This window comes from Eucyclogobius newberryi, unplaced genomic scaffold (genome assembly GCF_026437365.1).
Source record: "Eucyclogobius newberryi isolate DKJ021-1_F unplaced genomic scaffold, fEucNew1.0.hap1 SCAF_2, whole genome shotgun sequence".
NCBI classification, from domain to species: domain Eukaryota; kingdom Metazoa; phylum Chordata; class Actinopteri; order Gobiiformes; family Gobiidae; genus Eucyclogobius; species Eucyclogobius newberryi.
The window spans coordinates 33473278-33617456 of NW_027315834.1; the positions used below are offsets into that span (position 1 = coordinate 33473278).

General features: G+C 39.9%; 4 protein-coding genes and 2 long non-coding RNA genes across 6 annotated transcripts in view; 3 read left to right on the forward strand and 3 right to left on the reverse strand.

The window, feature by feature from the left end:
• The first annotated feature begins 2958 nt into the window (after positions 1 to 2958).
• On the forward strand, positions 2959 to 70325 carry cacna2d1a (calcium channel, voltage-dependent, alpha 2/delta subunit 1a). The gene is made up of 39 exons (XM_072455078.1): positions 2959 to 3176; positions 28383 to 28464; positions 30518 to 30634; positions 39251 to 39310; positions 40421 to 40456; positions 42159 to 42282; positions 45336 to 45467; positions 45615 to 45684; positions 48716 to 48766; positions 48923 to 49022; positions 50007 to 50165; positions 50518 to 50622; positions 50704 to 50782; positions 51408 to 51457; positions 51569 to 51658; positions 52232 to 52294; positions 53033 to 53116; positions 53557 to 53631; positions 53828 to 53899; positions 53994 to 54065; positions 54141 to 54202; positions 54274 to 54350; positions 56621 to 56681; positions 56751 to 56857; positions 58456 to 58540; positions 59128 to 59190; positions 59295 to 59410; positions 59492 to 59563; positions 59907 to 59974; positions 60103 to 60141; positions 60226 to 60297; positions 61452 to 61604; positions 62480 to 62532; positions 62645 to 62700; positions 62960 to 63086; positions 63692 to 63804; positions 65048 to 65130; positions 66203 to 66291; positions 66961 to 70325. Exons 1-39 carry the CDS (start codon positions 3097 to 3099, stop codon positions 66995 to 66997), a joined length of 3234 nt encoding a protein of 1077 aa, XP_072311179.1. The 5' UTR covers positions 2959 to 3096; the 3' UTR covers positions 66998 to 70325.
• Positions 70326 to 83512: 13187 nt separating this feature from the next.
• Positions 83513 to 99020, forward strand: hgfa (hepatocyte growth factor a). Its single transcript, XM_072453754.1, has 18 exons — positions 83513 to 83754; positions 86337 to 86493; positions 86625 to 86737; positions 87216 to 87327; positions 92189 to 92331; positions 92543 to 92663; positions 92791 to 92909; positions 94500 to 94671; positions 94771 to 94904; positions 95334 to 95427; positions 96269 to 96408; positions 96727 to 96759; positions 96843 to 96951; positions 97027 to 97101; positions 97636 to 97773; positions 97959 to 98065; positions 98146 to 98276; positions 98342 to 99020. The coding sequence occupies exons 1-18, from the start codon at positions 83691 to 83693 to the stop codon at positions 98516 to 98518; spliced, it is 2139 nt and encodes a 712-aa protein (XP_072309855.1). The 5' UTR covers positions 83513 to 83690; the 3' UTR covers positions 98519 to 99020.
• Positions 99021 to 105558: 6538 nt separating this feature from the next.
• LOC140368368 (uncharacterized) lies at positions 105559 to 106448 on the reverse strand. The gene is made up of 3 exons (XR_011928156.1): positions 106338 to 106448; positions 106194 to 106266; positions 105559 to 106011 (listed from the first exon to the last, which is right to left on the reverse strand). It is a non-coding gene; the product is annotated as an uncharacterized lncRNA (long non-coding RNA).
• Positions 106449 to 106688: 240 nt separating this feature from the next.
• Positions 106689 to 107091, reverse strand: LOC140367121 (uncharacterized). The gene is made up of 3 exons (XR_011928108.1): positions 106970 to 107091; positions 106810 to 106892; positions 106689 to 106723 (listed from the first exon to the last, which is right to left on the reverse strand). It is a non-coding gene; the product is annotated as an uncharacterized lncRNA (long non-coding RNA).
• Positions 107092 to 107143: 52 nt separating this feature from the next.
• LOC140368246 (paired box protein Pax-4-like) lies at positions 107144 to 107744 on the reverse strand. Its single transcript, XM_072455210.1, has 3 exons — positions 107621 to 107744; positions 107323 to 107538; positions 107144 to 107251 (listed from the first exon to the last, which is right to left on the reverse strand). The coding sequence occupies exons 1-3, from the start codon at positions 107675 to 107677 to the stop codon at positions 107144 to 107146; spliced, it is 381 nt and encodes a 126-aa protein (XP_072311311.1). The 5' UTR covers positions 107678 to 107744.
• Positions 107745 to 110387: 2643 nt separating this feature from the next.
• Positions 110388 to 144179, forward strand: part of snd1 (staphylococcal nuclease and tudor domain containing 1) — a 133936-nt gene continuing 100144 nt past the window's right edge. Inside the window, exons 1-14 of the mRNA XM_072455076.1 lie at positions 110388 to 110606; positions 112310 to 112459; positions 114491 to 114611; positions 115125 to 115203; positions 119223 to 119383; positions 120114 to 120205; positions 121488 to 121646; positions 121735 to 121841; positions 121919 to 122009; positions 125956 to 126060; positions 133473 to 133574; positions 138273 to 138373; positions 140848 to 140958; positions 142233 to 142305. Of these exons, the coding sequence (XP_072311177.1) occupies positions 110541 to 110606; positions 112310 to 112459; positions 114491 to 114611; positions 115125 to 115203; positions 119223 to 119383; positions 120114 to 120205; positions 121488 to 121646; positions 121735 to 121841; positions 121919 to 122009; positions 125956 to 126060; positions 133473 to 133574; positions 138273 to 138373; positions 140848 to 140958; positions 142233 to 142305 (1518 nt within the window). The 5' untranslated portion in view covers positions 110388 to 110540. The remainder of the gene's footprint in view (positions 110607 to 112309; positions 112460 to 114490; positions 114612 to 115124; positions 115204 to 119222; positions 119384 to 120113; positions 120206 to 121487; positions 121647 to 121734; positions 121842 to 121918; positions 122010 to 125955; positions 126061 to 133472; positions 133575 to 138272; positions 138374 to 140847; positions 140959 to 142232; positions 142306 to 144179) is intronic.

Genomic DNA, 144179 nt, shown 5'->3' on the forward strand with positions numbered 1-144179 from the left:
TAGAATTGATGTGTGGTTGATATGTCAGTGAAGCAACAGTGTTTATGGTAAGGGGGGGTTGAAATAAGATAAAATAAAAAGATGCTAATGCTTTCAGGCTTTGCTGTAAATGCACCTGAGTTTCACCTTCAAAGATGTGGCACACATCAATCAAGGGGCCAGAATCCCCCCCGGGCCTGATCACCCAGAAGGTATTAAACTTAGAAAAAACGTTAGCAGGCCTACTTTATTATTCTCAAAGGAAATTCAGTTTTCAGCTGCTTACAACCTTTTAAGCAAACATACAGATATGTAAAATTTGAGTCATGGTCGGACAGGCCAAAGACTCAGATGGTCAGCTTATAAATAACAAACTGGAAGATTGGATACTGTAGTCCTCTCAGAGTTTGTTTAAACTTTCTCAAGTTAGGTAAAGAGCAATCTAAAACCGCACTTTTAAAATAAATTGGCTTATTATTACCTACACTGTTCGAAAGTTCGACATATTATTATTGCATGAAGCTCTCTTCAAGCACAAATGTGGCAACATACTACTCTTACTCCCCCTCTTCTTCACCACTGGCTGCCAAGTGCAATTAATTTATTAAATCTCATTGGCTAGTACCGTATGTTAAACTGGCAACACATTTTTTTCCAATTTAAAGTTTAATTTGAATGTCTTGGGCTCTATGTTCTTGGCAGGATCAACTATGGCTCCATCAAAGGCAGATATAATCCTGACTCAAAGACCGGATGAAAGAGGCATTTTAAAATGATTTAAAAAGACAACATCTCTGCATCTATCCTGTTCAAATTGAATATTGTCTGTTTTTAACCATTTGTGTTCTATTTGGCATTTGCACACATGGGCCTTAGTTAGACACCAAAGATATATAGATTTTTTTTCAAACAGACATAGACAGTGGGTTGGATGGAGCTGACTGCGTGAGGGAGGAGTGACGGCGAGTGTGTGTGATTTGATGTCTCAGTCCGGACAGGGGCAGCCTCAGTCCCCTCTGTGCACTGACCGATCACATTACTATTACCCAAACTCTTCTGTCAGGGGAAGTTACAGGAGAGTGAAAGAAGGCCATGGGGTGAAACAGCCATCCAGGGACAGAAAGCTGGCCTCGGGGGGAATTGGGTATGATTGGATGTGAAGACTCAATGCTGTCCTGTTCGTTTTTCAACTTGAAAATCTTGTTTCTGATATTTTGTGAACTTCCCACATAGCAGTAGGTTCACAGAGGGTTTGGATTGTTTGTTGCTTTGAACAAATACAGCCTTAAAGAACTACAGGCATTTGTTATAATTGTTTGTATTGTTTTTCATTTGTATTTATCATAGTCCTGCCCTTGTATAAACTTATTTTTCTGAAACTATTTTCATCAGTCATTTTAATACATCGCTCACAAATTAAATGAACATAGGTGTGTGATGTCATTCCCAAGGAAACAATAACAGTGTGAACTGACTGGCTGATTCCAGCAGCACGTCGTTTAAGACCAACATCTAAGATGTCCTGACTGTCTGAGAAAACACCAGCCTGGTGGCTTGCACCAAGGAGTTTGGAGGCAGAGAAGGGTTGCTAGGCAACAGCAGCAGGGCAATTCCCCGGACAGGTGGGAGGGATGAATCTACAGGCCACACCTGCTGCTGGCACACACATGCTTCATTAAACTGGAAACACATCAGCGTCATGCCTCCTGAACCTACAACTCTTCTGCTGTACACAAACACAAAGTGTGCTTCTGGAAAGTTTAGGCAATATTTAAAATAATGCTTTTACATTTGCACCTATTGTTGTTCTCAAATGTTATAAAGACAATCAGTATTAGATAGTTCTGTTGCTAGTTTCATAATCTGTCTTGCTGCTCTTTCTGCCTCTGCTTTCAGAAGATTGGGCCTAAGTGTAATCTGAGTCAGAGATCTGTCCAGGACTGCTATGTGCACCGCAACACTGTTTGATTTATGAGAGCAAATGTACCAGTGTGATTTGTCCTCTAGACACTTTGTGACGCCATGTGAGTTAAGAACACTTACAAGAATCAGGGTTTGAGTTTTCTTGTGTCCACACTCAGGATTCTCTTACTACAGTGCTGCTGCCAACAGAGGAGAGACGTTTTAAATCAGTTTATTTTCTCACAATCCTTGAAGAAATACTGTATGAATTAATTATTAACATATGCAGGGTCTTGTGTTTTTGGAAAATGATACAGTCTATTATTAATGTGGGTAGTAGGCCTGTGTTGCTTGTATGATGTCTTTCAGTAAAGTTGTGTTGTTCGTTTCCACAGTGACGCAGAATTCGAAGTCGTGCGTGATTGTTGCTGTGTCTGCTCCGTGGATCCGCTCGGATGCCGGCGCATAACAACCCTGAACCTGACAGGGCATAAGGAGAACAAACGAGTCTCACAAACAACAGTTTAATAACTACTTGTACCGTTAGAGTCTGCCTCACATCCGGCTCGTCCGATTCACAGAGACATCAACAGTTGGAAAGAAAGGGCAGTTTTATAGTTTATTGTATTATTTCCGCGCGTGGAGCTGTGTTGCTTTGTGGATTATATTCCCTCTCCTTTTGCAGACTTTATCTACATTTAAAAACGTCTCAAAGTTTCAGAGAGACGCTTCTGGTCTCGCGCATCAATCCCCCCTGGTCAGACCCCCCATGGTGGTCAATCCCCCTGGTCAGACCCTCCATGGTGGTCAAACCCCCCATGGTCAGACCCCCCATGGTGGTCAATCCCCCTGGTCAGACCCTCCATGGTGGTCAAACCCCCCATGGTCAGACCCCCCATGGTGGTCAATCCCCCTGGTCAGACCCTCCATGGTGGTCAATCCCCCCCTGGTCAACCCCCCCTGGTCAATCCCTCCATGGACAGACCCTCCATGGTCAGACCCTCCATGGTCAGACCCTCCACGGTCAGACCATAAAGACCCTCCTCGGTCCAGCGGGGGAGGGACTTGGACACCAGATGAGATTTGTTTCCAAACGCGCACCGATGGCGGTGTGAGGCGTTCGCCTGAGGAGACGGAGCCGCGCGCTGAGGGTTTGTGGATGCTCTCGTCTCAGTTCCGCGTGTGGATCGGACTGGAAGTATAACAACTTGAACTATGGATTATTCACTTGCTGTACTTTTACTTCTCGCCACGTTCTCGTCAGTGTCGACAGGGCAGTTTCCAACATCGCAGACGTAAGTGAGCTTCTTCCTTCCGCGGCTGGTTTTTTAGAAAGTGCGCTTCAAAATTGTAATATTACGTTTATTATGGTTATTATGTCCTGTTCCCGGCTCGACTGTAAAACACGTGTTTGTTTCACACGGGTAGAAGCTTCAACAGGCTTAAAAACAACAACATTATTATCATTATTTATTTATTTATTTATTTGTGTTATTTAGTCTCCAAAATGTTAACCCACAGCCTTCTGCGTTCTGTCTGGCAGCACAACGAATGATTTGGGGCATGATTTTGTGGAGGGGCTTTTCATCTGACATTGTGTTACAAGTTTGTGCCTTGTGCATCGTTATATTTAGGCTACTGTCCATTTGTGGCTCGCAGTGGACTGACATGTGGCCGGCTGTCAAGTGAATCATGCTCCCACTGTCAGCGGGCTTACGTGTGGATCAACTTTTCATTTCTCTTCACAAATAGCAAACTTAATGACAGTGAATAAAGTCAATTTAACTTTTTTTTCTTTCTTTTTTCTTCTTTCATTTATTTTTTTGATTTTAATTTAATTTATGTTTTACTTAAATGACATTACACACAGTTAATGCGTTATTACATTACATTATATAGCATTAAATGTGTTTAATACTTGGGATGTCCCGTCATCTACATGTTGGCACTTACACTTCAGGTCAGATAACACAAGCCCAGTTCGAATCCAACTCCCACATCTATATTTGCAATGCTGAGTTAATAGTCTGAGCAGATGAGGTTTCTACAGGCACAGTTTGATGTATATACTTTAGTTGGGTGTGTGTGATTGTGCAGCCCGAACTTCACGCCTCACAATCGATCAACAGGTTCAAGACACTGCCAGATGGTTGTAACAAATGTTGAGCTGCGTTTGGTTAGTTTGAAGCCCAGTGGCCCCTACAGTGATGGTAAGCCATGATGGCACTCAGCCTAATGGCCCAGTGCTATGATGTCAGACTAGAAGAGTAGCCTGCCCACTCCCTTTATTTTATGGGCTCTAAGTGGATTGATCCTGTGGGTTGTGTACATAATATTCACGCAGACTGGATATGCAGCTCTTACAGACACACAGCTCCACGTCCTGATGGGAAAAAGCCAACCGTCTCCCTAAATAATACTATGTTGGATGTTGTTACGGCGTGTGATGAAAGACTGCGTTTATCGTCTTGTATCCCCCAAAAAAAGTAAATATTTTATCACACCAATAATGTATGCATTGTTTTTATATCAGTCAAGAAGACGGAAGGGTATGAATGCCCAAAAGCAAGACTTGACCCATAGACGTTAAGTGGTATTGCACCCGTGTTGGGGGGTTTCCAGTGCAGTCAGATGTTTGGTACATTTATAGTGACAGTGATTGTGAGTGACAAGCTTCACGGTGACTCCTGAAGGTGTAAGTGACAGAGAAAATACTAGCAGAGCAGAAATTGAGAGAATGACCCACGGCTCCTTTCGGCTGTTTAAGAGTAGAAACATGGTCTCAAGAGGTTTCGCTTTGGAAATTGATGATTAATTAAATATTCAATTATTTCCTCCTCTATGCATCCGTCCGATTTGGTTTAAAGTATCTCAGGATGATTTGCTTTTGTAGTCTGTCAACTTGTGTAAGCTTCAGAAGACGTTGCCCCCTCTTTGTCCCTACATGCCGTGAGAGTCTTCTATCATCTTTCTCATGCATCTTGTCCATCTTCACGTTGCCTCTGTGTATGCAATGCCTCGCTCTCTCTTTTCTCTGTGGCCTGAAGGCAGATGATTAACATCATCAAATCTGAAATGCAAAGCCTGATGTCATAGACTTTGTCCTGGAGATATTGGCTCCTGTTCTTGTGCTGAGAGATGGGAAACAGAAAGGATAGAAGATATTGGAAGAAATTGTGTTCTATATGAAAACAAAACTTTAAGGGTGAAAAGTTGTTGCTTATTTATTGTTACGGCTTATTTTAGAAGTGATATGTTATTGTTGTATCATTATTTGCCTGGATTATGGCAGTTTTCACCGTTGAATACTGCATTTCCTCTTCAATACTTAATAACTGTCTATTAGGGACAGAACAATATCTCAGGTCACAATATCTCGCAAGATGAAATTGCTCCAAGATTGTGCACACCCTTTTTTGTAGATGTCATGCTCAACCAGATATAGTGCTTTATCTTTCTCATGTCGTTTTTGGTTTTACTCTTTACTCTCCGATTCATAAGAATTTCAAATGTCATTATCCAACAGCTTGTCAAATGCATTCTTACTCTGGCTAAAAAATAGTTATTATCTTTGAAAATGTATTTTGACTGCCTGGAAAATATATTTGAACGTTTAAGTCTGATGAGGCACCAAACAGAATCAGCCTTCATCCACACACCTCCAAATGAAAACACAGACATTAGGACTAGGCCAGTGTTAACAATAATGAATATTCAGATAATGTGATATTACTCCTGGTGTTGTCTCTGGTTTAGTCCTGTCTTATTGTCAATCTAGCAGAAATACGTGAAAACATGTCTTTAAATGTATTAGTTGAGGTTTAAGTTTCCCACAAATGTGAATTAAACTGTGTAAAATAACCCACAAAAGGGAAGCTATATCACATTATACTGTTGCTTGAAAGACTACAACATGAAAAATAAATGACAATAATGTATTAACTAGAGACAATACGCACAATGTTAAAATTTTGCACATAATCACAACATATATTGCACGCCTCTAACAGAAATGAACATTATCGTAATTAATAAAATAGGAATGACAAGCTTGGGGCACCCTTTCATTTCTTTGGTAATTATTAGTAACTTTGCCACAGGGGGGTGGATGCCATCAGGTATATTTCATGAGGTATGCTTTTAATTAGAGTAGCAGCTGGTGGCTTGGATCTGTTACAGTTTTTTTTGCAGTGCTGTAGAAACATAGCCCCATCTGATGTTGCTTCACGCTCTTTACATCCATCTTGCTGTTTTTACTCTCCCTCTCCGTTTTAAATGTTGTTCGTTTAATTGTTGCGTCCATTTAACTCTATACCGGCCTGGAACAGTTGCTCTCGTTTGCTTTCTTTTCCCACCTGGCTATATTTAGAAAGGCCGTGTTGAAGAAGTGGTGTTAAGTGTCCTTACTGAGCTGCAGACGTATGTTTTACCTCTGAGCAGGGGCCGAGCATATGCAAAGTGAGAAGATTAGATAACTTTTCTCCGCAGGAAAAAGTAGCCACAGTCTTCATGTCTTAGTTATTCACGACCCAGTAAAACAAATCCCAGAGAGTTTCCATTACACAGCTTCCTGGAGGGAAAAAAATAGGGAATGGTTAACAGCTGTTTGGGGCTGATCCTACTGTTAAGGATGCATCATGGGAAGTGCAGTTTTTGGGGTTGTTTTATTATAGAGGAGGGTAACTAATACTTTTAAAGACTTTTTTTCTTAAATGTTTTATTTTTTTTTTTTTCATTTTGGTTGCTATTCCTCACCCAAATGTTTGATGCCAAAGCGAATGTGTTCTGTAATCAAAGCTAAAGGCGTACAATGAAATGTTAGAGCGTGTGCCCCTTTTTTTCTGCAAATACTTTTGTATTTGGACAGGCAGTGTATTTGCTCTTCTTTTGTAAAAACACATTATTATATTTGTCTCATATTTTTAAAATGGCTCTTTCCGCTAGCTAGTTTCCAAGCTAGTATTTTAGAAAAGGGGGGTCCACTCTCATAATATTGTTGTTTGGTAAAGAGCATTTAAAAAAATAAAATAAATCCCAGATCAGATCATTAATTTCACCTTTTGGCTTTTTAATTTCCTGTAGCACTTGAGGATTCTTATTCTTGATGCAGGACAGACTAAAACATGAAGGGAAGTTTTAGACAGTTTTTTCTGCCTTTGTTTCTTTTTGGCTGAGGAGATGGCAATACATTTACCTCTCAATAATGCTTTAGCAGGCTCCCAGAGAATGGGGTGGAGAAGTTCAGCATTGCTGTTTCCTCCACATAAGTTTCGATGCCACTAGACATTTTTTTTCTTAAACAAAGTATCATTAAGCAGTCTAACATTAAACCTCCAAAGTGTTTTTTGTTTTGTTTTTTGCCCTCCAAATCTATATGAATAGGAGCACGATCACTTAGATCTATTGTGACAGTTTTCAGTTTATTTATCATTATTTAAATTTTTCTACTTGTACAAAATCGCTGCGGCATGTTTTCTATTCAACACACCCAGACGTCAGCACATCACCCCGGTTCTTTGTGCTCTTCACTGGCTTCCTGTTTCTTTTAGAATTGATTCTAAAATTTGACTACCAAGCTTTAAATGGCCTTGCACCACCTTATTTGGCTGAGTTCCTGTCTGCTCGTAACCCAAGCAGGACTCTAAGGTCAACAAATCAGCTTTACTGGACATCCCCAGAGCCAGACTCAAGCACTGGGGGGATCAAGCCTTCTCTGTCGCTGGTCCCAGACTCTGGAACAATCTGCCCCCCGACATGCACCATCACATATTTTAACCTTTTTTAAATCTAGGCTAAAAACACATTTATTCAGACTGGCTTTTAACACTCTGTAATGTAATGACACTTTATTTTGTACAGTTTGTTTTTATTTAGTTCTATGTTTTGTATTGCCTTGATTTTATTGTGAAGCACTTTGGTCACTTTTAATGTTGTAACGGGCTCTATAAATAAACGTTGATTGATTGATTGATTGATTGATTGATTGATTGATTTTTTTGTGTGTCTATTTTAGCCTTGCACTGAGGTTCACCTCGCTTCAGATGTCAATCAGCCTATATTTCCAATTGATTTGTGGAAACAATGTAGCCATTTTTCACAACAAAAACACAAAATGTGATTGTTATGGGGAAATGTCACTACGTAGAGGCTCATCAGTTCAGGAGATCAATGGACATGTTTCTGTTACTAAACTAATTTAGATCGATATTGCAGTTTATAATGAACAAAATGAAAAATCACGATCTTTATAGGTTATGGCGTAATATGTATTCTTTAATTAAGGACAGTCTATTAAAGAAGGCCTTTTGAACTTTTTTATAGTGCATTATGATCTGGTTATGTGAGCGCTGGGCAGTGCATGCAGCTGTCACAGAGGATAGTTCTCTGTGCAGTGGTAGTACGTACAACAGTAGTAGTCTGCTTGTGTGGGCGTAAAGACTGATGTTAATTGTACATTTAAGCCAAAAGCTTTGTAATCGCATACATTAACTCAGTCTGATGCAAAGCTTGTGTTTATGTATGTGCGATACTAAGTGTGTCCAGGCACATGTATGGATCAAAGACTGGTAAGAACGGGGGAAGTTGACACTGTAGTTTTAGTCTTCTGAGGACAGCTCATATTAACAACTTGCAGGGAGTCCTCCAGGGAAAAGAGATGTGTGTTGCCTGTGTTGCTTGTTTTATTGCAGAGGTTTTTTTTTATTACTCGGGAATATGAGAGTTGGTGTAAAAAAGAGGGGCCATAAAATAAAATGTAGAAAAAGTGGAAATAAAAATACAGTGTTTACAATATATTTCATATCAGTCATTAGGAGACTGAGTAGAGTGATAGTCTTGGGTTTTATTATGTGTCTGGCAACAAAGGAGATGCACAGTAACAAATATTATGGTTGAAGGTTTTTTTTGGGGGGGATATTTAATTGCAGTCGTGATTAGACGTAACATTTTTCCCTTCAATCATAATTCTGTTTTAAACATGTCTCAAAGAATTATAATTTGAGAGATGACGTTTTAAGAGAACTTATGTTAAAGTTTATATTGTCCTGCATTTGAGGCTTGAGTGCTCATAGAATGTCTGTTTTCCTGAGTTCTCTGTACATATTTGTGACTATTCAAATTACTCAGACTAAAATATTGATTTGCGTATGTTATTGTGTAATATTAAATATTAAGTGCATTTAAGAAATTGTTAGTAGATTTAGTTTAAGGTTTTAAGCTTTTGTGTATAATGGTATGGTCCATTCACATTTTTGCAATAATTAAACTTCAAACAAGACATTTACACATTTCGGCACATTCCTGATAGACTTAAAAACTCTTCTGAATATCAGTATTTACAGTAGATAAATGCAAAAAAAAATTGGGGGGGATTTTCATTGTCGTCAATCCCAGCCCTATGCACTACCCATGCCATGAACTAAACAATTGAATTGTTATTTGCTAATTGCAACAGTTCAAGTTGATTCATTAGAATTATTTGGCTTTTAAACCTAAAAGCAATAACAGTGCAGGTGTGAATGCTCCACCAGAGGAACAAAGACTCTGAGGTGTCAGAGCCATTGTGTTTGGTCTGATTTAACTCAGTCCGACACCTGTAAGGAGATGTGAGACAATGAGAGCTGTTAATACTGTCAGACGGTATATGCTGCTCACTGTGAGAGTGAGGACAAGGCAGACACTTTGGTGGGAGAAAGAATCCGTTGCTACTTCCTGTGTGCGGCCCGTGGGGTCACATTCTGTTAGGACTCAGGAATACAGAGGGCCTTTCCCAAACCGGTTCTTCCAGCTCCCTCACACTGCAGCGCCCCTTAAAGCAAAGCCCTCATCTCCTCGGTATTAAATGTGCACTATGTAACTTTTCTCATGGGGAATCTGCACATTTTGTTTGTTTCTCCCTATGTCTGGGTGAGTTTCACCCATCAACCCAAAACATGCACAATAGGTAACAATAAAAGGGGACAATAAAAGGTCATCAAATATAGAGACTCAAGCAGGTTTGGCGGTTCTCGCCAGTTTCCATCTGAAAGATACTGTTCTAAAGCAGTGCATGCATTCGAGAATCCATGTATGTGAATATTAAGGGTTTTTGAGAGCTTGGAACAAGTTAGATTTAAATAAATACTCCCATAAAATTGGGTAATTGGGTAATTCCACTTTAAGTCAGCATTGAGGGCCTAGAATTTTTTTTTTTTTAATTGTGATTTTTTAAATTTTTTATTGATCCAATGTTGCATTGTTTAAACATTTAATACAGTCTTTGGTTATACACTCCTCCCGGCAACCATCTGATTTGGGTGGCAGTAGTTAAAGAGATGAGAAAGAGATGTGTAAATGTGTAAATGCTGTGATGGGTGGTTGGAGGGGCATCATTCTGCCCTTTAGGGCAGCTGTGGCAGTATATCTTTCTAACACAAGGTTTAGGGAGTTTATGAATAATGCAACTTCAAGTATCTAGAAAAGAACTATATATAACCTATGCATTATTATTGAATGATGAGATACATTAGAGTCCGTTTGAATGTTTTAGTATACATGCCACCATAACCCCTTTCTAAGGCTAACCAATATCATATCTTAAGAATTTAAAGGGCTGACCTTCCCTTGCACCTGCTCAGTCTTCATTGTTTTCCCAACAGCACCTCCCAATCTTTTGATAATGATCTCATCCTGCATCAGTTCTTCCACTGCTGCGATACCCTCAACATAAAGCTTAATAAGGCAGGGAAATTCTCACTTGGAAAACCTTACTTAAATGTGACTTCACAACGCGAGAAACGGAAACATCGATGACGTCTCACTATAGAAGATAATGAGGGTGCAGGGCATTTCCAAAGCCTGCAATTATGCTGTTATTGACCTCAATGAAACAGACATGGCAACACTTGTCTCCTTTGTGTTTATGCTGATAGATTGAGGAAGAAACTATCATCAAGTAACGAATCTTTGATAACAATTACAATATTTGACAATACAATCCATACAAATGAAAAGGACGACTGATTTAACAGTTTAAGAAAACAAAGCACTTTATATTAGAGTGACATATGGGGAATGTGGAAAAGATCTTTGTGTATATCATAGATCATACTCTAATATAAGGAAAAAACCGCATGGGGCTGTATTTTGCCCCATGTCCTAGCATTAACGAGGACACAACGGAGCTCATTTCCTGACATCTTGCAGTTGGCGCAATTGATGACAGAGCAGGCCATGAAATTCTAAACAAGAGGTGTTAACGTAGGCACAGAGGAGCATTTTCTGACATTTTGTAGTCGCCGCAAACAATGACAGCGCAGGGAGTGAGTTCTAAACAAGGGGTGTGATTAGACCAAAATATGAGGTGGGTTGAAGCAACTTGAGGGGGCATGGTGTTGTGCATTCTGTGAATGTCCAGAATTGTAACTAATAAAGTTCAAACCTATCCCCACATGGAGGAAATAATAATAAAACAACCTTCATGGGCATAAATAACACAAATTAGAAGTTATAGAATAATGAATGCAGTCAAATTGTACATGGGTAAAAGTTAATTCATACTTCATAAGAAGCAAGAAGTTTGCTCGGCAGGGTTGTCCATCAACTAGGCTCTGATTGGCTAAACCCTTGGTTGTCAAACTTATACATAAAACACATTCTTATTCTCTTAACTTTTAATGCTGGAAGTCTTTTTTTGAGTGATAAGACAAGCCACAGCTCCACAGCTCCATACACGTCCGTTCTCTCCTTTCCCCCCTTTCTCCCTCTCTCATATGTCATTGCATTAGTGTTATAGATTGTTATAGATTGGGGATGTTTTTGAGTTTTAGATATTTTCCTCAAGTATAAATGACCCATATGGGTTTTATATTCGAGGATATAACGCTATATAACGCTGTGGACACTAGTGATGCGCGGGTTGAGTTTGACCCACAAGTCAGGGTTGGGCCGGGACAAGAAATTCTCATTTGGGCAGGTTACAAAATGCTGACTGTGTCTCGTACATCCACGCTCCACCTGTGTCATTGCATTTTGTTGCGTCTAAATCAGTTTGACTCGTTTGGCTCGCTTCCCTATGAATAATAATTATGTGACTGATAGTGATAAAACACAAAGCATTTTGTAGCTTAACATACAGAGAACACGTCTGCGAAGTCCCCACTGTCTCCTCTCTCCGCAAGCTCTCTGTGATAATAATGTCCATAGCAACAGCGTGGAAACGGTTGTTGGGGATCATGGGGGATGGGGTCTAGAGGAGTTCGGCTGCTTCTGTTGAAGTATGAATGCCAGAGCCGAAGCCAACTTTCTTTTCTATTTCTAGCAGCCCTAGGTAAACTGTTATGGCGCCGTTTGGGCCAGACTGGACCTTGCAGATGTGAATGTGCTTAGCTTAGAGAGGACTGTCTATTTGGAAAACATCACCTTCACCCAAAACCGGTACATATCGCATGACAGAGCGCCACATGTCATCGGCAGCAACGTTGGAACAAAAGAAGCTATTAATAATAATAATAATGCCTAAATAGCCGCGGTTCCTCTTGGGGAGGGGGGCGTGTTACAGGTACAGGGTGCTTCCTGGAGGATGGGCTGAAACAGCGTGCTGCGTAACTCTAGCTCCCGTTCGTCTGCTCATCCGAGGAGAATGATAGAGACTTTTCTCTAGCTAAAGGAACCAATCAGAAAACCACTTTGGGCACATATATGAGACAATAGCACTGTAAGAAGGCTAAAGGCTCTGAAAAATCAACTTTGCCTGATATGGAACCTTTAAGGTCGGGAAGGTAGCAAAATAGTGCCCTGGAACCACCCCTAGGAAAAGACTTGTCTTATAAGGGCTAGCAAATGTTGAGGTGGAGGTTGACTTATTAACCAAAATCTGAATGGATTGTACATTTTTTCACAAAAATACTATACATATATATACTATATATATTTATTTTGAAAAATGTTACTGTTTACATAAGCTTGTTATATTTTTATATTTACTGGATTTTACAATCATTGTGATAATATCCAATTGTCCCTCTTCCATTTTGTAATTTTTTTTAATTTTTAATATGAAAAAGGTGAATGATGGGGAAGTTGAAAAAACTCAAAAAACATATTTGATTCTTAGTAAAAGAAGATAAAACAGAAGAAAATTTGGGATGGCTTCCTAGTGGTCTGTCTGGTTGCTTATCAGAGGTCTAGCTTCATAGTTAAAGCTCTTATTAGCTAACCCCCTGTGGCTCAATTACGTCCACGCTTTCCTCAACCATTACTATCTTTGCTGTGCATTACTGTCAGCCTTGTCTCTCTCAAGGAACAGATTAGGAGGACTAAATTACTGCTATTAGAGAAGGATTTAAGATTTCAAACTCTCTCTCTGAGCTGAAAGTCGTGAGGAAATGGTGAAGTTGACATGATACGAAATTCGCTATGTTTCAAATTATGGTCAAACTTTTCCCGGTGTTATTCTTTTTTTAATCTCAGTTGGTAAGTGGAATAACAGAGAGAACGTTGACCTACCTGTTTAGAAGTTCTCTAATCTCAGATGACTGCACATGCGCAAAAGTGTTAGATAGTAAATCATACGAGGATAGAAACTACTAAAACGCCAATGGCAAAAAGTCATAGGAAATACAGTCCACAAGGTTTTACGAACTTCTTCTTTTATCTATATTTTAAATTCAGACTGAGTAATTTTCTTTTAGAACTCCTGATATTCACCTGGGAACATCCTTCAAAAGTCAGAAAAGCTCTACAGTAGCAAAATTCTACAAAACATTCAAGGGCATTGTGTAGGTGTAGTTTTTACACTGTATTCAAAAAAGGAAGAATGAGGACTCTCCACTGGCACTGAGCTAAGGATAATAAAATAAAAAAGAATCAACTACAGTATTGCTGCCGCTGACTGCTTCATTTAAAGGTACCCTACGCGGTAAAGAGGAATATTGAGTATATAATTTAGAGTAAAAACTGCTACAACAAGAGCTAATTAATTGTAGAAAAACATTCAGTTGAAGTCATCTGGACTGATGGTGTCCAGATGACTTCAACTCAATTTTTTTCTCAAGCGATTTATTGTTTGCGGGTTTAATTCTAGGTTGTCACTAGTTTGACCTGGTTTGGTCTTAGATTAGTCCTTGCTTAATGGACCAGTTTTTAGTTTTTGGGTTAGTCCTGGGTCAGACCTGGTTGGTACAGGTCGAGTTCTAGTTTAATTCTTAATCAGTACCAGACGGGCCATTTTGTAAAGCAATGTTGCTAAAACATTTTGTATGTTATTTCTCACAAAAATCTAATATATAAGTATTTTATTGTATCAACTCAATTTATTGAAATATTGCTGGGGATATTTTGTGTGACCCAAATTGTTGTTACAGTAGTGGCGTGTTGTGCACCTCCAGCCCGAGGCCTAAGGTGATATTTCTGCACTGTTGTATTTAATTTTACAAAGATTTCAAACATTGGCGGAATGTCATCTGATTTTCATATTGGGGTACTAAGAAATATGAATGTATTAATTTTTGTCATTATCACCCACCCCTAACAGTAATTAGTTACTGTAAGTAACATAATTTCTTCAATAAACAATACAATTTCTTATTATGTAAACCTTGCTTATCCTGTAGTTTAAACCTCTAAGAACAGTATCATTGTATTGTGTGTTCTCGGTGACCGTAGAACAATTTGGGTGTCTTGCAATTATTATTATTATTATGCATTTATTTTCATTTTTTAGTCTTCTCTCATTCAACATATCTCAAATGTGATTGCAATTGTTCAGCCCTGTTTTGGAACTGTATAAAAGTGAACGCACACGATAGGTGCTACGGGCAGTGTGGATGAATGGTGGACACACAAGGACAAGAGCACATGAAGGGCCTCCTCCAGAGTCACATACTAATGTTGGCCGCAGGGGTCCATGTGCTGAGTCATGCTCTCTATTCTAGGATTAGAGCCACTTCCTTCTTCACTGGGACCATGTGCATGCGCAATTGGATGAAGGGGCTGTTTTTAGTGCAGCGTGTTATTGTGAGTCAGGGTGTTGGTAAGTGAAAAGTTGCATAAATTCATTGCACTGGGAGTGACAGAGTTTATGTCATTAGTTTTGTACTTACTCTAGATAAATCTCCATTGCTTTATTGCTGGGTTTCAGGTGACATCACAACATTCTATTAGCCAGTGACAAAATAAACGCAGACAAAAAAGTCGCCATATGGATTCGACTAAGCAAATAGGTACGAGCCTCCTACTGGAGAACTGCTGCAAGTGATGATGTTTCAGCTGCAACACGGTATTTAAACCTGACTGATGTAGTGAGGGGCTTCTCCTTTCTGAAATAATGTGGAAAAGACAAATCCTGTGGTCATTGAAGATGTCAGTGTGTTTGAGAAGTGTCAAATCATTAGCATCAAGCAGAGAAAACATCTACGGAGAAGCAGAAACTAATGTACCACAGATCTGAACCCGAGTGAGTGTTTGGGACGAGCTGGAGAAGGCTTTGTGCAGTGGTCACTCTCTCATCATCAATACAAGAGCAACTGGTGAAAAATGACGCTCTGGATGAAAATAATTTAATACTGCAGAAGCTTATTGAAACTATGCCACAGCAAATGTGTTTTGTAATCAAAGCTAAAGGCAGTCCTACAAATATTAGAGTATGTGTCCCTTTTCTCTGTGCCCCTTTTTGGATTGGCAGTGTATTTAATACAGACAGGGGGCAGCTAAAATTAATATGGTTAAAATGCGTTTTTTGTTATTATACAATTCACTAGCAAGGACCACGACCCCAGATACGATGCAAGGTGTTTATTGGCAGGGGAGAAACATGAACAACACGAATGTACGAAGTTGATGCCGTTTTGGGTCTTCTTGCGATGAGGGCTGAAGGCTCCCGGGCCTCAATACCCCCAAAAGAAGCTTAACGAGGCAGTGCGGATTGGCAGAATGGAGGACGAGGAGGTAATGGTGTGTGTAGACCTGGAAAGTCATGGAGAACCAGTGCTCCACGATATAATGAGGCGGTCAACGACGCCTTAACTGGAGGCAGATGTGGCAGCGCCAATGTGGGAAAAGTTTGGTAGGAAATGTGGGGACCAGGCGTGGAACGACTTTAAGTAAAGGATGAACCAGATCCTGAGTCCTGCTGGGAAGTGCCACTTGACGACCAGTGCACAAGGTCTGGACGGATTGCAAAGGGGCTCGGAATAGATCGTGTTACCACAGTAGTCCTGCTGTTTTAGGGGAAGACTTAAGCGTTGGTTGGAGGTCCTTGATGCCGGGGTGAGGAGAACTATTGTGGACAAGACGGCCTCTGAGCAGGGGAATGCGCCTGAAGAGACGTCGATGCCACTCAGGTAGGCTTGAGTACTTGCAATGTGACTGGTAGTCGAAGGTGAATGGGAAGTAATTAGTTAATGTTAAAACGTGGTGAGGGTAGAACGAAGCCATGATGGAAGGAACGTTAACGGAGCTGGATGGTCTAGGAGGACTGAAGCACCTGAAGCGGAGCTTATGTGTGAAACGTGGTAGCTGAGGTTGGAGGAACTGGGGTCGATGATGTTCCACCTCGGTAGTAAATGTTCTGAATGTATTTGTAGAAGGACAGTAGACCTGGCATCCCGGTGCCGAGGGGGGAAAGAAAGTAGACCTGGCATCCCGGTGCCGAGGGGGGAAAGAAAGTAGACCTGGCATCCCGGTGCCGAGGGGAGAAGGGGGGAAAGAAAGTCGACCTGGCGTCCCTGTGCCGAGCGGGGGTTAGAAAAGGGGGAAATAAGAGACCTGGCAACCCGGTGTCAGGAGGAGCATAAGAGAGGGCATGAGGTAGAGATGTTTAGTAAAAGGTAGTGGTCATTGTTAGGGGGAAGGGCGAAAAGGAGATCTGGCATCCCGGTGCCTGAGGGAGAGAGCATGAGGGGGTAGAGAGCAAGCATGAAAGAGGGGGCATGAAGAAGAGACACACTTGTTCGGATTAATTTAGAAATAAATGAGAAAAAGTGAGGCCTAGTGATCCAGGAAGAGAAAATTGCAACCTTTCGCTGGATAAGAGCGGGGCCTGGCATGAACCCGGCGAGAGGGAGGGAGAAGGAGGAAGGGGGAGAAAGAGAGCGCGGGTGAGCGAGAGCGAGGGTAAAGGACGGGAGGAAAAGGAATGGAAGGAATGAGGCTGGAACCTGGCGACGTAAAGCCAGAGGATAAAACGCTAGAACCTGGCGACGTAAAGCCAGAGATGAAACGCTAGAACCTGGCGACGTAAAGCCAGAGGATAAAACGCCGGAACCTGGCGACGCGGTGCCCGAGGATGAAATGCCGGAACATGGCAACGTGGTGCCCGAGGATGAAATGCCGGCACGCCCGAGGATAAAGTGCCGGAACGTGGCAATGCGGTGCCCGAGGATAAAATGCCGGAACGTGACAACGCGGTGCCAGAGGATAAAATGCTGGAACGTGACGACGCGGTGCCAGAGGATGAAATGCCGGAACGCCCGAGGATAAAGTGCCGGAACGTGGCAATGCGGTGCCCGAGGATAAAATGCCGGAACGTGACGACGCGGTGCCCGAGGATAAAATGCCGGAACGTGACGACGCGGTGCCCGAGGATAAAATGCCGGAACGCCCGAGGATAAAATGCCGGAACGCCCGAGGATAAAATGCCGGAACGCCCGAGGATAAAATGCCGGAACGCCCGAGGATAAAATGCCGGAACGCCCGAGGATAAAATGCCGGAACGCCCGAGGATAAAATGCCGGAACGCCCGAGGATAAAATGCCGGAACGCCCGAGGATAAAATGCCGGAACGCCCGAGGATAAAATGCCGGAACGTGGCAATGCGGTGCCCGAGGATGGAAACGTTAGAACCTGGTAAAGACTGTAACCGAAGCTATAAGCTGGCAACTTTGAGTCAGACCGAAACGCGGTAACGGGATGAAATGCTGGAACCTGGCAACGCAGAGCTTGAGGATAAAAACACTAGAACTTGGCAACGCAGTGCTCGAGGATAAAATGCTGGAACCTGGCACGCCAAGCCAGAGGGTAAACCGCAGGAACCTGGTGATGTAGCCAGAGGATAAAAACGCAGGAACCTGGCGACGCAGTGCCAGAGGATAAAACGCAGGAACCTGGCGACGCAGTGCCAGAGGATAAAACGCAGGAACCTGGCGACGCAGTGCCAGAGGATAAAACGCAGGAACCTGGCGACGCAGTGCCAGAGGATAAAACGCAGGAACCTGGCGACGCAGTGCCAGAGGATAAACCGCTAGTGCCAGAGGATACAACGCAGGAACCTGGCGAGACAGAGGATAAACCGCTAGTGCCAGAGGATACAACGCAGGAACCTGGCAACGCACTGCCAGAGGATACAACGCAGGAACCTGGCGACGCAGTGCCACAGGATAAAACGCAGGAACCTGGCAACGCGGTGCCGGAAGATACAACGCAGGAACCTGGCGACGCAGTGCCAGAGGATACAACGCAGGAACCTGGCGACGCAGTGCCAGAGGATACAACGCAGGAACCTGGCGACGCAGTGCCAGAGGATACAACGCAGGAACCTGGCGACGCAGTGCCAGAGGATAAACCGCAGGAACCTGGCAACGCAGTGCCAGAGGATAAACCGCAGGAACCTGGCAACGCAGTGCTAGAGGATAAAACGCAGAACCTGGCAGCGCAGTGCTAGAGGATAAAACGCAGAACCTGGCAACGCAGTGCTAGAGGATAAAACGCAGAACCTGCCGGAACGTGGCAACACGATAAAACTATGTAACTTGGCGACACAGTGCCAGAAGATTAACGATGGGGAAGGAGAGGAGGGGGGAGATATGGCAGGGCAAGTTTTTTTTTTTTTTTTAATATACGTTTATTATTATTTTATAATAAACATACATACGTTGTATGTATTTATTTATTGTTATTTTGAGCAATGCGGGAGGGGTGAGCGAGTAAGGTGAATTAATGCTTGAAAGAGGTGAGAGAGTCTGGCTCCAAGGCTTGAGTGATGGGCAGCTCGGTGCGGAAGGAAGGAGACAACGGAGGAGGAAGGAAACGACGGAGGAGGAAGGAGACGAGGGTGAGGATACTTTACCTGGAGGAGCCGCTCCTGCCCGCGAAAGTGGGCGGGGCAAAGCGCGCTCCGCAGTGGAACGAGAGTTAACGGGAATTGTGAGCGCAAAAGAGAAGTTTAAAACATCATGATTTGATGACGGTGCCGTGGTCTGGAGACCTGCCGCCGTCCACGCGGACGGTCAATGTAGAGAGAAATGACGAGCGCGTGCGGTGGGCGCTTAACGAGCGAGGCCGCGGGATGAGGCTGGGATGACGCGGGCGCTGGAAAGACCGGAGCGCTGGGAGGAGGGCACAGGACGCACGGCGATCTCAATACCGGACTAGCAGAAGTGATGCGAGGTGGGACGCCGGAGCCTGGCCGTGAGCGAGAGCTGAGCCTGTGAGAACAGCTGACCTAGTGGGACACCAGTGGAGGATGGCCCGGTGTGGCTCGCCTGTGCTGGGCCGATGCATCGAAAGGAACGAGGTCAAGTTGATCCATAGAAAGGTCGGGAACGAGTGTGTTTTCGAGCGAGGCTCCCGCCGCCATGGAGCGTGTGCACGAAAATCACGAACACAGGTGTGTGTGTGATCTGGATGATTAAGTAGTGTAGCCGCAGGAAGGGGCGTGGTCCTGCTCCCGAACTTAAGATAAACAAACTTATCTCCATGTAAGTGTGTCTACTCACCAATAGAAATAATCAAATTAAACATTTTCCATGAAATATCTAAAAGTACAATGTAATCAACAGGGGATTCTGGTGCTTTGCCCCTGTCTGAGGTTATGACGTCACATTCTAGAATCTAAAACAACCATGGCTAATATTTTATATCGTGGCATTACCTATTAGGATGTTAATAGATTCAATTTGAGTGTTACGATTAATGTGAAAATAAACATCACAATTCAACAATTATTCACATTCTTTACAGCCTATCACCAAACAACAGTATTTTACTTAATTTTCTCTCAATCAAATTGTCTTATAGAGCACAATTCTTCTTGTATGTGACCAGCTTCATGAAACCAAAATTTCAATTCAATTTATTTTTGTAACACCCGAACGGCTGTTGCCTTTAAGGGCATATTTTCTGAATGATAAAGTTTAAAAGCCGGATTTAAAAGCTCAGGTTTACTTTTTGGAGTTTAGTTTGAACTTAAGTAACTTTTTATTTTTAATGGTCAAAATTAGTGTGTATATATTTTTTGTACCATCACATTTTACACCTGAATAATCATGATCCATTTAACTGAATAATCTAAACAGCTCTGTATAAATTAGTCTGTAATGTACAGTTTTGTCTCTACTGTTTGTAAAAGTATTAGTAGAACAAAAATACATGCTCTTGTAATGGTAATTTTTCAATATGACATTACTTTTAACAAATAAAATACATATTGTGCTTTCATGAATTTGTAAACCAACTACATAGTAACAGATCAATCTAAACATCAACACTCTACCTAATGTGGAGAAGTCTACCCCAAAGTTATGTAATAAATTGTACTGTTTTGTGCTCAGTCAAGACCCCCTGTAAATGAGGGCTTATATACTGTAATACTGAGCCTGTTTGTACACTAACGGGCCGTCCTCTTCATTAGAATAAGTGCTTTTGCAATAGAGTTGCACCTGTCCTGTAACCTTTGACCCTCAACTGCCCCCTGCTGTCCCTTTATGAGGCCGGTGCTCTGTTACACACTTGGACACACCCACACAGAGCCGACAGCTGCTGTGATGGATGTGTCCACTGCAAGTGATGAAAACATGCGGAAAGGCGCCATTGTCTGCCCATCAACCACTGTATTCCTTTCTCTGGATTTAGACGGCATTAATACTTACACTGCAGCTCCTCATCTGGTTTAACACCTCAGTGACCCGTCTGTGCTTGTTAATGATGATAGAGGTCTGCTTTTTAGTCCTCTCAAATCTCCCCTACACTTGAAACAGTTGAAGTATCATTTGGGGATTTTGGATGTGTAATTTTCAAATAATGATTTAGTTCGTAGCATGTCCCTCAAATCTACAGCTGATCTGCTGAACTTACGTAGACCTTTTACTTTTGTTTCACTATTGAATTACTAAGATGAAATAGTTACTATACACAATACTACTAAATATTGAATTTCACCATGTGAAGGAAAATTAATACAATATCCTTAAACAAGGCTTGACACCCTTCAAATGCAGTAGTAAATATAGATTATTATTTGTTGATCGACCAGTCAATTGTCTGGGGTCAGGGGTGCCCATTAGGTTAATCGCGATCTACCGGTTGATCTCAGAGGAAGTGGGGGTCCATCTGTTTAAATTAAGTTTCTGGCGTGAATAAACATGCTGACATGGAGGTTCACACCAGCATGAGTGAGCCGCGGGCTACAGTCAGCACGAGTGCAGTTGTTATTTTGGCCGCTGTTACCACTCATGGGAAAAGCTCCAAGGTCGGGTCGCTGGAGTGCACAGAGGCCACAGTGTGAGCTGAGAATGGACGCCGAAAGAGGGAGGAGAGGGAGGAGAGGGAGGAGAGAGAGGAGAGGGAGGAGAGGGAGGAGAGAGAGGAGAGAAAGTTATCTGTGATGTGGAGCAGGAGGAGGAGGCAGTGTAATCCTTCTCAAAGCAGTTTGTTATTGATGTCAGCCAAAGAAAAGCAACTTCCTCAAAGTCTCAAGCCCCTCACCTGAGTGTTACCATGAAGCTCGTCTCACTAATATAACTCATATAGTACTTAAAAGAGCTACGTGTGAGGTGCGGATAATTGTATAGAGCTCCTGCACCCATGTGACTAATTTTGTAGAGGTCGCCATTACGGCAGGGACGAAAAAGCGGTAATGAATGGCAACAAGCCTGAAATGTAACTTTTGAAGTTTATATTTGTCATTAATGGGTGTGTTATTAAAGAGTTTAGATCAAACAATTGATTATGCAAATGATGTTCAGTGAGGCAATTGTGATCGTTTCTCTTCAAACTTCTCTCTCTCACTTAATGAACCGATCAATGATTAATACAAAAGCCAATTCACAATCTTAATAAAGATTTTGAATTGTAATGAGGTGATGATTAAATCTTTCCCAAAATAAAAACCCAAGTCAATGCAGAAGTACATTTGCAGCTTAATTAATGAGTGCCTTGACTCACTATTAGAATCATAATCAGAAGACTTTAATAATCCCTTAAAGGGCAATTCATTGCAGCCACCTGGAGAAACACACACACACACACACACACATAATAACAAATATACAAGTGTAGTTGCAGAAATTCACTTCTCTCGACAGTCTGGAGCATCCGTCTTTCTTCTACCCATGATAATATAATATATTATCATGGGTAGAATTATGTCTATCCTGTAGCGTAAGAGTTTGATCATTTGCAGCCTGCGCCATTAGTTTCAATGAAAAAACCCTGCTGTATCAATGCAAGTGAGGAGTTTTGTCGTGCATGCTGGGATAGCGCAAAAATGGCTTTTTAGTCTGTGTAGAACTTATTTTCTCTCGAGGTCGGCAGCTCTATGTGAACTAATACAACCGGAAGAAGGTCTGTGTCGTATGGCCACATTCAGGGCTTCTGGAATATGCTTCCATTTTATTTAGTACATTTTTATAACTAACATTTCCCAGTTTTATGTTGCAGGTTTATATACTTCAATAACATTTTATGATTAGTCTATTCTGTGTGTATATAGCCTAATTATGTTTACTGTATAATAATCCCCCTATGAAATTATAATATGGCCTAAATCTGTAGAAAGATCTTCAGGCTTTGGTGAATCTAAATGTAACTCTTAAGCCGAAAAAAGGTTGGGCACCCCGATCTAGATCTATGTTCTCAAAATAAAACCAAACATTAGATTATGAAGCTATAATATCACTTTGGGAGAGCCTACTTTATGTTTGAGGGTCGCAGATGCCAATGGTTGTTATTTTGGGGGTCGTGACTGAAAAAGGTTGGTCTAGAGATAGATTATTATTTTAACGCTGCACTGGCCATAATATAATAACCTTGCTCCATTATAGTTAGTAAGAAACAGGGTTGTGGATGTAAGAGAAAAGATGCTTAGGATTCCTGTTTTTGATTCCAGGGTTTTGTGACCTTACCAGGCATTTTAGAGCACAGCTTTTCCTTTGCATACTCCCAATTCCCACTGGAGAGGAAGCACCAGAAAGTTCACGGCGTGGGCATCAAGATAAACTCTCATGGCCTTATTATAGGCTCTTTCCTTATGATTACTATGTGTTTCTGTTTAAGGAATATGCCAGGTTTACTGATCAGGCAAAGGTGTTTATTTCTTTAAGAAGCTTAACAGTAAAACCTCCGTTTAGAGTTGGACCAGGGAGATGCAGAACGATAACAACAGGAAAGGGGCATTTCCAAAGGCTATGCAGAGCTGGTGGTTACTACATTTAGATTTTGAAAAACAGAATTAGTTCATTTTAAGCTCCTCGCAGTCGTCCATGTGTAGTTCTCACTTACCTAATGCATACCCAGCATACTAAATATTTGCCACAATGAGTTTTTAAGTCCTTTTTCCAAGTCTTAAAGCAAGTTTTGCCATGCCAGGTAAAGCTTACAAACATTAGCATGCTAACGGCGCAGTTTTCCTACTTCACAGAGAATAAAACATACTATACTATACTTCACAGAGAATAAAACATACTATACTATAATTAGATGTAAAGAAAGCGCTGTGGTCATTTTTTTAGCCAAATAGATGCTTTTACGATATATCTACACTGGGGCAAAACAGATTTAAAAAATTGGGTACATGGACTAGGTCAGGTAAAAATCAGGTAAACCCTAAAATTCTTACATCAGGGTAAATGCTTTTTATATTCAGGCTCAAGGCTATATATATATATATATATATATATATATATATATATATATATATATATATATATATATATATATATATATATATATATATATATATATATATATATTTATTATTATATTTAGGCCCGAGCGCCACAAGCTGGCGAGAGGCCTATTAATCTCGTAAGGCCGTGCGAAGCACGGCTGCGAAAGTGCGCACGTAGTGCGCACGAAATCGAGCGCGAAGCGCTCGCCCACTTCCAAACACTCACTAACGCACTCCTTCACTCATGCACGCCCCGTGCATACTAATTAGTAGTAGGAAAATGGAACATTACCGTTGTAAACGGGCGAAGCCCGTGCAAAAGTGCGCACTAAACGAGCACTTTACATTGAGATGACGACCGCGAAGCGGTCGTCATCCCCATATAAAGCACTCATTTGCGCTAAGTAGCTCACGAATACGTTCCCCATCTCTTGCATGTTCCGTGCATATAAGCATGTAATGCAAAAATTGAACATTATTACTGTATAGAGGGCCAAAAACACAAAGTGGGCGGAGCCCACTCAAAATTAACGAAAGTACCCGTCAGTGACCAGGGACCCACACCATGAGGTAGGAAAGCGCGAGCGCTTTCCGAAAATGTATAGTTTATGATATTTGAAAAATGGGAAACATTGTTTTCGCATCGGAATATTCTTCTTCTTCTTCTTCTTCTTCTTCTTCTTCTTCTTCTCGGGACCAACCCCCCTATTTTTCACCCAGTGAACATTGACGAAAAGTCACAAAAATGTTCACACCTCTAAAAATCCTGCCATTCTGGCTATTTCCCTTTTCTAAAATAAAAAAAATTGGCGCGTCAGCGCCCCCAAATGTACCAAAAATGCATTGAGAGATGGGAAATGACCCAAAAAAAATCTGATCGTAGAATCATGAAATTTGGCGCAGAGGTAGATGGTGACAAGAGAAGTAAAAAATATTATTACGGCAACGCCGTCCGCCCAACCAAATGTCGGCCATATTGCTTCAAAAATGGCTAAACATGACTTCAGAGTTTTTCCAAACGTCGTACTTTTACGAACTCCTCCCAGGGCGTTGGCCCTAAAAAGCTGAAATTTGGTGAAAATGCTACTGAGGAGTGGGACATCAAAAGTTATCCAAATTACATTGATACCTCTCACGGTCTCTGTGCGGCGAAGCCGCAAACTGTAGCTAGAATTTCAGAAATCTCCCATATTTAAAATTTCTGCCGTTTGCGCGGATAAAGTCCGAATTGCGTCAAATTAGAATCAGTTGTTAAACTCTTTGCCCTAAACCTACTTGAAGTGAAATAAATTCATTTGGCGCCACAGCGCCCCCTACAGATTTTATATGGAGGTTAAATGTTTAGTTTTGCGAAATTATATGAAATTTGACACACAACTCAATTTTAGCATCCCCATCAAAAAAGTCAATGAGACCCATGTCATAATTGTTATGGCGTTGCCATAACGATGACCGAAACCTTCCATGTTATTCCAATGGGGAAATCGCCAGAACATGTTTACACTTTAGACTTTCACAAACTCCTCCCAGGGCGTCAGCCCTATTAACCTGAAATTTGGTGAGACTCATCTTCAGGTGTGGACCATCAAAAGTTATCCACATTTTCATTCAAAGAGTCACGGTGTCTGTGCGGCAAAGCCGCACATTTTGCCAAGAATTCAAAATAAAATAGCTTTTTGATGGTAAAACAAAGGGGAGAAGATTCAGATTCAGCAGTAGGCGTAATAAAAGGACAATTGGGGCGCGTTAGCGCCCCCTCCTCTTGCGGCGTGGCGGCGGTGTGGCGGCGGCGTGGCGAGGGCCGATCATTGCCGCTTGCGGCTATATTTATTATTATTATTAGGCCCGAGCGCCACAAGCTGGCGAGAGGCCTATTAATCTCGTAAGGCCGTGCGAAGCACGGCTGCGAAAGTGCGCACGTAGTGCGCACGAAATCGAGCGCGAAGCGCTCGCCCACTTCCAAACACTCACTAACGCACTCCTTCACTCATGCACGCCCCGTGCATACTAATTAGTAGTAGGAAAATGGAACATTACCGTTGTAAACGGGCGAAGCCCGTGCAAAAGTGCGCACTAAACGAGCACTTTACATTGAGATGACGACCGCGAAGCGGTCGTCATCCCCATATAAAGCACTCATTTGCGCTAAGTACCTCACGAATACGTTCCCCATCTCTTGCATGTTCCGTGCATATAAGCATGTAATGCAAAAAATGAACATTATTACTGTATAGAGGGCCAAAAACACAAAGTGGGCGGAGCCCACTCAAAATTAACGAAAGTACCCGTCAGTGACCAGGGACCCACACCATGAGGCAGGAAAGCGCGAGCGCTTTCCGAAAATGTATAGTTTATGATATTTGGAAAATGGGAAACATTGTTTTCGTATCGGAATATTATTCTTTCTTTCTTTCTTCTTCTCGGGACCAACCCCCCTATTTTTCACCCAGTGAACATTGACGAAAAGTCACAAAAATGTTCACACCTCTAAAAATCGTGCCTCTCTACATTCTGGCTATTTCCCTTTTCTAAAATAAAAAAAAATTGGCGCGTCAGCGCCCCCAAATGTACCAAAAATGCATTGAGAGATGGGAAATGACCCAAAAAAAATCTGATCGTAGAATCATGAAATTTGGCGCAGAGGTAGATGGTGACAAGAGAAGTAAAAAATATTATTACGGCAACGCCGTCCGCCCAACCAAATGTTGGCCATATTGCTTCAAAAATGGCTAAACATGACTTCAGAGTTTTTCCAAACGTCGTACTTTTACGAACTCCTCCCAGGGCGTTGGCCCTAAAAAGCTGAAATTTGGTGAAAATGCTACTGAGGAGTGGGACATCAAAAGTTATCCAAATTACATTGATACCTGTCACGGTCTCTGTGCGGCAAAGCCGCAAACTGTAGCAAGAATTTCAGAAATCTCCCAAATTTAACATTTCTGCCGTTTGCGCAGATAAAGTCCGAATTGCGTCAAATTAGAATCAGTTGTTAAACTCTTTGCCCTAAACCTACTTGAAGTGAAATAAATTAATTTGGAGCCACAGCGCCCCCTACAGATTTTATATGGAGGTTAAATATTTAGTTTTGCGAAATTATATGAAATTTGACACACAACTCAATTTTGACATCCCCATCAAAAAAGTCAATGAGACTCATGTCATAATTGTTATGGTTTTGCCGTAACGATGACCGAAACCTTCCATGTTATTCCAATGGGGAAATCGCCAGAACATGTTTACACTTTAGACTTTCACAAACTCCTCTTAGGGCGTTAGACATATTAACCTGAAATTTGGTGAGACTCATCTTCAGGGGTGGACCATCAAAAGTTATCCACATTTTTATTCAAAGAGTCACGGTGTCTGTGCGGCAAAGCCGCACATTTTGCCAAGAATTCAAAATAAAATAGCTTTTTGATGGTAAAACAAAGGGGAGAAGATGTGACAGCGTCACAGATTCAGCAGTAGGCGTAATAAAAGGACAATTGGGGCGCGTTAGCGCCCCCTCCTCTTGCGGCGTGGCGGCGGCGTAGCGAGGGCCGATCATTGCCGCTTGCGGCTATATTTATTATTATTATTATTATTATTATTATATATATATATATATATATATATATATATATATATATATATATATATATATATATTTTTTTTTTTGTTTTTTAAATTACGGTATTTGTAAATGATTTGTATTCTTCGAGTTTATCTTTAATTAGCCTGGTGTTATCCTTGTCCAGTCCAGGTATAGTTCTGGGTTTAGTCCCAGTTTAATCTCAAATGTGGTGTGCAAAAAGTCAACATAAGAGTAAAAAAAAGAGTTTATTTTTTATTTTTATACTTCTGTCTCTAATCTGTTTCTCTACCTTAACTGAGTTGCAACATCAGAATTTCCCCATTGTTGGACAAATAAAGGTTATCTTATCTTATCTTAATTTTACGCCTTCCCTCTACAAAACGTGTGCTGTACCTAATGTTTATGGACGTCGGTATAGCTAATAGTTTTTCTCACATTCGATATTTAAGAAACTGCCAGAGCTTAAGGTCTCTATCTGTCCACAACTACAAGCAACTGTCTCCCACGAAGGCTAAAAATACTATGCGATCCCCCTGCTACACACTGGAGCGTGAGCTAAGGTCTCACGTTACGCAGTGTATGTTTTTAAATAAGAAAACCCAGGCGGGGTTCAAATGTCAAAGGCCTCTCACCACTGTACCAGGTTAAGAGGTTAATTCATTCCAGGCCAGAGAGGATCATTTTCTTTATGGATTCTGTCATGTATTATTTATCCGGTCTTGTAAAGGAGCAACACATCCAGTACATTCTTAAGTTAAAAGGAGTCAGAACATTCTAAATTAACCTTGAATGATGATTGATTCTCTGTACTGCAAAGTGTCTGTCCTTATCATTCAGCTGTCAGCTTAAAGTGTAAAGTGTGATTTCTATCCGAAAGTGGGAAAAGAGTCAACACTATTGTTTCATTCTTCCCCTAAATTTACAGCATTCACTTTGAGTCGAATACTAATCTGGAAAGAATAAGATGAGTGAAGCTCAATTACTTTGATTGGACGATGCCTGAGATTTGGAAGCTCTCCCTTGGCTGTGGACATTTTTGCCTAATTGATTGTTTTTTTATATTCTCAGGGTAAAGGAATGGGTCGACCAGATGCAAAAAGATTTAATCACATTAACAGACTCCGCCAGTGGCATTCAGCATCTTGTAAAGGTAAGCACAACTCATATAATTATTTTTTTAAAATGTTTACATTCTTTAGAATATATAGATTTTTTGTGACAGTTTTGAAAAAGAGAGTGATGTATTTATTCTGTTTGCAGAACTTAAACTGTCAAAAAACATAATATGACTGTACAATCTACTGCAACTTCATGTTTTAGGACACATCTTCTGCAAAACGGTCTTTAGATGATGAAAATGTACCTCATTTTCAATTAGAAAAAGAGAGAATGAAACATGGCGTGTGATGCGTCGAGCTTTCGTAGCAAATTAGCTGAAATTGTGGCATGCGCAAAGTCAAAGTGGTTCAACTCCCTACAAATGTCTAAATCACAATTTTTATAAATGCCACAAAATGCGTCATTAGTATGCTGCATGTAGTGTTTCTAGAGCCTCGATCTCTTCTGCAGAAGAGCAGGGGAAGGGCTTTGAGTGACGCTGCACCAGGGGCGGAGCGAGGACATTTAGGGGCCATCCTAAGAGTGATGAGTTGCTAGTAATATTACATCTAAAAAGCACTAGAATATAGAAAATGATATGATTTTGTTGAAAGCTTTTAGGTTGAGGGCCCCAGACCCCACTTACGCCGGGCTCAGACAGCACGCCGTATTGTGCCGTGTTGTGTCAAAATAAATACACTTTGATGCACAAAACACCAGATGCATTTCACCCGCGCCTTTATGATTTCCTGTTTGTCTTGCCCCGTATTGACAACTTCACTGAAAAGGCCTGTGGTGGGCTGCAGCAGTACGGTAAATATTCAATTCAACAGGAATGATCCGTAGCGCCTCAGCAGCTCCGCCGGCAATACTGCACAGAGTGTAGTCTGAGCTCCTCTCGCCCTTTAATGCTACGAAAAGACTGCGGTCACGGCACTGCATTAGAGCCCGGGGTTAGCATTGTGATTTATGCTATATTTATACAATTTAAGTGATATTTATCTATATTCACAAAACTAAACTAAATAGTCAAACACCTATATATTATTTTAAACATTCAAAGTGGGTTGGGGGCATGGGTGCGCCACTGTTCATTTCTGCTTAGGGCAGTGGCACTGGTAATAGAAGTTTTATATTTTAGTAAATGCAATGACACAGAGATAGTTTTTGCTTGTCAAATGTCAACAAATTGCATGATTTCTATATTAGAATTTGGTCATTAAAGACTGGATCCCCAACATTATTTTTTCTAAATGATTAAATTCCTTTTTTCCCCTTTGACCATGTTGTTAAAATCAGATTTTTTTGTGACGGCTGCATGCTTGTCTGCAGCTTATAATCAGGTATTTTATCAATTCTCAAAGCCATAAGAATACATGGTGATCCACTCCTGCTTAATTTAACCATCTGAAGCTGTACACACCCCCATAATGTAGTAATGGACAAGCTTAAAGCTTATTACAAGTTGGAAATTGGTTAATGCCACCAACATAACGATGAATGGCAGTTAGTCATCAGAGTAATTGCATCTATCTTCATTAACCACTCTCCCTCCATGGACCCTTTTATGGTCAAAATGTGACACTTGATGCAATATGGGCCATAATAAATATGGTCATAATCATAAGTCTCTGTTATCCATTTTAAATCTATTTAAAGAATCAATACAATTTGGAAGTTGATCACAGTCAATACATTTTTGTATTTATTGTTTGCTTAATAAAAGTTACAGCATCTGTTACTTAATTTTTTATCCACTTATCCATAAGATTCCAGAAGAATAAAGACAATCTAACGCACAGTTGTATTGCTTGAGTACTGGTTGAAGACATCCCTCTAGGCTGCAAAATAATTGGCTGTTTGGCCCGTATTTTTTCTGTCTCTCTCATTTATTTTTTATTTTCTCAGCATATTTCACAGAACAGTAAATATTTGATGTTATGTAACCCTTTGCTCTGTCTCCTGTGCTTCAGAGATGATGTAATGATAAAAAATATATAAAACATAAATATGTATGTACTGTATGTGTATGAGAGCAGGGAACTATTAACCTAGCATTAGCATGTTCTCTGTACTAATTGTGTCATTCTTTTATTTGTTAATAGATATACTACAAACACAAAACACGCTTTAGTGTGGAGCACAATAATGCAACAGAGCTGGTAGCCAAGGCTTCAGGAGAAATTGAGAGACTACTCGCAAAGCGCTCCGAAGCCCTGAGGGTGAGTAAAACCATGATACACACACATCGTCATTGCAAAGTTGGAACATAAAAGTTGTTGATTCCATTGTCTTCTGTTGGGATGGATTGATAAGGGTTCTGGTTATCTCAGGGATTATATTGTAATGTCTCTTTGAAAGCTCATACTTAAAGAAACACACAGGAACAATCTGTTTTCTTTCATTTTATGGCAGAAGATACTGGAGCACAGCCATAGCTCAGGGCCCTGCAGTGATCAGATATAAACAGACATCATCCAGCCAGATGACTTAATACAGATTACCAGTCTGTGATGCTGCATGACAAAAGGCAAAAACAAAAGAAAGTGATTTGTGGTCTGAATTTGAACCTTCAGGCCGTGTATTTGTAACGTTGGTGATCCTTTCCTGTGATGAGATTTGCACTAGCAGTTACAATGGCTTTGTTTCAAACGTACTAAACAAATGTTTAGTACGTTTAATGTTTAAATCATTGATTTACGTATTTTTCATCTTAAGGTACAGGATAGGCACACAACGAAGCTCAAAGGCTTCATTTTGTGCCTGTCCCATACACAGTTGCTAAATTAAGGCCTTCTGGATGCTTTGTTGTGTCAAAAGAGTGTAAACCTCAATGTAGCAACCCAGCAAACCATAGTAACTCAGTTAGGATCTGTGTGGGCCCCTAGTCTAGATCAATCTAGCTCCAGGAGACAGAGTTATCTAATTAAGGCATGAGAGCATGTTGCCATAGTTACATTGTCATTGATTTCTCTATCAATCAGCCACACACCCATTAAACTTAGTCATGATGGTTAGGGAAGAATAACAATTAGTTTTAGTGTTGTTTTGCAGCTGCAGCATAAAAGGCTGTTGTTTTTCAGAGTTTTTACAGTAACAGTAGTTTAGGATATGCGTCTGCCACAAGCTTATGAGGCTGTAATGAAGTGGTACAGAGCCAGCTTTATGGCAGCTCATAGAGGGATCATAACTGTTTGCTTATCCACTTTAGAGATCTATGAATTTAAAAGGCTATGGGAAAGATGTCTACACCTGAAGTAATGTCCATTATCTAACCTATAGGTTAATGTAATGTTATACTTCACTTGCAGCCTGTGAAATGACCTTCACAAAGGCCCTTTATTTGATTTATGCCTCTCATGTCCTATTGCCACAGGTTGAAGACATTGACATTGGTCAAAATGAACTGTACTTTTCTGTAAAATATACTACTGGTAGAAGTAACTAGTAGCAACAGTATAACAGTGAGCGTATACCTCCCCAAACACAATATTTGATGTTCCTTCATGTACTTGCAGCTGAATCGATTGGGGAAGACACCGCTGCCTCTCTCACTTTGCCCTTGCTCTTTACACTAAGTTAAACTGTCTCCTCCAGCTGCATGTGTTCCCTGTGAGACTGTGGGTGTGAGAAGTGACTTGTTAGTGGTTAGATAACACAACAGCACATTTACTTTCATATACTTTTTCAGACAAATGTGAATGACAAAGCACACGGAAATGTTTGGGTGGCTATGGCGTGATTTAGTCCAAAAGATGCTATACTAAGATTTGATGTCCTTAAACTTCTGTCACACACTCAGTAGCCTGATATTATATAAAAAAAAATTAAAAAAATAACATTGTTAACAAAACCCTCACAAGTGGCATAAAGGATTTACTCTCCAAACAAGAATAGGGGCTTCGATGGACCTTGTACCTGAAAGATAAAGCAGCAAATAATGATTATAGGAGGAAACCTTGCCCTATTTGGAGGATATTGGGTTCGCTTGATGGCGTGCAGGAGTGAACAGGAAATAGACCTTTCTATCTTTACCGTTTACTCTAATTCACCCATTTCCGTCTTTTTAACCTTTAGCGGTGACTGTCTGTGATATCCAGGTCACCTTTGACTCGCATGACTCTGTGCTCATCAATAATTAAAACATATCCTTAAGAGGGCCTCTTTGACAAGACCTTTAGTTTCCGCCCCAGTGGAAAACATGATTTATCTTTTCACACGGGGCTCACCATTTGTATTATTACATTTTTCAGGGAAGCTCCCGGTATCGAGGTCAAATATCTGCAAATGAAGCTGTCACGATACTAGAACCTCAAACTCAATTATGTTACTCAAGAACAGGGTTGATACTCAATACCAATTAAGATAGGCAATATAACGTAATTTCCAACACAAAACAATTATAGTTTTTTTTTATGTTATCATGTGGTCTTACACTTACTGAAGAGACTATTCGGTGAAAGGTACAATTTTGTCTTTTTAATAATATTTTCTAGTTTTGATACTAGTTTTAGTATTGTTTAGTGTCTCGGTATAGATTTTGACAACCGCACTTGTTAAAGGGCACATATTATGCAATATTAGTTTTCTTTGGCCTTTAAAGATGCAGTTTAGGATCTTTGCTTTGGCATCTCATGTTTTAGAATTGTGTCTGAAAACACACATTACGTTGGACCCCAGGAAGACTAGCAACCACTTGGTGGAAGCTAATGTGGATCAAAATAAAAAAATAAGGGATTTGTGTCAGCGCACCATCTACTGACCGCAGTGGGAATTACCACAGGGAAATAAACAAAAGCTAGCTTTCCTCCGACATGCCAATGTAAGCATGCAGTTGTAGCAGAAATGCTCAGAACGATTCTGCTGATGGTTTATGGACTTAAAACAGCGCAGTTTGTGCTGTGTGTTTATATTTTTTTTATGATGTCACAAATCTGTTGTGTTTTCTGAAGCTTAGAGGGATTTAGCAACCATGTGTAAATTATGCTAAATACAACTCCGGGGGGAACAATGTTAGAATATGATTAAAATCTCCAAAAAGTCTATTTGACATAATATGTGTCCTTTTAAATGTTAGCTTCCAAATGCAATACCAAAGAGGGCATTGTATTACATAGAGTCGGGCTAGTGGCCATGGTGACTTTTCATCAGCTGTAACAAAAGACACCAAGGTTGGGGAAGGTTATTCTGAGTTTCACTAAAAGCTTCTGGGTGAGATCTGACATCCAACAAAGACCTTTCCATGACAGTGTGAAAGATGTGGTGATCAAATCCAAACTTGGCCTGACACATTTAGTACAAAGAGCTACTTTACAATGTAGAACAAATGAACACAACATGAAACCAACACTGACACAATCCATCTAGAAAAAACATCAGTCACATGGAAAAAATGCATTTGAGTTAATAAGATTTACTTTAGTGGAAGTGCTCTTTAGGTTCTGGTGCACTTTGACCAGCAAGTAAATTGTTCAGTTTGGCCAACAGAATTCAGAGACAGCAAAGAACAACACAAAAAGCACCTTTTCACTCGTTGAATTTAAAATAATTGATGCGTCTGTCAAAGCAATGTCTGAGGACTAAAGCAGGAGAGCGGCCCTGACAAACGAGTCCTGTTGGAATACGGATTGTTGAAAGAGAGACAGGATTACTTTAGCACTTTGCCAGAAGATCTAAAAGCTTTGGCCATTCACCAGACTGGGGATGGATTGTGGCTATTTTTGAAACAGAATTGAATGTGTTTTCCAAAGTTGGCTCTTTGCTGATTTAATATCATCCAATTTGGCTCCTTTGGGCTTGAAAGATGGTACTTGACATTTTGTTGTAATTGCTAAAAATGTTTGACCTTTGTCTTCTGCTGTCAAAATAATCCAACTGTTGGTTGTCTCTGGTGTTCCTGAAGAGCAAGTCCACAGATGCACTGGGTTTCCATGACACCACGATTGCTTAGCAACATGGAAACCATAAGCAGATTCCCCAAATCCCCAAACTTATTAATTTGTGGTTTTTATTTCTCCACTTTAAGGTCCATACACTTTGTGAGTTTCTACTTGTTGCCATGGAGATGGTATTGCTTTGCCTAGAATGTTCAAGAGTATGGCATTACATGTCATTTTATGGAGATCCTGTCCAAGTTACAGGTCAGGTCTGTGGAGAGGTGATTGCTACTCTCAGTAACAAATCATTTTAAAAGCCATAAAAAGCCTTGTAACTTAATCAAGACAAAATGTATACATTTAATGCCATAATGTCAGGAAAAGCAGTAACATCTCAGTGGAGAAAGTGAGGTGGCAGACCCTCTGCAAGGAAAATTACAGATACTATTACCGGTATATAAAAATTATTGGAGAAAATAACAAAACCCTCACTAGTGGCATAAAGGATTTACCAAGGCACTTAAAACCCCCAAACAAGAATAGGGGCTTCGATGGACCTTGTACCTGAAAAATAAAGCATCAAATAATGATCATAGGAGGAAACCTTGCCCTATTTTGAAGATATTGCACTTGAGAACATGCAGTAGTGAACAGGAAATAGACCTTTCTATCTTTATCGTCTATTTCCTTCTTTTTAACCTTTAGCGGTGACTGTCTGTGATATCCAGGTCACCTTTGACTCGCATGACTCTGTGCTCATCAATAATTAGGTGAAGGAAAATTACAGATAATTGAAAACATCATGAAACATTATGAGTATGAATACAGAAAGAAAGTTGTGATAATTAAATTTCTCAATAAATATGTGAGCTTACCCAGAGCCCTGTTTAGGCTTATGTGGGGAGTGTAATTACCATGGAGTCAGTGATCTCTAGTGTGTGGAAGTGTGTTATTAAAGCGACAGTCAGTGACGTGCTGTGACTCATTAGACTTTACTGTTCAAACCCTAATCACAGCAGCCTCGCACTCTCAACAGCTCATTACAGACCGCTCTCACACACTTTAGCTTTTACTCAAATCTAAGAGAGGATTCCTCTATCTCTGTAAATTACCTTTAATGACCCTCACCGTAAAATGTTATTGGATTGTCAAAGAATAACTCACATCACGATGTAGATACCAAATCATATCCAAAGCAGCTGTTGGCCGATGTGCAAAGGTGAAATGTAACCACCATTAGTTAGAAATGAAATACTGATGTAGATGAATAAAGTAATGGTTCAGGAAATTCCTGGACATGACCTTTTATTTATGATTTTAATTTTATATAATTGGAAGGACACGTGTTAAAATTATACAGTTTAGTTTAATTTGATCTTTATTTGAAGGGACAATGTACAGAGACATTAAGCTTGTGAATTTCCATCTGCAGTCCCTGATTGACAGGAATAATACAGTGCAAACAAAACACATTCAACAATAAGATCATTTCACAGAGAGGTTTATTATTTTCAGCATAACACTTTTGTCACCTAAAACTTTACTCAAGTAATTGTACTATTACTCTCTAAATATGTTATATGTTATATATATGCTGTCTCTGAATTATATATCAACATCAATATATATATATATATATATATATATATATATATATATATATATATATGTATATATATATATGTATGTATATATATATATTGATATATACAAACTATTTAGATTATTACTATGCTGAGCTAACAACATATTTTGCTGCCACATGCCAAAATCCGTACATTCATCACTGCATTGGTCAATAGTCAAACTCAATGAAATTAATTTACTGAGTGATTCATAAAATATTGCCGTCACTCATATTTAAAGACCCACAGGCAATAGTAACACACTCTATGGCTGAGGCGGTCTGTATTGTAAAGACCACAAAAAGCATTGCTTAGTAGTCTGCACAACCTTTTATCTTTCTCAAATGACCTGTACTAAAAGGCTTCTCTTTGTGGTGAGTCACTTGAGGAGCGAATGTGCTGCTTTTATCAGGCCTTAATCAGCTGTTTAAGTTTCAGCCAGAGATGATCAGTTTTCTGTTTATTGTCTGTATTCTACATTAAAGTCAGTTTGATATCCAAGCTCCACTTCTGACCTAGCTGTGGTAAACTACTGGCTTTTATATGTCTAGCCCAAAAAATATGATGTGGTTTTAGTGCCCCCACTACTGTACTTCCTGTACATACAGGAACCCTCCAAATGCAAAGAAAGACTCAGAGCTCCTCCCTCCACAAAACTTTGAACAGAACAGCCGAGGTGGTGGTATTTAGTTCCATTTTCTTAGTAATTAGTTTTTTTTTAAGAAACGTTATATCTTGGAATAACTTTCTGAAACTTTTACTCACTTGGGTAATATTTTGTTTGAAGTAACAGTCTAAATTATTTGAACTTTTGTTCTTTTTGCACTGCTCCTTCTGATTCAGTTCAGTTTGTATAATTTTTGTGGAAAGTAAAACTCAGTTTTTCTTTGAGCAGATGCTTGCCTCAATGAGCTCCCGCCCACTTTCTACATGCAGCCAATCATACTCCAGTTCAACAAAAATAACTAATGAGACAGTGGGTAAAGAGCGCCAGCATCCAATCAGAGATGGGAACGGCGCAGAGGAGAGGCTCAGCCTCAGCTCGACACAAATGACTGCCGCTGTTGAATAGAAAGCTCTGTAATAAACTCTACAGACTGTGCAATCTATGACTTTAAAAAGTTTAAACATGAAAAGAACAAGATTATGGCCAGTGTGGGTCTCAGATTGCCCCTAGACCAAACCTATTGCTTTACCTGCTGAGTTAAATCCACCACTAAGTAGAGATGCCACATTTTATGCTTGAATTAAGACACATTTCGTTAGTTAGGGAAATATTACAAGTTCCCCTTTTATAAGACTCGAAAATTCCCACTCCCCGCCCCAGTCTCTTACCAGAGCTGTGTCAGTACTGAAGAAGGTACTTGGATGAGAGAGGATTACACAGATATCTCAATCGAAATAGCAGTCAGTCAGTGATCACTTTTTAAATTCCCTCAAATGGTCCGGAGTGAATTAGGAGAGCAGAAATAGAAATATTTTAATGAATTCTCTGTTTAATGCAATTCAGATCTCAAACACTACTTTTCCCAAAGTAACACTCTTATTGTTCAATGATTTCTAAAAATCAATAAAAAAGACACATTTTTACATAAAAACATGGCCTATGGGATATAAGGAAATTATGACATACAATGTGCTGTTATAATCATGTCAGTACTGTCGCTGGACAGTGGCATTTGGACATCCATAGCTGCCAAATGACACAGATTGCATGCATGGGTGGAATAATTTGCTGCAGGAAATATGAGTTCTTGAACAAGTGCTCCGCTGAATGGATGACGTGTAAAGTCACAGAAGTCTGGTGTTGGGAATTCTCTCTTGACTATCATCAGAGGTGGATTTAAATGTCTCTTTTTTGTCCTAATGTGCATGTGTGTGATGGTCTTGCCTCTCCTCCTTGGGTCCCTGGAGGCTGAGCAGTACAGATCTGACTAAAGTGTTGCCAGTCACAACAGCAGATGCTGGAGCTTCCTGTGCCCCCCTCCTCACACATCCGTCAGATGGCAGGTGTGCATTAGTGTGTGTCCTGGGCGGGCTTCACGCACCCTCCAGAATGTGTGTCAGAACAAGCACGGTGCCTACGTTGCTTTATCTTTGATCTTTTCTCATTTGGGATGGTACATTATATTTTTACCCCTTTGATAGTTTTAGTAAAGTTTACCTTATTCAGCAGTGTCCCCGCAGAATATTTCAAAGCCACAGAAAACTGCATTCTAGAGACTGTGAAAAGCTACATTTTCACTGCTGTAAATATTATACAGCACATATAATATACTGCATATGTATACACATATTAATATAAAAGTGAAAGCTGGTCCATTCAGTGTGCTGTGCTCACTCCTGTTTGATGCTGTTGGATCAGCCGATCACAAACACCTTCCCTTTCAGTAGCAACAAAAACATTTGTTTTGGGGAGGACTGCACTAAAATCATGTTTTCATTTTAGACGTTTTTGAAAAATTTAATTAAAGTATATGTAATTTTTGTGTCCTTCGCTTTCACTTCCTCAAAAACATACATTTAAAACAAAACATTTAAAAAACTATAAATGTGGATAAAAGTATCCTACATTTATTTTTATAAATGTAAAAAAAAAAAATCTTTCTTTTTTCTTTTAAATTTATCGCCTCAAAATTGTATCCCATCTTTTCGTGAACTCCGCCGTCCATAATGATACATTTATTTATACAAGACTGAAGTGAGTCTCAGCCTTTAATGAAGTAAATATACAACATGAGCAGCATCATAAATGAATTCATTCTGATTTGGGATTCAAATAGTAATGCTTATAGAAGTAAACTGAGATAGAAGTGCAAAGAAAGACAGAAGTACATTTGACTGAATATGAAGACAATGCAAGCTGTCCAACGCCAAGATTTCCCTTATTCCGTAAGGTCAAGTTTGTGCTTGTTAATTACGTGCCTTTTTGGGCTTATTATTGTGTATTTCACAAAGAGATGGGGATTTCATTCTTGTCTTGTTATGACGCAAACCAAAATGTATTATTAAAGCATTTCTATCCTCAGGCATGTCTCATTTCATAAAGTAGTTTAGTTCTTGGATACACCACATCCTCCTATTAATGACTGGTAGCCCTGGTTTGAGTTTAATATTTCCCATGGGAAATTAATAGTACGGTGTGTTTTTGGATCAAGTAGAGATTAAAAGTCGGACCCATTATGAATCCATTAACAAAGTCATTAGGACTAGATCTCAAGAAAGACTCAAAAAAGACTCTAATTTTAGTACACGGTTAGAATCATTAGGGTTTCACTTGAACAGTGTCTTCCTTGCCAAATGATTTTGTGTTTTATTTTTATTTTGATGTTTACAGAAACTGGTGAAACAAGCAGAAAGGCTTCAGATGGATCACAAATGGAGTCTCGAAACAGAGGTGAGGCATAAACCCTAAACACACATGTTAAGTCACACATATTATCATGTTATTATTGTTGTCATACATACAGTATATATATATATTTACATCAAACAATAGTGCTGTAACACATGTATTATATCAATTATCATCGTTATGATAGGAGGGCACATGCTATTTTCCATTTAGTGCGTTGTAGGTTAAAAATACATATTTATTCTGTATGATATTGTCAATGAATTTTAATACAATATAGTTTTATTGGATGAGAACCATAAGGTAACAACCAAGTCTAATGCCCCATTTTTCTATCCCTCACAACAGTAGTAATTGAAGATATTTATATCATTGTTATATTGTACCTGCAAATATGTATTTACATTATTATTTTAAAAACCTTTATTATTTTGTTTCTAAACTATGTTTTTAGGTGAATGCTATTCTCCTGATGCTATTATTTCAGCTTCACTCATCCCATGTTTCTCATTGCTTGTCTCAATTTTATGATCAAATAAGATTTGGATGTAGATCAGGTGTAGGCAGGAACGGCAAAGGTTCTCAATCACCTTTCATAACTAGGCCAGTTCTACTGGGCTCATTTCTCCAGGGACGTCAAGCTTTGATGACTTTAATCATGCATGTTTTGTGTAAAAATAAAGTAGTTTAGCCTTTGCTCACTCTTCAGTGTGGGGCATGTTACTAATGGGTTGTAATTTGGCATAATTTATATCATAATAATCTAAGATGTCTAATAGTGTTAATGTCAGTATTTACTACCCTTGGTGCTCTTATTCTCTACTTCAGTACAGAGCAGTTTTAAAGCAAGACAGCCAGCAGATGGTACTACTTGGCACTTTACTCTGATTATCTGCAGTGATGTAACTGACTAAACAGTGTAACAATAACAGTAGTTGATTTCCTGTTGGTTTGCAGCTATGGAGGTGGTAGCCGCTGCTGTAGCATTATAGATTCTAAATATCTGCAAGCGGTTAGCTAGTAAAAACAAGAGCTGCTATGTTAATGATAATTTAATTCACTTAACTTTAGACATAAACAAACCACATGGTTTTATTTAATTCAAATAAATGCACAGCACCCACATGATAACTGTGGGTGTTTCTGTTACAGGGTGACGAAATTGTTTACTACAATGCCAAAGATGATGTAAGTATTGCATTGTTTATTTTTGGTGTTATAGTTTGGCAGAAACACTTTTGGATTACTTAAGTTAGTTTTGTGGTGGTGCCAGTTCTGCAGTGGTTTAAATGTCTCTCTATGAACATAGGGTTCTCTGCAGGGGTGGACAACATGCCAGAAAATCTATATTTTCTTGGCGCCATAACACATTTTGATTTTATCATGATTCATTTATTTATTTTTGATTTAATTATGTGTTTGTTTGGATGGGACAGCAAGTATTAATGAACAGCTAATGCTGCAAATACACCGGATTTAGCTCATAGCTTTAGTTTCCATCCGTAGTCCTATGGGACAAGTACAGACCAACAAAACAAAGCACACACTGTTAAGATATGGCAACATGGTAAAACAGACACAGCAGACACACTCCGACAAGACGTGATACAATATGCAGTAATCACATGCAGTCACATGACTCTTACTAAAGTACACTTATTATATATACTATATTTCACACTACACTGTAATTGGTTAAATCCACCTGTCACTCACTCAGAGCATGATAGAGGCTGACCAATAGGAAGAGTGTATGGGGAAAAGGCTGACACTGTTAAAAGTGAATCAGGCTATTGCAATTTCAGCAAAAAAGTAAGATACAAGATGATATATTTTGATGATTATATCTTTGTTGCCCATCCTTAGTGACCAGTTTATTGAAATGCTTTTAATATTTAAATACATTTTCTCATTGTAATTTATTGTTATCTTTTTTGCATATTTATTTCATACATTTATTTTAATTTACTGTTTTATTATTTTGCAAAGTGCTTTTGAGTATCCTGAAAAGCGCTATGAAAATAAATGTATTGTTACGGTGGCCTCGGGACCTAGGCGTTCAGACACTCGTACTTTCAAATACAAGAATAAAGCGAACTTAAAGAGCTTCAGTCCCTGCACTCATCTGTGGCGGTGCCCTGAGAGGTACTGTTTTCAACCACTCCACACTTTTGCCCAGAAGTTAAACTACACTGACCATCAGTGCTTGAATGCATAAAACAAGTTTTGTGACAGATTAGATGAAACGCTTCACTCGTCTCCACCTCTTCACCGTAGCATCAGCTGATACAACCACATGAAGCACATGGCAAGTCAGAACCAGCACCGTTAAAAACTAAACACAACAGGGAACTAATCAGTTTCTCATTTTGAATTTCTCATTTGGCTGGTCTCAGTTTACCACAACAGAGCCTGTATTATAACGCACGTAACACTGTTATTACACTTACACTGTAGGTCACACACCACTCTTGCCATCACTAGATGAGAAGTTGTTGTGTGTTTATCCTACATTTGCACATATTGCCGTGCCCCTGGATAAGACACTTATACTGTGGCTGGCTACTCTTATGTAAGAAAATACCAAATACCATGCAACAATTTCCCTTTGGCAACCAATACAGCTATAAAAAAATAATTTAGAAGCTATAGATTCTTTTTTGCCGATTATAGCATCAGCCTCTCATTCCCGACACGTCTCAGAGGGAACAAATCACACTCCCACAACACACTTATGTCATTCGCAGTTTGACTGACACACACAAACGCACATTCCAGTTATGTACTCTGTATATCTATATTTATTCTTTATAAATGTGTATTAACTGAAATGCAGTCGTTTTTTTCCCCTCACGAATGTTCAATAAATTCTGTCTTTGACCCTGTGCAGCTCAATCAAACAGACTTGAAGAACCGCTACGTCCCTGATGACTTCCACGTTGACCCAGACTTTAAGCGGCTGGTCTCCTACAACACCACAGCAGTTCACATCCCCACAGACATATATGAAGGCTGTAAGTTAACACAAAGATTTGCAATGCAGGCACCTTACAGGTAGTCCAACACTTGTAGAAGTAACCCCTGCCCTGCCCTGCCCTGCCCTGCCTAGATCTGTCGCTGTCAACACTACGTCTAGTACAGTACAGTCACATGATGTGCTGCTGCTTAGTCTCCCAGCCCAGCTCAAGAACAGCTCCAGACCCAGGCTGGGCCACTCTTATATATTTTTAGCCCTGATTCATGCTCCCCCTTTACGCCCCTATTACTGACCACCAGCTGCCTCAGTCCTTCTGATCCAGGACAGTTTTCACTGTCAAACCAGATCTTGGAAACTCGGTCTGAAATAGGACAAGGGCTAACCCAAAGGAGGACAAAAATGGGGAATACATTGACTTTAAATTCAACAAATACTTGAACTGCAGAGGAACTTGCCTACCTTCTGAAGGAGCTCGCTTACCACCAATGGGACACGTACCAGAATATGAGAACCACTGTTTAAGTAAATAATATAAATAATAACAATAATTGCACACACAGAACAGTAAGTTTAGCAACAAAACCCCGAATATGCGACATTTTCTGAAGCCTCAGCTTGACATAATAGGTATTAGATAAGGTCTCTCCTTAAACTATAAACGTCAGTGTGGGTTTCCCAAATCCTTATGTTACATGGTATCTGCGCAGTAACAGCCAGTCACTGCTCATAAGTTGGACTATAAATGTGCAGAATGACAGGCCTCTGAGGCGTCTGACTGTGCCGACATTTTTGTCATTGCCAAATAGCCAAATGCACTCAGTTATTTTTACAGTCCGCAGCAGTTATAATGATGTGAGCTGAAGGAGGAGGGACTGAGGTGTTGGAACAGGGGTTGTTTCTTTTGTGAGTCATCAGTCTGACTTTGCAATTCCATAAAACAATACTGAAGATGTTGTTTGTAGGAACAACAATAATTATGATTATAAATTCTCACATAAATCATGAAATCAAACTATAGGCCCATATGATTGTAATTAAGTTTAATTTAGTATGAAGTACTGATCAAAAATTACACGTGTTTTGAAAAAAATCTTAAATGGCCATACAACAGTTCTCTTATGTGAGAATAATAGAGGTTATCTCACTGAATCACAACCCAGATCATATAATATGCTTAATCGTCCTAAAGGCAGTTGTGGGTCATTCTTCTCTTAACTATACCAGTGGTTTTACCATTTTTCTGTCTCTCTCAAAGACAGACTACCAATTTGACTGTCCGAGTTGCCATAGTGATGTCTATCTTCCTCTGTGTGTGTGGATACGGACCACACACTCTTGGCCACACCCTAGTGCTCCATCATGTTGTGTGGAGGGAAAGCGCTGGTAACTTGATTAGAGGACTTTGTCTAGACAAGGCTGGCGTCCTTGTGCCTTTTACTGATGCTCAAGGAGATATGTGTCATCCACCTCCTCTGCTTTCATTTAACTAGATTGTCAAGACAACACTTCTCACGCACTGCCCTTGATTTTTTTGTATGAACGTGAAAGATTTGCAAATTCATACCTGTCATTTCAGTTGTCTTTCCTTTATGTATTTATTCCCTTCCCTAAGTGAATTCTCGGTAGAGAAGGTTGAGGTAAATGTGTTATACGCCCCCTCATTCATCCTAGTGAGTGGGTGATCACAGAGTGCTTTATTAATATCATAATTCAAAAAGGTCTCTCTGAACATTCACTATTTACGACTTTATTGGCTAGAGATAAGGATGAAATAACAATAATCACAGCAAAAGCAGCACTATACCATTCATCTGTGTAAAAAGAACAAACAATTGACCTTAAATGTGAACCTTTTCTTGTTAGTTTTGTTTCGAATGCCTTGTTTCAAAGGGTTTATTCCTACCACGAGGGTATAAGACGTCTGAATATGGATCTGAGGGCTGTGTGCACGTCTCCTCGCTCATTACGCAGATTGGCATGGATACGTGGAGTGGAGATGAGAAGAGAGCGTGTTGGCCTTGGCACAGGATCGGAGCCTTGGCTGATGGCTGTTTGCATCAACCCTGTGTGGCACCTGTCAGTGTGAGACATGCACATGCAGTGAAGTGCTCAGATACCCTGACACCCCCCGCACCACTGCTGAACTCCCTGTGGCAAAGCGTGCGACACTTCTTGGTTGTTGTTTTTTTGTCTTCTTCTTCTTTTTTGAGCCGTGTCCTGTTAGGTGTACAGTGGTGTCTGCCAAAAATGTATCCCTGCTTCACCCTGTACCGGGATGATGGAGACGCAGTCCTTTTCTTCCTCTGCCACTTCTGTCCTTGTCGTGAGTTGGATGCCTTCCCAGAAAGCACTAATCAGATGATCAAGTGGTTGAGATTTGCAGTATTCCCAATCCGTACTATTCTATACGATAAGTGCCTTTCCCTTTTCTTGAGGTCGCCCATCATCCATTTTTATTGTTAACTAAGTGCAACAATTTTATATATCTTTGCTGTTGAAACCTCTTTTTTTCTCCTGATCAATTCTGTCATGCATAGATACATCTTTGAGTGATAACAATTGTTCTGGCATTTGGATATTGTCTTGCCTTTTTATAATAATGACAATTTTTTTCACAGTTGCATGGATAATACATCGTTTAATGGGCTTGTCATCATTTTAAAAGTCACACCATAAAACCACATAATCAAGACAATAGTGATGTTTTATCTTTCTGTGAGCGGAATAGAAACATTTGCTATAATGTCTCGTTACCTTGTGACTTCCTGTTATAAATGTCATTGGAAGGAGTGAGAGTAATCCATTAAGGTCCTCGGAGAGCAGAGGGATCAGGGCAGAGCAAATTGTCACCACTAATCATTGGGACAAGCTTTGCTCTACAATACTGCTGGGAGCCACTGAAAGCATGCCCACATGTTCCCTTTAGCTCACCGTTCAGGGATGTAGATAAACAAGGGGCGTATGTTAGTTAGTTGTTCTTTTTTATGTAATCTATTCTTTAGCACATAATTCGCTTTTCCATTTAACTCTAATTCATTTGTATATTATTATGGATCCTGCTTCATCAAATTGTCTGTGTGTGTTCTTTAGCCACAATCATTTTAAATGAGCTGAACTGGACACAAGGTTTGGAGGATGTCTTCCGGAAAAACAGAGAAGAGGACCCCTCACTGCTCTGGCAGGTTTTTGGCTCGGCCACTGGATTACTGCGATATTTTCCAGGTAAGAGGCATAATTTGCAGTATAAATATTCAAAAAAATAATGATCATAAATAAGTACTGTATTGACGCTTGAGAATAAGGGGCAAACAAATATGTTTTATACTAATTTGTCTAATTTTCACTTTTACCAATCCAACACACTTCCAGCATCTCCTTGGATTGACTTAGGCAACGCAGCCACAAAAATTGACCTTTATGATGTGCGCCGGCGCCCCTGGTGAGTCTGTATTTTTGTATATAATGTGATTCTATCAAGTAAAACCTACAGCTTCAAGTCAGGACTTTTACATTCCATGTATACGTTTGAATAAAAGCTATGATGTGCTCAGTAAAACATCAATCCTAGGTGATCCAGTCCAAGACACATGTGACAGTGAGAGCTCTTTTTCATGGCTACACATCACAAATGCCCTGAGCAAATAAGGCAAGGCAAGGCAAGTTTATTTGTAGAGCACATTTCATACACAAGGCAATTCAAAGTGCTTCACACAGCAGGAAAAATGCATTCAAATCACAAAGAAATTACAGAAACAGAAATACAAAAAAATTAACTAAATTAAAAATTATCAATCCAACTGATTTTCTAAACTAATAAAATCACAAACAAAAGAGAAGAGTGCAAAGAAAAAATCCTTTCAGTCATATGCGCAGCTAAACAAAACTGTTTTTAGCTTAGATTTGAACATTGTCAGAGTAGAAGCCTGTCTCACATCTTCAGGAAGACTGTTCCAGATTTTAGCTGCATAAAACTGAAACGCAGATTCCCCATGTTTTGTCCTGACTCTGGGCACCAGCAGGAGGCCAGTCCCTGAGGTCCTCAGAGTCCGAGATGGTTCATATGGCACTAACATGTCTGAGATGTACTTTGGTGCTAGGCCATGGAGAGACTTGTACACAAGCAGAGCTGCTTTAAAGTCTATTCTCTGAGCCACAGGAGCCAGTGCAGAGACCTGAGAACAGGACTAATGTGATCATACTTCCTGGTTCTAGTCAGGACCCGAGCAGCAGCGTTCTGGATGTACTGCAGCTGTTTTACAACTCGTTTGGAGAGACCAGTGAGCAGGCCGTTACAGTAGTCTAATCTACTGGAGACAAACGCATGGATAAGTCTCTCTAAATCTGGTTTTGACACTATATTTTTGATTTTGGCAATGTTTTTTAGATGGTAAAAAGCTGCTGATGTTATTGATTTGACGTGGCTATTAAAGTTCAAGTCTGAGTCCATTATTACCCCCAGATTTCTAATTTGGTTTGTAGGTTTTAGAGCGAGACTCTGGAGGTGACCGCTAACACTTTCTCTTTGTTTCTGTCGGCCAAAAACGATTATTTCAGTCTTGTCTGAGTTCAGCTGGAGAAAGTTGTTTTGCCTCCACAAACTGATCTGTTGGATGCAGTGACAGAGTGAATCTACTGGTCCATAGTCACCTGCCGATAGTGAAACATAGATCTGAGTGTCGTCTGCATAATTGTGATAGGACACATTTTCACTGCGTATCAACTGACCCAACGGCAGCATGTAGAGGTTGAACAGAAGGGGACCCAGGACTGACCCTTGGGGCACTCCACAGGTCAGGGTCATGTGGTCTGAGACACAGCTACCAATTTCAACAAAGTACTTCCTGTCTTCCAGATAGGACCTTAACCAGTTTAGGGCAGTGCCAGTGATGCCCACCCAGTCCTCTAGTCTCTGTAAGAGGATCCCATGATCAACAGTGTCAAAAGCAGCACTCAGATCTAACAGAATTAAGACTGAAGCTTTGCCCGTGTCAGTGTTCAGGCGGATGTCATTTGTCACCTTGACAAGAGCAGTCTCAGTGCTGTGATGAGGTCTAAAACCTGACTGAAAAACATCAAATGAGTTGTTTATTAAGAGGAAATCTGTGAGCTGTTGGTAAACAACCTTTTCAAGGACTTTGCCCCAAAATGGCAGATTAGAGCTGGGCCGGTAATGACTCAGTACTGCGGCATCAAGACTGCTCTTCTTTAAGAGAGGCTTTATGACCGCAGTTTTCAAAGACATTGGGAATGTTCCAGATTGAAGCGACATGTTAACTATGTGAGTGAATGGTGCTAACAAACTGTTCAGCACAGACTTTAGAAATCTGGAGGGTAACACATCGAGGCAGCATGTAGATGAACTCAGACTGGTGATGATCTCATGGACAGTTTTGTCAGTTACTGGTGCAAAGTGAGTTAGCTCTAAGTGTCTTGGTGGTTTTAGGGTAATTTTTTGCATTGTGGGATTTATAGCATTTTTAATGCCCTGAACTTTGTCATTAAAGAATAATGCAAACTCATTACACTTGGATGTGGAAATGAGTTCTAACGGCAGCTGAGCTGGAGGATTTGTTAATCTGTTTACTGTGGCAAACAGGACACGCCAGTTGTTACTGCAGCTTCCAATTATTTCAGAAAAATATCTTTCCCTAGTTCTACTTAAGATTAGGTTGTACATGTTCAGCTTCTCTTTGTAAATCTCTTTTTGAACCTGGAGCTTTGACTTGCGCCATTTCCGTTCGGCCCTGCGGCACTCCCTTTTCTGTGCCCTGACCAAATCATCATTTCTCCACGGCGCCTCCTGCTTATTTTTAACCATTTTAGCCTTTATAGGGGCGATGGTGTCCAGAACATTCAAAACACTAGATGTAACAGAGTTCAACAAATCATTTACATTAGAACATGAGACATTTTCAAAGTGTATCATTTCCATAAACAGTGCACCTGTGCCATCACATTGTCTAAATGCCCAACATTGTAGAAGTAAAGCATCAAGATTCTCCATCCTATCCTTTAAAGTAATGCTTAGTAATACTGTAAATATATTAACAAACTACGGTGAATGAAGTATTGCTTTAGTTATACTTCTGTATTACTCACAATATACTGTAGTACATCTAATTCCCCAATATATATATATATAAAATAATTAAATGTAGGCCCAGACCTGAACACTTCAGTACTCTGTGATCCGGCCATAACAGATCAAAGTGTGGAATACAAAGACTTCAGAAGTCTCCATAAACTGATTAACATCTGGCTCCCAGCCGGCATTGGTCCTTTTCCTGCATTCATAAATTAAATAAAAATTAATTAGTCTCAAAAGCTCTGCAAGCTACAAAGCTCTCTTCACCCAGAATAAAGACACACAGCTGTTTGTTTATTAAAGAAATCAAAAAGAGAACGGATTAAATTGAGTGTGCTTTGTGCAATTGTGTCATTTGGGAAATCCGTGTACTTTTCCACCTTAGGTACATTCAAGGAGCAGCTTCACCAAAGGACATGCTCATTCTGGTGGACGCGTAAGTGACACATTTATGCAGATTTTTCTAGTTTCCTCCACGTCCTCACAGAGCAACAATCATTGTGCACATTTATTGCAATCAACAATTCAAACAAAAATGATATGAAAATGCAAGTCAGTTGTGTCAGTGTACAAACCCTGTTTTGAATTGCAGGAGTGGCAGTGTGTCCGGTCTCACCCTGAAGCTGATCCGACAGTCTGTGAACAGGATGTTGGAGACGCTCTCAGATGACGACTATGTCAATGTGGTCTATGTAAGTGTTTCTCTGTGCTCCGTGCAGTTATCAGTTTGTGAATGACACTGGGGGTTTAATGACATTGAGATTTAGGTTACACATTTATCACAGTTAACGTTACAGGCCCGTAGCTCCAACACTGGAGGGGAATCATACTTCTCTGTATCATAGACAGAAGATGTATTTCCTTTGAGGGAAAGAGGATGTATTACATTAAATACTTGTATGCACATGGTGGATGATACTGAGGAAAAGCTTTCTAAAATACTCTTTGTATCATCAAATTTCTAGTTTTCTGCCACACCAGAAATAGTCTGTCAATCTCAACCTCAGTTACGTGCAAGTGGATTAAAAAAGCCCTCTCACATTGCTCTCTTGTACCTCTTTATTTAATAAAGGATCCTGTGTGTTTTGCACACTGCTTTCCAATGTGCCGAATTCAATTTATTTCAACTTTAATAAAAGTTGTTCCTGACGGGATCCGCTTATTGGCGGCAATATGTTCAACTTGGCCTTTCTTTGGATTCAATTTGGTGCCACAGCCGGTGGTGTTCTGATAACGACAGATGTAGTTAATATAATAAAAAGTAACAGGTAAAACTGGCATCAGTATAAGTATAATGAGAGTTTCATAATGTATATAATAATATTTAGAGAAAGTGAGTTCTAGGCTAGTTTGAAACAGATGCAAGCTTGTGATGAGCTCTGTCTTTGTCCTGTGTGTGTCTAATGATGTAAACACAATGCCTAACTATATTATCTCCTTTTATACCCTACTATCCTTTTACTGATCCTTTCGTTCTAAAGCTCCCGTTGGTTTGTATATAGTAGTTTGCATGCAGTTATGTTTGGTTTGTAAAGCTTATATTTTTGTAGCAAATACTTGACATACTTTACAAGTTAGTTTGCATTACTACAAAGGTTAAACCGCATATTTAACAGAAATATGTGCTAGTGCCTTCCCTGTTCTCTTCCCTTTACCCCGATTCCCTCTCCCTCCAGTTCAATGAGAAGGCCCAAGATGCAGCGTGTTTCACCAATTTGGTCCAAGCCAACGTTCGCAACAAGCGCATCCTCAAAGACGCGGTGCAGAGCATCACAGCCAAGGGCATCACCAACTACAAAGGAGGATTTGAACTGGCTTTCCAGCAGCTCTCACAGGTACAGGTGTCAGAGCCACGTATGCCATGGGCAGTTATGTAACATGAGGGCTTGAAGTGCAGGACATCTTTGCAGGACATCACTGTCATCTGTTATTTCAGGTAGTATTATTTTCACTCCAGTAAATAAAAAAAAAAGAAATTAAACCTAGATTGTTTTTTGAACTAAATTGAATTGAGTTTTTTTTTTTTAAAGAAAAGAAAACAAGTCAAATAAGAATCGTTGACCAAGCAGCCAGTAAAAAGTGAAACCACAGTGACATCTACTGTTTTTTTTTAAAATTACATATTTGTCCTAATTTTTTCGACTCTTCTTGCTTCTTATTCTCTCTCCTCTTTAAATGTTTTCATAGATGAACATCTCAAGAGCCCAATGTAACAAAATAATTATGCTTTTTACGGATGGAGGCGAGGAGAGGGCTGAAGAGATTTTTGAGAAGTACAACCCTAAACAAGCGGTATAAATCTTCTCCATTATTAGTTTTCTTTAGTTGTAATATTCATTTTTCAAGAAAAAAAATGTGTCTCTCTATTTTCAGGTTCGCATCTTTACATTTTCAGTTGGTCAACACAACTATGACAAAGGACCAATCCAATGGATGGCTTGTGCTAACAAAGGTACACTAAATCTCCCATGTGTAAAGAACTAGATTAGTGCTGATAAATGATTATTACTTACCTTAGTATTAAAATTTAACATTTGAACCTAAACAAGAAGATCAAATTGTAAATGTAATGAGTATTTGACCAAAAAGTGTGGGTAATTCCTAGTCGTTTAGTCATTTTAAGGGATTTGTAAAAGCGACAGAACAATAGCAGGAAGGAGAAAGCACATAGTGAGTTTACTGGAAATGAACTGAAAAAATAAATGAATAAATAACTGAAAAAGTTGGCGTGACTGGACTGTTTAATCTGCCTTTTCACAAATGAAGATTCTGCTTACTAGTACTTTGCTAGTTTTTGTGTGAAATTAATTGTAATTTATGCACAGGACAAGTCTTTAATCAACCAAGACTTTCTTTAGTCGACTGCAGTAATCATTTCTCATGTAATATTATGTTATTATGGATCCTCATTAGTGTACTCCAGTTCTTCCTGGGCTCCATTGAATACAAAATCATTATAGTTTGATTTTGTAGACACAGTATGACCCACAATGTCTTTAGTAAATCTCTACCTACAATATATGTTGTCAATCCGTGTATTTATAGAGGTGTAACATATATAATTTGCTCTCTCCCAGGGTACTATTATGAAATTCCCTCAATAGGAGCCATCAGACTGAACACCCAGGTGAGAATGTAGTTTTTTTTCCCACCCCCTGAGCTGCCACCGAAATGTTTGCAAACGGCGCCCTCTTGTGGTTGAAACCTTTACCAACAAACTACACATTTGATTTCAAAGGAATACCTGGATGTTCTGGGCAGGCCCATGGTCAAGGCAGACAGAAGGGCCAAGCAGGTTCAGTGGACCAATGTCTACCTGGATGCACTGGTATGTTAGGGCTTTATAAGGTTTTTATATCACTGCACTAATTGTATCCATTATTACTGTATTAATGAACTGTTGTACTCACCTCGAATAGCAGCGCATCATGAAATACTACACATTTAAAGATAAAATATATCTCAAGTAGCTGTTTTTGGCATGTTTACGCCCTTATCTACATTTAGGCGACTATGTGCTTTAGAGCGCTGTCTGGGGCTCAAGTTCAGTCAAGTTCAGTCCATTTGTTTAGGAGATAACACACTGCCAGCTTTCTCCACTGTTCATCTTGATCCACAACAGAAACATATTTGTCGTTTGGGAAAAAATTCAAACCTCAAGTGGAGGAAGTTTGTATGTATGTATCTCACAAACCAAGCTCATACTTAAAAGAGATAAAATACTGTATTATGAGATGAATATGGAGGGGTTTTTTTTTCACTTTTTGCTGCTTTTACTGGACAATATAGGGCAAAAAGACAGAATTGACTCATTTGCAAGAATACAGCTTTAAAGCGTCTCTCTTTCGTGTTTATCTTTGTGCGTACTGCAAGATAAAATGAGTTTGTGTTTGTGTTGCAGGAGCTCGGCCTTGTCATCACTGGGACCATGCCTGTTTTCAACAAGACCAACACTGGCTCAAAGGTACACAGAGGGATACACTCATCTGTTTCTTCACTCAGCCTCTTTGAGTTTTCCGCCGTGACGTTAAATGACTTTGCCTCCCTCCTGCTCAGTCATTCTGTCTCTATCTGTCCGTCGCATCAATCTTCTTTTTACTTCACTCCTTGACAGAATTGACTGTACCTCTGACCTTAAGACCACATCCAAATTGCGAGTCAGCAGTTCTGTCACACAGCATCATTCTAACCAGACAAACAAACACACATTCAACATGAATACTGTCAATTACTGTCCCCTCTAACCCCAACACCTAACGTTTATCCCCTGTGTCGATGTGGCTGTCCATTATATTCTTTGTTGATGCTTAAAAAGAGCAGAGAAAACCTCCCATGAGCACCAACAGGAAGAGGAACTAAGACGTCAAAGCAAAGATCATAAAAATGATCAAACCTGCAAATCACAGAGACAAATGTAGTTCAAGATGAGTTTTCATGTCAACCTCGGAGGAGTTGGGTTTACTTAAGCTGTGACTGAACTGAAGTGAGAGTGGAAATGCCTTGTCCGTGAGTCATGGCAGCGTGTAAAGCTTTTGGGAATGAGACAGTCCAGATTTCAAATGCTGTCGGTTTCCTTGAAGTCATTCAGAATACGCAGAGGGACTTGACTTATCCCCGAAAGAACAACAGAGATCTGAAGCCGGTCTTGTAGAGAGAAGGTCATCTTCCTGTGACGACGGCCTCACTTGTGTTGTGCTTTCAGAAATCACAAAACCAGCTCATCCTTGGAGTCGTGGCCGTTGATGTTTCCTTGGAGGACATAAAACGCCTCACTCCTCGGTTTACTGTAAGCGAATGCACTTACATACGCTTTTTACATACAGTCTGTGTGTTTGTGTTTCACCGAGCCAACAGGGGAAATGAGAATGCAAACAAAATGTGGACTAAATCATGGCTGAAATGCAGATAAACGATGGGAAGATGAGCACTAGATTAAACCTACACCAGGTCTAACTTTCCATTTTCTTCAGCATCAGAATCAGAAAAGGTTTATTGCCATTGCTAATGAACATAATTCACAAACAGGAAGTTGCTTTGGTGATTTGGTGTAACATAAAACAATGAACAATGATAAAACAACCTATATAAGCTTTTGATTGGATTGGATTTTGCAATGGCCCAGCAAAAACGCATTTAAACCACTAGCTTTTATATTATTTTACAGAAGAATTGTCATGTTCAGCTTCAATCCTACATAAAACTTGACAACTTCTCCTCTGCTTCTAGTTCGGACCAAATGGCTACTACTTTGCGATCGACCCGAATGGCTATGTGCTGCTTCACCCAAATCTACAGCCTCTGGTGCGTCGTATTTGTCTTTTATTGTCATTATTTCAAGCTAAGGCCTTTGCCACTCGATGATCTGCTCTGTTGTGACTCACGCTGCACAAACGAGAATGATTGAAAACACTGCTCAGAGCGATCGCACAATCAAAGGCTTCAGAAATGAGCTATAATGGTGAGTATTGCACGGCTAATTAGATGTAGTTCCACGCAGACTGCCAAGTTTGACGAACCTGTGACTCTGGATTTCCTGGATGCCGAGATGGAAAATGAAGTTAAAGTGGAGGTTTGAAAAGACATTAAAAACATGCAATTTTATTTATATTTTGTCCTTTGAAATCGCACATTTATGTAAGTTTGTTTGATTGTTTGCTTGATAGATGAGAAAAAACATGATCGACGGCTTGAAAGGGAAATACACAATGACGACTTTTGTCAAATCCCAAGATGAGGTAATTGTACACGTTTGGCTATGTACTGCACATGTGTTCGTCACTCACAGTAAACGTTCTGTGTACCTGCAAAAGCGTTACATGGACGTCGGGAGCAGGACCTACACGTACACCAACGTGAAGTCGACAGATTACAGGCAAGTCTTATCAAATTGTCATTCGTTCTGAGCAGAAATACAGCGACTTTTTTCCCCCTGTGTTCCTTCAGCCTGGCCCTGGTCCTCCCCGAGTACAGTAAGCACTACATCCGGGCCACGATCGGAGACACCATCACTCAGGCCAAATGTAAGTGCGGCCTCGGAATCCTGTGTGTGTCAGTTCTCTGTAACATTTGTGTCTCATTTACACAGACAGTAGACTTAATAGTTCTGACTGGAAAATGACTCCTAATGCACTCCAGCAGCCTCATACTTACTCCGTACAAGTTTTGAGTGAACATACAACTCTTATGGTTTGTATCAACTATTAGCGCATAAAAGATTCAAATGGACTTTAATCTGCTCTCAGTTGTGGTGATGTTCAAAGGCCTTGTCAGCAGACAGCAGGACGAGTGGCCCGGGTCTACTGTTTCATAAACGTACTTGTGCGTCTATACGTGAGATGTAATGCGTTCAGACCGGGCTTCAATACGGTCCCGTTATGCTTTCATGTCTCTGTTGAGCCGGGTCTGTTCTCGCTTGTAAAAGATGTCACTGACTCATAGTGTTACTCAAAGGACTGTTTAATGGCGTGCTGACTGCAGTGACGATGGAGCCGCACTTGATTAGTCTGTCTGTCTGTCTGTCTGTCTGTTAGCGTGTTGTATATTGTAGTTAATAATTCATGACGTTAATTGAGCTTTATTACGAAAACAAATCTTATGGGTGCTTGAAATGGAGAGCCTTGTGTAATTGCTGAGAAGACTAGATGTAATTTAAGAAGCTGCTCAGTTACATTTAGTGTTTAGTGTAGTTCATTTTTAGTTGTTAAAGTTTTTATTATTCGCAATATTCTTATTCAAGTCTGAATAAAATATTGTAAACCCTTTTTCTTCCTTTTCATCTCCCTTCTCCTTTCCCGATGTCTTCACCTCCTCCCGTCTCTCCTGAACCCTGCTAATTCTTAATGTGTTGGATCCTCCTGCAGCATTTTTGGGCAAGTATTCTCCTCTTGTGTATTTCCTAATATACGTTGTTATTTGAAATTACATGTTTGGATTTACATGTTGTGCACGGCCTTGCTGAAACCCTTCATTTAGCTCTGTCTTTGTGATATAACACACAGTTTTGTCATAATGATGCCAGCTGACACCTGCTGTTACATTTATACTGCTCCAGTGGTCCTCAGATACTCTAAACACGACACGGTTTTGTTCCTGATGGATTTAACAAGCACATTTTTTCATGAACGTCATTCTTCTGACACGAATTTTCATTAGTTCGCAAAAACAACTTTCCTTACTGCGCAATAGCTATCAGTCTACAATATCTACCGCACTTTTCAAGCACTTTCTGAGCAAAGAAAAGCACATGGCTACAATTACATCACAGCCCCGGCCACCAAAGGGGACGAGGAGTAGCCCGTGTCGTCATCGGAATAGAAACTGCAGTACTACTAGCACAGTTGTCAACATAACGTGCCTGGTGCAATGTCAGAGCACTGTTTGGTTTATGCAGAGCTGGTTTGCAGCTAATATTTTATGGTTTGATCAGATGCGCACATGGCACCGTAATGCAAATGCATGACTGAAGTTGGTTTAGACCGTGGATTTACTTTGTCACAGAAGGAATTTTAATAAAAACGCTTAAACTCGCGTCTAAATTATCCGACCACATTAGAGGCTCCTCTTTGTGCCCCCATCAGCGCTGTCTTCATGTGCATCCAAAGGCCTTGAACCGTTTGATTGGGAGCAATATTTCTATTCAGGACTCGTTCTGTGAATAAAATATTGTGTCACCTTTAAACCCTGTGGTTACACCCTGTCTCTTCTGCCTTTCTCTCCCCTCTTGTCTTCACCTCCCCCGGGACGACCCTCTCTCACCCACTCTCTCTCTCTGCTGGGATTATTTTCCACTCCAGGGAAAGAGGGCAAGTATTTTTTCCTTTACTTTCATCTCACTCCTCTTGTTCTTGAGCTCTGTCAGACCTTAACACGGCGTACTGTATTTGACCTACACCGTATGTATGCCTTATATTCTGACTGACTGACTCTACAGATTCTGTGGTTATACCAAAAACAAAAAAAGAACTTAAACGTTGTATCAAGAATGATGAATGGTGAACACTATATTTGCTTGTTTTCTGATATAGAGCTCTGGATTGTATCGTAATGTATCAGAGAATTTAATCGTATCGTTAAACCAGTGAGATTTTAAGATGCTAAATGCTAAACATATGATTCGTTCAAAAGTATTCTGACACTACTGTGTGATAAACATATATAGCAGCTTATCAGCTTGTTCCGCAGCTCTTTTGTTATCTTTTTTGTCTCTGGACATTTTACACGTCTGGCCAGAAACATAACGCTGTTGACCTTCAATCCCGAGCTCTATTAACTTGAAAATATGTTATACCAGTTTCTGAAAGCCTTCTCGCGGACAAGTTTGACGAATACGGCTACACTTTCATCGCACCCAGGTAAGTCCAAGGGTTTGGCTGATCATGTTCCACACTAAATGCAGCATCTAATAATGTATCACACCACAGAGAGTACTGCAAGGACCTGAAGACACCGGACAAGGAGGGCAATAACACAGAGTTCCTGATGGCGTTCAACATTTATATCGACACAAAGACACCAAACGATCCCAAGTGTAAGTCTAATTTTAAGTACAACTGTTAAAGTATAAAAGTTCAATTATGATATAGATTATTCGTACTTTTTAATCTACGGAGGACATTTTGCATTCATGAGAGGGAGATGGACTAAATATGCACATGAAAGACACATTATAAAATGATTAATTGTTCAAAAAGTACATTTTGCATAATATAAGCAATTGCTGCAGTTGAAACGTTTTCTCTAAAATCTGAAAGTATTTTAGCCATCTGGCCCCTCATTTAGAAATCCCTTTGGAGTTTTAATGGACAAAGGCTAAACTTTTCCCATGAGTGACTTGTTGGAGTGGAATACAGGTCTGGGTGGATGGTTTTGGTGTGCATGACCGGGCATTCCTTGTTATATGGAAATCTTGTGTTCGTTCTACCCATTTGATGCTAGTGTTAAAAGTCTGACCATCACACGGCTGAGTGCACATGTGGATGAAGTGACACACACACAATCTCACACACACAAATATTCACCTCTAATATGCCCTCCACACTCTGCCTATAGTTTTTCGACCTCATCCAATTATCCAATCCAATTGTGTTTGTGAGAAAGAGCAGGACACGTCAGGCAAAGAGTACGAGTGGACCAATAAAACACTAATCAGGAACCAATGGGCCTTGCTTTTAACATTTGAGCCGTGCATTATGTCTTCCACGATGCTTATTTGTATAATAAGGGGGGCACTAGTTGGGTCACACCCAATTACACATAATGAGATGAATCTGCCATGACAGAGGACTGTCAAGATTAAAATATATGCAATGCTGTGAATAATATGGTAAATATGTTTTTAATAACCAATGTTCTTCCTGTTTTGTGCTCAGATAATATTGGAGGGGGGGAATTTGATGTACAATCCATGCAATTCTTTGAAAAGTACGTTAGGAGCCAAATAAGGGAGGGAAAGGTTTAATGGAAAATAAGAATTATACAACATTTACAGAATGTTGGTTTGTTCATTATATGCTTCACACATTTAACCAGCCTATAAAACCACAGACCCAAATATTATTTTTGCTATGATTAGCTGCTATTTTAATGGAGTCCACAGTGAGAACAAATGGAGTGGTTACGTTAGGCCCATGTGGGCTATTTAAGAGCTCAAGTATTGTTACACTTTTTACTTGGTTAAGCCACTGCAGAAGTTATAAGTACATTAGGAATTTGTGGGCTGCCTTCAATAAGGGTATCCTTAATGAAAACCACAGCGGGCAGTAGGTAGGGGGTGTGTGGGGTAGTGTGGCGGGGAATAAAGTGTTAGAGCAGCTGTTCTCTCTGATGTGTGTGGTGTGTTATAAAGATCGGAGAAGGTGGTGGAGGGATCAACGAGCCTGGATGTTAATGGACTGGAGAAAGTTGTTGGAGAGTTCAAAGTGGCTGTGCGCTGCAAAGGAACGGACCAGCGCCTTTTATCACCTGTTATGTTTGTCATGTGGTCGTGTCGGACGTCTTGGAAAATCATTTTTTACACCAAGCCTTACCTACCACCTACAACTATTCATAATGGGTTAAAGAGTCCACCTGATTTAATATGAGTCCTTAATGTGTTTTAACTGTATTATTGTTTAATTGTCTGTTTAGGTAATGTTGAACTAGTGAACCGACTGCTTTTGGATGCCGGCATCACTTCTGATCTGATAAAGATTTGGAGAAAGACTGAAATGCCGTAAGTAGCTTGGGCTTATAATACTGCATTTGCAATATGTAACTAAAATAGTCCTACACTAATCGTAAAGGTTTACTCTGTAACTTTTCTGGTGGGGGTTCATCACATGCGTGTGTCCATGGAGATATTATTGTGTTGCCTGGAATTTTCCACTATAAACTTGCTCTAATCAATTGCATTGCTAAAACTGTAAGCAAGCTCGCCCTTCCGCAGATCTGACCGGTACCTTGGCATGGTGGCGGCTTGTCTTGACTGAGAAAGATTCGTTCAATGTATTATTACTGTGGAACATTCTAGGCAAAGCAAAAGCATTTCTATGAAGACATGGACCATCCACTGAAAATTTTAAATTCAAAGTATAAATACTGACTGTATCTGCTGTCTATATAATATAAATACTGACTGTATTTGCTGTCTATATAATATAAATACTGACTGTATTTGCTGTCTATATAATATAAATACTGACTGTATTTGCTGTCTATATAATATAAATACTGACTGTATTTGCTGTCTATATAATATAAATACTGACTGTATTTGCTGTCTATATAATATAAATACTGACTGTATCTACTGTATTTCAGGAATGGTGTGACGGCCAGATTCGTGGCCACTGATGGAGGCATCACTAGAGTCCATCCAAAAAAGTAAATGTTGTATTCATGTGATAAACCTTTCCTTTACATTTACAGACGGTGAAGTCTACCGTGGTGTGTTAGGTTTATATCACCAGTTTAGATGTGTTTGACAGTGCTGGCTTTAACTGGAAAGAGGAGGCAGAGACATACGAGTCGAGTTTCTACAAGAGAAGTTTGGACAACGATCTGTATATCTTTACCCCCACACCTTACATTGATCGGGAAAATTGTAAGGGTCACAGTACATTATGTTTCTTATAACTACTTGCCGTCTGCGCGCTAAAGCAGTATTTCAACATTTTCCACACAGCGAGCGATGACTGTATACTCGTGAGCAGAGCAGTGGAAATCAGCCTTCAAAACATCACGATTAAACCTGCTGGTAAGGCCATTCAAATTGACCTGTGACTTTCTCTCACTAATCAATTCAAACCACATTTGTTTTGTCATGTTGTCATCGTCATTTGCCACCTCGAGGCTTTAACCTTATTACACACATGCACCTGACGCACACCGGGGACTTGGCCTTTACAGCTAGAGAAGCCGTTTGTCCGTTTCCCGCTCTCCCTCTGACATAGGCACACAAACAAATGCATACTAACCACACATGACATTGTCTGCTCGCCTGTGATGTCGCGCCAAGTTAGCATTTGCAGAGTTCAAAGAGGAAAGTTAACTCAGGGGTTGGCTGTGATCTAAGATGTCTGCGCTCTGTTTGATCGCAGTGGTTGGAGTGAAGTTGGACATCAATACCTGGATGTACAGTTTCATTAACACTACACAGAGACTGAACGTGAGTACTTTTTCTTTAGTATCTTAAAACTGGGGTCCCTGGCTTTAAAACTGTGAAAATAGAAAGTAGATATTTAAATTTGTCCCTAACACTTACTTATTTGATTATTTTGATGGTTGAATTTTTAGTGCAATGATGAGATCTGTGGCTGCCAAAGAAATGATGAGGTGAAATTCAAACTCTTTATTGTTGCAATCCATTCAAGACACTTTGAACAGTAATAATGCAACTGAATTGCTATTGTATTTCAGTATGTCGACTGTGTCATTCTCGATGATGGGGGTTTTCTGGTGATGTCCAACAGAGACACTTATATTGATCAGGTAAGTACCATTTTCCCTTTTCACAATTCCTTATAGTTACAACCCGTGCCAACTGCACTGTGGCTCATTAAAGAAACATGATGAAATCTTACCTCTGTAGTCTAAGGGGGGCCAGAAAATCTAATCCTCAAGGAATTTCCTAAATTCAAATTTTTATTTCCATATAGCTGGACAATATCTTGTAATCAGTATTAAATGCAAATCAAACTGTCACACATGTCTTAGGCAGTGATTTGCTGGAGCTATTATGTTTCAGTGGTGGTATAATTGTATCAGGAACCCCCCGTTTGACATACAGTAAGTGTGCACAATTTCCCCATTGCCCCATGTTAAACGCTGACTTGGGCCCCCGCTGGTGTCTGAGTAAATGTTTTTTCATGCTGCGGCTCCTTCCTAATCAGAGCTGGGTGTGCGCTGGATAAATCAGTCCCTCTGAAGTTTGGCAGCAGCACTAAAACCCAGGGGCCTGAGGCCGTGTTTGGAGAGGGCAGTGTGCCCTCAATCATATTTCCTACAGGAGCAAAGTTTCTGCTTTGCTACAAGCTTCTCGCTTACTCTTTATATTTATGTCTTCTCTCTCTAGCCCATTCTTTTAGTTCTCAGAAGTCCTCAGGGAGTCTGCAGCCAGGCCTGTGACTGTTAATTCATTATTTGTGTTATTGCACGGGGAATGGAGAGAAGTCTCACTTTACCTTATAGATTGCACGATTTATGTATCTTTTGGCTGTCAGACTGAAGACGATGGGTTGTTAGCAGTGACCTTACTAAGTGGAAGTATGGAATGAAAGGGGTGCAGAGCATACAGTATCTCCAGCTCAAACACCTTGTTGAGTGCTGCAGTTTACCCCATATCTCACACCCTCCCACAAGAGAGTACTTCAACACTCCCTGACACGTCCTGTCACACCTAAACTACCAGATAAACATTTTCCTACCCAATTATTATTTTAGGGGGCTGTGCTAATTAGATCATACCGTCCATCAACCTGGTTCTAGGAGAGTTATGGGGTGTGTTTTGAATCAATCACACAAGCCCTGTCTGAATGTGCCTTTAGACAAATTGTCCTCATATCAGACATTATCAAATTTAAATGATTTCCTTAATGTGAGTTTGATATCTTTATGTTTATGCTGGAAAACTCTTTGTGTTTTAGATTGGAAAATTCTTTGGTGTTATTGATCCCATCCTGATGGTGAGCCTGGTGAACTCATCGTTATTCACCTCTAAGAAGACCTTCGACTATCAGTCTCTGTGTGACCCGGTGAGGGAGAGCAAAGCGGCTGCAGGCCTGCGCTCTGTCTATGTGGTAAGTTACATAAGCCAGAGACGACCTATCACACCACCATATAGAGACATTAAGATATTGATTCATATAATTGCTAGTTCAGGAACACAAACCGACCCACAAAGCCCTATAGAAGCAATTGCCTCATCAGTCTCATACAGAGCTTAGGTCTCTCTCTAGTGGAGTATAAATCCAGACTGAGCAGATAAGAAGCTCAGGGGATGGTGAAAGCAATAGGGAGAAGGTCTGTAATAGTAACATGATTAGGTGGTCCTGCACTGAGCCAATGCACAAAGTGATTTTGTAACATGTGCTGTTTTTCATCACTTCCAAAACTTGCAAGTCTGAAATTATGAAAAATTGGCTGCAGGCGTCCAGTGATAATGATACTGAAGACATACACAAAGCATTGTACATGTGCTGAGCGTTAGAGCCACACGCTGATGCCTGCAATAGAAAGAAAAACAGTTGTAATTCACAGGTCCCTATTTCCCAGCACTAATTGGCAGCTGTAACCACATAATTTACCGACTTGTAGTACATGTGTACAGCACGCTCTAGTCACCGAAGTGAGATGAAAGATGAAGATGTGAGTGATCAAAGGCCTGGTGAACAGTGAGCGATGCCTTTGACACGATTAGTTGAAACTCCTGGATGACTCAACACAGCGCAGACTGCAGCGAAAGGACGCTGCACTGATTCACCAAAACAAGGCCCTCGCATGCTAACCATAATCAAAGCAACATGTTCGGACCTGTTGTAACTGTGTCTTTTTTCGCTGCATTTATCTTTATGTATCATGTTTTGTACTGCAGGTTTTAAGTGTTTCCTCATCAACACTGCCGAATACATATTATATAAATGTGATCTACATTTGACAATATTATTCTTTTCAGCCCACCATTGCAGATATCCTGAATGTCGGTTGGTGGGCAACTGCAGCAGCTTGGTGAGTTTAATTCTTAACATAAAGTAGATTATATCGTACTTGATGATGACAGAAAAAACATTGTATTTTATAAGTTTGTATATTTGACAACATGGGTGGTCTCCTTCTCCAGGTCTATTTTGCAGCAGCTTTTAGTCAGCATCACATTGCCTTCCTACCTAGATGCTGGTAAGTCTCTGGCAATATATTTTATCTAATATGTATTTTATTTACTAGATATTTAAACGTTTTGTGCACTATAAGCCAGAATCAAACTCTACAACAGATTAACAAGTCTTAATACAGATGTTGAATACATGCACAGGTGTCACCTGGATAGTTTAAAAACCCTCCAAGCCTTCCTGTCTCTAAAGTTTGATATTTGACCTGCCTCTACATCATTAACTTATGTGACATGAATACTGATTAATACATTTTTGTTTCCTAGCGGAAATGGATGATAAGCTATCAGATGCCATGCTCAAAGAAGTGTGTATCACAGAGCAAACTCAGTACTTGTTTGAGTCATCCAACCTGTCTTTCAGAGGCACCGTGGACTGTGAAAACTGCTCCAGGTAAGAGTGCCACATAAATCTCTGCAAACAAGGAGCATTAGGAGACAAACAGAGCTGTGTGATGTGGGACCTCTCAGGCGTCGTCCCCAGAGGTGCCACTCAGAAAGAGTTATAAAAGTTCACATGCCATAAAGGTGAAGTCAATTCACTTTTTTGGACCACCGTCCTGCATGGCACACATGTGGCTTGCGTACTTTTTAAGGTCCCCTCGTGCCGGCTAATAGAGTGCCTGACTGCGTGCTGCGTGGCATTCCTGCACATTAGCTACACACATATGTTTCTCTTTAATGACTGTCATAAAAAAGTGAAGAAAATCATTTGTGCACCGGTGACATGTGGCTTTCACTTAAGGTGCGGCAGAAAAGTGGAGTGGCACAGCAAGTCAGTGTCCCCTCAACAATACTTTACCCAACTGTCAGGGGCAAATACATTGTGTTTTTGTCTTTATAAATAAGGCATGTCAAAGCTTCTGCGCCTCAGTGAGTGACTTTAAGAGCGTTGTTTTCTGGACCTTTGTACGCCTCTCAGCAAAGTGTCTTTTTATCTGCATCTTTTCTAAGTTGAATCCGTTGTAACTTGTCTCTTATGATTATGTTCCTCCTCAGACTTTACCATGCTGAAAAACTGCCCAAGACAAACCTGGTCTTCATCATCGCTGATGCAAAACACACCTGCAGATCTTGCGATACCAAGCCACTGATACAGGAAGAGGAACAGTGTATCCTTTTGGCTCAATGCATGCTCCAGTAGAGAGGCTATTTGGTCAAAGTTGTTAGTTCTTTGATGCTCATTTCTACTTTCTGTGCATGGCGATGGGCAGTAACAACTGTTTTGGCTGAAAGCTGCACAGGCTGCTCGGTGTCTGTGTGACAGATGTAAGTGTGGGAGAACTCTGCTCACAAGTTTACAAACAGTTATCATACACTTCATTCTGAGGTCGATTATGGCGAAATCTGCGTCAAAAGGCAAGCACAATTCATCTGGTATTGGGTAATGCTTTTTGCACTGTTTATTATCACAGTTGTCCATTTTAGTGGTTGTTTAGGGCAAGGCACTGCAGGCAAATACAACAAAATCTTAAATTTTGAGATTTATTCATTTAAAACTTAAGTTTATTTGTAGAGAAAATAACAAAAGACATGACAGAAATCACAAAACTTTAATTTCTATTCATTCAATTTAACAATCTTGCTGACACGAGTCGTTCATTTTGTCCGTGCTCAGTGATCCGCCAGATGGAAAACCAAATCTATTGGACCACACTCCAGACACTCTTTCTTCTGTAGTTTACTTACATAAATGTAAAAAAAACATGTAGTTTGAGTTCTTCTCAAACTACATCTACGTTTGTGTCTTTTTTTTGTTGTTGTTTTATGTGTAAAAATGGCCAAAATTGCTTTGGACATATAAATTGTTTAAAAAAAGATAGGGTCAGGTTTAAATATTTTGTTGACATATAAGAGACACATAAATGGGGTATGCATTTTATTATTTGAGTAAGCTAGATGGAGTGGTTAAGGCACAGCACATGTGTGCCAGGCTCCATGTTCAGCCGGCTGCAGTGTCGTGAGTTAGATTCCAGACTCTGATTATTTGCTGCATGTCCTCCCTTCTCTCTCATCCCCCATTTCATTCTCATCTGTCCTACGGGCTAAAAATATAATTGACATAATATATAAAATAAATAAATAATTAAACATCTTTAGATGCAATGAAAAGATAAGATAATCTTTATTTGTGCCACAATGGGGAAATTCCACTGTTGCAGCAGGTTAGACAGGTTAGGAACAGAAGTATCATATCAAAAATAGATAACTTAATCATCTTAATAATAATGATAACACTCGTATTTACAGCATATTGCATGTTTACAGGTGAAAGCTTGTATGTTGAGAGACCAGACTGATCCTTTTTATGGTTGTTTAAATCATTTGTGAGCTTATTCCTGACCATTTGTACAGCCGATGGACCGAATCCTTGTGAAATGGCCAAGACTCCTCGCTACAGGAAAGGCCCTGAATTTTGCTTTGATAAAAATGAGAGTGTAAGTACACCACTGCCTCTGGTTAAGAGCTATTTGAAGTGCACAGCCTTGTCACTGTAGAGGTTTACACATCCTCTTGCGAGGCTGCTGAAAAGTGAGACTCTTTATTTTTTACTAGCCCAAAGAGAATAAGAAGAAGTTGGCAGAAAATCTGATGTTAAAATCAGAGAACCTTTTCAAATCAAAATAGCTGGCCTTGAGGCTACTGTGTGTATGTTTATATGTATTTATGGTTATGCTTTACTATTCCTCTCAACAAAGGTTTCGTTGCCATGGTGGGCCAGACCAAATGGAATAGTATATAATAATAAATATGAGTCACTATTCATGGGTTTCAGGCAAATGATTATTTGTGAGGACTTCCCATTTGAATTTCATAATATCTAAGACATCTAGGTATGTGCCTGAAACAGAGACAAAGAGTGAATCTTTTAAATGTAGATGTGTTGTTTTCTTTTATAAATGTCTTTTAAATATGTCATGTTTTAAAATGTGTGTGATGTTATGTCTTTACTTTGCCCCAGGTCACTATTGAGAAAGATGTTTCGATCTCAATGGGTTCTTACCTGGTTAAATAAAGGCTAATAGAAAAGGAATTTAAAAAAAAGTAATACATTTAAAAAACTCACAAATAAATAAGGTAATCTTAAACCATCCATGCAGTAGTTCAAGAGAGTAGTTCAATGAATGGGATAATGGAGTTTGTCTTGTAGGCCGCGGTGTGTGAGACAAGAAATCAGATTGTCTGCATTTTTACAACTCTTGTACTTGAGCATGTCATCTTTGTCGAGGAATTTCCCACACAGAGACAAACACCCATCAATAACTGTATTCATGAAAAGCTTTTAGAAAGAAACATGTTCTGGGAGTCTGTGTGGGAAATTCCTCCACTGGAACACTGTTTGTTTTCCTATTCTAATCCACGTTCCCTCGTAGTGAATGCCTCTTTCTTGTGACTCTACTAAATCTAATGCTTGTGTTTTGCTAATACTTCTTGCTAACTATGTGGACCTTTGCTGCATGATTCTCTTTCTCTTTGTTCTCTGCTCTGTGATTGGCTGTTGATGTTTAGGATGAGGTCATTTGCTGGCGGAGCGCAGGCTCCCCATTGGCTTCTTCTCTGCTCATGTTACTGCTGCCACTGTTCATGTGCTGTCTCGGGTCAGTTCCATAACACTAGCACTCTTTTTCATTATTAACATTTAATCGTTATTATTCACTCACTTTTAGCACTTTTGGCTCCCTCTGATTTTTCCTCACCTTATGTTACATCATTTTTAACTAATTTTCCATATTTCTTCCTTGTGAATGTGTCTTTTCCTATTCATCTTCTGTCTTATCTCTCCATCCTGTCATTCTTGTGTGCTTTATCACCATCTGTCTTTCCCTCGCTTGGACTTACCTTGCCTCATTTATTCACTGGCTAACTTTTTTCTCCATGCACCTGACTTTGAACCTCTGGTATCTCTGCCCATTTATCATGACACGTCTCATGCAATACACCAGAATGTCTGTCTCGGCTGACGTCTGATTCCCAGTGCAGCGAGACGTTTGTTTAAACACAAAGACTCACTTCCCATTTGCATCCAGACCTTTGTACATCTCTCTAACCGTTTTCGACATTTTTGTTCCTTTCCAAAATTATGATGGTCAGTCATTTCTTTTCTACCTCCCCAGATGTTTAGCATTCAGAGTAGTTCTTTTGTAGAGACACAATGTTTTAATAAAATTTCAAATAGACAGTTGTTTATTCTCAGCATAGCTCCGCTCAGAAGTGTTTATTGTTTCGCTTGCACTAGTCAGTAACTGTTTTTTCTGTGCTGGCTCCAGGAGGAGGACGCTGACTGTGGCGGTGCATCCAGTCTGAGTCCCTCTCTGTGGCTCATGGTGTCCGTGCAGCTGGCACTGCTCTGGGTTCTGAGCTCCAGACGAGACACTGTCCTATCGTGACCTTATTGTGACATCCCAACTACTATTCAACCAAACGGACTCTCAGCAGGCAACCCTGCCACACAAGTGAAGACAAAACAACCAATCACATCCTTTAAGATGGTTTCAGAGGGTCAGTGAGGGCATAAACAGAGATGTATCCGCCGGATGGTTTGAGAACTGGAACTGGAGCTAAATCTTTGCTCTACCCCTGAAGTCCTCCTGCCCTCTGAGATTAGAGGAATCCACAGATTCATTTTGGTTGGCCGCGTTGGACCCTGATGTTATCGAGGAAAAAGATGGAACTGCCTTATGTTTTAGTGTCAATAGGATGTTTTTAATGATAGTGGTAAGGTCAGCTGTTTACTCAAGATACTGATCGGTTTAACTGACCACTGCCAGAAACAACATTGCTTATAGCAAGCTTTATTTTCAGTCTGTTTGCAGTGGCTGGATATGATTTACTTATTTATTTAAACATTTTATTTTGGTAAAATTACTTGGATATATTGAAGGAAGCCAAATTGTGACATCACAAGTTTAGTTTGCGGGATAATGCTCCTAAGAACCTTTTACTGTGCCCCTGACACTGCCCTCTGTCACTGTGTTCTTGCATATGAAAAAAAGACTCCGAACACAAAACTTTTAGTCATAATTTTTTGGCCAATCAACTCTCCAACTGCCACAGGCCACTTTTATCTGGTTTAAAAAGGTTTAAAGGTGTGTTGCCATTGGTGAAGCTGCTCAGTTTGAAACCGGCCAGTGACTCTTTCTCAGTGGACTTAACTCTCTTGTGCCATGTAGACAGTGTAACGTCTTAGCCTGTAGCTACTGAGTGGAAAATAATCTTTTATTTATTTTTGGAATGAAGCACTGTTGTGATGCTTGATTGCCACTTTTTCTGCATCGGATTTCTATTCAGTTTGTGTGGATTGAAAATTTACTACTCCTAAATTATATTGTGTAACCACTAACACGGATTATTTATGGATATTGTACTTTTTTTTTTTTTACTTTTTTTGAAAAATGATGTCAAGTCTAGTGCAGTTTCTAAAGAAATTATGGACATGTCCTTAAATCAGTGACTTTTTATGCACTATTGAGCTGAACAAAATCTGACATTTCGCAACCTTACATACTTTTCCACTTTTTTTTTTTTTAATGAGATTCTGTCAAATGTTTTCTCCTTCTTGTATTTATGTAATCTGGCTTTTTACATCATAGAAATGATCTGGAAAACCTCTAAACAGTCTTCATTTGGTCTGTGCTCTTGTTTTTGGCCTGTGAAAATGAGCCTAATGCTCTTTTTTGTCACTTTTGATCAAGAACAAAAACAATCAGAAATTTGATACATACAAGAAATTATTACTTTATTTAAGAAGAAAATCTGCAACTGTTGGCAGTTGTATATAATGCCATTTGGATTTGATATGCAATTTTAACAACTTCACTTAACAAAATTTTAACTACATTTAGTGGCTTTAGCCCAGCGGTGTCCAAACTGTGTGGCCCTCAGACCATTTTTTTTTTGGCCCTCTGGCTTCCTGCTAAAACAATCAACAAACAAACAAAGTAATACTTTTTACAGTAAAATTGGAAAAAATCCAAAAAATGATCTTATACCAACCTAATATGAATGTTCCGAGCCTCATAGAAACTATGTTCAATGCAACATTTCGAATGGTTCACTTCATTGTTGGGTTGTCTGAGGCCTTCTGCTCCGTATAAATTTCCAAATTCGGCCCTATGTGAAAAAGGTTTGGACACCCCTGTCCTAAAGTTTAGCCTGAATATTTAAATGTATTATTTAATCCAGCACCTTTAAGCTTTTAAAGTCAGGTTATGTAGCATATCTTCCAATCCAACACTTTCAGGTTGTCGCGATCTCTGTGTGGTGTGCACTTTTCCAGCTATATTCTAACAAATTTGGTGAAACTAACAATGCTGTTTGTGCTATTTATTAAATATTAGACATAATATAAAGTGCCATATAGGACTCTTATGGAGAACCTATTATCCTAATATTTATGCAATGCTACCAAGGCAAGATGTAAGTTTCCCAATGCTGCATGGTTGTGGCTGAGTCTGATGAATCTCATATATTTGGTATATGCTCCGTCTGTAGAGTGTGATGTAGGAAGCATAATCTCCTGAGTGCTCGGCATCTGTTTATGATAAGATACATATGGTATGGTCAGCTCTTACTGCCTTTTACTTGGGGAGACAGCATTTGGCTCATCCGTGCTCTGAGTGCAACAAGGAGGCCGGATTGGGCATTGTTATGTGGTATGCACTATTCTCATGTTCGAGGCATCTTCTTTGTAGACCTTTTGGATAAGACACCTTTAAGACCATACTAGTGATTTCACATGTGGAAGCCAAATTGTAACACATAACTTTATAAGTGCTCTTGGCATTTTGCCATTATTAGACCATCAAGAACGCAAACAACATTTCTCTGGTATTTGTGGTACCAAGTGAGATCCAGGCAACTTTATAACAATTATATATAGAAGGTAATAACCAATTTTACTTCCTATTCACAGATGATACAGTAATGTAATTAACACCACATGAATTGTTCTGCCAAACAACAAAATATTATTTCTCATTGATAATGTGCAGAGCAAAGTCCACTTGGAACTTGGAAAGTATTTTGTGACACAGATTCCATAACAAAGCACACACTGCACATTGTGGCGATAACTTAAAAACTGGGAGTGTTAACATGTCAAATCCTGGTATGGTCCCCTTTTTAAGAGTGCATGGATATTTAGGGTATTAATGGCCAAAAAGCTACGCTGTATTGATACTCAGTGGTGAGCATGTACCGTTCTGCTCGTAAGTGCTCCAATCGGATGCTGTCGCCTCAGGAATACCCTCCTTCTAAGTGTGATTTGACGTGATTTTAATTCTGTTGGTGCTCTGTTTTGACTGTGTGGATTTGCCTTTTATTTATGGAATCTTAGAGATTGCCTACCGTGTGTTTACTTTGTGTCTATTACCTTTGATTGGCAGGCATGTCAATCACTTTCTTTGCCTTGATAGTTGAAGGCAGGCTCTGAATGAAGGCGTCCACTTTGACAAATGACTCCCCGTGGGCCTCTTTGTCGGTCTTCCTGATTGTGCTTTAATAGTCTTGTAAAAAATTTGTACGAAATGATGTTCTTCTTACGAAAAGAAAAAAAAATTACACTGTTTATAATCCTAGGAGGGAAACGTGTTGTGAGACTAAGGTATATTCAAAATAAAGTTTATGATTATTATCCATTGCATTTTCTTTTGATTGTCACACAAAACAAGGTTTGGTGGTTTGGATTACCTCCAAATTGTGTGAAAGTATTCTACAACAAAAGTTTAAAAAAGAAAAATCACAAATACAACTTAGTGCACGTTGAAAAATCAATCATGACAAATCATTTAGTTGCTCTTCTGATTGAACCCTGCTTGATCACCATCTAACAATCCAAACGTGTAAGAAGAAAAGGAAGTGGCGTGTGCTCTCTCAGCGTCTAGCCAACATCACTTCTGACTGTTGGCCAAAGTCAACAGTGTCCTGCAATAGAGCTGCGTTAGACAGAGGTCCGCAACATTGAACTTGGCTAAAGTACTTATCCATTAACGATGACCCAGAATCTCCCTTGGCTCATAATTTGACTGTAACTTCTCCTTTTCCTGTTGTATGTTGATGAAATGGTAAGTGACTTTCTCGATAGCGCGGCCTGCTTTACGAAAACCTCAAACCATCTGTGCTCAAGTCCAGATTCCTCCAGTCCTCCCAAGTCAATCGACAGGCTCATTTTACCCTTTACTTACTTTATTATGGACATTAAAACCGTGGCCCAAGGTTCTGCACAAGTCCCTACGAGTGGCATAGAAAGCTAAATCCCTCAGGTGCTCTGGGACACTTTATATAGCACCAATTATACCTTTATAGTATTTATTTAAAATGTTAAATATGGCTTTTATTGTAAGTAGCACATCTGGAAAATGACTGTACAGAGACCAATAATCTAACGATGTGTATTTTACAGAGCCAGGAACTGAAACGACTTATGAAATAGCACTTTAGGTAAAGAGGATTTTATCATCAGAGGTTAATTTTTTGTCATATTTTAACCCTTTGGTATGTTTTTTGTGTTATCAACTTTTGGTTAAAGTTTTTATGCCGACAAGACACTAAAGATACCATTATAAACCATCTCATCTTGTGGTTCAACAGCATTTACCCCTCCTACACCTGTTGAATTGTTGTTACTATTGTTAAGCTAATACTCTGCCAATGGTGAATTTAGAGCACTCATTTTATTTGAGGATGTGTAATCTGTTTTTATTTGACTTCGGCTATATTTATTATGCTAAAATCCATGTTTCCGGTAACAGCCCGTGTCCTTGGATCGCTCCTCTCTGTCTTCTCCGGATGAATTAAAATGTCAAGCGCTCACTGAGGAAAGCCTGCCTCTGGACTACATGGCATGAGTACAAGTGCATCATTAAATAACAAGGTTTACAGAGAAGTAAGCCTCTGTTTTGTTTTTGATTGTTTCAGAACATACTAGGGTTGTGCAAATAAAAATGGTTTGTTTTGAAATTTGAACAAAAAATTATTGTAATGAATTTGTTTCCCCACATTTGGCTTTTCAAGTAATATGCGGTGTAAAAATAATCAACAATATGACGTCCAAGTGACTCTCAAGTTGTTCCAAGAGGGTTTTCTCTTCCCCGAAAATCTAAATATTTCAAAACAGCCTTTCATTCAGTTTTTGTGATTCATGGTCTAGTCAGATTGAAAGTCGTCATCACTAAAATGTGTTAAGACAATGATAGAGCTTTTGCAAGTGATTCCTTTAAACAAATGCTCCATTCATTTCTCCTGTTTCTCCCACAAACTAAACTTGTTTGTACCCACAAGTCCGCAGTAAATAAGTCCGCCGTCCGGTGTTCATACAATATGTTTACGGAGAAGAAATGTCAGTGGTTTGTGGTTGTACTGAAATGATGTACAAAGAGTGGGACCACCAGGGCATTTTTAAGCCACTGTCTCTGCGCCTCAATCCTCTACTGTGTCATTTTACAGCATGTCCTCCTGTTTTTGTTCCAGAAGAGACTTTCATAACTGCCCCCATCCCAAATGAGGTCAGTGGCGCTTCATTTAAACATTTCAAACACTTCATAAAGGCATTGTTTGGCATCGGTACAAGGCCCAGTCACAAGTGCTGTCATGTAGGTCTTATGACGCTTATTAGATACAAAGGGTTTCATTTCAGCCACGGTCAGATTGATATGTTTAGCATATCATTTTCTCTCCCTCACTATTTCAACTTTTACTGTTCAAGCTCACAAATGTCTCCAGCCTGAGGGCCAGCAGTCCCCTGCATGCAACCTCTACATTCTGAAGGCTGAAGGCTTTTTTTAACATATTAGATTACAATGATAGAGATTACCGTTTGGGAATGGCATTCTTTCAACCTGAAATAAACTGAAAGGCTCCAGGGAGGATTAAAGAAATATATAAGTGAAAGGGCAACATATTGATTACTGGGATTTTTACAGCACCATTTTGGCTGCTATAAAGAGTTTTGATAAAAACAATTGTGGTAGCTAAATATTTGTTCAAAATATAAATATTGTAGATGTGTTTGACAGAGGATATTAAATATGACGTATGCAGACACAAAACATTGTTGATTGCAAATGTTTTCTAACCATTTCCCTCAAAACATCTTGATTTGATGTTGTTTACCTGCTCCGTTATTTAGAGCCTTCTTTGTGATTCATGCGCTTGTCTTTGTGCATTTGTTTGTTATAATTGTTGCAGAGTGGTAGCAAAGACTTATCATGAACCTTTCATGTTGTTCTCTACAGAAAGTACGACCACAACATCAAATTTATTTTATGAGACCACAAAAACAATAGACACATGTGCGACATTATCAGGATTAGAGGCTTTTTTATGTAACTTAGCTACAGTTTTAAGTACACATTTGTGAGATCAATCTTGTCCATTTATTTTGAACAGGTGGTCAGGCTTTATTAAACACTGTTTGCCAGTTAAATGTGTTACTTATACACATTTTACTGTCCAAAACTAGTCCAGTCCAAGTTAACTTGGTTGTTCAGATTTTTTTCACTCAATCATCTTCAGAGTGTCACGTGTTGCTGTGACATGTCTTGTCCACTGATTTACAGTGTTGACACTGTTTTCTTACCGGTAGAGGCAGTTGGACTTCTTTAGGACATTATCCCAGCAAAAAGGCCTCCTCGTCCCAGTTTATAGTGTCGCTGTTTCCTTCTCACACTCTGTCCAATGTTCCTTTTTCCGTGGGATTAATGTTTCCGCGATGTATGTTTTGAAAAACAAAAACGCGCCAACAAGACTATAAACCGGGACGATGGGGCCTATTTACTCTCACACATCTGGGATATTGTTTCACAAGACACGTCACAGGAACATCACATGACCACTCTGAAGAAGATTGCGAGGGAGCAGGTAAACAAACAAACAAACTCTGGTGTGAAAAAAACTTGTGTATCACTCTAAATCATCTGACCTCAATGAGTGGTCCAAGTATTACCAGTGGTGAGTATTTTTTATAGTTTAGATTTAGGGACAGATTCCTATATCCAGATATCCGACTTGTATTTGAAATTGCAAAATTGAGAATTGCACAATTGGCCCAAGCTGTGTATTAAGCCATTCCTGTATGTACAGGCACCCACTCCGAATATTCCTCTGTGAATAAAGGTTCAAGTGGACTAGTCTAATTCACAATGTCTCTTATAGTGAGTTACTTCCTGTGGACTACAGGTGTCTGGTCATCAGAGCAGACATAACAGCATGTGTCTGGGTTAGAGACACATTTTTCTTTTCTACTGAAGCCAAACCTGCGCTGGAGCAAAACACCGGCCCACACGCATTTTTAAAACGCACGCATAGTATATCAAAAGTGATTGGATGTAGTTAGTCCACTTTCCCACTCAAAGGTGACTGAGCTGACTCATACGCAGACCTGCAGCGCCAGCTTGTCCACTCACACACACTCATCGTTAGTGAGGGAGAGAGCAACACGCAAACACCACCACAGCAGCAAATCAAAGGGTTGCGTGCTCTGCAGTCATGTGTGGTACAGTAAGAGTAAGAGGCATTGAGTCACGCTTATCTGTGTTGTTAAAGTACTTAAGCCAACAAAATGTATTAGAATAGTTCAAACGTTGTTGTTGCTTTCTACTTTAACGTGCTTTAATTGTATCCAGTCAGGTGTCAGGGACTGTCTGAAGATCACTTGATGAAGCATACTGTGTACTAGCCCTTTAAGCCTGAGGGTCATCCAATACGTGGACCAACTCTCTTAAGAGAGAAACATGTTGTATAAATACATTATAAACTATCTGGGATCAACTGATATTGTTTTCAGTGTCCGACCCTCCCCCCGCTGTGTAATTAGACACCTTTATTTGCATCTCCCTTCAAATGTATGGACAGGTATTTCAACCAATCAGGCCTCCCAGAAATGTGTTGTATATATTTTTTTTACAGTCTAACAATAATTTCTAACAGTCGTGAAAAAAAGGGGATTGTACTCACAAGAGTCAGGTCATTAATGTACATTTGCGCATTTTCATAATATTTATCTCCATATTTGCATTATTATGTAAATGTGTGTGGACATCTTAAATCACAGCAAAATTGTATCCTTATATATAGTGTAAAGTTTTACCTGAATCCTTGATTTATGTTGATCTGCTGATTAACCTTCCCAGCAAGATAATTCTCCCGATTTTTGTGAGTATACAAACTCTTGAGAATCCGTCTTGTTAAGGGTCGTTTACACTGCAGCGTCAAGGCGTTCAGTTTACATTCAAAGTCTATGTTGACGCACAGCCAAAGCATCTACCTTCAAATGTACATCAATCCAACTGGGGCGTCCGGCATGAATTTGGATGCTGCTGTCTGAATGCTCCTTTATGGAGCGTCACACTGCGGCGTCAATGTGTCCAGTTTACATTCAAAGTCTATGTGGACACTCTGGACACTCTGGACGCTTTGGACGCTTTGGACGCTCAAAGCTGAACCTTTGGTGGTCGACACGGCATGGCAACCGATCACAGATTACACTCCAGTGACGTACCTACGCATTTCACTATTTGGAAGAAAGACCAAAGCAAACAACTTATTGGCAAAAACAATATTATTCAGACACAGCTCTTGGAGCAAACTTTGCTCACCTCTGAAGTATCTGGTTGACCCAAACAAGCCGCTGAGCCATTCGCCTTCGTTTTTGAACTTGGTCTGCCATCACACCAAGAGAACAGCTACAACAGGAAACACAACAACTCCTCCACAGAGTATGTGTGCCGGACGCCTCGGACGTACATTTGCTGTTGAGTTCAATTTTCAGACATGCGTCCAGGAGTCCAAAGTGTCTGCCTTCAAATGTACAGGCGTCCAACGGGGGACGCCCAGGGCAAATCTGGAATGCCGCGGTCTGAACGCGCCCTCCGTGTGTCATTTCCATGCAGAATTTGAATGCGGGAAGTATAATCTAAGCTCGATTCGTTTGCAGTCCGCTCCAATGGTTTAACCAGGCCAATCACAGACGGGACGAGAACCAATCACAGAGCAGCAGTGTGGTTTGGGCAGAAGTCAAAACAACCCAAACCAAAAATCCATTTTATGAGAGTTATGGGCTATTTTGTTTTTCAAAAACAAAAACACAATGGTGCTTTGTACATTACACATACACGGGTCAATCTGGTGTGAGCCAGGTTTTCTGCTGATGCCACTTGATGCCAATGGACAGAGATTAGCATCAAATTAGTTAAATTGCTTGTTCCTAAAGGTTCAGGAGGTAATTTTATGTTCACTCATTTACACCTTCCCAGTGGCTTATAGTTGAATGTCAACACCTGAAAAAGCTTCCACAAGGCATTAGCTTAATTTAGATACCAGGATTTGCGATGTCGACATTTCACAGGCTGAATGAAATAGCATTTTATATTATATTATATTATATTATATATATTTATGTAAAACATTTTAATTTGACGATCTATCAAAAAACTCTAGGGCCCAAAGAAGTGGTCCTGGTCCAGTTCAGATCAGTTTCCTATATTTCTTGACCCTGATAGTCTTTTCTTTACCTGGTAAATCCAGACTGAAATCCTCTGTGTGGGATTTACAGTCTGGTCACCACTTGCTCTTCAGGATACATATATTTATTATAATTTATTTTCTTTAGAAGAAATGTATTGCTCATTGATTTTTGTTTCGTATTTTACTTTGCTTTTTCTCCTGTCAATCACGTCCATCCGAACTTGGAAAGATAAGACCAGGACCCAGACTATAATTCTTGTATTGAATAGAAAAAGTGTGTGGTCTTGGCTGGCGCAGCAAATCCTTCCTTTGTTGTGTTTATAGTTAAGCCAAAAATGTCTTAAAAGGGAAAATATTCTTCACAGTCAATTTTATTGAGATGTTGCTGAACTAGCATGAAATTTAGTTTAACCTGTAACAACACTGGCTTCTGCTTGAGCAATGCTTTGGTTTTGATATTGTAGAAATGTTGAAAAGTGGTACAGGTGTGTGTTAGTGATGACAGCACAGAGGAATGCTCTGCAGCTGCAGAACAAGACATAATACTTACAAATAAAATGACCATACTAACTGAAGGCAATTTTCACTCAAAACATTCAATGTCATATTACATCAAAACCACCCAAAGAGAGTAAACAAAACCAAATAAACCCACATATTTCATAAAATGCACTATTTGCAGGGTCCTAATCAGGAGATTGAGCCAAAATGTTGTAAACCATTGAGATCACTATGGATCTAAAAGGATGTTTACAATAAGACTGTGATTGTTTTGTCATAAAAATGACTTACTGGTACTATTTAACCATTTGGATTGAGCTTTGAGTGCCCAGGTGTATGTGTGTGTCCCACACAGTCAGTGTCACTGGTATGTGTCTGTGTGTTGAAGGCAGGTCAAACCTGGGTCTGGATAATTTGCCACAGATGAAAGTTGACTCCATTGCAGTCCACACCAGCGCACGTTTCAAAGCTGCAGGAAAGCTATTAGCACCTGGTGAGCCCCTCGTCCCCCCTCCTGTCCTCTCTCTCCCCCCAGTGTACCCTACTACAGCTCTCTCACCCATCTCACCTCTGGCTGCCCCACCTCAGTCCATAAAAGCCCACATGAATGCTGCAGTCCCGCTGTGCTGCTAAAGCCTGTAGATTAGCCCATGTGCCCATGCGTGTGTGTGTCTGTGGAGTGTAGCATACTGCACACACTTCCATTCAACAGTGTGTGACCTATGTGGACCTCTGTGGACCTGTCTTTTACACACGTGGAGCCAGTTAGCAGTGAATGAGGTGCCAGACATGCATGCAGCAGCTGCCATGCAAACAACTGCATATGGTCCAGTCGCAGTATGCATCCAGCCGGAATTCCAGGTCAGCTCACCTGTACTGTCTTTGTTGCAACTCCAAATCATGAATTATTTTAAGATGTTAGAGAAAACATTTTACACTAAAAATCCATTAACAAACATTGGTGTGGCAAAGAAAATTTTGATCCTTTTGATGACTCTAAACACACATGTCTAACACCCTCCTTGTTAAATTTCAAATACAACTTGCCATTGAGTTGTAAGGCAGAACGGGGTTGTTAAATTCCTCTATAGACTTTCCAGAAGTAGAGATAGGGCAATACTGCAGTGTAACACCCAGAGGTAACAAAGTGTAATATCAATTTAACAGTCTCACGTTGTGTCTGGAAAACATGAATTAACAGATTTATAGAAGTTCACACATGTGGGCCAGATGAAACAAGAGGTATAATTTTGCTCATGCATCATTTCTGATTTATTTGGAAAGGTTGCAAACTAAAACTAAATATTTTTGGTCCAACAAGTAAAATAATTATTTAAAAATGGATAGTATAATAATCACACACCACTGAGACATCAGTTGGAATGTAATATTACAGTTGTGCTGACAGCGGAGTAGATTTCTTATTGAAATAAGAGGACCACCTTCCCCAAGATTTAATGTTTGTTGCTAACCTGTTGGGGGTGAGGGAGCGGCAGCCAACTATTGTTATGGCCCATTAGGGCTGTTAGGGTAACCGAGAAGATTAGTCTCTGGGGAAACTTAAAACAGTGCAAACTAATAGATAAACAGATAGGCTTTTATCAGGAGTAGGATAAATATCAGAGTTCTCAGACTCGATCTGCAACTTGAGAATCACTTTTGGATGAGTCAGAACGGCTTGTTTTTCATAAACAGAGTCCAGATGACTACAACTGAATCTTTTACTACAATGGATAGCTCCTGGATGAATGAGAGGGATTTCACCAACCTTTTAGAGAAACTATCACACTGAAATGGTCAAGTCTAGTCACTGTGTAAAATGGTAAATGGAAATTTCAACCAATGTGCACAAAAGGAACTTTAAATCAAGGTCCCAGTTCATCCATTCAAACCAAAACACAATGAGGTGAGATGGGCTGAAGAGTGGCTGGCCCTTTTGCCTAACAGTAAAAAGGTTGCAAGGTTGATTCCTGGGCCGCCTGGATCTGTCTGTGTGGGATTTGCATGTTTCTCCTCGTGTCCGCGTTAACTCTGGGCTCTCAAGTGTCTTGCCCAAACAACAATATAGGGGGGACCCCTTAACCACTCAACTTAATGATTCACTGAAGAGTTAACAATAATTCTATACCTTCAGACCTACCACAAAGTTTAAGAAATCCAAATCCAAACCCAAACAACCTTAATCCCTCATATGAACATAGGTAAGCTTATCTTGTCTTTAGCCACTACTTTTAACCTGTTGCTAAATTTAATGATCTAAGTCAGCTGTGTTGATGGGCATTAGGGCTCTCGAGTGTGCTAACCAGCCCACTATCTAAAGCTGTAATTGGATTTATGTGCAAGAATGTTTTCCAAAGCCACACTTGTGAAAGAGGTCCACATCTGCTGGCCATTAGCAGTGGACATAACATACAACAGAGAGAGGAAAGCCCCCAACGCCTTGATTCATTGGACCGCTGCGCGCCTTTTATTGCAACTGAGGAGTAGACTTCAATGCAGCCTTCGGGCTTGGTGAGCCCTGCTTTATCTCTTTTGGTCACTTCACTCTGCAGGTTTAGATTTCTTACGTTTTTCCACCTGCAATTCCCTCAGTCACCTTACTATCGCTATGCCTGGTTTTACTTCACAAATTGATATAATATTTGTTGATGTCTGATTTGAATTTACACAATATTGAAAAAATAATTAAACTTGATATGTGTCCTCCCTTCTCTCTCATCCCCATTTCACTCCTGTCTAATAAAGCCTACGGGCCGAAAAAATCCTTGAAAATAATTGTTGGATACAGTATATTTCATTATTTGTCTGAATGTATTTCACTCCTTAAGTGTCCTTACTGTTGGGTGTCACATACTTGTCAAAGGCAATTTATTGAGTACAGTGATAGTGGCTCCACACTCAAATAATCTAATTATTGTCACATTTCTGGAGTTATTTAACAATTGAAATTACATGTGAGTAATATGATTTGTTTATGATCATGGGCTCACATCAGATTTTGTAGTTGGCATGTCATTTTGACTTAAGATTTTTGTGTGCATAGACATAGCCACTGTCTGGTCTTAAAGGAAGGTGCACAAGTCCTCACAGGGAAACTTACATTACCTACATTTGAGCCATCCTTCTGGGTTGCGGGGCCACCTATTAGGAACTGTAGTGCAGCGCCCCGCGACTGTTTTCTGGACTTGGGGTTTCATGCATCGGGTGTCCCAGGAAGATTTGCCTATTGTGCGCATTGTAAAATAAAGCAAAATAAAAGTATTTGGAAGAATCCCAGACATGGGGAGAACATGCAAACACCATGACAAAAGCCAAACTTGGATTGGGAATCAAACCCAAGACATTTTTGCTCTGTGGTGACATAAACACAAATCTTTTGAAAAAGTAATCTGAAAAGTGCATAGAAAATGCAGTGGGACATGGGAGATCTCTCTGGTGTAACTATACAGATATATGCCACTGGGATGGTGTAACTGAGAGTCAAATAACAAAATCAAATTAAAAGTTTAAACTAAATTAAATAAACTACTCCTTAAACCTTTTTGAATAGGCCTATAAAAAACTCCTGAAATTGTCAAAACAATCTGATGGTCATTTATGCAGAGTATTTTGCAGGCATTAACCTACATCTATAGTATTAACTAAATATTACTACTTTTATTGTACCAAATGCTTCAAAGATATTGTTTTTGTTGTTTTAGTAAACTATTTCTTGCAATTCTCTTTTACAATATACTTATTACTACTTTTTGTCTTTCCATTTTCCCGATTTCTTCCCACTTTGTGGCTTCTTTCTCTGGCTTTCTCTCCCTTCTGACTGGCAATTTATCTATGTCAGTACAACTTCCAACACTCAACCTTTCCCAAAGCGAGGATGTCCTGTCTCTTGATCTCTCAGTGGACACGGGGAGAAGCGAGCAAGGCGGTCCGAGCACCCCGTGACCCTCATCTGTCATGTGTGAGGGGAAAAGCACCTTCCTAATTGGGGAGAAAACATTGTGGGGCTGGGTGCTGTTAGGGAGCTTGTTATTGTAGTATCGCCGGGGTCAAAGGGGAAAAAGGCTAGATCACACTGATGATTGTAGCCTCTTGCTCCTTCGAGACTAGCAATGTTAGATAAGTTTTGAATGTAGATAAAATAATGAATGTCACAGCGACCATGCACTGAAAAGGGTCAAGAGATGAGTGTGTTCAACTTCAATGCACAGATGGAGCCTCTTGTAATTTAATGGTAAATGTGTTTCCTTGGTTTAGGACTGGCACAACTGAGATTCCCAATGACAAGGGTGCACAACTTTAAACATGAATTCTTCAGTGCAAAATAATGTATTTACAATCTTTAGTGATGGTTCAAAACGGACTGATAAAGATGCTAAATGTATTTTCTAATATATATATATATATATATATATATATATATATATATATATACATACGGTTTACTTACCTGCTAATAGTATTACCTAGTCTTGTGCTAGCTATTTTTACTTTATTTTATTTTTATTTTATTCTATTATCATTATTATTTTATTATTATTATTATCTGATTTTTATCTTTATTTTTTATTTGTATTATCTGTTTTATTTTATTTCCCCCCCTCCATTCCCTATTAAGATAGGAGAGGAGTTTTGTTAATAAGAGTTTTTTTGTTTTGTTTATAATCTGTCCTTTCCTCCTGTGTTTCTACTGCGTTGTAACAACGAAATTTCCCCTTGTGTGGATATTAAAGGATTATCTTATATTATATATATATATATATATATATATATATATATATATATATATATATACATACTATAATATATATATATATATATATATATATATATATATCTTTTTGGCCCACTTCCTTGGACTGAACATTCTAGTTGGAATAGGGGTTGAGAGAGGGAAGGACATTCATCAAATTGCCGTAACCAGAATTAATTGCATGCCACTGCAGCCGGCTGCACAGAGCCTACATGTGTGCTATCTACTTGACCACTGAGCAGCACTTATATTTCCATTAGTTGTATTGAGTCTTTTTACCAATATACAGGGTGAAACCATCATAGATGTCAATACTAGCACCCATATATTGGCTATCCCTGACAATTGTCAGTTAGTATTGCAACATTGCCATAATTCCATTGCAATGTTGCGGTTTTATTTAGAAAAAAAGAAAACAAATTCTCCATACACGTGAATGAATTATTACAAGACAATTATTATATTATCAGTTTTATGGAAATGCCCTTGAGACCACTTACTCAATTCTAAGCAGTATTTGACACACAAATCACAAATTCAAGAGTGAACTTTCCTTGGAGTAGCCCGTTGTTGGTACTGGCACGGAGCTGCAGTGAGTGCTGACAGCGTTTGGCCTTGGAATCTTTGGGATCTGCTACTCCTTCTGTAATGATGAATGCCGTGCATCTCCTGCAGTTCAAGGCTCGTGACATAGTTTACACTAGTATGAAATAAGCATTTTACATCTGCTAATAAAAAACTGTAAAATGTTTGCTGAGAGACAAGGTGAGTTCCCCTGTAGTCTGTGAGCTTGGATCAGAGACACTTCTCCCCCACATATATTTTTACTGAGGATTTCTTGTGGATGAAAATAGGGAAAATGAAAGCGTTAAACTGTGAATTTTCATACATATTGCTGAACAACTTTCCATACCCTAATTACCAGCACTGGACATGACTGACATCTTGGATCCCCCTGCATAAGGCCAGGGACTGTGTATGAGAACTAAATCATGCAAGTTAATACTCCCATCGCTTTGGTCTGTTATGAAAGAAACCACCCACTTCCAACATCTTCTCCCTCTAAGCAATAATCGGCTGTCAAAACTCACTTATTTGGCCCTCACTTGTGGAGGTATGTTGGACCTGGTGCTGCCGAAGTTCAAAAGGTACCAATCTGATTTTCATACAGTCTGGATTTCTTCTTCTACTCTGACACTGATTGACGTTGTGGGCGAGACGTGTGGTGTGTGCTGTTTGCTGCACCTTCTGGACACCAGCCTCAGAGCTCGCAGAGCATGCAGAGCGCTGGACACCTGTTCACATGTATGCACACCAAAGGGAGCAAGAAGGACCACAGAAAATGAAATGACCTGCACACGCCTTAATGAGGAAGGGCCCAGCGTCTGGCGTTCAAGGCGGATTGCTTTATTCTCTCTCGTTCTCTCTAGAGACGTTTAAGCAGGCTGCCTGTTAACAGCTGAAGTGTGGATAACCTGTCAAATGAGGGTTAGGGCCCAACAAAAGTCCAGTACACTGGTTCCTAAATAGGATAACTTCCAGCTGCTCAACATTTAATACCTCCTATTGTGCCTCCAGGGAATGTGGGCTATAAAGGTTTAACTGTAAATGGCTGTGCATGTTATATGTGAGTTTTGTGTTTGTTTTAAATGTGTTTATTTGTTTGCTTTACGGTGCCTTGTGGAATAGCACTGTTCTTTTTTGTTTATGGAAGACTGTTTCTTACCTGTATTTTGCTCAAGGACGCTCCCTGTTCCTCGTCCACCTGTGCTCCTGGTGTGTAGCGCTTAGCCCTCTCAGGAATCAGTCACTATACTAAGGGCCAAGAGCTCTTTGGCAAACTGCTCAAGAATCCAATCTGCCTTATAGTCTGTCTGTTTCTGAGCCAAAAAAAACAGACTAAAGAAACAATTGTCTTAGCAAAACCTGAGAAAGCACAGGTTTTGTGGTCCTGTTGAGCACCATTTTGAGATTAATATATAATTGGGCATGGGGGATAATAATGACTAATATATATGAAAAGTCAATACAAAAGTTATTTCAGAGCAAACTAGGGTGTTTTATTTTGAAATGTGCTCCCGGATACTGAGTAACATGAGGCGCTTGATGTTAGTTTGTGGGGCGCTCATGGGGCGCTCTGAGCGCAATACAAAGTGGAGTAAAAGGGGTTGAACCGAGGACGTGTGGATTGCTGGAAGTCTCTCATCAATTTGAGGAAGACGAGACCCGTCCTGCTCAGTCAGCCGCACTCCACACACGCTGCAGTTCATCTTTGGGTCTCTAACCATGAGGATTTACGCATCAATTTACCAAGCCTTGCTCTGCGCGCTCCTCACAGCTCTGCACACAGGTAAAACTAATATTTATTAATTATCAACATTTCTGCGTGCCAGATAGGCTATTTATCATAGTAAAAAAACAACTTCAAAATTCAATCAAAAGCATTTTAACGCAGAGTTACAAACTGTTTATAAGTTGATGATTTTTATGTGGCTAGTCCAATATGATGTATAATATTTATTCAGAATTGCAGTTGCTACGAACTTCTTGATCATGCTCACCCATGTTTGCCCGTGTTTGTTCTCACTTGTTGAAATAGTGCTATCACTTGTAATAGTCAGATGTGTCAGATCGCGTTGAGACGCAACTGAAGTCTCGTGCCTGAAGGCGTCTGCGCGCCTCGGTTTGCATCTGCTCAGGGATTATAGCCGCCATTAAACTTTTATAGAAGTCAGAATCATTTGGGCAACAAACACTGGTGCAATTGCCTCTAATGCATGATGTCAGATTAAAACAAGTTTTACAATGAAGATGCAAGGATGCACGAGCCATGGTTCATTCATTGAAACACCTGCTTGATGTGTGCCTTTTGATGTCCTGATCATCTGTTCTCATAATGAAGCTGTCCTCCCAATGAAACATTACAAGAAACGTTGAATAAATCAATGGGTCCCAAATTTGCACCTACAGGGCTCTGACCCTGACCTCTGACCTCTGTGCAAATGGAGAAACAAAAGTCAAGAACATGGTCCTATTGGTATTATGTGCCTGTCCCACCAGAACCATTTGTGAGGAAGAGGGGTGGAGGGTGAACATCTGGACTAAAGTCCAGTGAGTTCCCAATCTCTCTGAAGCAGATGTAATGTCTGTTTAATTCCCAGACAGAACCTGCGTCTCTCTTTCTGCAGCTGTGCTATGAAGCAATTTAGTCTGATTATGTTGAGGAGTGATGCACTTTTGTAAAGCGTTGAATCAATGTGGCATCAGTATTGAATATTTCATATGGAAGTGAAAGCGCAGGTCACTCATCACATGTGCATTTTCCTCCGTTAAACTCAAGACACACGCCTGTGACTCAGACCAATTTCTGCCATTTTTTATTAAATCTTGTCACTCCTCTGTAGCCCTGATGGAGCAGCTTTAATTCTAATCTAGTCTCCCTGAGTAATTTTGATCTGAAGATAGCAGAGGTCCGACTGTGAAAAGAGGAAGAGCCTAAGTGAAATCTAATTGAGCAGCCTCGCCAGACATCAGGGCTGGAACAACAGTGTGATGAGTGCCAGATGTGGTCTAGTGGAGCCTAAACATTAATAACACGTCCGCCCCAAAAAACATTTTCATCCACGAGGAGCCACAGTTTACAATATCTTAAGTACACACACAACGCTTAGTGTTGGATTTTGGCACAAGACTGAATATCTGTAACTTAGTAGCATAACATTTTCATCTGAAAGTTATACCACACTTAAGTCATATTATAAGAAAGAGGAAACGACTGTTAATAACCACAGTGCACCTGAAGCTTGTGGCCTCAGGAGACAGCAGAGTGGAGACATGTTCTGTTCAAGGATGTGCCTCTAACTTTGACCAGTTGGTAGCACATGATGGATTTGTATTACAAAGGATTCATAGGTAAAATATAGTTTTGTCCTGCTTTTGAACCCATGGATCTCCTATACCATGTATGCAATGGACTCTTTGTGTTTTGTTTGAAGTTGGTCTTCCAAAGAAATGGTTTTAAAAGGTCTATAAATATAAGAATGATTTATAATACTCTGTTTCTTTTGCACTGTTGACAGCTCCATATTTATGTACATGCACCATTTCACTTTAAAGTGTTGAATGCCAATAAAGGAAAGGCAGAAGATAGGGTGACACTGTAACTTTAAAGCTATTAGCAATGACTCCTTCTTCTGTATCAAATCATTATGAAGTTACTGTAGTTAAACAGCATGGGATTTAATAAGACTTTAATGACTGGCCTTAGAGCTCACTGTTGGATCATGAAGTTAGAAATAACCTCCCTCAGGCATCTCAGATATCCATAGAATATATATGTAATAACAGCATAATACAACATAAATATACTGTAGAGCAATAAAACATAACACTGGATTATTTTGGACAATGGTCTGTGGATGTAAAATATGAGATATGCTCCATGACCATCTCAAAGTGAGACAGAACCAAGCATGCGTTTGCACTGACATTACTTTTTTGGCTGTGTTCACAGTTCAGTGCGTATTTAAACTTCACAGGCTGCCACAATCATCTGAAGGACAACAGCAGGAGGTGTTTCCACATGGACACACTTCTACTGTATGAAATAGTGTATTACTTCAACATGGACCACAAAGATAAACCTAAGACACATAAAAACCTTTAGAGCTTTTTGTGGCCTTCACAATTCCCATGCATCAGAGATAGTAGTATGTCATCTCTGCATCTGGAAGAAACAGCACTTTATGAAGAAACAGGAGGCCACACATTGCGATAGACTTACTACAGACTTACTACTATTTTTTCACTTCCACTCAATGGACCAGTAGATTTCAGGGTGTAACAATAATGATTTTGCAACCACCATTAATAAAAATAGATAAATATGATTCAAGAACAACAATCCTCAATGAAGTCTTCTCTGTGTTTTAGGTCACTGCAGAAGAAACCATCAGTGTTTACAGAAGTACGAGAAGACAGAGAACCACATGTTGGTTTGCACAGACTGTCCACTCCCCCCTTTGGTACGAAACAGTCGATCACCAGAGCACTGTGCCCGCAAGTGCAAAAAAGCAAAGAATAACTGCAGGTGAGACTAGTTCTGTTGGATTTACACCGGCCTTGTACTTGCTATGTACACGCTATGGTCTGCTGTTAACTCACATTATTTGGATACTTATTATGTTCTTAGCATGATTATCTCTGAGCTACATTTTACAGGGCTTTCAACTTCCGAAGGCACAGCCAGAAATGTCATTTGCTTCCGTTTGACCGTTTCGGCTCTGGTGTGCAGAAGCAGAGCAACTCTAACTTCACACTGTATGAGAAAAAAGGTAACTATCATTAATCCTCCTTTTGCATTGTGTTTGGAGAGCGTGGACAGTTGTGTATGTAGGTAAAGTGAGCCACCAAACTTGCCTTCATTGCTTTGGCTGGCTGCAGTCCTGAGAGTCACACGCACAATCATAGATGACTAAAGACAAAGTAAACACAAATATTGTTTACGAATGGAGTTTAGGTTTTCTTCAGTCCTCACTAGTGGAATCTCACACTAAAGTATTTACAACAACTCCTTGTGACATTTAATGAACTTGAGGGAGTTTTCTGTTCATAATAACACACAAATTGTAACATACTGAAACACTCATCTGCATGTCCAAACATGGTAAGAGACTAAATATATTCCAGGTGGTCAATGTTGTGCATTAAACAAGTTTTTAATTAAATGCACTGTGGAACAAAGGGGCTAGAAAGAGAGGATCATCTACCTAAAGATGTTTGTAATGATTGTAATCTGCTTGCCCTTCTCAGATTATATCAGAGAGTGCATCATTGGGACCAACAACTACAAGGGTCGTAGATCATGGACCAAGTCAAACATCACATGCCAAGCTTGGTCTGATAACATCATCAACGAGCACACGTACGTCTGCCTCTTTTGCAATAATACTACACAGACAAGAAGGGGGCATTTAACAGTGCGTTACCTGGCTCTGGTCATTTCTTCTTCATCTCTTTGTCCAAACACTTTGTTGATATGTGAATATAGCAATGGCCTTCTAAACTACTAACTAAACTACTAAACTTGTAAATCATTGTCAAAGAATAACTGACTGTCAGACAGGCTCATAGTTTCAGAATAATCCATCACACTTTTATGAACACATGCATGTACCTTGCAGATAGAAAATGATCAATCTTGTGTTGATCAATATGTATATATATGTATATGTATATGTATACATATATATACATATATTTATTTTATTTATTTATTTATTTTTCTTTCTGAATCAGAATCAGATAACTTTATTCATGCCAGAAGGGCTGTAGGTGTTGCTTAGAAGAATACAAAATACACATTATTCATAACCACTACATGAAAACAAGCAGTGGCACGTGTCACATATGTTGTCGTCAGTTCAGTCGACACAAGAAGAGTGTTCTCACTCGGTTTAAGTGCAAAAACTAAGGTGCTGTTGCTATATAAAACTGCAATATAAAACAAAACATTTTATGATCAAGATTTAAATTGTATTTAGATCTTATTTAATAATAATACATTCAACACAAAAACATAGACAAATGTATTCCTCAAATCCTGAACTTTGGTCCAAGGACTGAGGATGCCTTCAGACCCCTCTTAAAATGCAAGGTGATTATTAGAATTAGAATGAATTGCACAACCCTATTTGCGGGGTACTTTTCTTTTCTTTTTTTTTTTTTCATTTTAATTTGACCTCATTGATATGTGCACAGTGCACTTCCTGCAGTTCATGCCATGTACATTACTGAACAGTCGCCTTTCAAAGCTTGTTCTCATAATCCCTGGTCTTCCACGAGCTCTTTCCCTCTGTGTGGCTGATACAGCACAGGCCTGTGTCGCTGATTTAGTGATGCCTATCCATCCCACTGCATCTCAGGGGTTAAAGGAAAAGGGGAGGCCTTGAAGATGAATGCTTATCCAGAATTTAGTCCGATTTCTTTCAACACAAGCAGGGGATCTCCTCCCAAATGAGCTTTTTTTTTCATCGCTGCAGGATTTCAGGTGTATCCCGAATATTTTCCCACTGGCTACAAGAAATTGAGAGATTAGTAAATTTGAAAGGACAGCGCTGGCATCTACCACTTCTCATTAATTACACTCAACCGCATGAAAATAAAAGATGGAAGTAAGAGCTTGACTTTATGTACTCAGCAGGTCTAACAACGGAACCAGGAATTCTGGTGAAAAAAAACGTTCTATTTTAAATAATGAATGTAACATGTGGTTTCAAATATAAACAATTCAAAGGGGCTATAATGAAAATAATAATAATAATGATCTAATCCTTTTGACAATCTGCATTTTATTTATCTTTTGTAAGGTTTTTCTGGCCTGAAGGCTTTATCCGAGTTGTAACCTGAACCGGGAAGAGAGAGGGGTATAGACATTAGGCAAAGTGTTAACCCTAACCCACAATGTTGAGGTGGTGGCAACCACACATGTGCAACACTCTTATCCACTGTCCCACCGGCGAGCACAGATCTGCTATTTTAAGATAAGATAAGATAAAATAGGATAAGAGAACGGTTTTGTCCAACAGTTGGGAAAGGGTTGGGGTTGCAATGCATAGTTGAAGGACAGCAGAAGAATAGAAACAGCCTATCAAAAATCAAGATGGATAACTTTTAAAATATACTTAAATCTATCACACTGTGCAAGTAGAGTAAAAATACGAGGCTACACCAGTATAATGTACATTACGTTTTTTATGTGGAATAGAATAGATTGGAATATCGTGAACTTTATAGTCCCTCAAGAGAAGTTTGTCTTGGACTCACTGCTTTGAACTGAGGATAACAACAACCATTCAGTATAAATACATTTTTGAGAAAAAAAGATTACAAATATGTAATTTAAAAACAACAACAAGAACAAGAAGAAAGTGCTTTTAATGGTAAAATATGCATACATTTAGAGTTGGGTTGATGGGATAAAAGACCTTTCTGCCTTTCTGTGTACTTACACTCTTCCTCCTCCTATTGGTCTGCCTCCGACTCGGCCTAAGTGACAGGGGTATTTAACCAGTCACAATAAAGTGTGAACCCTCAGGAGAGACAGTTATATTTAGCTATTAAAGACAGTATAAAGCAGAATTGTGATAAAAAGTTAATAGTGATCTTAGCTCTACTACATTCTACTAGAGTTCTTTACTTAAGAGAGATTTGGTGCCACTGGAGTTACCTAACATAAACTCATCCTGCTGCGTGATAGTTAGCGTCATTGAGAACCACGCACCACTGGAGTTTCAGGTACCTATTATTTTCACGCTCAACTGCTTGCTGTGCTAAAGGTGATTTCTTAACAGTTTCCCTTCAAAGACTGGGACTTCCACCGGGTTGTCAGTGTTTAGTGTTGGAGCCATGACAGATGTGTAAAAATACAATGAAAAATATCATATGATATGTTTATATTATATATGTTTATATTTATAACTAACACCACATTTATGTTAAAAAGTATGTAAAAACATGTTTTACTGGACACAAATTCATGATAAGCATCATGTTGTAGGTCCTTGTATAAACAAATATGTTTTCAAAAGTATAGAATAAATTGAAGATTACATCCTTAAGCATCTCCAAATTTTATTGCATTAATAAAATTAATTGATTTGGTAGACCTGTATACTGCTAAATGTATGTATTTAGTTAAATGTAATCAAATCCCTAAATCATTGAGGATAAAGTTTACCCAGAGGGAAAGTAAATATAATTTAAGGGGAACGTGTATGTTTGATAGACCTTATGTGAGAACCACGCTGAGGGAACATTGTTTGTCTAGTAAAGGAGTTAAATTATGGAACAATTGTTGCGATGAAAAATATGCCATTTCTTTATTTCAGTTTAACAGTATCTTTAAGAAAATAATCATAGAAAAATATTTAGCAGAATAAAAATGCAGTTTTGTTGTTATAAAACAAGGATACTCGTGAGCAGACTGTCCAGTATTATGTAGTGTTGTTTTTGTTGATGAACTGTTGCTCGTGAACTATAAAATGTCCAACAATGTTGAGAGTTTAAGAGAAGGGTAGGCATAATAAGTCTTGGCTTCTGGTCAAATAACATAAATGTATCTCTAATTTTGTTTTGTGCTTGAATGTTGAGCGCCTTTTGTTTTTGACTTTAGCTCTTGTCTGAAGCTGTGAAACAAAAATACACCTATACTATGGCAGACATGAGTACCACCTTTACATTATACGTCTACATTAAAGCCTACGTTATTGCATTTTTGTGATCTAGGATTTAAGGAATTTTGGCCCTTAGGCTTTATTAGTTAAGACAGCTTTTAGCGTGAAATGGGGATGAAAGCCGGGAGTCAAACTCGCGACACTGCGGCCGGCCATACTTGGAGCATGTAGGGCCTTTCTCAATGACATCACAGACAGACCTCATCACCATGTTCATAATGAGGCGTGTGCATCGTGTTTGCCGGCTCTCCAAGGGGAGTAAGTTTTGGCAAGAGCATGAATTGAACTGGTCAACATCTGTTAGCACAACATCATTATACATAGCTAACCTTCTCCAAAATCTAGGTGTTTTCAGACTGTAACCACATGCTGTAATGTAAGGAGCACATTAACATTATCATAATAACAAGACTTTGAGCTGGTGCGTTCCATTCCATGTTACAGGTATTTGCTCCATAACATGAAAATGTGTTTTTGTTTTTATTGTGTGTTTGTTTGTTTTATGTGTGGGGTGGAAGTGTTCTTAACCCATGCACTATCTTTGAGGGTAGCACAAGGTGAATTTGTTTTGTAGCACAGTCTGTATTGTAATTTGTGATGTCCTTCTTACAGTGCCTGTTCACTGGGTTAACTTGTAGGTTTCCTCTCCTTCTGGCTTGAATAATGCTGAGCATTAGCATGGAAGCCTTGCATAAGCCCCAGGGTATTGAGGGGAGCAAAGCAGACTTCCCCAAGAAAAGAGTCATTGCCTGGGGTAGAGGCTGCTGAAGGGAGGGTCGGCACCAGGACTGCACATGTTGTTTCTTTTACATCATTGATTTCACACCAGGACACTGTCATTTTGCTCAGTAGATTAGGCTCAGATTGTCTTCTTAAAATAGTAACTTTCTAGACTTACATTTCTTCTCAAATGTGTTAGCTGTGTGTCTCTAGGTGGGAGGGAGCTCAGTCGGCATGGATCAGGGGGTGCTGACACACCAGCTTTTCATCATCCTGCTCTGACAGAGGACCAATTTCACACACTGTCCATTTAGTGCAGTCATCCCCTTCCTTTCCCATTGTTACATACCATATGTCTGGACCAGCAAGGCTTTTTTCTCCAAATGTCCGTGCTACAGTCCCTTGTTCAAGCTGACATGATGGAGCCGATGACAGAGAGGGATTAGCTTTAAATGTGTTCAAAGGCTGCCAGAAAAGGACTTGCATGGGTTACTCCAAGTGGTTCATAGCATTGTTCTGTGTAGCTGGAGGTTGCTGTGCTGTGACAGGCCCTGGCTGCTTCACACTTGAGTAAAATGTCTTATGGTAAGAATCACAGGCAACACTAAAGGTGCATGTAATCCATTTATGTTTCCCATAGGTTATTCTTAATCTGTAGCATGGACATACAGGAACCTCTGAAGTTTATTTGGTCTGTTGTGGATAGTACAGCAAGCACAGCATTACATACATGAGTATTAACTGTAACGTTCTATGTACAGAGGTATTCTGTAAAATATTTTTTCATCAGTAATCATCAGTTTGAATTATATCTGTATCCACCCCTTGCAGGTTTTATCCTGATAGGTACCCAGCGCACGACCTGCGAGAGAATTTCTGTCGGAATCCCAACAACGATCCTGGTGGTCCCTGGTGCTACACCATTGACCCAAATGTACGTGCTGAGGAGTGTGGCATACCACAATGTTATGAGGGTAAGACCCTCCCAACCACTTCACTAGACACATGCTAACTGCCTGACTGGGAATAAGACAAATTATCTTTGTAGCTATAATCTGGCATATATACATTTGTTCAATGCAGATGTTCATTAAAGTGCATTGTCCCGATTAAATGAATAAATAGAAATACAGATAAAGATAAAGATACATAAATGATGCTTTAAGAATGTGTGTCTCTCCACAGAGGAATGTATGAAGTGTAATGGGGAGGATTACAGAGGCAGAGTGGATCACACAGAGAGTGGCCGGGAGTGCCAGAGATGGGACTCGGTGCGTCCCCATAAACACCACTTCCAGCCAAAAAAGTAAGAGACGCGTTTTCTCAGAGTGCACTTACACACCTGGCTTGTGCATCAGAGATATCCTCTGGTGGGACAGACCTCACACACTGTCCTGTGGCCACTCATATGTTTTTCTTCTCTCTGTTGTCAGGTACCGTGACAAAGACTTAAAGGATAACTACTGTCGTAACCCAGATAATCGCTTGCGTCCCTGGTGTTACACCATGGATCCCAAAACCCAATGGGAGTACTGCAACATCACTGTCTGTGGTAAGAAATGGTTCCAGACCATTTATATTACCCTGACTCAGAGCAACTCTAGAAGCACTTTCAAAATTATTTTTTTTCCCTCGAAAAGAATATCTTGTTAAAGCATTTTGTGACAAATGAGAACACTGCATGCTGTCGGCAGCTATTAATTGAAATGAAAATGAATGTATCTGAATATGAACGCTGTGCCAAAGATGAGTGACAGCTAAGAACTAGATTTAAATATACACTTCCTCCTTTCATATCATTGCACAGCCTGACCGACAACTCGATAACGTACACCATAACTCTTTCTATCGGCCAAGTTTTGAACTAAACATTCATAAATGTATAACTATGAATACAAATATTAACCACATATTTAAAGTATTGTTTTAATGTTGTATTTTCTTAATTTCAAAAGCAAAGCAGAAGGTATGAAGTTGCAATACTCTGCTTTTGGGGAAAAGATACCAGTGTACAGATTTTCTTTTTGCCCTGAATTTTTTTTTGAATTTGAATTTCAAGATGTTCTATTTTCATACTCTTAAATGTATTTTTTTTGTATTTATATTCAATGATATATAATATATACATTGTAAAAATGAATACATGATTGAAATTATTATTAATAATAATATAACAATAATAACAACAACATATCCAGCATTGACATTTCAAGACAAGTGTAGTTTGGATGTAATGTAATGTAATGTAATGTAAAAGACAAGATGAATAAGATGGCTGCAAAAACAATTACATGCCATGTTTCCATTGTATGTTTGGTCCCACATGTGCTGAACAAACAACCAGCGCATCTATCTTGACTTCTCCCTGACACACACATGTACACACACATGTACACACACACGCAAACACACCCACATGCATTTTACATGCGCATACAGTGATTTAGTGTGGACTGAGGATCTACATTTGTCCAGATGTTTGTATTCCTGTATGGCTGCCCTTAGAAAGACACTGACCTGTACATGGTACAGCGCAGACACTGGCATGCATCACATCAAACCAAAGATTCCTCATTCGAGGCATTTACTTACCTCCTCAAAACATTGCCTTTACTCCTCCATCTGCTCCACCATATTTGTCAAAGGCTAAGGAAACAGAGACAGAAATCCAGAAGGGAGAGGTTCTGTCTATCCCAGTTCCAGCCTTTGCTAAAGAGCAGAATTCCATTTGAAAATGTTTAGAATAGTTCTCTCATGAATACAGTCAGCTTTTTTCATCATATTTTTATATATTTTATAAACAAACTGATCTAAATTATTGCTATTTAAACAGAAACAAATTGTTGGCAACCTGTACCGTTGCGTGCTGTCAGAACATATGTTTATTTTCTTCTGACGTCTGCAGTACGTCCAAGAATGTGGGGCACCTCTGTTATGAATACAGAGAGTTTCCTATCTCGGTGCAGGGGACCAGGGTTATGCTACTGTTTTTGATCATCTGTTACCGGGTTAAACATGACACATTCTTTTAAAGTCTCCCTTCTTGGCTCCTAATCATCATTCTTTCTATTGGCTTTGGCCTCACTTATTAGTGTAAGAACTTTTTTTCCAATTAACAATTCATGTTTTGTTCTGTTCTTAGACTCAGACTACAGTGAGGACAGTATTGCTAATGCCTCAACATCCTGTTTAGAGGGAAAGGGGACTGATTACAGAGGCACTACAAATGTTACTCCAGAGGGTGTGTCCTGTCAGCGTTGGGATGCACAGTTCCCTCACAAACACTCCTTTCTGCCTGAGAAGTACAAGTGCAAGTGAGTAATGCCAGCAATTGTCTCTGCTTGTGACTGTTTAACATTTGAAATTGAAAAGTAGTTAACATTCATATTACTGTCATTTCTCTCTGTGTTAAGAGACTTGAGAGAGAATCATTGCCGTAATCCTGATGGCTCAGATCACCCATGGTGTTTCACCACAAATCCAAATCAGAGAAGAGCCAACTGCACTCATATCCCACGATGTGGTGCTGAAGCCTCTCAAGAAACTGGTAATTCATGGAAATACTCAAGGTCACCACAGCGTAGGATCCACAAAGAACAAGCACAGTGTTTTGTTTTTTTAACATTTGGTTAATAAAGTGACTGTAATTGTGAGAGACAGATTCTTCAAAGACATGTCATGTTTTTACAAAGTGGAATTACACAGGCACTTTCAGTATTGGACCCAAAGGATTCAGCCTCTGTGAATTAAATTTTATGGAAGAAAAGAAATACCACTCTCTGGCAGTCTGTGCATCATTTACCATATTTCTCTGCAGCAATAAATCAGTTTTGATAGCTCTGGTTCTATTTAAGGAAAGCCAAATATATGAATTAAATAGAAGATTTAGCCCTAACAATAAAAAAAATCTACTTTCCAAAAACATAATAAATGCTTCAAAACATGTCATCGATACAAATATTATTTTCTTTCACAGAGTGTTATGAAGACACCGGGGAGACCTACCAGGGAACATTATCTATCACCCGATCAGGAATACCCTGTGCAATCTGGTCACAACATATAAACAGGTACTAACTATTGATTTGCATTTTGTCTTTTATAAGAGACAACTTTTTAAAACCTGTTGTGAAAGCTAACAGCCAGGGGTTCCTCAAAGGTCAATTGTCCATTCATGTTTCTGTGAACCTTGAGGTTCTCCTCATAAGTCCTTAAGTCCTTTGCAAATGCAAGATTGAATGCATGACCTCGAAGCTGTAAGAATTACTTAATTTTACGGAATTTGAAAAGCCAAAATGGCACAGACGGATGGACATGTTCCAGAGCTGACCTATGACCTCAGGAAGTGCTTTTTGCGGGAAGCAGATCAAAGCCAATCAGCTCCATCACATTGGCTGCAGCCAGCGTGTCTGCCCTGCCCAAGGTGAAGGGTCAGCCCACAAAAATTGCGGAGCACTACAGCTTGTTTAACATTCTCCTGGAAAGTAAAATGATCTGCACCCACTGACAAATTGTTGCTCAATGGTGTGCAATACCTCTGTGGGTCTACACTTCCATCTTGTAATTGCCTTTCAAGATTACTTAAATTTTGAAATTACATTTCAACCTACTGGAAACAGTTGGACAATGACAATAACACAAAATGACTAGAAAAGTGAATTCATAAAAGTCAGTAATACAACACAATGCTACTGCTGCTGCTCTGTCCTCCTCTGAGTGCATACTTTCATTCTCCCATGAGCACGCTTCACAAAATTCTATTTCCCGCTACAGGATGTTGGTAACTACAGATCTTTCATAGTGCAGCCACAAATTGACTTTCCTGGCATGTTTTTATGTTTAGTGTACTACGCAAAATATGTGTTTAATACTGAGTGTAAACTTATGAAAACCCTTTTGCATGTTTTTCAGTGGGGATTCCCACTCTACAATATCCCATGTTGGGCTAGAAAAGAACTACTGCCGGAACCCAGACAGAGACAAGCATGGCCCCTGGTGCTACACCAACCCAAACACACACCTGTCCTGGGACTACTGCAAGTTGAAGCGGTGTAAGTGGGCTCATTCATAAATAACAGAAGACTAACTTGTGTGGAACTAATGGAATACCAGCTAATTTGCTGCTTTATAGTTAGCTTTGGTTTTTGTATAAATGAAACATTCCTGGACAGGGAACTCATGTAGCTCACTTGCCGTCACTTAAATGATAAAAGACTCTGGTTCAGCAGCTGGACACAAGATTTTCCTTCGCTCTCTACAGTACTTTTTGCCTCGAACAAATGTATTTCTTTTATTTTCTGCTCCTTTATAGTATCTAACCAATGTATATAGATGTTTATTTTAATAATTGTCGTCTGTGTTAATTTTAGGTAAATCTGTGACCGCAGTCCCTCAAGTCAGCTGTAAGTTTATTCTTTATAATATAGCAAATTTAGAGAACAGCATCTACCTGTAACTAAACACTGTCAACAATACATTGTTTCAGATGTAACAAGAGCCAAGATTTCATGCTTTGTCCACATAAATACAAGGATAGTTGGAGGACATGAAGTGCGAGGATCAGATGGCAGCTGGGTTGTTAGCATCCAAAGAGAGTGAGACATTTAATTTGTCAGAAAATTGTTGAATCCATGTTAGATGCTTTTGATAAAGACACTTTTTTTTTCTAGGAACGTTCATTTGTGCGGGGGCTCTTTGATCAGGGAGGACTGGGTTCTGACAGACCAACAATGTTTCACCTCTTGGTAAATTTTTACTCACCAATGCAAGTTTAATGATACATTTTCCTCCCATGTTTCTGCTATCTAAAACTATTTTTATCACCTAAATGCCTTTAGGCTCATAAAGGAAAACGGAATATATGTACAGTATGTTGCCCATTAAAGAGCTCTGGACGTTTGTATTTGGACAATGTAATGCATACAATTTTGAGGACATCAGACGAAATTGAAAGGCTCCTTACTGTTCATGTAAAACACATGGTACAGATCAGTAGCTTTAGGCTACTAAAGACTGGTATAGATCAGATAATATGGTAATGGTGAGGAATCCCAGAGCTCCGGCCACAGCTGCACACTGCTCTTGTGTACTGCATGACCTTCTGAATGAGTCCAGTTTGAAGGATTAAAATATGTCTTTAATACAGAGTGATAATATGTTTCAATGACTATTTCAGCTAATGTGACAACTTGTTGGCAAATTATTCTACATTACACAGTTCACATAATAATTTATGGCTGGTGTTGGGTGTGTCTTCTGTTTGTTTTTTCCGGGAGCAGTGTTCCAGATCTAAAGGACTACAGTGTGCAGGTCGGGCTGAAGCAGCTTAATGAGTCTTTTAACCATCCCAGACTCCGCATCTCCCGGCTCATCTGTGGCCCAGAGGGGTCCAACCTCGTCATGCTGAAATTAACAGAGTAAGTATCTTACCGGTTTTCATTTCAAATGTTGTAATTCACTTACAGCTGTTTAGTAATTGAATTAAGGATTACTTTCATAAATGTTCATGCAACTCTGATATACATAATATACATCAATACAGAGACATTCAGATTAGTCAATCTAGTCATTCAAAGGTTGTATTTTCTGCTGTTTTCTCTAGTCCTGCTCCTGTGTCTGAAGGTGCTTCCACCATTCATCTTCCTGTGAAAGAATGTCACATCCCTGAAGGCACCAACTGCACCATGTACGGCTGGGGGGAAACCAAAAGTACTATCATCACTCATAATACACAAAATCTAACATAGAATTATTTATTGAGATACTCAGTATATTTCATTTTGTTACAGGCACAGGATCTGATGACACACTGAACTCTGTCACCATGCCAATGGACAGCAAGATGTGCTCACAAATCAAAGGGGATGCTGGGGACAGCAGGATATGTGCTGGAGGCAGGAGAGGAGAGGGAGTGTGTGATGTAAGAACAACAGTTGTCATTGGTCTGTTTAATATGACATCCTCACCTGTGCTTTACCTTCACAGAGGGACTATGGAGGCCCACTGGTGTGTCAAGAACATGAACGCAAAGTCATCCTCGGTGTGAGCATCCAAAGGACCAAATGTGCTTCTTCACAACCAGCACTTTTTGTCAATGTTGCCTTCTATTCAGAGTGGATTTACAAAGTCTTCAAACTTTACCCCAGTGTGGAGAGAAACTAGGATGCATTTTCTGAGCCCAGAAAGAGGACAATGGCAATTCAGACCCGTATTTTGAGGATCTTATTGAATTTTTCAACCCAGATGGACATGCCACATGGGATGTAAAATGAATGAAGATATTATTACAACCAAGTCCTGGGCACATATAGGAATTGTTTCTGCATGCTCAGATGTTATAAAGCCATGCAAACAAAGGCTACAAACATTTCAATGTCTCCTGGATTATACTTGAATTTCGATGGAGCACGGGTGTGCCCTGTGGGACTACATGAGACATTATAAGGATTGATCTGCACAAAGGACTGTTCATGTTACACATGCCTAGACTGCATCTTTGGTTCAGCTTTTCACATTTAAGGGTCATCACACAAGTATTTTGCCTTGTACTTTGCATTGGTTGGTTTTACAACAGATGCCCTTCAAGGTGCGTTCCTTCATCCACTCTTGGGACTGGCACAAAGAGTACTCTGTATTTTGATGCTCTCTGTCTGGATTTCACCTTTTGGCCTCAGTAATCAGTATTGGGATGATTGAATCATTACCGTATCAATTACCGTATATACTAGAAAAATAGCCTGTAGAATTGGCAAAAAACTGAAAATGTATTTTGGCAGGTTTATTTTAGTTTTTTCTTGAACGTTTGTGAGCAGTAGCTGTAGCCTTTCCCAAGTTAAATGTAATGTCAGTCAGTTTACTCGTGAGAGGCTCAAAGAAGGACTCCACAAACAGCCTCAACTCTTGTGCTAATATTTGTAGCATGAGAACGAGAGAAGAGCTATGCCAAATATAACATAGCTTCTCAGTCTCCTTTTTGGAGGGAATTCTGGCCCCTGGCGGGCTGTGTGTGGTCAGTAGGATAGTTTACACTTTTTAACTGTGGAAAGTGCTGATTTATGAAGTATCCTTTTACCACAAGTTTATGGGTCTTATAGACTCAAGTATTGTATTTGTTTTGTGAATATTGTAATATGAATCTATTTATTTTTATGTGCAGATGGCTGCAGACCTACAACATGTGCTATTTCAAATCAAAAATCAAATCACAACTATTTATAAAGTACATTTAAAATACCAAAGTGCTGTACAGACAACAATACATTAGAAGAATAAAAGCCACAACATGTACAGATATAAAATAACAGGATTCATTGAATTGTTCATTGATCAAATATTGCAATAGTTCACAGCCTCTAGTCAGGAATGTTTGTGATTAAAATCACAGCATAAACGTTTAACTATAAAATAACAAAAAAGCGAACTCTCTTCAACATAATTGAGATGTTTTGCGGGTGTTTCCAGAGATGCATTGTACAATAGTGCATGCAAGTAATGTTAACATCAATTCATCAATTTAAATTGTTGAACAAAATGGGACAACTGTCTGATATTTGTATTTTAACACTTATTGGACTGAAAAGGTCATACAATGTTTAGAAGATAATACATTTGTAAGGTTTTGTTTAATTTAATGAACACTTTGTACATAGCCCTGTGCTTTCAGAAATGTCTATCTGTAAATACTGTAAGATAACAAAGTACTGTATTTTATGTCTTCTTTTCCTTTCTGTAAAGTATAAAGTTTAACAGCTGCTATTTTGTCATAATGGAGTGTATGATTTCCCTATTTTTTATATACAATATATGGATTATAATAAACACAAACCATGACAAACAATTACATCAAAGCATGTAGTATTCAGTATTCCTCACTACCTTATTTTTGTAAATCCATACGTACTGTGTAACTGACTGTAAGTATGTGGCCTGAACTAAATAATTACACTGGTCATGACACATCATTTTCTCATTAATAATAATAATAATATGTTATGCCATGAAATTATACTTGATTTGTTTACCTTTTAAATCATCATCTCAGGCCCAAATTCTTGGAATGGATTTGGAACGTAAACAAAAGAGAAAAGGAAACCTTTGTGTAGATTTGATTTTGCACTGGTTTATTTCTGGGTTTTGGCCCCGTTAGTTCCAATTTTGATACGGTGATTGTGCGAGTGTGAACGCACCCCTACAGTTGACAACAACTTAAAATAGGATACAGTTAGAAAGCACAGTTTGTTAGAAAATACACCGCAGTTCAACAGGTTAAAACTCTATTTGCCTAGTATGCTGATCCAGCTGTCTTTTGATCCGCACGCCCTCCCTGTTGACCAGTGCAGTAGAGGCACATGAAGGAACCCAATGCTTCTGTCCTGTTGCAATCATAAAAGCCCGGGCTCATACGCAGGGATGGCATCCATCCGACTTCGGAGGGTACATCCCTATTAGTTCGGAATTTGACCGATAGTTTTAGTCGTGTTAAGTGACCATCTAGGGATGAGCCCCAGGTGCAGAGCAGCAGTTCAAGACGCTCCTCTGTCGCTGAACTCTCGCCCGTTCTGTTACATGTGAAGTGTTCAGATTCAAGACAGATAGAGACTGTGTGTGTCCCTCGTGTCCCTCGTGTCCCTCGTACAAATAATGCCAAAAAGTCACATCTCAGAAAAAATATTTCAGGCGTCAGACCAAATAACTTAAAGGAAAATAACAATCACAAATGACACAAATACACAAATGAATAAACACGTAAAATGTGGACTGCTAAACATTAGAGCAATTTCCTCCAAATCGCTCTTAGTTAATGAATTAATTAGTGACTATAACATAGATCTTCTAGCTCTAACTGAAACGTGGCTTCAACAAGACGACTACGTCAGACTAAATGAGTCCACCCCACCCACCCATGTTAACTTTCAGACTGCCAGGAGCACAGGCCGAGGTGGTGGTGTGGCAGTGATCTCCCACTCAAGCCTACTCATGAGCCCTAAAACTAACAATGCATTTCACTCATTTGAAAGCCTTATGCTGTCAATCACATGTCCAAATATGAAAAACCTAAAAGGAGTTTTGTTCATAGTTATCTACCGACCTCCTGGTCCCTATTCAGAGTTTTTAACAGAGTTTTCTGACTTTATATCAAACTTAGTGTTAGCCTGGGATAAAATAGTTATAGTTGGAGACTTTAATATCCACGTGAACATGAGTGATGACGCTCTCAGTAATGCCTTCAGCGCCTTGTTAGACAGCATTGGTTTCACTCAGAATGTAAATAAACCGACTCACACTCACAAGAACACTCTGGATCTTGTCCTAACGTATGGAACAGAGATTAGTGACCTCATTGTCCTCCCTCAAAACCCTATATTGTCAGATCATTTCCTAATTACCTTTCAGTTTATTCTTAAAGATCATCCAGTCCCACAAAATAAAGTTATAATGAAAAGGACAATATCTGAAAAATCTATCTCAAAATTCAAAGAAATAATAGAGCCAATATTCAGTGACATGTCATGTGATCCTGCTGAGAATAGTTTTAGTCCCAGTATAAGTGATCAATTTGTCGACTTGACCATGAATTCTCTGAAGTCTGCTCTTGACGTTGTCGCGCCGTTAAAACAGAAGGTCATTAGGCCAAAGCGCGCCTCCCCATGGTACAACCAAGAACTGCGTTCACATAAACAAAAAGTTAGAAAGTTAGAGGGATTATTTCGTCGCTCTCACACCGAAGAATCCCTAAAAGCATGGAAAAGTTGCCTGCTGTCCTATAAGCAGGCTCTGCGTAAGGCCCAAACCAGATATTATTCAAATCTAATAGAAGTCAACAAAAGTAACACTAAATTCCTTTTCAGCACTGTAGCTAGGCTAACAAACTGTCACAGTGCAGTAGAGCCCTCAATCCCAGCTACACTTAGCTCTGATGATTTCCTCCTATTTTTTAACATTAAAATAAAAACAATCAGAGATAAATTAGATGAAATTACCCCCGCTATTAGCCCTGAACTAGCCCAAGCTGTAAATCTAACGTACCATATAAATCCACCTGTAAACTTAGAAAGGTTCACAGCTGTTGATCAAGCAGAGATAACTTCAGCCATTATGTCCTCTAAAAGCTCAACTTGTGTCCTAGACCCCATTCCAAGCAGACTCCTCAAAGACATTCTTCCCCTAATTATAGACCCTATTCTTAATATAATAAATACTTCACTCGAAAGTGGCTATGTTCCACAGTCCTTCAAACATGCAGTCATTAAACCTCTTCTGAAAAAGCCTAATCTAGATCCCGACCTATTGGTAAACTACAGACCTATTTCAAATCTTCCCTTCGTCTCTAAAATCCTTGAAAAAGTTGTAGTAAAACAGCTTTGTCGCCACCTGCAGGACAATAACTTATTTGAAGTTTTCCAGTCAGGGTTCAGAGCCCACCACAGCACTGAAACTGCACTAGTTAAAGTCACAAATGATTTGTTATTAGCCGCTGACGATGGACTGGTCTCAATCCTGGTTCTGTTGGACCTCAGCGCAGCGTTTGACACCATCGACCACAACATTCTACTGCAGAGGTTAGAATGTGATGTAGGTGTTGGAGGAACAGCCCTCAGCTGGTTTAAATCCTATCTATCTGATAGGTTCCAATTTGTTAATGTAAACAAGAGCTCCTCACCAAGCTCTAAAGTAATTTACGGTGTGCCACAGGGTTCGGTACTCGGTCCAATTCTGTTTACTCTTTATATGCTACCATTAGGCAACATTATCAGAAAGCATGGCATTAACTTCCACTGCTATGCAGATGACACTCAGCTGTATTTATCAATGAAACCTGATCAGAGCGATCAAGGAGACAGACTTAGTGCTTATGTGAAGGAGATAAAAACCTGGATGACACTAAACTACCTGCTTCTCAACCCTGAAAAAACCGAGGTCATTGTGCTTGGCCCTAAGCATCTACGAGACGCTCTATCTGAGCAGATAGTCACACTGGACAATGTCAGTGTAGCCTCCAGTTCTACTGTAAGAAACCTTGGAGTCTTATTTGACCAGGAGCTCTCATTTAAAGCTCATATAAATCAAGCTTGTAAAACAGCATATTTCCATTCGCGCAACATCGCCAAAATCAGAAGAATCCTGCCTAAAAGTGATGCTGAAAAACTTATCCATGCATTTGTAACGACTAGATTAGACTACTGTAACTCCCTGCTTGCAGCGTGTCCTAAAAGCTCCATAAAAAGCTTTCAACTGGTTCAAAATGCAGCAGCAAGATTACTAACAGGAACAAAAAGAAGAGAGCACATTACGCCAGTGCTGAAGTCTCTTCACTGGCTCCCCGTCGAGTCTAGAATCAAATTCAAAATTCTACTCTTGACCTACAAAGCCATAAATGACATGGCCCCATCCTACCTCAAAGATGCTATAGAACCATATCATCCAAACAGAGCTCTTCGCTCTCAGAATGCCGGCCTTCTGGTGGTCCCAAGAGTCTCTAAAAGTACTGTAGGAGGTAGAGCGTTTAGCTACCAAGCTCCTGTGTTATGGAATCAGCTCCCGACCCATGTTAAATATGCTGACACAGTCTCTTCATTTAAGTCCAGGCTTAAAACGTTCCTCTTCGAAATCGCTTATGGTCAGACTAGTTAGGAACAGAAACATAAACCCACAGCTTCAGCTACGCTGCCCTAGGAGTAACTATGCTGGGGGAAGTATGACAGCTTGAGCACTATCCTCTTCTTCTTCTGACTACTTATGCTATCAAACAATATTTATTTTTTGATTCCACTTGCAAACTGTTCACCGCCTTCTTTTCTTTCTCTCACTCCTGAGGACCTGTGGACCCAGATGCCCCTCTCCTGGTGAAGTGGTCCCTGCCCTGTGTGGACGGTCCCTCATCTGCCTGAGGAGTGGGTCCAGCTCGCCTCAGTCGGTCCCTCATCTGCCTGAAGAGTGGGTCCAGCTCGCCTCCGACGGTCCCTCTTCTGCCTGAAGAGTGGGTCCAGCTCGACTCAGACGGTCCCTCTTCTGCCTGAAGAGTGGGTCCAGCTCGACTCAGACGGTCCCTCATCTGCCTGAAGAGTGGGTCCAGCTCCAGTCTCCTTGTGTCCGTCTGTCCGTCTGTGAGAGTCGGATCTCTCCTTCACTGGAACTCCTCCAGGTTTCTACGCTTTTTTCCCAAAGAGGTTTTTTTTGTAGTTTTTCCTGGCCGAGAAGGAGAGTCTAAGGACAGAGGACCCTGGGACATCGTCCCTCGCCACCACAGACATTGTCTGACTTCATCGCCACCACAGACATTGTCTGACTTCATCGCCACCACAGACATTGTTGATTCATTTCTCCCTGTGGCCCTCAGAGGCAACTGTTGTTGTGATTTTGGGCCTTACAAAAATAAATTGATTTGATTTGATTTGATAAAAGCAGACTCAGAACATATAGAGGGTCATGCTTAGACTTTATACAAGTGTACTTTTAGAGGTTTTCCCACTGCTCTGTGAAGAAAACCTGGAAGCGCTTCTGGCAATTAGATAACCAGCAAGACTATAAAAGAGATAGCATTCATATCATCCATCCAGAGGTGACCTCAAGCGATCCATGAGCTGTGATTTACGCTGTAACCATAATAGGCCTACATTACTGACCAAATATGTTAGGGCATTGAATCAAAGTAATGTGTAACTTGCCAAATCCCTTAATTTAAATTCCTCACTCTGCAAAAAGATTACAATCAGTCATGGTTTTAAAACATTCACCCGCTTGGAAAATCTTCAAAGTAATTTGAAATGGTAAGATGATAATTATTTTATAATAGCAGCTTTATTTAACAGTCGATACATTACATGTCAGACATTTGTTCTTTACAACTTGGCAGCTGTATATGGCGGTATAAATTGTATGCTAAAATGTTAAACTGTAGATGAGATTCATTCCTTTAAACCAGATTAGCAGTGTCATGAAAAGTGTCATGAAATGTGAAACTTAAGTCCTGTTTCTCCCTCTAGTGGCCAATGTGTGTCCCTTCAGTCTGGAGCAAACATTTATTCTTCTTGCAGTAAGCTCTCATTACTCCTTGTATAACATCAATGCTGCATACGTGGTCATTCAGATCAATCAATACTTTTTTACACAACAAGAATTGAGTTATAAATACTCAAAATTATAAATAATTAGAATATTTAGAGCTAGTTATCTTGTTTGACCAAACTTCACTGTTTTCTTTCTTTTTTATAGACACTGACCACTGCAGAATGAACATAGCTGTCTAGACAATACAATTTGTCCTCAGTCACTCAAATTCAACCTGATATTTGTTTTCCCTGATTGTTGTGCATTCTAATCTAAAATACATGAGGCTGCATGTATCAAACATGTGACTTAGTGTCCACCCATGTATTGATGTGCGCTGACCTCCCAAGGTTGCGAGTAGAAACTCCTCTCATATGTTTGGCTCCATGTAAGAGGAGATCTGTGTTGGCTCCAAGTATCTGTCAGTGGGCTGTAATCCCTTCTCATTGTGTTTGCTGCCAAAGTGAGATATGGCCTTGTGTCCATGTGTCCCGGGTCGAGCCGAGTCAGACGGGGCTTCTTTGTGTTCTGAATCATTTCATTGTTACACTGATGAAGGTAAGGCTGAGGTATGGGTCCTGATGGTGGAGGTTCATTGTTCATTGATGCTGTGGAGATTAGAGGACATCGCTTTGAAGTAAATTAAATCCACACATTAAAATCAGAAAATCAAAAACATGTGATTTGATAGTGGAATACATCGTACAAAAAGCTAAACCGTTCTTACATTCATGTTTGTAAATTAGTAACACATCCATAATTATGACATTGTAAAATATTTGTGACCTACTTTTGACATTGTTGTAGACTGGGTTTAGGACAGAAGCATTGTTGAAATCATGATAAACACCAGATGTTCTTTCCTAAACAAAAACGGTTAATATTAAATCAAAGCACAGGATATAGCAAACAAACGTTACACTTTTAAACTTACTTGTTGAAGAGTAACACTGCTTGGATCACTCTGAAGAGGTGAAAAATCCTGTTGATTGGCTACAACTGTAAAACAAAACGTGTTCTGAATGATCGTACATTTGTTGTTAAATGAGTTATTTTGTAATAAGATAAGATAAGATAAGATAATCCTTTATTGTCCACACATGGGGAATTCCACTATTGCAACGCAGGTAGATACAGAGGAAGAACTCCCATAAACAAAAACTCTTATAAACAAAAACTCTTGTAGACAAAACCTCTCATTTCCGAATAAGGAATAAAAAATAAATAGAAATAAAATATACAATAAAATAAAATGTTACCCTTTGTGCTATTTTGCAAACGTTCTTTCCTCCATTTGGCTCTTCTGTTAGAAAACCATATCTATAATATGTGCAGCCTTAATGTCAACAAAATATCATTCTTCCATAGACATTATATTATTTGTGGGAGAAAGGGATAAATACTACCTTGATGATGTCCTCTGGAAGTTGGATCATTGCTGAAAGTTTCCCCCGTGTATACATGTCAGCATAATGACAAACAGAAAACTCTGGAAGTCAAACAGTCCACATCCAGTAAATTCAGACAGTGGTTCGGGCAAGTGGTGTGGGCACGTGTAGATTTTACCTTGTTCAAGTGCTTTGGTCTGCTCTTGGGAGAAGATGGTGCGGTTTCTATGTGGACCGTCCTGGTGCTTATCTTGGCCACTGCTGATATTGTCTTTTAGAGCGGCCTCCTCTGTAATAACTGGAAAAAAACACAACATTTTAATCTTTAACCAACATCTCGGGCCTACTGTAATCACCACAACTGAATCGAAATGTACTCACCACGATCAGCTAAAACCTCCAAACACAATGGACCATGGTCTATGTGGATCTTTCTTAAAATTCGATTGATAGAAGAAACCTTTCAAAGACAGTTACCACTCTTACAAACAGGAGTTACAGCAATTAAGCAATTACGTGTGTCAGACTTACGCTTGGAGCTTTGGGGCCCTCGAGGGTCCGCTCTGCCGTTAATCGTCTCCGTATTTCCCAGGCAAATATGCTGGGATTCTCTCGTTTGCACTGGATAATGGTGTGGATGACCCGGGGCGTGAGGAGCCGCGGTCTGCTCCCTCCAATGGTCTTGGGTTCCAGGAGCCCAGTGCGGCGATAGCGACTCAGGATCTTGCTCACACAGCCGTTAGACACCTGCAACACATCATTAGGGTTAAGAGTTAATTCACATCAGATCTCATTCACGCTGTTTAATAACCCACAGAGTCCCACCGACCCGCAATATTCTGGAAATCTGACTCGGACGCACTCCCTCAGAGGCGAGTTCTATCATCTTTCTCCGCTTGAGCTCAGGGAGAGGTCTGCCGTTTAGAAATGTGCCCCCCAGCTGGTTCACACTGCCGGATTCTGAAATACAAACGTGACTAAAGTGACATAAACAATAATCAACGTGCAACGAACAGCTATGTAGTATAGGATAAAAGAGAGACTACCGTTATAAAAGCATGATGGAGTATTTGGTCCGCACATATTCAAATCTTCTCCAAAGAGTCAGGCAAAAGCGATGGCACAAAATGCGTCTTCTGGTTGCGCGCGTCTCCACAGAGTTCTCTTAAGTTCAATGGTTCAATCCCGCTCCACGCCTGCCTTTTATGGAGAGCTGAAAATGACGTAGTGGGCTTTACCCTCAGACTGTGACTTTACCTGGACAGTTCTCTCAGATTGAGAGCATGGAAAACCCAGCTCAAAGCCTAAACATAAAGGTTATTGGAGTGCATTATTAGTCGACCTATAGTCTGCTGTATACAGTAGGATAAGTCGTGTTTGTATTGTTGTAGGTTATAATGCAGTTATTTTAACAAAGCTGCCACTATTAAGAAGCTGTTAGAATAAAATAGTAAGTAGGCTTCTCGTTTAGGCCTACTTTATGTCAGTTTGTGTCAAACATACGCTTAATAAAAATTGGGCAACTTTAACAGTGTGCAAATTGCATATACTGTATTTTATCACAAAGGTGTGGTTTTTATTAACTATACTAGAAGTGTTAACAGAATAATGTATTTAATGGCACAACGTACACCAATGCCAGAATACCTAAGGTCACGTGACCTTTCCGTGGTTGAGTGGTGCAGATTTAAAAAAAAAAAAAACATCTCCAGTCTCCTTTAAGAAAAAAAACATTTGTAAATCTGTTCCACTAACAATTGCCATATGTTTTTAACAAATCAATAGCCTATATCACGCCTTTGAATGAATCTATATATTTTAATTGTGGAAGAATTGACATGTATGTTGGGGAAGGATCAATTGGGTTCGCTTACCTGATTCTTTAGAACAGGCTTTCTAAAACCTCACAGATGTTCTTTGGACAGGTTGTAGATAAAATGCGTTGTAAAGGTTTCAAAGGAAAATATTTGAACAGCAAATATTAGCCTATGTGAAAGGACATACGAGCCAGGTCTTTCCTCTGTTTAATGACTAATTGAATATCATTAGTTAGGTCCACAAAGATCGAAGAGCCACCGAAATAAAGGCTTGGATTCTAAAATGCCATATGGTCCAAATTATACATTAACCACTAGTTACACGACAATAATTCTCTGTGTGTACAATCAGTCATGTTAGATAGGGAACAGTCATTTTTGGACACCATCATCTCCATGCCAACAAGACAAAGAACAAATATGACAAGTCTTTTTTGTTTATAAAGTGCTTCATACGTCCGTCGATGTACAGTATAGCATTTTATTGCCCATATATTGTGTACCAAATGAAGATTAGTCAGTGTCCCTTTAGAGACCGCGCATCAGCACTGTGGTGCGTAAAGGGGAAAGGCTCTCCAATGCGGGCCAATGCGATGACATTAAACCTTTCAGATACATTAGTCTTTATGTTAGAATGACATTGTACTCTGTTGTGATGCGCATAAATACAAAAATGGACTTGCAAAAATGAAGTACAGTTGAGTACTTTGGCCGCGTAAAAAGGTTTCCAAACGTTTCCAAATGCGCACACAGAGGACACGTGCGCAACTGTTGCGCAGATGCGCGTTCCATGTCCTGTTAAGTTACAACATTACCACATACACCTTCTATTATTAATTTTCATGATTTGGCGTTATTTTCTGGTGTTGTCAATCAAGACAGTTGTTTTGGTGATTACATTCTTACCCTGGATAACATGTGATTCTATCACGAGAATAAGCATGGCCACAATGCTGGCAAATAATACATAACAAAATGTAGGCTAAAAAAATATTTGGGAATTTCCAGACGGAAAACAGTTGAAAATATATGACTAAATCCGCCACTACCACACCAAGCCTACGTGTCATTAGGTATGTACTTTAAACAGGGAATTGTGTTTGGCTACTTTAAAAAGTTAAAAAGAATAAAAAGAAACTACGATAATTTCCCTGAAAAACACGCACAGACACGATTTAGGGACTGTAAGATCACACAAACCTTACTTTCACTAAAAAAATAAAACAATCAAAAATACTAACAACAAATCTACTTTGTCAGTATTCAAAAATGTTTTGTCTGCCTGCTCCGTGGCTGCCTAATTCATAATAGGCCTAATAAAGTCCTAATAACATAAATTAAGAAAAAGATATGTTGTTGCGTTCAATTAAAACGACTAGTTCACGAGAAGCTGAACCACCTCACAAGTACAAACTGTATCAACTTTGGTCTGTTTGCTTTTACAAATCCAAAGCAAGAAATCAATCATTAGATTTGTCCATAAATAAAACATTTGAATGTGTATGCCTTTTCTGAAACATTTAGGCGTTATAACGGAAAGGATCTTTGCAAAGAATAAAGCAGACTTTAGAACAAAGCGGAATGATCAGAGGGCGCGTGAACGCAGCGTGACAAAGCCCTCCACGCTCACGTCACGGCTCACGTCCACGCTGTGCTGACGTGTCGCAGCGTTTACTCCGGAAGTGTTTCTTTTCAATTCACCACGCGCCCAAGCGGCGACCCCATTCACTTCCATTCATTTCAGCGCACGACCCCGGAAGCACTTCCAGTGTGTATGTGTATGCATGCTAGATTGTGTTTCCGGTATAACGTGTGTGTTGGTCCGTGCTCAGCCTTTCTCTCTTGGATTTCAGTAGAGCAGTCACTCTCCTCAGAGTCCCAGCTCTTTTACCTGGTTCACCTCTCATTGGCTCCAAATCTCTGACCGTGGACATGTCTTCTGTTTCGGGTCCGGCTCAGGCAGCCCCTGCTTCTCTGCAGAGAGGCATCGTGAAGATGGTAAGTCTGCATCTGTTAAACCCTTGTGCGTAACTAGTGGTGCAGCTAGTTAGCCCAAGAAGTGTCCAGACAAAAGCACTCCGACGCACACGTACAGGCTGCGAGAGGTTGTGCTTTCACAGCTGAGACTCGTGTTCAGTCAGGCAGCACATTGCCACTGTTATCGATACAACTGTCACCCACCATAAAGTTGTGTTGTAGAAGACACGTCTGCTAAGATGAGCCTAGCATGTTTGCTACATTTGGCTAACTTTGCTAATGAGCACTACAGACCTGGCGTTAAATAATTTGTCGCGACACTAATGTAAAAGTGCTTGTGTCGTTGAATTGTAGTTCTTCAGAGTTCGGTGACGGTACAAAGCTCGGGTTTAAGGCGTGCAGCTCCGCTTTACGCGCACACGCCGGGTTACAACACCGGGTACAACACCGGGTACAACCGAGGACTAGCTGTCAGAACTTGCTGTCTGCAGCAGGTGTTCAGTTTCCCACTATGCTAACGGCTAGCAGCTTTACTTTTATTATAATATATTGGAAGCAATATCTCAAGTAGCCGTAGTGTAGTGGTGACCGTGTCCTCTTTATTTGAGTAAATTCATGCGGCTTTTGGTTTCTCATTTATAATTGCCCATATGCTAACTGTTGGCTGATACATGTAGCTTAGCAGTCTGACTTTAGTTAATAAACGTCATACTTAAATGGACAAATGTGCGTGTTGGGCCATTGTTCCGTCGCATCTTGGCTGTGGCTCGGCTGCGTGTTTAGATTCAGTGGGCTTCAGTTTATTGCAGTGTTCAGTCCGACCACCTGGATAGTGACACGTAGATGGTTATTTAGCTGCCAGTCTGACAGGGGCTCACGATGTTCTTTAAAACGAGCTTCTTTATTTTGACCCACATGGTGATTCACTTATTGAACATGGCTTATAAAGGGGTATACAATACTAGGATGAGACAAATGCATACACACTTCATTATTGCTCATTCTGCATAGGTTTTCTGACGTCCTCATTTGGGTGCAGTAGAAATAGGCCTACTATTAGGCAAATTTCCTCCAATTTCTCCTGTTTTCTATTTACCTTGTTTAGTGTTTTTAAAGCTTATTTCGTATCTAACTTCTAAACCCCAATCAAGCAGCCAGGTTTATCTCATGGATGTTGCCCTTTGATCGCACACCTCTGCTCTCCACTGTTGTGGTCCAAGGACTGGGGCAGTGCTTGGGTAAAAACTTTATCTCTACCAACATCTTAGATCAACAGCCCCCTGGAGGACCGACAGATAAAACATGTTTGCTCAGATTCATGTAAATGCCATGGTTGTCAAAGCCCACTGTGGGTTATCTTTTGTAGCCCTTTTTGCCAAGTCGTCAGATGGTCAGATCTCATCTTGCAGCTGAATTACAATGACCATAGAAACATGGTGTGTTGTGTTGCACTATACAACCAGCTTGACAGTCTGTTGTCAAAGTTGTTCATTTGAACAAAATTCTAAATGTATCTGTACTATTGCAGTTGAGGGTTATATTTATTTGCTGGCTTTGTCATATCCTCTCATATCCAATCTATAGGATTATACTTTAAGCTAATGGTTTTACCTTTTTATTTAATGCATGACTTATTTAAACAGGAAACGTATATATAAATTAACCCCACACTATTTCTGACTGATTTTCATGCCTGCAGCTGATGTTGTTATTGTCTCTTGTAGGTTTTGTCCGGTTGTGCCATCATTGTGAGAGGCCAGCCTCGAGGAGGGCCCCCTCCAGAGCGGCAGATCAATCTGAGCAACGTCAGAACTGGGGCCATGGCGCGCAGAGCAGCTCAGGGCCAACCCGACACCAAGGACACCCCAGATGAGGTGAGAACTGCTGCGTTAGTTTGTGACTATAGTGTGGCTTTCTATGTTTTGTCTTGTGATTGAATCATTTACAGTGATGTTTTTTTATGTTTCTTCATAATTAGATGATCAAATTATTTTTGTTAACATGAATGCCGTCATATAAATTGTCACAAACATAATAAAACGTGACGTAATACACAAGTTGTCGGTTTTAACTGTAGTAAACCCACAAATTCCCATAAACGTCCTGCTTAGCTTCCAGAGCTGATGAAATCAGGCATTGGCAAGCAGGTATGGCCACATTTGTGGGACAGTAAAAATCATCGCTTACTACTGACTGGAACCAGGAAGTACGATCACATTAGTCACTTTTTTTTTTTTTTTAGCTGTGGCTGAAATTACTTTCTTTGCGCTCTTCTCTTTTATGTCAACTGTTTTGTGATTTGAATGATTTTTTTTTTCCCTGTTGTGTGAACCACCTTGAATTGCCTTGTGTATGAAATGTGCTCTACAAATAAACCTTGCCGTGCCTACAAACGTAATAGCTCCCCACAAATGAAATAATTAAAGGAAAAATAGATTTTAATAAACCTTAAGTGCTGAGCTAATCCTAAACACACTTAATATGTGACGCTGGACCGGCGTCACAAAGGCGCCGGTCCAGCTGGCAGCCCGGTGCAACGCTCCGCTCTTTTTTCACACTTATGTGCTTTATCTTTTGTATTTTGTAAATATTTTTTCTACTTTAGTTGTACGATCGGGACACGCGCTGGAATCGCTTAATTCAACTTGTTTCGACTTTGTTCGGCTGGATTATTGAGTGTTTTTCGTTGCGTCGTCGTGATGTGCGCTAGCTCTGAGCTAGCCCCCCCGGCCCCACCGCGCTCCTCGGCCACAGCCGCCGTATGGATCGGCGCCGGTGCGTTTATACAAAGGAGGAACTCATGAAACTGCGGAAAACCGTCGTCTTACCCGGAGATCGTCACGTTATCCCGGCGGACATCCTAATTTTTCCCCTCCATCCCTTGTTGGGAAATGGGAGGTTTTGTCTATAGGAGTTTTTGTTTATAAGAGTTCTTCTATTGAGAGTGTTTTTTAAACTTCCTATATTCTGTGATCTGTCCTTTTCCTCTGTATCTACTGCGTTGTATCAATTAAATTTCCCCATGTGTGGACAATAAAGGATTATCTTATCTTATCTTATCTTATCTTATCTTATCTTATCTTATCTTAGGACTAATGAACGATAAGGTCATGTCAGGCCATGTGCTAAAGATAGATGACATAGACAAGAGATGCCTCTTGGTGACCTGGCTCTCGACGGTTTGCTGCAATGTCCTAGTTTCACCCCCATTTCAAGCCAAATAAAAAAAAAATAGTATCGTAATATAGGACTAGTTTTTTTCAAACTATCAGGCAAATTAAATGCACGTCGGGATTTCAGTCTGATATGGCGAACGTCCTGTCAAGCCAAAAAAGTGTCAAAATTCCCCTATAGGTCAACTTCCAGGTAGTGCTGTTGAGTCATTTTGTTTTAGAACATTTTACCACTCAAAGGGAGTTTTGCGGGACCAACTCTGCCAAATTTCATTCACAATTTTTAGCTGACATCGAGGGCTTTGAATTTGCAATCTTCCCCAGAGAAAAATAATAATGAAATGGGCCCAATGAGTAACTTTTATTTGGGTTTTCCTTTAGTTATTACATTTTATGAAGAGTTATTACGTATGGAGCAAGCTCTATATTTTTACTGTCCCACAAAAATGATAACTTCCCACAAATGTAACAATTATGTTTGTGGGAATGTTGTTATTACGTACTTGGTAGGCAAAATTATTACGTTTGTGGGAATTAATTACCTTTTGTGGGTTTATTACGTTTAAAGCTGACAACTATTTTTGTAGGTTTGTGGTTAAGTTTCATTTCTTAATTTCTTACTTGAACGTCAAACCTGCTGGATACTTGCCTAATGTGCTCCGAACCAAACTTTACATGGTTTTGTTTTGGTCCATGATTGAGAAAGATAAATGTTTTTTCTTCTTTGTGTAGCCCTGGGCCTTTCAAGCCAGAGAATTCCTGCGAAAGAAGTTAATTGGCAAGGAGGTGTGCTTCACGGTGGAAATCAAAACAGCTTTGGGTCGAGAGTATGGAATGGTCTATCTTGGCAGAGGTATGGCTTACTGCTTGCCAAGAATTCTTTTGACAATTATTGATAGAATACTTCACCATTATTTACTAACAGTAAAGTTTTTAACTAGTCTATCTGGGTAAGTAAAAAACCGTTACATAGAACTAGGATTCTATGAATCCCAGATGACCACCAGAAGGCGGTGCTGACTGTACTTGGTTATTTCCTCCACATGCTTTCAGCACTGCCTTTCTGTGGTCAGTACGGATAAATTGGAGCAGTAGAAAGTACAGCCAGCTTGTAATAGTTTTTTGTTTTTGTTCATAAGAGTTCTATTAAGAGTGTGTTTTTGAAACTTCGTATAATCTGTCCTTTCCTCCTGTTTCTACTGCGTTGTAACAACAAAATTTCCCCTTGTGTGGATATTAAAGGATTATCTTATCTAATACAGGCCTCTGGTATATAAATGTTTTTCAGTATAAAATGCTTTTCCCATTTACTCATTTTAGCATTTGCTCTTTATAGTTCAGTTCATTGTTCTGCATCTCTCTACAGATACAACAGGCGAGAACATTGCTGAGACTCTGGTGAGTGAGGGCCTTGCCACTGTCCGTCGGGAAGTCAGAGGAAATAAGTAAGTGTTTTGTTTATCATGACACATATTGCTATTGGTATCAATTTCCATTAATGTTATCACAATTAGGGGTGCACATATATATATATCGGCCCAGTATCGGCCGATATTCAGATCAGTTAAGAACTGTTTAGTGGTTTAAAGAACGAGAGAAGAGACAGAGATGGAGCAAGATGACGACACATGGACTGGACAGATTCAGAGAGACACTAAAATCTGAGAAATAATCTAAATAAAACGAAAGAAAGAAAGAATAATCATAATATAGCTTACATAAAATTCATGTTAAATGAATGATAGCCTATCAATCGTTTGTGTTCTCACTGGTTCTACACATTGTAAAACAGATTTGATCCTTATTTTAGATTAAAATTCATATACAATACATAAATACATTTGTTTATAGCTTTATTTGTTTTTTTATTTTTAAATGTTTAAGCTAACCAAACAACGTCTAAAAAATAAAATCTGCCTTCCAATGGTTATCGGTCCAAGCTTTCCCCAGTATCGGCCTAAAATGTCTATCGGTGCACCTAATCACAATACTGACATTTCAAGCTCAATTTTGATACTAAGGGATAGGCTTTATACTAAATTCCACCATGATACTGAAAATGCTCTTTGTGGACAATATACTGCCAATTTCAATTAAAAAATAATTATTATTCAGTAAACATTGTTTTCAAACTGTTCAGGAAAGTTCTAATTGTGTCCTTTTTTATGTTTCCCCCCCATCAGTATTTTTCGATACTTTTGACAACCCTAACTGGCATTAGCAGTACATTGATTAGATTACTAAATTCTATACTGAAATTTTACATTACTTGCTCAGCCTTTATTCATACTGAATTGTCAGCAATTTTATATGTTGCCAATATTGATAACCATAGGAGATTATAACATAACCTGCTACTCCAATTACAACTATAACACACAAACAAGTCATTTGTAGTCATGCTGACTACAAATTCTGCTGTTTTACAACTCCATTTAAAATTTTGTTACACAGAAAATTAAACATTTAGTCGTATCACCTGCTTGTTGTAGTACCAGCAGGGGGCAGTATTGTCCTTCTGATATAATAATGAACACCAACATACAAAATGCTAAATCCCTTAAAGCAGAAATTCCCTCAACTGTGTAAATGTGTACCGCTGCCTCCAGTTCCCCCAGTGCAAGTATTTTCACAATACACACATTGGAAGCTATTGACTTCTACTGCTTTCTTTTACCTTGTGATATAAGAAGAGCTGATACATGTTTGTCACAGCACTAATGTGAATTATGCTTTATGTCTAAGTGGGCATAATTTGGCCTGATTCAAAGGGCCTTTTTACTTGACTGTCCCATCACTATAGCTATATTATGCAAATTAAATGTCCAATGAGAGCAGGGATTACATTTGAGCTTTTAAAAACATGCAAAACTGTCTCAAGTACACCATTTAATAGCAGATTAATTTCTACGATGTCAAGTCTGAAGCCTTCAGCATACATGCCTTTTTACTATGTCATAGTAGAAAAAGATTCAGTTCTAGTTATGTGGAAACTTTTTTTTATTACTCAGAGTAGGATAAATATCCAAGTTCTCAGACTAGATCTGCAGATTGAGAATGACTCTTGGATGAGAGTCGAAACATCTTTTTTTTTCTTTTAAAACGGTGTCCCGATGACTATCTTGTTCCACAATGAAACACTCCAGGACAAATGAGAAATTAGATATAAATCTATTTTAGTTCCTCGGAATGATGGGCATTATTGTTTTGTCACTTCCATACTTGTGATCACCCTATTCCCGCTAGTCATGTCAAAATTTAAAAAGGAATTTAACTGAACAGATAAAAATAGAATTAAATAAAAGCCCCTTTTACATTTGTTTATTTGACATTTGAACTTTTTGGAATCATTTCATGATTTGGTTTCATTGGTTCTAAATGTATTCCTGTATCTTCAGCTCAGTGTCATGCAGCTTCATATTGTCCGACTGTTTTCTTGAAATTTCAGATGACATGTTGAAATGAGTGATTTTCATAACGTTCACCCAGCTGAGCAGAAGGAAGGCAGACTGTACTGTAATGCAATTCAAAATACTTGGTGTACTTCTTTAAAGTTAAGCCCCAGAAGAAGACTTTTAATGTCCTTTATTGTGAATGTGAATAGATATTCTAAAGACTTTGAAAGTTTCCAGCAGGTAGACACAAGGGCGCCCTACAGAGATAAAACATTTACCATATGGAAAAAGTATGCATGAATCATCATTTCTTAGGCTCTTTGTGGCTGGCCTCGGAATTGTGAGATCTATTCCCAGCTTCAACAGTTTGCTGAATGTTTAGCCTGCTCACACCCCTAGTGCACAGGACACTGTCCTGCCTAATGGAGCCTGCGGGCAAAAAAAAAAAATCCTTAAACATTACATTTGCGTTTGCAATGCAAAAAAAATGCAGACACACGCAGAGTGCGGACATGTGATATACCGCCGCATTGAAATGAGACATTCTTGGACAGACCTGACTCACAAGTCAAAAGACACTGCATCACTACCACAGAACATATTTCTGTGTAAATAACTCGTGTTACAATGTAACACTCACTCGATAAGCTCAGGAGCAGATGATCCAGATGTGAAGACACAGACACGGGTAAATCGGCTCACACTGAGTCATCAAGGACAGAGGGGGCAGTAGAGACAGCTGTGATGCGTTTTCTGTTTAAGCTTTAAAAAACTATATGTTTTATTACAACCCAACTGATATTTACTGAGAAATGAGTCAAATTAGACCACCGCGAATGTGCCACGGGACCCTTGGTTCAAAAGACAACCGCCGTGTGTAAATATCTCATGGCCACCTGTCATGAGATATGGGCACTTGCAGCTTATTGACAAGTGTGGCCCGTATATGGACAATTTCTTGTTTCTTTGTAAATTTTTGGTGGGGCAGCTTTCATTCAGGAGGGCTGTACAGCCTGAAAACTATGGTACAAATTATAATTCTTGATGCACTTCACTGACTGTATATGCACCGGATGTCACAGCTGTTGGTCTTTTGAAGAGAAGACATGTTCCTATGAAAAGTGACATTCACACAGTCACATCACTCAGGCAGATTTGTCTCTTTGTAAACACAAGCCTGTTGGCCATTTAAACTTCTGAATTATTAAGATGGGCCTTTTGAAAGCTTGTCGCTGCTTGTGGTGTTGGGAGGACACCAAACATATCTGCTGACAAAGACCTCAGCTCAGGCCTTTGTTTGTTCTGTTTCAACCAAATATAGATGTATTGTATATCAATTGTGTTACATGGTAGCAGTAAGATGGATCTACTGGTCTATCCTGTTTTTGCCGTCCTTTAAATTTAAATCGCATAAAGAACACGCATTACACAAAATGTCCTTTTTTGAGCTTTTAACCATATCCTAACATTCTTCCGTCATTAAAAACATACCTCAAGTCGTATTTAGAAAATCCTGTCCCTAAAAACACTGTTCTGAATCTCCTTGATAACTGACGTTTTTACAATCTGTGATGTGGCTCTGAGAATCTACTCTGCAGTTTTTTAAGTCCATAAATCATCACCAGACTCATTCTGTGAATTTCTCCCATCTAATCATGATTAGTACAACTGCGTGCTGAGACCCAGAAGTGAGAGGCCAGCTTGAAATGTGCTGAAAGCATGGATCTGTTTCTTAAACTGTGTGCAATTCCCTTTGCAGCCAGTAGATGGTGCCAAAACTTGGTTAGTCTCAGGGTAAGCGGCAGAGATCCAAATTAAATTTTGTTTGTTATAAACGCTTTTTCCCCCCCATTCTAAAGCATGAGATGCAAAACCAAAGGGGCTATTTTGAAGGCTAATAATACAAATAATACATAATTAATTACTTTAAAGGACAAACAACGCATTTTTTGTCACTGTGTCTTGGAGCAATTAAACATGTTACAAGTATTCTTTAAATTCCATCTGAAATGTCTGAAAACTGAACTATTCGACCAATATTAAAATGTATATTTTGTTTTTGCTCACAGTCCAGAACAGGCCAGACTTTGCGACTGGGAGGATCAGGCAAAAGCAGCCAAAAAGGGCCAGTGGAGCGAGGGAAGTTCTGCGCACACGATTCGGGACATGAAGTACACCATAGAGAATCCACGCAACTTTGTTGATTCTTTGCATCAAAAACCTATCAATGGTGAGTGTAATTTTGACAAAGTGCTCACATTTGATCATTATTCCTTTCTGCATCTACTAACTAACAATGGAACTAGGTTTCTGAAATCGAATAATGCCAATAGTTTTGCAACAGATCCATTGTAATTGTGACTGTATCCGCTTGAGGGCATTTAATAGAGAGTTGCTGTTGTCTGGCTGATTCTTTTAGCCACCTGCCTGAGGTATAATGTGGAACTTGATTGGTTCGGGGCTCATTTCACTAGACTCTAATTGAACCTGGGAAATGAACATGGTATGAGACTTTGATTCTTATTTTTCCCCTTTTGCTCTTCATGGAAGGCAGACCTGTAGCAAATTAACTAAAACCCAGTCGCACTGCACTGAGCCCCCGCTAAAAGCCCCTCATCTATCTAGTGCTGCATTGTCTTCTCAAACACAGTCATGAGTACCAGGTCAACTAGCAGACTCTGTAAATCTTTGATCAATTAGTCAATTTATTTCTTACTTCATTGTAATTATCATGTCAGTTCAATTAGTTGGAAAAAAAATGACTATGATTATGGACATCAACGTCTTCCTCTTTTGTGAAGTACCTGAGAGTAAATCTCCTGTGAATCCCTGCACTGAAGTAAATCCTTTTTGTTCTTGGACAACCTCAAGTGTTATTCCTGCAATTCATAGAGTAACAGAAAAAAACTTGTCTGCATAAATCTAATCTGTTAACGAATATTTGTTTATTTTTTTTGTAGCAATCATCGAGCATGTGCGTGATGGCAGTATTGTCCGTGCCTTGCTCCTCCCAGACCACTACCTTGTCACTGTAATGCTTTCTGGAGTCAAGGTAAATACTACTTATAGAGTTAAATGAAGACTTTTCTTTTGTTATCTATTTTGATTATGCGTTTTGGAACTTGTTTTTCTCATTTATAACTGAAAAAGTTTAGAAAAATGGTCATCTGGACACTATTTTTGTAAAGACTTTCATCCAAAAGTCCTTCGCAATCTAGTCTTGGATTATCCTACTCTAGGCTGCTTAAGCCCTGCCCACCTGGTGGAACCACCTAATAATAACCTGTCCTGTTTTATATATTAGTTTGCACTGTTTTATGTTTCCTCTGAAACTGATCTTCTTTGTTACACTAACAACCCTGTAATGGGCTGTAGAAATCCAGAGGACACAGCTGGGTTGTTCCCTGCTGCTGCCGCAGAAACTATACACTTTAACCCATTTAGCGTCTGACTCTCTGTGGATGTCACGTTTAGTCCCCGCTTTGCTTAATTTGGCCCAAGAGGGAAAAGGATACGAAAAAGTACCTGGTCTGAGGCGTTTGCACCAAATGGAAATGCGCCAAAGCAGAGCCGAGTCCAGTAGAGTCGAGCCAAGTAGGTACTTAAGGAAAAGGGGCATACTTACTGTGGGAAGCTTGGTTCTTCTTCTCCCGCCCTTTTCATTGTCAGACCGTGTTCAGGGGCTTGTGTGTCAGGCCGTGTTCAGGGGCTTTCGGTAATGGTGAAGAAATTGACGCCGACTCTTCTTTCAGAACGGCAACATCACTGAACTATTGCTGAAAGAAGGATTTGCCCGTTCATGCTCCGCTCTCTAACATGGACATTTACAAGTTTAATATAAACAGGACAGGCTTTTATCATGAGGTTCCGCCTCGTGGGCAGGCTTTACCCAGATTAGGATAAATACCTGAGTTCTCAGACTAGATCTGCAGATTGAGAATCACTTTTGTCACTTTTGGATGAGAGTGGAAATGTCTTGTTTCAAAAAACAGTGTCCTGATGACTACAATTAACTACTTTATTTAGTCTGTTTATTATTGTAATTTCCACTCTACATTTAGTAGTGTGGAAATTACATAAAAAACTACGCCAAATTACATAAAAAACTAAGCCTTATTTTCTCTTTGGACCACTTGTTTTGAAGATGTTTTGTACCTTCCAAATGCATGTGACTTCAGAATGTTTTTCCCCCTTGTGCTCTGGCTTGTTTGTGTGCAGATCTCGAGGGGTAATGCCAATTGAAATGTATTTTATATTCAAACTAAGGCTGAAGTTGGTAGTCTTATTTTGAGTGCTTATTAAGTTTATTCCATGTCATTGTTTTTGGGTTCTAGTGTCCAACATTCAAACGTGAAGCAGATGGCACAGAGTCACCAGAGCCATTCGCAGCAGAGGCCAAGTTCTTCACTGAATCTCGTCTTCTGCAGAGAGACGTTCAAATCATCCTGGAAAGCTGCCCAAACCAGATTATACTGGGCACCATCCTTCACCCAGTAAGGCGTAGCAAGCCGCGGCCTCTAGGTCATTGTGAGTCTTTTATTTCGGTAATGGTGAAGAAATTGACGCCGACTCTTCTTTCAGAACGGCAACATCACTGAACTATTGCTGAAAGAAGGATTTGCCCGTTGCGTGGACTGGTCAATGGCCGTTTATTCACAAGGAGCCGAGAAACTTCGAGCTGCTGAAAGGTAAGTCACGAGCACGCATCGCAAACTTGTACATCCATCCACGTTGTATAATTGTATTCCTATGAAACATTGGACAGATCTGCCAAGGAGCGCAAGGTCCGAATCTGGAAAGACTATGTTGCACCCACGGCCAACATGGACCAGAAAGACAGACAGTTTGTTGCCAAGGTGAGATTCTGTTTTGGTTTCAAGACTTCAGTTAATTGTCTGTTATCTGAATGTGTGATAAAAGATGTAATTTTACTTTCATGGTGTAAAATGGAGCTTTTATTTTGCTTATTCTATTAGTTTGTTATTGTTGGCCGTGCTTTCAATTTTCTAGAAACAATGCAATGCAACTACAGCTACTTTGAAGCTGCTAATGAAGTATAACCTTTTGCCCTGGTTTTATGTTCTCATTTTCACCCCCCACTGAATAGAGGAAAAATAAAAATACTTTCACTAAAGGGACAAATAGGAATGCTTAACAGCAACCTTGACGCAATCCCCAGTCAAATTAGGACCAAATTGCTGGCGTATGCGCTAGCAACAGCACAGAACGACCCCCAAAAGCCAGGAACTCAAGATAATAACTTTGAAGGTTATTGGCTTACGACTCAAGGGGAAAGTGATGTCCTTAATATAAAGCATGTTGAGATGGATTCTGCTTGTCAACAAACATTAGGTTAAATAAAGTGAGATGGAGTCCTTGGTACATCTTGATGAAATACTCTAACCTTGTTTTCAAAATAAGATTAAGATTATACAGTCCAATTTGTGCCTTTTTTTTTAAAGGAGTTAAACAAGTCCAGATATTTCAGCAATTTTTTGACTGTGTACGCGGCATTTTTCAAGATAAAACGTTGTGTAAAAGATGTATTTTTGAGTTACTGCAAAGCCAGGAAATCTGCCTTGATAGCCAGGTGCAGATTTTTGTTTGCTTTCTTTCTCTGAGCCTAAAGCCATTAAACCCCCACCTGACCTAAGTGTACCACATTGAATAGTATAGGAAAAAAGGGAGGCCTTGCCAAAGACTTTTAGTCTGGGCCTCTGTCTCCAAGAGTCACAATGGTATGGGTGTGAGTGACCAGTAGATTAGCCAATCAGGAGCATTTGTATTGTATAAGAAAAGTGACCGAGACGCAAGGAAGGGAGTAGTGACCAGATGGAGGAACCAGTCTGTATCTCTGGCTAAGGTTTCAGTCCAAGGAGAAGCTCTCTCAAAATTACTTATTGTATCGATCTTCAAATTCAAACCATATCTCTAAAAAGTCTTAAGTCCTTATTTAGTTGTCTTGTATTGCCAGCCTAGACCATTTGTCATTGTTAGAGCAATATTTAACGTTGTCCTCAATACTAAAACGCACAAATTAAAAACCAACCTCTTGAGAGTCGTAGCGTTCCTACAGGATGTGGGCAGGAATCTCAGGCCTGTCACTGCCAGCTCATGCTTTCCCCGTTTCATTCACTGGCACTTAATACAGCGGAGGCTCTCACAGGGACACATCTATCCATCAGTCTGATCACGGGCCACTCCTGTGTCCACGTCCACTGCGCTTTTCACTTTTTATTATCTGAGTGATGGATAGAGTCGAGGAACGGAGCAGCACATCCAATCCTCAAAAGTCAGTCCTGCTGCTGACGCATTTTCCTTTTTGGATGTCTCTCTCTCCCCCCACCTTGACTGGGACTGGAGCAGCGGATGTAGGCCATGTCCCAGTAGGTTTCTTCTCTCCTTCTCTCCTCTCAGTGCAGCAGATGACCTATGAGCTGATGGATAAAAGGTGACGTTCTAGAAACCTGTTCATTACTCTTACCCTTGAAGATCTGTCACAACACGATAGTATCCAGCTTTGAAATCTATAATATAATAATCGTGTGAATATCATCTTATAATCTTAGTTTTACAGATAAGAGAAAAGTGAGCAGAAAACAAGGAAACTGATCTCTGCCATATGTAATATTTGGTCATGTTTATGAAATGTTTAATCAATCTGTGTTCCCAGATACAGGGTAGATGTTCAAACTAAATATAGCTTTTGCTGGTTACAGTTTTAATGCTGATTATTCAGTCAACTCGCATGAGTCTCATTTGGGTAGCGAGTTCCTACTCCTAAATCCAGTATCTGCTGGTTAAGGCTCTGGCAACCCATGTTCAGTTGTGATTTTAATTCCTTTTTTAAGATCGTTAGGGCGCGGGGTACTCAGTCCTTTTAATAGTTGCTTGTACTAAAGCATTTCAATTGCTGTGTTGTGGAATATTAGTCAAGTGGAAAGGCACTTGAACTTAAGGGTATCCATATTGTAGTCTGTCACTGGTTGCCCTAAAGCCTTATTTTTCACATATTCTCTCACTTACAGTATTTCTCCTTAAGCCCATGCCAAGTGGTTTATCATTATCAGCGTCAGAAACACTACCAGATTATGCAAAAGTATGCAATCTGGGTGACAAATCACACCTGGCAGTCAAACTGAAATGCTGCCATAGGTGTAGTGTTGGAAGAAGATCCTCTGACATGAGTAATGACTAAATCCTGGCTAGACTCTCTCTTGGCATGTTGGTTTAAGGCTACTAAATGAATTTGAATAACCACCCAGCATATTCCTTGATGGTGGCCAACATTTTTTTGCACTACGACTGATCCTGGACACTGCAGATGTCATGTCAGGCATGAACAGACGGGGGCAGTAGATCCCTGTCTATTAAGCACTGGTTTGGACTAGTGCATCACACTGCTCATCTGTCTTCTTTGAAGGCTTGTGCAACTGTTACAGAGCAAAAAGTCTTCTCAAATGAGCCTGTTTTTTTTAAACCATTTCCATCTTCTTCCTTGTCTCACTTCTTGTGCTATTTGCTGTGAGATTACACTGTCTCTCGCGTTGTGTTCCTCTTGATGTGTGTTGATCTGTCCTCCTCGCCTTTCTTGTCTCGCCTCCTCTGACTGATAATTAGCCATTAAATGTTGAGCCATTTTCTTCTGCTTCAGTCGCAATCTCTCTTCTCTGCATTTACATGTGCAAACCACAAAATGACCTTGTTACAGCCTGAATTTGTGTAGGCTGCTTGGTGTGCACTTTCCCATGTGTATGCAAGCCTCTTATACTCATGCCACCTCTTCCCCCATTCCGTCTTTTTCACTTCAACTGCATGCACTATATCTAGCCAGTGATTAGTGTAAGATGCATTTTGACTGTTGTCGTGGGCCAGCCTATTTACCTTGTGGGCTGATCTAATTTCTACATCTTGTTGGTTAAAATACTGGACCTCTTTCATACGTTAACACAATTTGAGCTTGATTTAGGTAAAACGAATTGATGGTATGCATTGCTGCTTTTGGCTATTCTATTTTTTTGTTTTTGTTCTCTATATAGACACCTACTCTGTCCACTGTAAGTGTGATGCATGGATTGTTCTTTTTTAGCACTCAAGAGCTTGGAGCAGCCTACATATGCGGCCATTTGAGTGATGCTTGAGCCATTTAATGTGCATGTGGGAGGCAACATGTGTAGTGCCATTGATTTCTTAGTCTCCAGCAAGCGGCCTACTTAAAGGTGCTCTTTCTAGATGCCTCCTCCATCTCAGTCACATTATAGCCCCAATCTGTCTTCATACTTGGGGGAATGCTCCGGTACATAAAGGGACTGGCTGGAGCAACAAATGTTCATTTAACACTTCAATGGAATTCATTCCACTGAATTCATACTCCCATTTTAGAGGTGCCACAGGGACACTACACAAGCCAAACTTATACGCAATGCATCATCGTAGCCCATACAAAAACCTCTTGCCCCTTCTCAAATGTTCTCTTTTAGGACATGTATAAACTTTGATTTTTATGAGTTATCATCATGCATCTCCGTGAGGTAGACTGTACAAAAACCTTTTGGTGGATTAGCAGCAAGAGAATACTTTTGATCTGTTGAATTTTTCAAATGGAGGGGTTAAAGCTTCTCCCCTAGTGCAGCCAATAAAGTTGATGTGTAATCTGAAAAGCTTTCCTTTTTCCTTGTCCCATTGCATTCGGTGAGTCGGTGAAAAGAGACTCCCTACTCACAGACCTCACTAAACCGTATTATGATGTCTCCTGCGTCTGTGTTTTCTGATTCTTTTAACACAAGTTTCTTCTGATTTCAGGTGATGCAGATTGTCAATGCTGACGCTATGGTGGTCAAGCTTAACTCCGGAGAATACAAAACCATTCATCTGTCCAGCATTCGTCCTCCTAGGATTGAAGGAGAGGTATGCTTTTGTGTGGTAGGGTTTCGATTGTGTGTGGTTTTGACCTGTCAACTGTGTCACTTTCAATCCTGAAGCCATCTCCCCTTTATGCCTCTCCAACACTGGCAGCATCATTCAACTCTCCACAACAGCCCATTTTTCATGACACTGAGTCCTGTTGACCACCGGGTGGCGTCTCTGCAGCAGGGCACATTTAGGCTCACATTTGCACACACCCAGTAGTTGCAGCACTGCAGAGTGAGGCTGATCGATTTCTCCCCCCCCCCACACACACACGTGTGTTTAGTCAAATGAACAAATGCTGCCCAACATGTGATCTTATTTTTATTTTTGAATGCATTATTAGTCTTTGATCTCATAGCGGTGCATACAACAAATATTTTCCCTTTCAATTGAGATCAAAATAACTGCCCTTATACTCTCTTTAATAGAGTATGACTCATTCCAGCGCTGCAAGTGTATAACGGATAAGAAACACTCCTTTCATTACATTTAAATTCCTATTAGAATTGATTCCTTTTCCACCAGGGAGGATTGCATCGTTTTTTGTCAATATCCTATTTGCGTCCTCATGCGAACGAAAAAAATTGAGTTTCCCGTCTATTCATTGTGTCTGCTTTGTGTGACACAACTGAATCGGTTTAGTTTATGATAAAAGTTGGATTTTCCTTGCTTTGTGTTACTTCTTATTTGACAACCTTTTCTCACAAGGACATGCTATATACAATAATATTAATTTATATGCAAGTCATGTCTCCCGGTCTCTGTTCCAAAGACTGTGGTGTAGCGCTTCTGTTGTAAAAGGTAGATTGCCGACAGTCTGAGACAACTATTTTTTGAGTTTTGATTGTTTTTGCTTTATTGACTCTTCACATCCATTTTGAGTTTATGGCCTGCTCATTCCACTCTTTCTGTTTATCTTGCTAGTTAAGCTTTTATCCTCTCACACTCTCTCTCCCAACCCCCCTCTTCCTTGTTGCCGTCTTTCCGCTGGTATCTTCGTTAGTGCCATGCATCAGTGAGAGACAGCCTTGTATCCCCTCTCCTAGCCCCTCCCCCTTCTCCTATCCTCTCTTCTACTCTCCTACGCTTACTTTCCTCACTTCTTGTCTAGTCCCTGTCTTGTTCATGCTGTGGTCAGATTGTTGACCTACAACAGTAAAGCTTTCATTGTTTTAGCTTTTTAATAAGCTTGTAAGCGATAGAAAGCTTTGCTCTTCACCCTCTTTTCCCGTACCACACGATTCCTGCTTCACGTCCGACCAGCTTTTGCTGTTTCAAAACTTTCTCTCAGTCTTGTTCTGTTTTGTCAATGCCCTTCTCTCATCCGTTGTATCGGAGATGCCATCTGCTTCAACAGTATGCTTTCTGTGCTTCATTACCCTGTCATATGTTCCTCAATTCTTCTAGATGTGGATGTGGGTGATGCTGTTGTAGCCGTTTCATATTGTTACTGTGGCTCTTTATATCCAGTTGTTCACTCAAACTCTATTTTTACCCTCGGTTGGTGAGGCTGTCACAGACTTGAAGAGATAATGAATTATGTGATTACACCAAAGAAGAGATTCTCCACATGCATGCACAAAGCTCAACATATGTGCAGAATTTGTCCCTTTTAATTTTGCTCTGGAGTGGTTGAAAGGATGAGACAGGGGCACAACCTTTCACTCAACCTTCAAACTAAAAAGCCTACTTCCTGTTAAAGATATGACCCACTACTGTAGCCTAGGAAATGATTCTGTTAATTGGTTTTCATTGATTCACATGTAGAACTTATGCAGATGCGACATAACGTTTCTGTAGGTTCCTGTTGGTTTGTGTGATGCAGAAAGTTTATTTGCGATTCTGTTTGTTAGCTGTAGATATTAGTGTCTCCGAGCAAAAGTACCTTGGTGATAAACTGTGATGCTGTTGGCTCCGCTTTGAGTCTTGTCGCTATGGCAGCAATGCAGAGTTCTGGTTTCCTGCGAGGCTGTCTATCAGGGACAATAATGATGCCATAATTTGTCACAAGTTAACAGCAGATACACTTGTAGACAGCTGCTTTAATTAGGCGGTTTTCATTACTTATTTGTTAGTCATTAGGCAAAACACCCTTTAGGTACTATTTATAGTAATTGTGTTTATTCCTCATTCTTTCATTGTTTTGTTTGAGCTACAGCATCATACATTCATCGTACAATCGCATTGGCTGATATTTCCTGACTGAATTGAAGAAACGCTGTTGACTGGAAATACTACCTTGTGGTCAGGTAATCATGAGGTCACAGCAGGTATCGCCCTTGAGCTGGATAACTCGGTCAAGTATGAAGCCTGCTCACTAGACAGACAGTTTTGGTGTATAACCGAAGCTGCATTTGCCCATGTAATTACACATCTTGGAAATTGGTGTCATCTTGTGCCTAAACAAACATCAGAGACAGAGCGATCTGCCAGATATGTTAAGACTTTCTGTGTTGCCTAAGCATCTGCTCAAAACGATCTCAGAAATTTGGCCATACAACAAATGTAAGTATGCGAGTGCTGCACAACAACTGGCACAGGAAAATCTCCACAGAACTGTAGAGATTTTCCTGTGCCAGTTGTCATTACTGTCTCTGTCTGTCTAGATGAGTTTTTTGCTCTCTTCACCCATTCTTTCTGCAAGCAAAGGCTTCTATGTTTGTGTGTAAGGGCGTGTCTGGGTGGATGTAGCAGTTAAAGGGCTACTGAGGCCAGATGCGACGGAGCAGAGTGTTGATGAACCATGACAGTTCCTGCTAAGCCCTTCTCCCCCACCTTCCCTCTCATCTGCTTCTTTTGGTTTCCTACTACCCTTCCCCTGACTATACTAATGTTCACAGTGACAGATTGGTAGGTCTATGTTGTTTGGCTGCAGCAAATGAGCCAACTCATTTGCATACTTTCGGACTCTCTTCCTTTTAACCTATTTGTCCCTTTTACAGCTGTACAGCATTATCTCTCATAAGACGGTTTATAATGAATTAACTTCTTGATGTTAATAGATGCTTTTATGTACAATGCTTTAACTTTATTTTTGAAGCATGGGCCGGGGTAATACAAGCATAAGCAGGTGTAATGGTCTGTCTGAGGTGGAAATAGTTTTGTTTTTCGGCAACATAATCTATCCATCACTACTGTATAAAGTCGGATTGTTGTAGTGCCCTTGTGGACCACCTTAATGCCACTCTCATACTGCATCCCTCGTGTGGTTCAAAACAAATTGAGAAATATTGGACGTTTTTAATAAAAGCGTGTGCAAACGGAGAAAGCTAAACAGATGGGGCAGAGGGGGATGGATAAACAAATGAGAGCTGTAATTTGGATCTCAGCATGTAGGAGCTTTGTGGGCATTGCATTGTGACGTTTACCAAAAACATTCTGTTTCAGAATGTTGGTGGTTATAGTTTGATTCACTAACATAATCAGTCCAAAGATGGTCAGTTTCTGAATGTTTAAATAGATCACTCCATCTGTCTTCTTCTATTTAGCTCTCTGCTCACTGTTGTCCCCAGCCTCCACAGCTTCTGCCTGTCCATGTGTGTGTCCTCAGCATGGCACTGCTATGACACACTGTGACCCCACACTCTAAAACAGGCTGACATCAGGGGCGCACACCACATTGTGATTCACTCCGTCACCTTTGACTGGACTAGGCCGTTTGGGAGTTAGTGTTCCCTCTCACTTTTGGATTCCTTTTCTTGGAAAGTTTAAATAGTTTATACAGTAATGTTCCGTTTAATAACAGATGAAGAGTGGGAAAGCGTTTGTAAATCTCAGTGGAGGACCTCAAAATCACACATCCGGAGGGAATTTTGCTGAAAAAATGAGTCACCTTTTTTCCATAACACAATGTCAAAGTGCTCATTACTCACAGGGAAGTGCTAACTGTTGGAGAAACTGTGGCGGCCAAAGGCAAACCACTACTACTGCATTGGGACTGTCCTGTCACCCAAAAATATTGGACTGAAGTTCACTCTGCAGACTGTTTTTGACACTGCCATCCCTCTGAATTTTGAACCATGCACTTGGGCCTCAAAACTCTTGTCATGGATACCTTTTTATAGAATGTACTTTTGGTGGCAGGAAAAAAGGCCATCACTAAGAAATGGCTGACGCAAACATCACCAACAAACTGACATCGTAACAGACATCATAGGAAAACCTTACATTTGGACAATGGGACTCTTATTTTAATGCATCTGTGTTATTATTGTGTTTCCTTGGTTAATGTCCATATGTCATTTTATTTTTTATTTCACTCTCTGGTCCTGTTTTGTGTCCGTTCTGTGTTTTATCTTTTAAACTTAGTGTATTGTTTTAATTTTAATTATAGTCAAATTTTGAAAATTAGGGGTGGACAATATTGACAAGATCTATTTTCTAGGTGAATCCTGATAAATATGTCAATCCAACAATGATCGTTAACCATGTCTTCAGTTGTACAAGTTGGTTTAATCAAATATGAAATATTAATATAATATTAATCACAAGCATAGAAATACCACCTTATACACTTTGAAGCTTACAATACATGGTGCCGCTCCGTGGTCGAGAGGATAATACACATGTGATGCTCTTGATAGTTTGCTGCACTTTCCTTCCTCCCAGTCTCATCCTTAATTCACATTATACTGTCCTTTCCAATAAAGCATACAGGCCAAAAAAATACTTTTAAAAAAAGGGAACAATTACAATATAACTTTTTTTATCGGCTCTTTTTGAATCATTTTTTACTATAAAGGATACGCCAGATTTAAATATCTTGTATATCTTCAAAACAACATTCACATTAAGTTTTAAATCCAGTCTTTGTTCATTCGATACATTGTCCAGCTCTAATTGCAGGTTATTTATTGTGGCTAGCCATTGAAAGGCTAAAGGGATTGGAAATGTTTGCTAGTATAGTTTTTTAATCAAATCATAGTCAAATTGCATTAAATGTTTCCAAATGTCATTGTTGCAAGTTTCAGAGCCTGCTTGAAGCCAGTGACTGCACAGCCCTGCAGCTCTGTACATTAGAGGCAGCATCATGTGTCTGCAGTGGAGTTTTCCTGAGTGGTAATGCGTAATTTGGAATGAAGAAAATTTACCCCAAATAGAACTGAAGTCTCCCGGAGGACTGTCAGATGAAACTTGTTATTGGGGCAGGCTTCAGACATGGCTGCTCTGTTTGAACCTCCCAGTGCTGTGTTTGCCCCATAGCATGTTTTGCCTGGAGGCCTGATAATATGGTATTCAGCTTTCCATTTTGTTTTTGTAAGTGTAGGCAAAGAAATGACTTGTGAAGGTCTGTTAAAAACTATGCTCAAAGGAAGGGGAAGTGGTCAGTGTTTGTTCATTTTTGGTAGATTGTAGGTTGCATCTGCGACTGACCCGCTCCATCTTGCACATGGATGCCATTTCATCTTGCCTTGGGTCCTGCCTTTATAATGAAATATATTTTAAACACATCGAGTGCCCCTTTAACTACAGCTTTTCATCACAAGAAGTAAGCTTACCCAATTACACTGGGCACTAGTTGTTTCAGGACGACTGTCTGTGTGCTCTACCTCGTCACAAGGCTGCGCTGATATGTCTGTATTTCTTGTTTTCAAACTGTTTCACCTTCTGCTACGCATCTTAGTTCCCTATAGCGCTGCTGTGAGATGGAAGGCTAGTACCTTTTGTCCTCCATGTCTGCACCTACACTTCTTGTGCCTAATTGGCATAGAGTGCTGACATTTACACTCTTCGCCCTCAGTGACATGGTTCTTCTCCAGTGTGAAACGCCTTATTAGGTAGACATGCCCCCCACCCCCCCCACCCCTTTACGTCATTTCTCTCGTCTCCTCTGCAGGTACTATATCCTCTCATTAAAACATTCCATTTTCATCACAGATATGGCGTTTGTATGGAGGGGCTTAGTCAAATATATTACTGCGTTTTCATTTTGGTGTTAGAATAGTGTATGTTTGCATTTAATACAATTGAAGGTAAATGTCAACATGTAAGGAAATGCAACACTGCTTTGTGCTTATTTTAATAATCTGCTCACATCCAAACTGCAGCAAAACATTCTGTGTTGAATAAAGTGATTGTCCTCAACAGCTTTCAATCAAGTCTTGGATAAAAGCTTTCCTTTAAGCCTGAACAAGTGAGAAAGGATTTTTTTTTTAACTGTCTGAAGTGGCTTTTGTTTTGACACTGGAAAATGGAATGGTACGGGGCCAAGTGAGGAAAGATTGAAAAACATTTTTGTCGCACTGAATTATGGGAGTTTTTTCTAAGTTTAAAGCAACCGACTGGGCTCATACATTTTCAGACGTCCTTTACAATTGGCCTGGAACGACCTGAACAACAGTCACTACATTTTAGCCTCTTGCTGTTGAAAAACATGCATTACTGATAGATTACACAATAAACAACTGTGCAGATAGTTCAGTAGACTAATATGGAAGAACACATGGTCCGGCATTAAACTCAATATTGCTTTTCTTCACATGTGTCTTGTTTCTCGACCCATCTGCCATGTGATGTGCCCCACCTGGCAACGCAGTGCATTTAACAAAGCAAAGCCATTAAAGAGTTGAGGAAATGAAGGATTAATCCAACCTTGCTTGTCGGCATGAGCGATGATGATGAAGGTGTATGCAGGGCGGGGATGGCGTAGCATGCTGCATTGTCATTCATTGCTTTATTTCCATGTTAGTGCTTGCCATTTATTCTCCCTTCACTACTTCAATGACGTTTTGTTCCACTTTTAATCGCGCTTCTGCAAAAGCAACACCTGTCACTGCAGAGGTCTGTGTTTGTCGTCTTCTAACTTGGAGCAACACAAAACCCAGCCTCCCCTTTAAAAATGCAAATGCTTTCTATTTGTGGGCCGCTCCCGTCGTAGAATAGGTGAACACATTGAGGGACGTTTTGGTGTGCAGCTGTGCGTAGGGTTACATCTGTGTGTGTGCGTATGGTGCCAGTCTGCCTTTGTGCAACTCATTAACAACAACTTCGTTTTTGCTTTGACTGTGGCACACCTGGATCTGCTTGGCATTTGATAGGGTAATTTTGCTTTCATTTTGAAAGGGAGAGGATTTGTTTAGACAGCAGGGCCTATTGCACATGGGTGTATAATGGAGTTTTTAAAATGTTGGAATGATGGCACACAAAGCAAAGTATAATTTTGTGAAATGTGCCAATTTCTGTCGACTCTTATCTCAGATGTTCTTCCAACTGACCATATCTTTGACCCTTTTTTTGCTCACCTCAACTCTGGAGCCAGAATGCTTACATTAAGCAGCGGCCATAATAAAGAGTTATCTGTATTTAATTTGCTATATCAGAATTAACTCTGTTGTTTTAAACATGATCAATTCATACCTTTTTATATGAAGTGAAAATTCCTAATCCATCTTTTCTCCTATGTTTTTTAGGAGAAGAACAAAGACAGAGACAAGCGTTTCCGTCCACTTTATGACATTCCCTACATGTTTGAAGCCCGCGAGTTCCTCCGAAAGAAGCTCATTGGAAAGAAGGTGAGATCCAGTTATTATATTGCAACCTCTAAGAAGCTTTTTAAATGTTCTTGTTAGGCCTAGTCATATATCCAGACACACTTTCCCATTTCCTCAGCAGCAATACAATTATGTATCAAGCATATCTATTTCGGTGCCACCGTGAATGGCAAATGCTCTGATGCCCTGGGGCGTGGAAATACCTGCACGTACTCTTTAAAGAAACAGTTTTGATTTCCTCCCCTTGTGTCTATTGATCTACTCGACGTGAAGCCTGTGGGAGGCTGGGATTTACACAAAGTTGACCCAACAGGAGCCTTTGTTAAGAATACTACCAACTAGAGCTGCTTACTCATAAACATAATTGCATGAATGCATTTTTAACTGCCTCATTATATCTCTATAGATGTGTATATAGGGCATCTTAATACAAGAAGTGCTTTGGAAAGATGAAACTGCTATAACCCAATTTGTTTTTCATAAATTCTGTATTACAGATTTACATCATACATACTTTCAGAAGCCTGGAGTTACTTTTGGCATTCAGAACAAGAATTTGATTTATTCTTCCGTTCCTGTCATTTCAATGACTCCCATGAATATCTTTCTAACGACTAATCTAAGCTTTTATAAAGCGAGAGAGAAACGGATGAGAGTAAATTACCGATAGGCTTTTCAAACAAAGTACTATAAATTGGCTGGTATGAGATCTGCCCCACAATGAGATGTCTGTACAATTCCAAAATCACATGTACAGTTTTACATTTTTGTCTTTGAGCACACTTTGGTTCAAATAAGAACTACATATTATAAAATTCTGTTCATCTTTGTTGCTATGACACAAGTCCACAAAAGCTCTCTTGGTTAAATCTGCTGTTACCAAGCTTCATGACTTTTTATACAGTAATTGCAAAAAAAAAATGACTTACTTGTTTTGCAGGTATAAACATAATCTTTTTGCAGCCTTGACAACCAGTGAAATTATTGCACTCAGACTTTTTAATAGCACATACAGCTCTGTACCTGGCCTTGGGTAATATAATAAAATGTGATGCAATGGAAGTATTGAACACTGTGAAAGGCGACTGATGCAGGACTTAACATTATGCTCCATAAAGACCGATTTAAAGTGATAAATGTTCTAAAGACTGCTCAACATTTATCATCATTGCAGAAATGTCACATTCTGTTCAGCGTTTATCGTGTTTATCTAAGTGTACTTACACCTGCACTGACACAATATATATATTTTTCCTTGCAGTAATGAGCTACGAGGAGTCGAGGAGTGTTGGATTATAGGCATGATTTTGTATCTGTTTCTCAGAAAACGTGAAAAACAAAATCCCCAGTGAGAACACACAAACAGCCCAATGTCTTCCTTCTAAACCTGTTGGAAGTGACTGAGCATTACAAATGATTCTCTGAGCTCAGAATCTGAATCAGAAAGGAGTTTATTTCCATTGTCAATGAACAGGATTCAAAAACAAGAAACTTGCTTTGGCATTAAGGTACAACATGCAACACACAATTCATTGTATAAGTTGCAACATATATCAAAAAGGACATGAATAAAAAATAATAATTTTCAAACAAAATAAAATGGACTTGGTCTGAATACATACACAATTTACAGTTGGTCAGAATAGTGCAAAAATGAGCAGTGCACTGAATGGTTAGGGGGAGTGGCCGCCTGCCTGAGGGGAGTGGCCGCCTGCCTGAGGGGAGTGGCCGCCTGCCTGAGGGGAGTGGCCGCCTGCCTGAGGGGAGTGGCCGCCTGCCTGAGGGGAGTGGCCGCCTGCCTGAGGGGAGTGGCTCAAATAGTCTGTCTCCACCTTCTCAGCAGAGCGCACAATGCGCTGTAGTCTGTTTGTCCCTGGCTGTGGCTCCAGTGTACCACACGGTGATGGAGGTGGTGAGGATGGACTCAATGATGGTTGTGTAGAACTGCAGCCTTCGGCCTTCTTGATGAGGGAGTTAGTGGTGAGCTCCCACTTGAGTTCCTGAGTGATGGTGGTGCTGAGGAAGTGGAAGGAGTCCACAGTGGTAATGGGGGAGTCTGTTAGGGTGGGGGGCTGTGACTTTCCAGAAGTCCACGTGGCTGGAGGTGCAGCTACATTAAATGCATATTCTCTATAGAAGAATCTAATGCATCTATATTCAAACACACATTTTCTTCTGATAAGCTGTGTACATATATCATTAATCGTAGAAACTACACTACAGAGATTACATTTTAGAATTCTATAAACCAAAATGAAACTAGTATCAAAGCACATAGACATGCAATTTGTTTTTGTATCATACCTTCTTCAGTTCCATAGATATTGCCTTTACTTCTAATTATGTCACTTAACAGTCTTCAGCTCTTGTCTCACTCTCACCCAGCACTTTTTGAAATGACAGCACTTCCATGGTGACATAATCCCAAAAAGCATGATTTGGCTAACTTTATAAGTAGTGCTGCTTGTGTGCTTGGGTCTCAGCCTCAGCAGAAAAGTCCAATGAGAATGTTGCATTAAGCCACTTATCAGGGTTGAGCACATTCGGATAATCCTGCGTGCTCAAAGTGGCTCCTGTTATGCAGCTGCTAGTGCATACTTTTTCTCCTTACTCTGCTGCACGAGAGCTATCTGTTTGCGAAAGTGAAACCCTATTCACAATTCAACATTTGATGTGTTCAAGTAGATGCAAAGCAAGAAGTCCTAAGCCTCAGCAGGTCCTATGGATCAAAATCCATCTGGGGCTTTCACTGCGTATCCTCGCTTTCCTCTAGGATGATTCAACTGTTGCATCTTAAAAAAAAACTTACAAAAAACACACATTCAGATTACAAAATGTTGTTATCAAGCCTTTGAAACGGTGACGTGTGTGTGCTCTTAAAAATGAATCAGTTAATCAGTTAAATGTATTTTAATTTAAAGGTCCCATAACATGCAAAATCGACTTTTCAGAGCTTTTAACCTTCTTACATTGCTATTTGTGCTTCATATATGTGCCCAGAGTGTTTTTTTGATTGATTCCCGCAGTTTTTAGCTATAGTACAGACTATCTCCTTTCCGCGAATCTCCAAACTGACGGGGGGTGGATGCAAGACCGCATCATAACCCCAGGCACGCGTCACCATCTCCCCTCACCCTCCCCCCTCTACATCCGCCTCTCGCCTCCCGCCCCCTTCCCCCCGGCTCCGCGCTGCTCCAGGCTCCCGTGTCTCCCCATACAAGCCTATTCTGCTTCGATTTACGACGAAACACGGTTCAAAGAGGCCCAAAACTTCATTAATGATATTGCACTCTTTACTATTATCACAATGGTGACGGTTTATGTGGCAGTTGATGCAGCAACCGGGAAAATAAACGGAGAGAAGTTCTATCCGATACCGAAAAAACAGGAAATAAAAGCGCGAAGGACATAATGTGTGCGCGTGTTTGTGCGCGTGCGCGAACACAACCCTTATTATTATCAATTATACACTTAGGATAGACTACGAAATGTGAAAAAAAGCATGTTATGGCACCTTTAATGCATCAATAATTGTCTTTACCACATCATACAGATTACAGTGTGCTCCGACATCTGCGTTATGTTATGGGTGTGAAAACCATAACTCATTTCATTTTTTGTAATAAAACAGGCATTTGGACGCACACGACCACATGCGCACACACACACAAAGCGATGTCTGTATGTCCTTGTCGTTATCACTCACCCGCCCCGTCCTCTAAGCCCTCCTCTGGCTTTTCCCCATGTCGCGCTCTACCTCCGGAGGGCTCACAGATAGCTTTGCCGGATCAGGAAATCTGTGAGTCGGCCCGTGGAGAATGGAGGATGAGACTCCTCTAATCTGACATCACTGGTCAAAGTTTATAATCTGTCATCACCTTAGAGGATGGGAAGGCTAAGCACCAATACCTTACCCATTAGCTAACTCCCAATGCACCAGAGTATAGTTCTGTGTTTCAATTTGCGCGCCTTGGTCTTATTACTACATTTTTCGGCTTATCTATTATTTTTAGGAGGTTTGTTTATTGTCCTATTGTCCCAATTTGCAATTCAGCATTTTACGATTTCTGTTTTCTACCCTCTTTTTTCAAGAGAACAAATTATGCCAAAGCCTCGCACACAATAACTACCACACTTTTTAGGATTTCCCAAAGTGCACTTGTACTTGCAATCATTTCCACCCGCTTTCAATATTTTGAAGCAATTACAAGCCCCTCTGTTGCCTTGCCAACATTTCATCGCGTCCGTCCAGTTTGACAAAGCTCAAAATGACATTAATGCTGTTGGCTTTCTCTACCCAATTCTGACCCACAGAGGTTCGCAATGTTCAGTAGACGCATGATTCAGAAGGCACACTCGTCGCAAGTCTGTGATATTTCAGACCCCACAGTGAAATAAATGGCCACACACGACACAGTGACAAAGCTGTGTCCTCAGGCAGCTTACTTCGGAGTTTGTTTCAGGCAGCGCTAGCAAACAACTTCACTGTAGGCCCATTCGCGGCGGCGCATGTGTGCAAGCGCCTCTCCTCCGGGCCCGGGCTACTGTGCCGCGTGACGTGATTTGCACCGACTGGGGTGACCTTGAAACCTGGGACAAACGCACAAACCACACTCACACTTGCAATTTTAACACCCCAGCTCAAATGGTTACTGTAGACGCTCTCGCTGAACCCGATCTGTTGTGTTGACCTCTACACCCGTGTCTCTGCCCCTGTAGGTCAACGTGACGGTGGACTACATCCGAGCCGCAACCGGGCCGGCAGAAGGCACTCCCGCATTTTCAGAGCGCACTTGTGCAACAGTTACAATCGGTGGCATGTGAGTAGAACAATTAAGTCAATTCAATAAACTGCTCTTCTATACGTTTTACTTCAATAGTATTATTTTGAAGTAACCTGGCTATAGTATTGTTTTGAAGCAACCTGGCTGAACACCTTTCTTCGGATTACTTAATATTAATATAAAATGTTGTGGAAAGAATTTGGAACTTTTATAGTACTTATTGTGCCAAGCAATCCACTAAATTGTACTTTTAGTATTGTATTTACAGACGCATCACTTTACAATAGTTTTCACCTAATGCTATTCTAGTCTTCCACAACGTTCAGCTAAATGAAATCATTTATTAAGCATTTATAGCATAATAAATTACCTAAAAGTTGCTATTGTAGGCGTACATTTTCCATTCTCGGCCGGATTTTAAAATATCTGGTGGGTTCATGATTATTGCAAAGGTTTTTTGGTCCTCAACATTTTCCCACTCACCCCAATACACATCTCTGCATTTTAATTTTCACAAGGGTTATCTGAGTGCAGGCAATTACTTTCTATCTTCAAAACAGTTATGCAGAAATCCATTTTATCTTGCAGACACATTTATTTTATGCAGGGCCACAGATAGATGTTATTAAACTATTCAGAAGTTCAAGTTACTTCAAATGTGTTTCTAATGTCTTGAAAAACATTATTTTAAATAATTTTCCCACCAAAATTGATTAAAGCAGCCGTTTGTTGTCTGTGGTGTTCTGCTTCCCTTTAGAACTATGTTATTGAACCCCAATCTCATTGATGGAAAATAATTCCGTCCTAACACCGTATGATCTTTTTGATGGTTCAGTAATAAATAAATTGAACAAAGTAGATTAAAACCCAGCACTAACAAACAACAGCTGGTCTCCATGGATAACCTTTTGGCAGAACCTATAAAGATTATTGACATGACATGGCAAGATATTTACCTTTCACTCTCTTCTGGCAATTTGTCTTGCATTGTGCGTCTCGTAAAAACATTCATCATATAAAGGCTGTATTTTAACAGGATGTAAGGATGTTATGAAACCAGAGTAATACGAGTATGATTCACAGAGCTGGGTTGAAAAAATCGATTTGCCGATTTTTAATCGATTCACATATTAATGACCGATTATCGATTTGTACGTCCAAAGATCGATTATTTTTTTTTTTAATTGAAAAATGCTCACCGTTTACATTTTATACTTCCAGTTTCAGTACTGGCAGTGTGTGAGCAGTTTTAAAATAAAAATGCTTTTGGTAGCAACCGCTTTTGGGTGAATTCTTAATTATTTTCAAGCATAATAATAATGCACTGGTTAGTGTCCCAGTAGGAATCCACTGTTGCAGATGTAGTCACCTCAATGATGTCCTCCATTTATTGTCCTGAATTATCTTTCTTGAAGGTAGATTGACCCTTAACCTTTTCATCAGTCTTCCAGCCATCAGTAACTACCAATACTTGTAAGATTTGCTGTTTTAATATTGATATAATACTAGTTTTAATATGTTGCTTCTCTACACAGTCATGAAGTGAAGGTAACGGTTCAAATACATTTTTCATTTTTAATAACATTAACCCCCGGATCGAATCAAAATCGGATCGAATCGGAAATCAGATAGAATCGGATGGAATCTGAGAAAATCGGAAAAAACGATTTTGAAACTTAAAAATCGGAATCGAATCGATTCTTGAAATTTGAATCGAAACCCAGCTCTAGATTCACAAAATACTTTCTGACATTAATTTCAGCATCCTCACATTTTATTAAAAGTCTTGTTGCCGCCCAATTCAAGTCCTGTTATTCTTTTAATTCTTGTTTCTCCATTATTTGTTCTTTATTTTTGTCTGTTTGTCTGTTTTATCCATTGTAGACTTACTTAAATTCTGAATATCATAATTGTCCATGGTGATATTTGGTGTGCAAAGAGCAAACTACAGCTCTGTTAAAGTAGGAATTCTAATGAATGCTTAGCTTGCCAACAGGCAAGGAAGGTGAACCACCTGGACCCCCTGACAACTAGGACTGCATATATATTACATATACATAAAACATAACCAGGGGCCAAAGAGACCCCTGTATCTCAATTCCTAATGAACTATTTAAATAAACGTTCACAATATTTGAATTCACTGGCGTGTGCCATTTTATGGTTTGATGTCATGAGGGGTTATAATATAGATGACAGATGTGCTTTCCAGTGGAGAAATGGGACAGTGCTGCTTGCCCCTCTCCCACCCGTGATCTGGAACAGCCATGTCTAAGGGCTAATAACTAAGTGCTGCATTAACAACAACAATGCTTCCTCTTTGTGCCCTTCTCCACATCAGCAACATGGCAGCAAAGCAACGCTTAGTCAAGTGTGCCGAGATAGCATTTAACAGGCCCCATGTTCTTTAGCAAGGCCATTATTACCCGGCTTATACCTCCTCTCCAATATTGTTCAGCACCTATAAAGTGTTTTAAAGCCTCCTCCTCTCCTCCTTTTGTTCTTTACAGTAACATTGCAGAGGCTTTGGTCAGTAAAGGCCTGGCCACGGTCATCAGATACAGACAGGATGATGACCAGAGATCCTCCCACTATGATGAGCTTTTGGCTGCAGAAGCAAGGTGAGAAAACACTCACGCAAACCTCTCCTTTCTTTAAAAAAGTACTTATTTAATCATATTGTCACATTTCCTTCACTAAAAGATTTGGATATTGCATAAAACCTTTAGACCATAGTTTTTAAAATAAACATTGGCACTCTCCTTTTATCCTTGACCTTGTGAATGTTACTTATGGGAGGTACTACATAATGACCTTGAAGCTTTCTCTTTAAATTGCTTTTATCTTCCAAGCCAGGTGCAGTTACCAAATGAATCCAAGTAGCATAGAATTCCCATCTCATCTTTTTACATGCATAAACTTCTATTTTGAATATATTTTCTGTACATGCTTTCTGAATATATCCTCAGTTACACGCTATACCAGGGGGACTATGAATATAATTATGTATAAGTGCAGTACCATTCAGTCGTTGCTGGATACGTTTGTATTGCTGTAGATTAAGATCTGCTGGTTGTAGGTTCAGCAGATTCAGACCTTTCTGTGTAGAACCCTTTCTCCCTCTTGTCACGGCCCACCCCATTCTCTCCTTTCTGCATTCCTTACTCTTTAGCACAGTTTGTCCTTAGTTATCCACCTTAGCCGTTTTCAATTTTGTTCTCCTTTGGCCTTGCTCTGCTGGGCCATCTTTTCACTCACTTCCTCATCTTGTCTATTCAGCTCTACCACAGTCTCTCTCTGTCCCTGATGGGGTTTTATTAAAGCTGATGAAAGGTTTCTGTCTATAGCCTAAGTTTTATTTTTAGATTTCAGCTGCATGAGGCCATTGGCCTGGAACCTTCCAGGAACCTTGGCTGCAACGTTAAATGAGCATTGCTTATCCTCTATGCCTGCATAGATGGACACAAATGATTTACATCCCTCAGACCCAAGGGCTACATGACTGTCCACCAGCAACATTGGCCTGGTTGGTCTTTAACTCAGAGCTCGAGGGAGGCCTATGAGCATGACTTCATGAGCCATTGTCATATAGAATGCATCGCTTGAAAGAAGGAAACATTTTCATCCTGTTTGCTATTTGTTCTATATATATTGTCCCTTTATTTGTTCTTGGAACAAATTATATTTTAGCGCTTTCAGTTGAGCTGTAATAGCTGTTAAGGAAAGAAAAGTGGCATTGATTTACATATTACTTTAAGATCCCACATTGTTTATCATTATTCATGCACTCTCATTCAGTTCTTTGAAGCTCGGGGCCATTTCATTTTCCTAATGGATAATGATGCTGTTTGTACATTTACGATGTATTGTATGTTTCTGACATGACCGACTGCAGAGCCATCAAGAATGGCAAAGGACTACATAGCAAGAAGGAGGTGCCCATCCACAGAGTGGCTGATATATCTGGGGTGAGTCATTCTTTTATAAGGTTTGAATTCCAAAAACCGTTGAATGGTTTTTGGAATGGTTTTTGGATTATTTCAATACATAATGCAAAAGTGTGCCAAATATTATGATCATTTAGTCCTCAAAGACACTTTTCATCAGAAAATTAGCAGCCTCTAAAAATAATCTGAGACATTAATATAAAGATCAGTGGCACTTCGTCCTGGCTTGTTTACAAGTGCCTTGGGGTTTGATAGAGGGATCATTTGGCTAATGAAGCCTGATTGGAAGTGCTCTGCAAATGAAATTAGCAGGTTGTTTCTGTAAAGTTTATTAAGTGCAGAATAATGGTTCGCTGTTATACATAGATTTTCAGGGATTGCTGAGCACTCATTTGAGTTTTTTTCTAATCTAATCTGCCCACTTTTGTTAAAGACACTTTAAAATATGAATTATTGGCATTAAAAGCTGGTCAGAGATTCACTGAAGGGCAACAGACAAATGGTTGTCAACCGAACTAAAGCAGCTGTATTCTATTGATCTATACTGAATTTAAATTCAACACATTTCTTCACACAATAATATATTCAGAAGTGTTGTTGTGATGTTCAGATGGGCTCAATACATTTAGCATTAGCACAGGGATCTGACATTGCTAGCATAAGTAATAATTTCGGGTCCCTGTTACTGTATAAACTGAAAACCTTGAATAGTCTCCTTTTAGCTTCATCACAAACAATGTGTCCAAAAATGCTTAGGATTTAATGGATTGTGTTTTAGATTGCCTTGACAGACATGGCTCTTCATGTTCTATGCATCCCTTTCCTGAACTATGCCATCATTTAATTGCAGCATTTGCTCTTATTCATTTTATAGTGAAGGTTTGAAAACCAACCCATTTGACTGCTTTTATAAGAATGCTTTGAAACTCTGCAATTATTTTCATGATGTGTGATTACAAGGTAAATACTTTAGGCACATGCTGGTCCCCAGCATAATAATGCTGTGTTAGGCATTCATGTATGGTGTGCAGAAATATGCTCCCCCTAAGCTCTTATTAGTTTCATTAGTTAGTATTAGTGTCATCCTCCCTATGGTTCTGGTCAGTGTCATTATTTGCAGCTGTAGCTCCTCCTTACCCCATAGTTTGTGTCTGTTTCAACAGGATGGGTGTGTGGTTTGCAGCACATGGTGCCAGACACTGCCAGTGGGCCTGCATGCACGTGCACGCACCAGTTGTTTGGCTAATGCAATGAGTCTTCTAATAAAAGGCCTAAAATAGCACTAACTCTCCCCCCTCGCCCACCTTCTTCCTCCTTTTTCCTTTAGTTCTTTTTGATATACACCCACGCATTGCTGTACACAAGCTTGTGCATACCCATTTCCTTGCAGGAAGTCAGTGCTATACATTGGCATCTGAGCTCAAAGGTAACCTGGAATTATTTATGAAGAGGAGGAGGCTGCAGTCTCCAATAGAGCAGGGATATGTTTGTAAATGTATGGTAGTGCAGATGATTGCAGATGGTGGGAGGAGAGTAGAGAAGGCTCTTGATTGACCTTATGCCTCTCTGGGTTGCATAATAATGTCCTCTCACGGGTTCCTCCTTTTTCTTAACCAAGTTGCTCTTCCCACACACTGCAGGTGCTGTTGTGTGAACGGCTGAATGTTTAGTTCTGTTGTCTCCCACTCAGGGGCCTATTTTGGAGCACAGTGGGTGGAGTTCAGGTGCTCAATCTTCAGGCCTTCTATATCCCAGCCACATGTCATGTCGAAAAGTATCACTAGTGATGTGTTCTTTATACCCCCTCTAATGCTATGAGTCACCTTTTTTGGTTTTTACAATTTGTACACACATTTGCTATTTTGAGGGTCTCTTCTAAATATTCGTTCTGTGCT

What these genes read in the sequence shown, in the direction of transcription:
- LOC140368246 (XM_072455210.1), bottom strand. Translation starts at nt 107,677, where the DNA reads ATGATAGAACTCGCCTCTGAGGGAGTGCGTCCGAGTCAGATTTCCAGA. An exon ending in AGATTTCCAGAATATTGCGG is followed by an intron (nt 107,539 to 107,620) that starts GTCGGTGGGACT and finishes GATGTGTTGCAG; the next exon opens with GTGTCTAACGGCTGTGTGAG. An exon ending in AGGGCCCCAAAGCTCCAAGC is followed by an intron (nt 107,252 to 107,322) that starts GTAAGTCTGACA and finishes TGTCTTTGAAAG; the next exon opens with GTTTCTTCTATCAATCGAAT.
- cacna2d1a (XM_072455078.1), top strand. Translation starts at nt 3,097, where the DNA reads ATGGATTATTCACTTGCTGTACTTTTACTTCTCGCCACGTTCTCGTCA. An exon ending in GCCTCACTCCTCGGTTTACT is followed by an intron (nt 53,117 to 53,556) that starts GTAAGCGAATGC and finishes CTCTGCTTCTAG; the next exon opens with TTCGGACCAAATGGCTACTA. An exon ending in GTGAAGTCGACAGATTACAG is followed by an intron (nt 54,203 to 54,273) that starts GCAAGTCTTATC and finishes GTGTTCCTTCAG; the next exon opens with CCTGGCCCTGGTCCTCCCCG.
- hgfa (XM_072453754.1), top strand. Translation starts at nt 83,691, where the DNA reads ATGAGGATTTACGCATCAATTTACCAAGCCTTGCTCTGCGCGCTCCTC. An exon ending in AACATCATCAACGAGCACAC is followed by an intron (nt 87,328 to 92,188) that starts GTACGTCTGCCT and finishes CACCCCTTGCAG; the next exon opens with GTTTTATCCTGATAGGTACC. An exon ending in CTACTGCAAGTTGAAGCGGT is followed by an intron (nt 96,409 to 96,726) that starts GTAAGTGGGCTC and finishes TGTTAATTTTAG; the next exon opens with GTAAATCTGTGACCGCAGTC.